Source organism: Anticarsia gemmatalis, chromosome 20, assembly GCF_050436995.1.
Source record: "Anticarsia gemmatalis isolate Benzon Research Colony breed Stoneville strain chromosome 20, ilAntGemm2 primary, whole genome shotgun sequence".
Lineage (NCBI taxonomy): Eukaryota > Metazoa > Arthropoda > Insecta > Lepidoptera > Erebidae > Anticarsia > Anticarsia gemmatalis.
In genome coordinates, this window is record NC_134764.1 from 438,291 (window position 1) to 556,750 (window position 118,460).

At 35.1% G+C, this 118,460-nt stretch overlaps 6 protein-coding genes across 8 annotated transcripts; 2 read left to right on the forward strand and 4 right to left on the reverse strand.

The window, feature by feature from the left end:
* Positions 1 to 20,602: 20,602 nt before the first annotated feature.
* Positions 20,603 to 67,509, reverse strand: sand (potassium two pore domain channel sandman). Of its 2 annotated transcripts, XM_076127950.1 has the most exons (11): positions 67,128 to 67,508; positions 44,134 to 44,324; positions 34,138 to 34,285; positions 33,170 to 33,306; positions 32,463 to 32,564; positions 30,695 to 30,798; positions 28,151 to 28,263; positions 25,239 to 25,439; positions 23,716 to 23,805; positions 23,119 to 23,248; positions 20,603 to 20,752 (listed from the first exon to the last, which is right to left on the reverse strand). In XM_076127950.1, exons 2-11 carry the CDS (start codon positions 44,249 to 44,251, stop codon positions 20,684 to 20,686), a joined length of 1,212 nt encoding a protein of 403 aa, XP_075984065.1. In that variant the 5' UTR covers positions 44,252 to 44,324; positions 67,128 to 67,508; the 3' UTR covers positions 20,603 to 20,683. The 2 variants fall into 2 exon arrangements, with proteins under 2 accessions (XP_075984065.1, XP_075984066.1); XM_076127951.1 differs by lacking the exon at positions 23,716 to 23,805 and having other exon boundaries at positions 67,128 to 67,509.
* Positions 67,510 to 72,754: 5,245 nt separating this feature from the next.
* On the forward strand, positions 72,755 to 75,645 carry RpLP2 (ribosomal protein LP2). The gene is made up of 5 exons (XM_076128045.1): positions 72,755 to 72,882; positions 73,820 to 73,992; positions 74,497 to 74,595; positions 75,097 to 75,176; positions 75,557 to 75,645. Exons 2-4 carry the CDS (start codon positions 73,821 to 73,823, stop codon positions 75,162 to 75,164), a joined length of 339 nt encoding a protein of 112 aa, XP_075984160.1. The 5' UTR covers positions 72,755 to 72,882; position 73,820; the 3' UTR covers positions 75,165 to 75,176; positions 75,557 to 75,645.
* Positions 75,646 to 76,358: 713 nt separating this feature from the next.
* On the reverse strand, positions 76,359 to 77,719 carry LOC142981806 (meso-2,3-butanediol dehydrogenase-like). Its single transcript, XM_076127919.1, has one exon. It carries the CDS (start codon positions 77,530 to 77,532, stop codon positions 76,780 to 76,782), a length of 753 nt encoding a protein of 250 aa, XP_075984034.1. The 5' UTR covers positions 77,533 to 77,719; the 3' UTR covers positions 76,359 to 76,779.
* A 2,275-nt stretch (positions 77,720 to 79,994) lies between these two features.
* LOC142981900 (uncharacterized) lies at positions 79,995 to 85,195 on the forward strand. The gene is made up of 8 exons (XM_076128040.1): positions 79,995 to 80,152; positions 80,587 to 80,703; positions 81,234 to 81,364; positions 81,734 to 81,884; positions 82,301 to 82,405; positions 82,775 to 82,922; positions 83,544 to 83,775; positions 84,451 to 85,195. The coding sequence occupies exons 2-8, from the start codon at positions 80,609 to 80,611 to the stop codon at positions 84,600 to 84,602; spliced, it is 1,014 nt and encodes a 337-aa protein (XP_075984155.1). The 5' UTR covers positions 79,995 to 80,152; positions 80,587 to 80,608; the 3' UTR covers positions 84,603 to 85,195.
* Positions 85,196 to 85,296: 101 nt separating this feature from the next.
* LOC142981902 (alpha-tocopherol transfer protein-like) lies at positions 85,297 to 101,417 on the reverse strand. Of its 2 annotated transcripts, none has more exons than XM_076128043.1 (7): positions 101,318 to 101,417; positions 96,476 to 96,606; positions 93,264 to 93,417; positions 92,877 to 92,981; positions 91,106 to 91,253; positions 90,510 to 90,726; positions 85,297 to 85,909 (listed from the first exon to the last, which is right to left on the reverse strand). In XM_076128043.1, the coding sequence occupies exons 2-7, from the start codon at positions 96,600 to 96,602 to the stop codon at positions 85,755 to 85,757; spliced, it is 906 nt and encodes a 301-aa protein (XP_075984158.1). In that variant the 5' UTR covers positions 96,603 to 96,606; positions 101,318 to 101,417; the 3' UTR covers positions 85,297 to 85,754. The 2 variants fall into 2 exon arrangements, with proteins under 2 accessions (XP_075984158.1, XP_075984157.1); XM_076128042.1 differs by lacking the exon at positions 101,318 to 101,417 and adding an exon at positions 100,930 to 101,053.
* Positions 101,418 to 104,834: 3,417 nt separating this feature from the next.
* On the reverse strand, positions 104,835 to 117,640 carry LOC142981901 (clavesin-1-like). The gene is made up of 7 exons (XM_076128041.1): positions 117,481 to 117,640; positions 111,999 to 112,132; positions 107,176 to 107,329; positions 106,686 to 106,790; positions 106,183 to 106,330; positions 105,529 to 105,745; positions 104,835 to 105,048 (listed from the first exon to the last, which is right to left on the reverse strand). The coding sequence occupies exons 2-7, from the start codon at positions 112,126 to 112,128 to the stop codon at positions 104,894 to 104,896; spliced, it is 909 nt and encodes a 302-aa protein (XP_075984156.1). The 5' UTR covers positions 112,129 to 112,132; positions 117,481 to 117,640; the 3' UTR covers positions 104,835 to 104,893.
* Positions 117,641 to 118,460: the final 820 nt, after the last annotated feature.

Here is a 118,460-nt window from a genome sequence, read left to right on the forward strand (position 1 = left end):
ATACACGACGTGACGCATAATAGCAGCACAAAACATCATCAAATATTTTTAGGAAGGCAATTACATCTATCAAATATTCACACATTCAGAAAACAATGAACGTTCAAAATGTAAACGCACCTTCAAAAAACAAGCGAAACAAATCAAATAAAACAGAAATTTTAATTATATTATTGTCCCAACTCATTAACGAACAAACGAACAAACACGAACAAATTCAAATGTTTCAACGTTTAACTTTGAAAACATATTGTAAATTAAACAGACCAGCCCTGAGTAAATCCACCGAATTATATTTTAATAAAAGATTTGAAATAAAAAGTTTTTCGCATTACGATGGCTTCGTACATGAAGGGTGTTTATAAGGCTTCTTTTTGACAGGCGAGACGACCACGACACGTTTCGTCATTGAAAAATATAGGGTAGGGGAAGAAATGGTTGTCTATTCGTATTAGTACCTATAAAATACGCTTGTATTATCGTTACCACGAAAATATGATTGGTAGTCAAACTATAAGTTGCGTGATTTTTTATAATAGATTTTAGGTTTTATTCTCTTTGTAGCAAGCGTTTCATACTTAAACTTATTCAAGTAAATAGTTCTTGCGAAATATGTTAGGAGCGTTGCTCGTTTTTTATACAAATAAAATCTCGTTATCAATTATTAGAAATAATTATCACATGCTCCAACGGTGAAGGAAAACATCGTGAGGAAACCTTGCATGCCTAAAATTTGTTTAATACATTTATTGAGGGCATGCAAAGTCCCCAACCTGCACTTGGCCAGCGTGGTGGACTCAAGGCCTAACCCCTCCCTCATTACGGGAGGAGACCTTTGCCCAGCAGTGGGACAGTAATGGGTTAATTATTTTTTTTTTTTTTTATCAATTGGCTCAAACTCCAACCAGTATAAGTAATACACTGAACAGAAACCGTTGTATTGAATCTAACAAACAAAACATTGAGGTAACTTCAAATTTTAATCTATGTTTCTTCATAATTTTGATAAAAGTTTTTTTTACTTTTCAGCATCGTCTAGTATAAAAGTCCCCAGCACTCGGAGTGTGGGAGGTGTGTGAACGCACTCATTACTCGGCGACACACGCTTAACTTTTTATACGTCTATATATTATGTATGTATGTATATAGAGCCAGGTTCGAGGGCTGCGTTTTTGTTTGTCTGTTGTATGAATACAAGTACCTTTGTCATTTGTCAAAGTTATACACACTATACAGCGTGAGGAAAAAATAAATTGAGTCATTATTTTGAATTAGTTAAAAATAGATTTTGAAATGGTCTTAACTTAATACTCTACTGTTAGCCGATAACATTATTTATTTATGCACCCTTACAACTATTTTTACAGGTTTACCCCAATATAATAGAAAGAGCATTGGCGTGCATGATTTATCCAGATTATGAAAAACTAGCTGACCTGCGCAACTTCGCTTGCGTCACATAAGAGAGAATGAGTTAATTTTCCCTGTTTTTGTAACATTTCTCGTTGCTACTCCTATTGGTCGTAGCGTGATGATATATATAGCCTTCCTCAATAAATAGGCTATCTAACACTGAAAGAATTTTTCAAATCGGATCAGTAGTTCCTGAGATTAGCGCGTTCAAACAAACAAACAAACTCTTCAGCTTTATAATATTAGTATAGAAGTATAGATAATTTTTTTGTGTATTTACAAAATAAATAGCGGTATCCAACAGGCCAACATCAGCTTCATAAGTCTGTGCCTTACAGATGTTCTAAATTCTGAATTTAATATACCTTTTCAGCAACGAACCTTCCATAATACAAGTCAGAATTTGTAGCATCAGTGACCTACAGAATGATGCATCTCGCGGTAACCTGTTATCTGTTTTGATATAGCTATTTTATTTTGTAAATACGCATAGTTATTAGATTATGAATTACAATCTACATAAATCCTGCATGTCAAGGTTCTCTACTAAATTGCTGTACTATAGTGAATAGTATAGTTATAAATCTAGTATTTCTTTTCATAGTTAGGTTTAAGAGCTGTGTTTTTGTTCGTCTGATGAAGACAAGTACCTATGTCATTTGTTTGATAATAGTATTAAGTGTAGAATACTTGTGCTCAATTGTTGAATAGAAGCACATGTCATTAATTGAAGTGTTACAAATTAAGTTTGAAAAAGGTTTGAGCATTTTCAGACAATTTGCTTGATGTATGTATGTATCGCTCCTTCAATGCAAAAGGGCCACAACTCAAAAAAAAATGAAAACCGTTTTATTGCAAAAATGACACCTGAACCGGCTATATTTTATAGTAAAAAAAAAACACCCATCATTTTAGCTTATATTATGGCTGCACTGACTTACTGCCCTTTTTGCATTAGCTCACTTTGACAGGTAATGTCAGTGCAAAACAGCCACTTTGTGAGTTGCGCCCGGAGATTCAACGCAAATGCTCGTCAGTTGCGTGAAAAAAAGCCACAATCCAAAATACGTCTGTGTTGGGTGCCAAATTTCAAGTTAATGTGATTATATTTTACAATACAAAACTGCCATATTTTGGAAAACGTCCTTTTTGCATTCTAACTATAGTATTTGTTACCATATTTTGTAATACAAAAGTGCAATTTTTCTGAAAACTACCGTTTTGCATTCAAACACTAGTATTTGTTATTATATTTTGTAATATAACAGTAGCATATTTTGAAATACGTCCCTTTTGCATTAAATTATTGTGGAATAAATAATTATATTTAGCTTGCTAGAATGGGAAGGCCATAAATATGGCCGTTTGGCATGATAATAATTTTAGTTTTCGTTAATATATTCAAAACAAAATTTAACATTTTGATGCAGGGAAAGGCAAGGAGGGACCCTGCCCTTTCAAATCGCCCTTTTAGCGGCAAGATCCGACTAGTCCTTTTCAAATGCGTCTAGGTCATCCCGCCATCTCCGTTTAGGTCTCCCGCGTCTGCGATGACCATCCTCTGGCATTCAGTTGGTAAATATGCCCACCTTTCCGGATGCATAATGTGGCCGGCCCAGTTCCATTTCAACCTGGCGGTCTTCTTCCCTAAATCGGCTATGCGAGTTTGAGAGCGCAGTATAGAATTTTGGACGTGATCTGTTCTTCTTACATCTGATATACTACGCTCCATCGCTCTCTGGCAAACCTTCGGTTTCTACTTTTGGTTTTCCGTAAGGGACCATGCTTGGGCACCGTAGGTTAGAACGGGTAGTATAAACATTTTGACGAGCTTCCGCTTTAGTGACAGTGGAAGGTACCTGTCATTAGCTCTTTCATGGACCTGGGGGGCTATCACGTATCTAAGTTGACAACTATTTGAGAGCCCCCATGTCGTAGATTGTTTTCTCCCTTAGATTATTGTGATTCACACTTTATGTCAAACCAGCAATGTACTGAATACTGACCGTCAATTTGACGTCCACTAGTTGTCAAATGAGATACGTGATAAGGCCGCAGGAGCTCTTCCAGGCACTTGTGACACGTTTGTCCAACTCTTCGTCCCGTCGGTTGTTAAAAGAGGTTATCTGGCTCAAGTAAGTGTACTCGTCGACATAGTGTATGACGTGCCCGCCTACTTCGACCCTACGTTTTGTGTTGTTGGTATACCTTACATATACATAACCTGGGTTTTTGTCCGGTTCCTACTTAGTCCAATCTGAAGGCTTGCCGGCTCAGATCTTTGAGCATTGATTCGAGTTCCAATGCAAAGGAAGAGACGAGGACAATGTCGTCTGCAAAACGAAGGTTTGTTAACTGTTTGCCACTAACAACAATGCCTTTTGATTGCCGCCAGGCTCCTGAAAATTTTTTCGAGGGTGCTGGTAAGTAATTTGGGAGATAGCGGGTCTTCCTGTTTCACGCTTCTTTGGATTTAGAGAGATTGTTGTATATTGCTTTGATGAGTTTGATGTATGTAGCTTCGATTCTACATAGTATCTTCTTAAGGTCTTGGTTATGGAGTGATGATTCTGTGGCGGAATGACTGATGCTGCCAAAAGCTTTGGAATAATCCACGAATGCTAAATATAAAGGTTTATTAAACTCATAAAACTTTTCTATTATCTTATTTCTTTAATACTCCTGCTGCACTCAGTCTATCCGTCACGTTACCCATTGATTGATGATGATGATTGATGTTTAATTTTACTGAATAATGAAAGTTACGCACAGAGTTGATCTCTATTATATTACTTATTTAATAATAAGTAAAAATTTTTTTATTTAGATTGTTTAATACAATGTTTTCCTGGTGTCTATTCACTTATGGTTTTATTTACTAATAAGATTTTACTTTTTGATACGGTTTTTTACCAAAAAATGTACAATAAACCATTTTTATTTGCAAAACTGTGTTTAATTTTTGACATATTTTTCATGATATTGGTTCAAATTTTGAATGCAAAACGGACTTATAAGCTTTTTTTTCTTAATAGGTAACAGCTATTACAAAGTGCATATCGTAGATAGATAAAGCTAAAAAATACGCATCTAATGATATATTAACATCTTATATTTAATTAATAAATATATAAAATATTATAAAAAAACAGTTTCAAAATTTTGTTTTGGCTCTCCTGTAAAATTTATAGTTTTCGATTTGTGACCCTTTTGTATTCAAGGAGCGGTATGTCTCGAACATTGTACTTTTAGTATGTAAAGTATTATAAATTGTTAGTTTTGTTAAAGGGATGTTCATTTGTATTTATTTAGCGAACAAGAAATAATATGAATTCATTGAAAAGTTACATTTACTGCTGGGTTTTTCAGAGAACACATTTTTTTTTATGTATTCATGGGTCCATACAAGTTCCTGTTCAAGTTTTTGGGGTCACCACCTTTGTCCCTCGGCTCCAACCCCTTTTTTGAGGATGCTAACCAGTATAGCTGACCGCACTACTAATTAAAAATAAAATGGTGTCCTCGGTAAAACGCCATCCAAGGCCTAAAAATATAACATTTTAATGGACTACATTCCAGAGTTTAGAAATAAATTACTGTTTTCTTTTTTACGACGAACACTATCCAAAACCTTTGTCGTTCCAAAAGGCTTTTCGGATACAGTGCACTAACAAAATGCAGCCTTTCTACCAAAAATACTGCATTAATATATCTAAAATAAAACCCAATATTTCACCCATCATCTAATAAGTATATTCAGGTAACACTCCTAATATTCTCCGATACTCTACGTTTTAATTTAATAAATGTCTTTGTAAATTCGATTAGGCGAGATAGATAGCAGCTCGTCGTGATATATTGCTTTTAAAATGGAAACCAAAGGAGAAATGAGGTTACAATAAAATTGACTTAATGGAAATCTATGGAGATAATTACTTTTGAGATCAAGGCTGCGGCTTGAATGGATAAGTAGTAGACTATGCGAAATTTAAATAAATCGATGGGAATATGCTCTGTATATTTTTTTGCGATGTTAATTGAAGAGATGCGTCTCTTCAATTACCATCGCAAATTCTTGTTTATGACTGACTGCATTATAAATGACTAGTAGTTCCTGAGATTAGCGCGTTCAAACAAACAAACAAACTCTTGAGCTTTATTATATTAGTATAGATTATAAATATCATTGGACAACTCTGACACGGTCATTTGATTCCAAACTAAGAAGAGCTTGTACTATGGTAACCAGATAACTGACAAACATACTTATATACTTCATAATATGTACTTACATAGATAATTAAACAACCATTCTCTTAGCTGTGGGGTGGCATAGATATTAGGTATCAAAAAGATCTATAAAATAGTGTATTTTTTTTATAGCGTAGCGATTAGATGAACTTTCTTGTATTGCCTACATTTTCCCATAACGCAATAAAAATATAAAGTCTAGAGCAGCTAGCAAATGGAATAATTGACACAAATTCTAGATTTTTTCAGTAGTTTTTGAGTTTATACAGACAGTCACGGAGTTCATTTTGTATATGTATTGCTATATAATCAATATAAATGAAACATTGTGATCGTAACTAATTTGATTAGATCGTGAGCGAGTGGGATATAATTGAGCGATCGTGGTGCCCTCTCTCGGGAGGTGAGATGTACAAACTAAGGACAAATAGGTCATTATCACTGGAATTCTGAAGATGTTGAAATCAAGAATTATATTCTGCTCATATTATAATCTAGCGGCCAGACTTAGGCCGGGTTAAAAACATGTTTCACACAAAATTTTAACAAATAGGTATCTGAAAAACCTAACTTTAGCCTTTCTTGTGAAGTGCTCTATGTAATGGCAAAACACGCATAAATATCCGTTCATTTGATTTGTAGTTTATCGTGAACCGACAAACAGACTTGGTTTTATTTTATACCTACCATGTAGAGATATATTGTGACGAAAAAGCATATGAGTGTGAATGTTCGTCTGTTACTTTTTCATACAAAAACTACCAACTGTTTTCTTATGAAATTTATCACACAAATACTTTATAACCTGGATTAACACAGCTTCTTGCCTCGGGATATTTGAATCCAAAGTAATTGGTAAGTACCTTAATAATAAGTAAGTACTCAAAACATTACAAATCAAATGATTGTCTAAACTAAATAAACATTTCAATCAATCGACATGTTACCACTAGCACCCTCAACGCTCATTGTGACAAGGGTTCAACTACTCCAACAACTAACACTTCATAAAACACTTGGAACTTTGTCAATATAAGGAAATAATAGACTGTGACGTATTATGGGAAGAGGTGATGAAATATTGCTATGCTTATAGTATTTTCTTTTTGGTAATATGGGGCTATGAGATTTAATGTATTGGCAGTTTTAACAAGAATATGTGAGTATTATATTTTTTCACTAGAACTCAGGGTAAAGTCGTTTGACAAGAATGTTATTATTTAACTAAGGAAGTTATGCTAATACTAGCTGACCCGCGCAACTTCGCTTGCGTCACATAGAATTCCCCGTTTTTGTAACATTTTTTTACTGGTACCCTGTTCCTATTGGTCGTAGCGTGATGATATATAGCCTATAGCCTTCCTCGATATGGCCTATCTAACACTGAAAGAATTTTTCAAATCGGACCAGTAGTTCCTGAGATTAGCGCGTTCAAACAAACAAACAAACAAACTCTTCAGCTTGTTAATATTAGTATAGATTATATAAACTTTACATTCGAAGATACTTCAAAAATTTGTTCTAGAGCAGTTTTTTTTATTGTAAAGATACATGAATTAGTACTTACACGATAAAGACTGTTTCATTTTTAAACAGGGAATATTAGAAACCGTACCAATTTTATACATGAAATAAAGCAGAGTAGTAGCAAGCATAATCAAAATCCCTATATAACACATACGGCAATCATGAAACCATACACAAACATAACGTACAAAAAATATTGCTTGTTTTAATATTATACAAACCAATATCTTTTATACGTTATTTAAGCTATAGAAAAAGCGATTACAGAAGAAACACATTAACGCTTTTCCTATAATCGCTTTCTCTATAGCTTCATACAACATAAGACGGAAGATATAAATACATCAAGGTGAAGGAAGTAGGCCTACATTTGATGTCAATGTACTAATAAATAACACTACAGGCTTACATTGTGTATTACACTAAGTACATAGCATGAGTTTTTTAAGAGAGTAACTACTATTGGTCTCGAGTCTACTACTGTAGTTATAGTAAAAAGAAAAGTACTGCTTAATAATATTGCTGTATAACAAACAAGAAAGACGAAAGAACGTTTTAATTTGAAATTAAACCTTTATATTTCGTAAGCTAATGAGGCAATTGAATTACAAAAGACTACGGGGAGTACGTTGAACTTAATAATATTTATCGGGCACGTCACTTGTCTGGTCACTATAGTAAAAGCTCTGCCTAGTTTGGAATCAGCTGACTGTATGTGAATTGTCCAAAGATATTATTTAATGTTATTATGAAGAATTAGAAATAATTATCACATGCTCCAACGGTGAAAGAAAACATCGTGATGAAACCTTGCATGCCTAAAAATTTGTTTAATACATTTATTTATTAATGTATGCAAAGTCCCCAACCCGCACTTGGCCAGCGTGGTGGACTCAAGGCCTAAACCCATTTCGGGAGGAGACCCTTGCCCAGCAGTGGGACAGTAATGGGTTAAATTTATTTATTATGAAGACTTATTTTCAGATCATTTCTAAAGTTCGTCATTGACCTAACAAGACCTAAGAAGAAAACAGAACAATCAAACACCAACACAAACATTTAACAAACAAAATGAATACTGTCACTACACCAAAAACTTAACGTCATCAAATACTATTTTACAATCACTACAGTAAACCAAACTACAGTAACCCATAGTTACCTTTATACGAAACAGGCTGACAAAGTGCTTACAATAACATTGTTTTTACTTGTGTATCGTGTTTTGTGTTAAAGTAAGAGTTTTATGTGACTTAGGACTTACACGCGCTTAGCGGCTGACGTTTATTTACATCCCTAGAGTCACATTATGGGGTACTAAGTTTTGCTAACGGTTTTGCTCCTGTCGAACAACTTCAGAAATTCCTTGTTACCCTGTTGTTAGCCTTGGTTTTGTACCTTATGATATAATTTCACTTATGATATATATATGTATATGTTATTTTGTGTTTCCGGGTTTTTCAGAACAGAAGTTTATTCGATAGAGTAAGCTGACCCGCAGAGCTCCCGTTGAAACCTCCTTTTGCTACGACTTGTTTTAATTTGTGTTTAAAGAAAATAAACCTACATATATTTGACTCTAGGTTTACAACAGTCTTTATGCAAAATTTAATAAAAAACGGTTGAATAGTTTAGACGTAAAAGCGTAACAGACCAACTTTTGCATTTATTATGTTAGCATGTGTTGGATTGTTTACAATTCTAAATAATATTCATACAAACAAACATACACTCATAACTTCTACATTAATATGGTATATGAAACATAAACTCAACAATACCTAAAGGGAGTACTTACGTCCTTGTTCAGAATGTTCAGTATCATCTAGACTGAATATTTTATAAACGGGAACAAGATGGGATGTTCCTTTGATCCCTTTACAGTACTAAAGATTCTTACAAAAATATGAATATCAGCTCAAAGTAAGTACTTGGGATCAGGCATATTTTGTTCAAAACATTAGACAGATATGTTTTTTATATATCTATATAAAACCAACCCAATGTACAAGGATAGTGACAACCGAGTGGTCACTAGTGGCATGTCTTGAGGGCATGCAAAGTCCTTAGCCCGCACTTGGCCAACGTGGTGGACTCGAGGCCTAGTCCCTCTCTCAATTTGGAAAGAGACCCTTTCTTCACCAATAGTAAGTAGCATGGACTGTTTATATGAGCTTAACATTGTAAATGGCAAAACGCAAGTGTATTTTGTACATATCTACCTATAGCGTCGGGTATAACAAGTGTGGTGCAATGTATGTATGTAATAGAATATTATTCAGTAGTAGCCTGGAGTTTGATAAAGTACCCGGTATGTAGCAATTATTGTAGCCGATTGCCATTTACCGGGCACGTTACCAATCTCCGGGCTACAATTGATAAACATTCTAATATGAATTAGAAAACCTTTCTAAACTTTCGGGTTGCATGTTCAATGTATAATAGAATACGGGAATCAACGCAAACACGCATTTTACCGTAAAATGCCTAACGTTTCGGCGCAGGTAGCACTCGCCTGCGACCACGACGAGTAAAACCTGCGCCGAAATGTTAGGCATTCTAAGGTAAAATGCGTTTCGTGTTCGCGTTAATTCTCGTATTCTATTATACACGAATTAGAAAAACCAATAGCACTTTGTCCGACAAAGGAATCGAACCGGAGACCTCATGATCAGCAGTCCGATACACTACAGACCTCGCTACAGATGCAGTTGTTATATTTGTTTGTCTGTATGTATTTATCTATTTTCTTTATCACCTACAATCAAATACGAAACATTTTATTTCCCCGTTTAATTACCAGCGTAATTCCATTTTAGTACATCGTAAGTAACGTCGCGGGGTTTTATCTCTCCACAAATGGCGTCTAGTTAAGTGGGTAAGTCTATTAATGTAGATATATAACGTTTATTTCTTACTAATTGTGTGTGGACATGATATTTGACCGTTAGGTTTGTTGCTACTATATTTTGACGGTAGATGGCGTGCAAAGCTTTAGATGATTAAGGATTTATTTGTGTGAATAGATATTTTTTGTTTCAAATATAGATTTGAATAAGTATCAATAATTGTCAACACACCGTGAAAGAGCTGATTAGTTCGATATATTATGTATATGTATATAGCGTTTTGTCTCTTTCACTCGTATATCGACTGAAAGTGACAAAACTTTGTATATATAAATAATAGCTGACCCGCGCAACTTCGCTTGCGTCACATAAGAGAGAATGGGTCAAATTTTTCCCCGTTATTGTAACATTTTTTACTGCTGCTCTGCTCCTATTAGTCGTAGCGTGATGATATATAGCCTATAGCCTTCCTCGATAAATGGGCTATCTAACACTGAAATAATTTTTCAAATCGGACCAGTAGTTCCTGAGATTAGCGCGTTCAAACAAACAAACAAACAAACTCTTCAGCTTTATAATATTAGTATAGTATAGATAGTATAGATAATTAGGGCTTACACTTAGTTAGAGATATTTATTATTAACGCACCATCAACAGAAACATGAACTTACATAAGCATCACATCACATTGCTATCAAAGAAATCCGTCTTCAAGAAATATCACCACTATAACAGTACAAAGAAACCCTCTTCAAACCCCATGCAAAACATAGATTCATTACAAAAATGCCATGGAAATGAGAAAAAAAGATGACACAATATACTTAGATGACATGATACTTTATTTCGTAAAACTCTCTAACCACGCTCCGCGAAGGTGTAACCCGACCCTAATTTTCACGTTATTTAAGGCCCCGCACACATGAATGATACATTTTATATGACCGTGTCCGTTGTGTAATACTCCATTTACCCGATTGTGGTCGTAAAGAGGGTACATTTTTAACAATAAAAAGTCCCCGTTTGGGCGCCAAAATGGTCGCTTTCCCAGATATGAATATCATTTCAAATGTAGGTGTGATTTTTGAATAATTTAAATGCCGCAGCATGTTTGGAGAATTTCTCTGTGTTTTTTCTTTGTGAATGTGTTTTTGGTGTTTGTACTGTGTTTTTGTGGGATGAAATGTATGCGACGTGTTTTCATTACTGGGAGTCAATTAGGAGATTACAGTACCTTTTTGTTTGCTAGACTATTGTAGTGAGACAGCAATGGTTTTTTACTAATTGAAACTCTAACCACAACTAATTGAAACTAGACTATGGAGAAATAAACTAACCTACATTTTTACGAATATTTGAAAGTCCTATCACTCGACGACTATCTTTAAAGACCAAAACAAATTTAAGGCTCTATGCCTGAATTCATTCAGTATTTTTCAGTCGTCCAAGTCGTTTGTTAAACCTTACTTCAAGGAACGACTTCAAAAAAACTTCAATTTCAGCAAACCGTAACAATAGTCTGTATCGTCCAATAACCAAACGCAGCTGTTTTCACAACCCCTTATTTACAAAAAACCCCTAGACTCATTTATTTTCACCAAAAGATAAAGAAACTAAATAAATGCTTACAGCAGCTGCAGAGATTTCAATTTTCTGGAGAATTTCAATTATTCTGAAATCCCAACTAGTATTTGTAGTAGGCTATTCTAAACTTGCGAGGAATTCGTTTGTCTACTCCCACGCTGAAGGTTATATTTTTTTGGAAGTATTAAACTGCCCACTCAAGTTGCTGAAACAGTTGACAATTGAATAGGCAAAATAGCAAAATGGTCGTTGAGTGACTACAGTAGCATGTAGTGTCAAGACTTCATGATCATACGATATTGTAATAACAATATCATTAGACATGATGAAGTAAAAAGTTGCTGAACAGAAGTTATTTTAAATAGGATTTTTCCACTTACACTGTATTATATCATGGGGAACCACTTTCATTATTATTAGTATATTCTACTATCAAAAGGATTTCGGTGATTCGTATAATTTTGTTATTGTTTATTAAATACTTTATCCTTAATAGATAACAAATGCGACTACCGTTTAGCACCGCTACAAAGTACGAAGATAATCAGCTTAAATACTTCTGTCGAACCATTTTTATAGTTTATTACTCAACCTAAATAAATATACCTATATAATAATTGTTATAGACGGTACTGCACGTTTGGTGCAACGATTAACACGGTCACCTCGCCGCAATAACCGTAGTACCGCTGTGGTGGGTTCTAATCCCACCCGGGAAAAATATTTGTGCGATGAGCACGAGTATCTGTTCTGAGCCTGATGGTTAATGTATCTAAGTATGTATTAAGAAGTATGTAAGCATGCTTATCAGTCATTTGGTTACCAATAGTTACCATAGTACAAGCTCTATTTAGTTTGAAATCAAATTACCCTGAGTGAGTTGACCAATTATATTTATTCATTTCCTACGATAATTGAAACTTTGAATACCCTATACCAAACAACAAACACCCACCATACATCTTCAAAACAAGCTCTACCTCGTATAACAAGTATCCTGGTACGAAGGACCATAATGTCGTATTGTACCACGGTACAAAGGGTCATAGTGTCACAATACACTTCCCACCTTTTGCCCACAATAGTGAGATTGATAGTTACAGTGCTTAGTCGTACAAGCTTTTATTGTACCACTATCAATGTGTCTTGTATTGTAAAAGTAGGGTAGTTAGTACTACCAAAAACGGTATAGCAAGATAATTTATGGTAAAGAGCAGTTAAATTGAATGAAAGTCGCATCGGTCGTGTCGACTACTGCTTTAGTAGTAGGTATATAACCCTATGTTACCGAAAATAGTTAGCCTAAGTTTGATTCTCGGACTTTTACCATCTTTATCCAGCATTTCATAAGGATCTGTTAAGCCGTGAAAGCTATACAGGTGCAGACAAACAGACAGACAGACTGACAGATTTATAAGATTAGAATAGAGTTACGGATTTTTAATGTCAATACAAGTTATCTTCTTATGCGAGTTTTACGTTTATTGAATAACCGTATACTATGTGAGTTATCCTAAACATAATTATTAATTCGTTCGTTTGTGGTCAAAAAAGAAAATGATCGCTAAACTCGTACCTTTCTTTTCACTCTAGACTATTAAACATAAGAAATGAGAAAGTTTTAACAGTGCACTTTACGTTCTGAACAAAAACTCTTTGTAATAAATACTCTCCCATTTTCCAACTAGAGGTTTTAAACTTTAATGTTCCTGATTCATTTTTAAATTTTCTTTTTTTAGAAAAGTTAATTTATCTACATAAACTAGAGATTTTTTTTTGTTGAAAAGGACAACTCCCGCACTAAGAATTGCTCTTGTGTCGCGGGGACTCTTACAAACATATAAATTCTATCACATAATAATCATGCAACGCGAAGGTTTAAAAGATATCAGATTGTAACATAGAGAAAATACTAGACAAAAATCCCTACCCCAGGCAAGACTATTTTAACCCGGCAAAAAAAGCTACTTAGCTGATATTCGACTACAAAGGTTAGCGAAACCACTTCAATATGCAAGAGTTTGTTTACAATACACTGTGATCTACTTCACTACTGATGGATCTTAAGACCACAACGGATTAATGTGTTGGCGGATGACTAGGCGAAAATTTAGGCGCAAAACCGATGGCTTTACGTGCTCTTCAAAGCACCATATACACATACCATATCTGCGCCCACAATTTCTTAGCATCAGGCAAAAAGGCTGACATTTTGACAGAAACATTGAGGAATTATATTTTGAAAGGACCCGGGATTCAAACCTGAGAGGTAACGCTGCACTTACATACACTACCAAGGTGCCACAGAGGCAACAAAAAATATGGCTACATTAACTTTATAAATTAAACCGAAACTTTTATTAGTACCATTTCCTACTTCCAAGAAACTTTACATTAAAAAATCTTGAACTGAAACTAGAAATAGCTCGCTATTCTCATAATGACGAAAGTTTTTAACCGACCAAAACGTATAGGGAGTACGGCGGAGTAATCGCCAAGTTCTCAACTAACCTCTTTAATTTGTGCGAGCAATTCGAGTGAGTAGCAAAGTTTATAGCACACCCTCTTATAGTTGGGCTATAAAACTAGCGAGAAGGACATTTTATATTTAAATGTGCACCACTTTTATGGGTCTCTCGCTATAGTTTTAAGAAGGGTATAAAGTTTGAGGCAATCGTCGCGATAAAAGGTTTACAACACACGTAAAATAGTGATAGCCGATGGATGTTTAGATAAGCTTAGATAGATGTTCTCACACCTTACTGTCAGTATAGGAAGGATAATTTGAAGCCGTATTCTTTTATACTATCGGAAAAGCCACATGGCAATGAAGTTAAAGTTTACATATATAATACCACGGTTTGTTACACTGGAAGGTTTAGGCAGAGGTGTATGAAAAACTCCTACGTTTATAAACAATGCTAGTCTATAGACGAGCCTATTGCCAATAACCGGATACGTTACCAAACTCCTGGCTACTATTAAAGAATATTCTAAAACAAATTAGTAAATATCATCAGTACAGATACACTACCGACTGCGCCACAGAGGAAGTAGGATGTAGAATAATATTAATTGATTTTAATTCACAATTTTAACAAACAAAATAAAGACAATTCACAGGTTTTGTAGCTTAAAGTAAATTTAGCTTTTCAAAAGAATATTATTTTAATAAAAGATCTTATATCTCTCATTTTTTATAGTGACTATAAAAACTGTTTTCATAGCCCCAAAGCAGACTAATGCATTCAAGTACACCTAACGCAAGCAAAAAGCGTGGCACATAAACTTTGCACTATGCACTATGCACTATGCACTGCCAGTGCACGGTTCTGTTCGTGAATTAAAGCGACGGCGACATGTTGCAGAATTTCGTCACAACTTACTTAATTCGTTAAGGAAGGCGTTTGAGGCGGTTTTCAACGCTAATGAGATGTCGTTGTTTTTGGATAGAGAATTTTGTAATATTTTGGTGTTTTGATGTAACTATGCATGTGATAAACATACTTTTATACCTACTTCTAAACACATACTTAGGTATACAGATAAACTAGCGGCCCGCTCCGGCTTCGCTCGGTTGAAACAGTTATTCTACAAAAAAAACCTATACAAATTTAATACTTACATAAACCTTCCTCTTGAATCACCTTATGGATTAAAAAAAATCATCCGCATCAAAATCTGTTCTGTAGTTTTAAAGATCAAAGCATACATATATACAGATATAGGGACAGACGCAGGAAGCGAATTTGCTTTGTACTATGTCGTAATTTACAACCTGGCTCAGGAAACATACTCGTGCTCATCATAAAAATAATTGTCCCGAGTGGAAATCGAACCTACCACACACGGCGCTGCAGCTATTGCGGAGAGATGACCACGCTAACCGGTGGCTGAACATGCGCTATAAATAAATAAATAACTTCAGAAAATATAAGGTATGGAAGCCGTTGAAAAGTAAATAATCCCTTTAATTGATATCACATGGGCATCTACAAAGTTATCTAAAATCCTATTATTTTATACTGTTCTTATTCTTTCATATTTTAAACTTTTTGAAGATTTTCTTATTTATGCCTATGTAAATGTCACAGTTGAGAAGAAAAACAATTTCTGAAGATAAAAGGATTATATGTGTAAACTAACAGACTTACTTTTATGTGTATCTAAGGTCAATGCACTCTAATGTCAATGAATTTGAGGGTATTGCACGCAAAACATGTTTTCTCTGTAGTTTCAAAATAATAAAACATAAACATCAACAGTGGTTTGTTTTCAAATACATTGTCAAGACAAATATTTTCAAAAGAACAAGATTAATTGTCAATTTTAAAAGAGAATTGTGATTTTACACAAAACATTTTCATTTTATTTAATGAAAGAGAGCAGTGATAGCCGAGTGGTATAAGTTGACACCTCCCACACCAGTGGTCGCAGGTTCGAATCCGAGGCAACACACCAATGACTTTTCGAAGTTATGTGTGTATTAGAAATAATTATCACATGCTCCAACGGTGAAGGAAAACATCGTGAGGAAACCTTGCATGCCTAAAAATTTGTTTAATACATTTATTGAGGGCATGCAAAGTCCCCAACCCGCACTTGGCCAGCGTGGTGGACTTAAGGCCTAACCCCTCCCTCATTACGGGAGGAGACCCTTGCCCAGCAGTGGGACAGTAATGGGTTAAATTTATTTATTTATTTATTTAATGAAAGAGAGATTGCTCTTTAAGACTATTTTTGGTTAAATATCAAATACATTTTTTTAAACATTTCAAATTGTTTTCGAAAACTACAACCAGTTACTATTCGTCTTTTAACAAATATTGTCCCCTTAATTTTTGTTCGAAAGTTTAATTTACCTACGTACTTACGTAGGTATCTTATTGCAATTACGTAAATAAATTTAAAATAGCCTCAAAAACGAGACGTTATCAAACTCCGGACTACCATTAAAAATACTAATAGTTCTTTGCCTGACCGAGGTGCCGAACCCAGGACTAATATTTACTCCTACACTATCGACCGCGCCACAGAGGACGTCACAAACTATTAATTTAGAAATCATACCCCCACAATCTCATAAAGCCTCTCATACTAAACGGTTGAACAAGTTCTCACTAGTTCAGACAAAGCACTAGGACAGGTCTTCATCTCACTACACTCACAATATCTACGTGAAGCACTTGCACTGTGAGTGGAGTGCATTTTTAACCACCTAATGTCTGTAAGTGGTGGCCGACCGCTAAAGGCTTACTCACATTAGAGCCTGCTGCAAATAATGTACCTACCTAATTTCTTTTCGTCATAAACATTTGAGCACACACGTTATTGTTTTAAATAGTTATTTATCTTCTCCGACATTGTACCTACTGTAGCGACTTGAACATTTATGATTTGCAGTTTTTACTATTAATATATTATGTCTTCTCAAATCGACAAATGTGTTGGTAACCGACTAATTGGGTATAACAAATTACGTTTTTTAGAAGACAACTTTAAAAATACACTTTCCTTAAACATGTAGTTCTTTATCGAAGAGCAAAGCGTAAACTAAACATTGAGATAATACCTACGTAGTTTATTTCCTGGAGATTTCAGACTACGAAAACGAAAAAAGGACGTAGATCTATATAATAATATGTTCATTTTACTTTGTCGTAATTCTAATAATTATGTTTCGTTTTTATAGATTACATACGTAAAAATGTTTCTAATAGTTATATCACAAAATATTGTAAAATGTGACATCATTCTTAGAGAAATGTTTGTCACATTTTACAAAGACGAACATTTCTTAGTTACAAGAAATTTAAACTTCCTCTAACATATACTCCCCCTAAGGCCGTTTTTTACACCCAAGTACCTGCACATTGTAAAGTGCACTCGTACAATTTCTTAGCAAATCTCGCTTTATTGTTCGTAGGAGATTAGAGACGGCATTACTGCGGTCCCGTACGTGATGTGGGTAATTGGATATTGTTGCAAGTGCTTTTGTTTTGGTACCTGAAGGTAAATGAATGGAAGCTGTAATGGATGGTGAACAATGGTGTGTTGTAGTACGGGTAGTACATTAGTTATTGTATGTGTTTGATGTATTAAAGGTACGGGAGTGGAAACTGTAAATTATGTAGGTATCTATACATTTCTCGTTTAAGAGTTTTTAGCTATGTAAGGATGTAAAACCGTCTATTTTAATTAAGTAGAGAACCTTAGCATGTAAGATTATCATATTTTTAATGATCATTATAATTATTATGCTATGCTTATGATAGTTGAAACAAAGTACCTAGTACAATCAGCTGCGTGAGCCTGCGGGTCACTGACCTCAATTTCTTAAACGTCTGCCAACCTTGCAGAAAAGGCCTTACCGGAAAAAGTACCTAGATATTTATAAAGTAATACAGGAGCTACGCAACGTTACTATAACTGCATTTAATAATATTGCAAAAAATTGAAGTTTATGTTCTAAGTAATACAAGTACCTACCTACCTAGTAGCTAACATGGCATCGTTCCTTCAAAGTATGTTCAAGTCATGTGACAAACAAAACAAATTTGGCAATTGAAGATATTAAAGTGTTACACATAGTAAACAATAAAATAATACAATCAAATCAGTATCACTCTGTAAAATCATTCATTCATACGCATCATCCCGCCATGACAACAAATTATTACTTACCTTTATGCTGGCGCAGTGGCGGCAACGAAGCGCGGCAAGCTCGCGAATCGGCGCCGGCGCGTCTCGATCCTGTGACGACACTGACACTTCACACCTACCTACTTACGAGTTATTATCACTTATTAATCATCACTAATCACTTCAAGCACTCGTCTAGGTTAAAGCAATGAAATTTAAGAAAGTCGACCTGTTTAATATCGATTACTTATATCGGAGGGCAATGCACAATTATTTAAATTTCGACCGGCCTAATACAAATAGCCATCTTGCCGAAAACGTGTTATCGATGTTGCATATTACCGCACTTCTTTGCTAATTACAAATTTCCCGAATAATTAAACAAATATATCGTGTAAACACCGCGAAAACAACACAGACACTCACTACCTTATAATGAATTGATAAACCATCAGTAACACTATGGCGTCCATAAAACTGGCTACTTCCTAATTATTAAAATGTCTTTAACACACAAAACAGTATTACAATTTAATGACACTAAAAACTAAAACAAAAGCAAAAATTGCGCTATTTTTGGGAAAGAAGATTAGTTTGAATTAAAATTTATTACGCGCGGGACATCCGATGTATGTCAAGGGCACACCGTTTGCGCGGCACTGATTCACTGATCAATTAGCGGGAAGATCAAAGCGGAGTGGCAACGTCGCGTGCGCCGCCCGCCCTTTAGCCGTTGCGTCGCTTTTGAAAGAGAGGTTTTCCTTCTTTTTTTTTGTGAATGCGTTTTTTTATTTTTGGTTTTTTATTAGTATTTAAATATCAAATAACTTGTGAGTCGTAAACGAATTTTATGCTAAAATTGATAACGTACGTTTTTAAAGTAAATTAATAATTCGGTAATTGAGCGCTTGATTTCTAGTCAAATCAGTTTCTTTTTTATAATGTTTACATATTTTACTATAGGTAGTGACGTCACAGTTACGTGTTTGTACCAAATGAGAGTCTAATAAAATGTTTTATTCTGTAATAACAAAATAAAATTTTAGATGAACCTTTTAAGAGTAAAAGTTTAATAATTTTTCGTTTATCCAGTCAACTATCAAATTAATAATAATATTACGTAGCCCAGCGCGCTTCCCACCTTTATTATTTTTTATGTTATCGTTTATTTATAATGCTGTTAATAATTATTATTTTTAAGTTGAGATCATAATATATTAGTTATCATATTTTATTATATTACACAAAGGACGTAAAACAAATTTAAACAGCCCGAGCGAGGTCATTGATCCCCGCGCCGCCAGCTGATAGCGCGACGTAGGGCGCTTGGCGCCGAGTCGCTGTGGCATTGTGAGAGTGCGAGCTTGTAATTCCAAAATGCAAAGGGATTCTCGGGATTGGTTACTATATTGATTAGGTTACCATTATACATATAGTAGGATTACTATCCTACTAATATTATACTATTAATGCGAAACTTTGTAAGTATTGATGGATGTAGGTATATTTGTTCCGTTTTAACGAAAAAAATACTGGACGAATTTGAATGAAATTTGCTACACTGATAATTTGTTGGTCTTTGCTATGAGGAAAAGTCGTGATATAATGTATGTATAATAGTTTATAGCCTAGCTTACAGGATACTTTTTACCCCGATAAATATTTTCACGCGCACGCAGTTGCGAGTAGAATCCAGTCTTATTTTACACGAGTATGAGCAGTCTCCTTCCAAAATATCACCCTATATTAAACTAAAATAACAATATGCTTCAAAAACTCTCTCCTAAAAGTTGCGCAATAATTTTATGGCGCGGATACAACAGCGAGATTCTTGTGTGGAGGAATTATCAACTATGTGTTAAACATCTTGATTGAAATAGTTCACAACTGGGTGAAACATTCATATTTGTGAACTCGAAAGTTTACAATGTTTTGGAGCTTTGCTAAGAATTATAATTGAATTACAGCCAGTTTTTTCATTAAATTATACTATTGATATAAAACGAAAGTTTGTGAGAATGGATACTGCGACAGATACATACCTATATCAAATCAAAGAATCAATATCAAAACAACTGCACGTTTGACGCAGTGGTTAACGTGGTCACCTCGCCGTAACAATCATAGCGCCGCGTGTGATGGGTTCGAATCCAACCCGGGACAAAATATTTGTGTGATGAGCACGAATATCTGTTCTGAGCCTGGTTATTAATTTATCTATATAAGTATGTATTTAGAAGTATATCATTTTGTTTATCAGTTATCCGGTTACTATAGTACTGTGTGAGTTGTCCATTGATAATAATATGATTTTAAATAAACCATGTAATTAATAAACGTAGCAAATAAGTCTTTATTAAGTTAAACATATAAAATCGTATACTATCCTATATACATTATGTACAGAGTAGTGACGTCATCTCTTGCACCGGCTTAGACGCTTGAACGCGCGTTTTAGACCCGCGATGTAGTGCAGCACTTGTTCCTGTAACGAAAAAAACACTGTATTTAGACTCATAATGTAAATACATAGAATAAGTTTGTTAGTTTGTTTTGTTGAATATTCGTATGTCGTTGATGACTAGGAAAGAAAAAGGACTACTTTCTTAGTAGTAGGAAATCCTGGTACATTCCTAGGTCGAAATACTATAATACAGAATCAAGAGTTTGACATTTAAAATCAACTTATAAAAATATCTTGATTGTCCCGGTTCTCAATAATTGATTTGAAATTGGACGACTAAAAAGTAAAAATGTTGGTATGTCGTCAACTTAACAATTGTTTTTATAATATTTTGTCTGATTGAAAACTGTGCAGTGCCAGATTCATTTTGTTTTTACAAAACACGAATAAAATACAATGTGACATATTATACCTACTCGTAAAAAACGTGCACAAAATAAAATATATTATTCTAAATAACAGGTGTGATCTTAATTTTTAATTAACGTATAAAACAATCTTGGCACTAAGTGTTGCCAGAATAAATAAAACATGTTCTTAATAAAATAAAACAAATATAAAAATTAACAGCCTAGTTGTAAAAATAAGACATTTCATGAATGAATTTAAACAGCTCAAGTAATAAAAAGTCTGTTGAATGGTCATAAACTTATACACAATAGACTGAAAACATCTACATAAAATATTATAGAACTTTACTGTAAGGAACATCGCTCATTACGACAAAAGTTTCGACAAAAATTCAACTATACAGTAGCCCGATTCTCAACGCTATCGAGTATCAACAACCGGCCAGCTATCGAATTATTTTATGTGAAAATCTACTCAGCGCCTCTAGCGGACGTCGTAGAAACTATTTTGGGCAGTACATTTTAACTGTCAAACTCTCGATACTCGATGGTTCGAATCGTCGGGAATTGAGCTCCAGTAGACATTAATTTATACAGAAAATCAAGGCCTGTAGTGTATTTTAAAAGATTTCATATGGCGAAGCTTCATTTCCACGACTAATCTTTATTTGTAGGCCAAGGTGTTTCATACACCGACGTTTCACCCTTTACTATGTTAGGTTTATAACGAAGGATGAGTCATATATCGGGCACGTTGCCAAAGTCGCAAAGATTGGAAGCAATAGATTTTTGTACAATTTAAAATCGTTATTAAATGACAAATGTGTCGGAGCGAAAGTGCCACACTGAGCAACGCGCCTTACTCTGCAGCGCAGATAAAATCTAGTGTCTTCTCGGAACTTTTATTACGAAATCTGTGAGACAATCTCTCGAAAGAACACTAAAATTAGTGGCGGAATTTGTCGCGCCAAGTTTAATGTTTATGAGAACAGGTGGCGCTGTAAAACCGAGCTTGTATGAAGGTTTTTGTGAGATAAATGTGTGGTAACTGGGGCTTTTCCTTGGTTGAAATATTAGGGCATTGTTATTATTTTATTTTGCTTTATTCACATTCATACATCTTATCGTTTTCCGACTCCTTTTGTCATGTAAATTACCTTTAAAATTTGTAAATCTGTATTGATGTAAGAGAAGTACAAACAGAAAACCACAGTTTTACATTTAAATGTATTTTAAGAAATGTGTGATATCAAAGTTTGAGAATATTTAAAATATGAGGCTCATTTGTAAAAGGATTATATGAATTGAATTATTTAGAAAACTTTTGTGATTTGTAGATATGATCTCTACTAATAGAAAACCATTTGTTTTAGAGTAAAGTACATTAATATAATTGAAAGCGCATTTTTATTATTTTATTTTGTAATTTTTTATGATTATTCGGCAAATACGTCGCTACTTATTATTCCACAAAGTATCATTGTTACATGTGTATGTTGGTCTGTGCGCGATAAACTCAACATCTTCCGAACGGATTTTCATGCGGTTTTGGCCTATAGATAGAGTGGTTCTTTACCTTTTTCTAGTAGTTTTAAATGTCAATCTTGCTGCAAAAGTTAACATGACAAAATTGACGGACGCCATTGTTGTTACGTCCCTCTCCTTCGCGTTTACGGCAAATTCAAACACACAAACTTTTTATACATACATGCATACATACATCTATACTAATATTATAAAGCTGAAGAGTCTGTTTGTTTGTTTGTTTATTTGTTTGTTCGAACGCGCTAATCTCAGGATAGAGAGGCTCAGATAGCCCATTTATTGAGAAAGGCTATAGGCTATATATCACCACGCTACGACCAAATGGAGTAGAGTAGCAATAATAAATGTTACAAAAACGGGGACAATTTTGACCCATTCTCTCTTATGTGAAGCAAGCGAAGTTGCGCGGGTCAGCTAGTACATAATATCACGCCTTTTTCCCATAGGGGTGGGCTATTTGACGTGAGCTATATTTAAGTAGACAATACAGACCTGCATAAGATTGAAGCACATGGCGACGAGCGCCATGCCCAGCATGAGGTACAGCGAGCACACGATGAACGAGGTCTCGATGCGCGGCGTGTACACGCGCTCGCCCGGCACGAAGTCACCGAACCCGATACTGAATGAAAAACATAATTTATTATAAAACCGTATAATATATAGACATATTATATAGTACATTTTTATCATATAGCCTAGGTACTAGGTACATAATTGACAGGGGTTATAATGTAGAATTAGTAAAAGTTATAACTAATCCAAGATGTTGGACTAGAGTACTGTAGTTAATTTTTATTTTTTCTATCATGCGTGATCATTCTATAGATGGGTAGCCACTTAATGGTATTTGAATTATACACCTCCGTTATTAGGAAGCACGTGTAAGCCGGCTCGGGTTTAATTTATGGTACAGTGGTAGTGAACGCTATAACTTTTTAGAAGTCTTGGATTAACGTATCGAAATTGATATTGCGACATGGAACTCAATTTATAAACTTCAAGTAAATCTGTCGGCTGTCGTCTGCTGACTCCTGCGCCGTCTATTTTAGTGAACTACAAGAGTGTATGCATTCATACTATACATACCTGCTAAGTGATATGAAGCAGAAGTAGGCTCCATCCAGCTGGTCCCACTTCTCCCACATACCGAAGATCATTGAGCCGAACATTATGTAACTGAAATATGAGAAAAAAACCTTTTAAACAGAAAATAAGGAAAGAGGCCTACTTATACTACTATTAACTAGTTAAAAATACTGTTATGAGCCTTTACTGTCCCACTGCTGGGTAAGGGACTCTTCCCAACCGAAAGAGAGGTTAGAGATAAAAAAGAATGAATTAATTGTTAAAATCTTTTAGGACTATAGCAATTTATTTGAAGGTAAAGCTTAAATTTGGTTTATTTAAACCCACTATCTTAGGAACTACTGCTCCTATTAAGAAAACTAAAAAGAAGTAAAAATAAATTAATAAAATTGTAAAAATAGCAAATTTTTATCTTATCTAAAATGCTACACGAGCGATCCCACGATGTTACTCTTATTACATAACTAGTTACAATGTACTTGACACTATGACGTAACTATGTTTAGTCAAGACAATAATCTTAAGCTGCCCTAAATAGCCCTAAGTAATACCTGTCTCTAGACCTAAAACCTTTGAAATATCAACTACATTTTCCTTCAACGAAAAGTGACTTAAAATGACTTTAAATATAAAACAGGTTTCTATTTCAAAATAAGCTCTAATTACAAGTCATTTATCTAGATATTCTAGACGTTTCGAGAATAACATTATTGTTATTTAATGGAAAATTAAGGCTATTAGGGGAAGAAAACATTTCAGTAATTTACTGAAAGCTGTTGAAGTATCTTTGTAATATCATTCCTGGAAAGATCTTGTTTTAACTGTCTATTTTTGTTTTTAATTTAAAATCTAGCTATTTAGTAATTTCAGACTTTTTTTTAATATATTACGCTAGAAGTTCTGAAGGGTTCATTCGGATCTATTAGAATTTAGGGTATTTTGTGATTATTAGTAGTCTACAGTTTGAAAGAAATTACACTATGAACTATCATTATCACATTTATCGCACTAAGTCTAACCGTTTTCAAGTTGTCAAAAAATTTCATGACGATTTTTTTATTATTCAAATACCTTTGTCCTGACTTATTTATCGAAGATCTGTTCACTGAACAAATTTTAACACTGAACTGTTATCAACGACATTAGTACAAGAAGTCACCATAATGTTTTTTGTAAATTAAGAGTCACGGACTTCAAGGCACCTTATTACCAAACTACACTCCTCAAGGATGACTTATCCCCGCAAAAATAACAAACCACTAATCTGAAGTATTTTTTTTAAAGAAAACTCCCGTACTAAGAATTGCTCTTGTGTCGCGGGGACTTTTACAAACATACAAACAACGGACACAAAGTGCATCCAGACCCGAAACAATTACTTGTGGATCGCACAAATAATTGTTCCTCGTGGGAATCAAACCCCGCGACCTCCCGACGCAATGGTAACGGCGTGGTGACCTAAAGCACTGCGCCATGGAGGTTTTAAATATAAAAATTATATAAAAATATTTAAACTAACTCACCCCACCATAATAGACACACACACACTAATAGGAACAGTAATAGTCTGTGCATCAAACGTGACGTAGCTGAAGTCGGAGGAAGCTGCGCTCTCCGCCTGATGAGGGACTGGCTCCGACCAGCCCCGGACGCGAGGGTCTGGCGCTCGGTACCGCGCGTCGTGGGGCTGTGGCATTGACACGCTGCGGAGGTAGTCTGGTCTTCTGGAAAGAGGAAAGTTGGATGAATATAGCGACAAATTGGTTGGTTTCATATTATTCCACCTTTTGTAAAGCCTTAGCTGAAGCACAGCATAGCCCTACGGTTTCGGTACCTAATTGTTTGTTAGTACCTACTTTGTACACAATCGTATCTATACTAATATTATGAAGCTGAAGAGTTTGTTTGTTTGTTTGTTTGTTTGTTTGAACGCGCTAATCTCGGGAGCTACTGGTCCGATTTGAAAAATTCTTTCAGTGTTAGATAGCCCATTTATCGAGGAAGGCTATAGGCTATATATCATCACGCTACGACCAATAGGAGCGGAGTACCAGTGAAAAATGTTACAAAAACGGGGAAAATTATGATTCTCTTATGTGACGCAAGCGAAGTTGCGCGGGTCAGCTAGTAAAATATATTTTTTAAAATGTTTTGTACGCATGTGATTTAAATAATTGTTTCAGTGAACTAAATAACCCAAATACGAATATTGCCATTTTTTAGATTTTCATAAGAAGACTCGTTGCATACTTCGATGCGATTATAAAAAAATCAGGTAAAAATAAGGTCCACTGACATATATTATGTGATAGGAAAGGAATTACTTTTCGTGTCTGTTATTTATAAACTTCAGTCTAGGAGCTGTCATTTATAAACTTGATTTAACAGTATCATAAACTAGATTGAAAATACATTGATAAGTCCTAAATCTTCAGTGTATCTATTAAATACATATTATTGTATCATTATATTAGTAAGTTTACTGAGAATTGTTTATACAATTAGTATTAGCGGTTATACCGAACAGAGCCGGGAACGTTGACCATCGGCTGAAGATGACGAAGTGTGCCAATGCCATTACAAGCTTATTGCTAAGACTTCCAGGATTCTGTCTCTATAGCAGTGGAGAGCGATTTGTAGAATTGATAGTTATTTTTGTGCAGTGAAATGTATTTAGGTTATTTAAATGAAGTCTCACTGATAATTTAAAAACACTTAACTGTGTTGCAAATTTCAACACGTATTTTCGATCTTTTGATTAAACTATCGTAGGCCAGGTGAGTAACTTGGTGCCTAAAATAATAACATAAATAGTCTAGTATGACAGCAAAAATGTTACTAAAAGCAAAATAAGCATTCAATTTATTAGACAACAAATAAGTTGATTAACTTTAAGACAAACTCCACAACATAAGGCGCGAAACATAAAAATGTTAACAGTACTTTCACTAGTCTGTTTAAAAATAATAATGAATAATATACTAAATTAATGTCCCACTTTTGGGCAAGGGTCTCCTCCCGTAATGATTTCGCGCTTAGTATAACATCCGATGACCGTGTGTGACTTGTACAAATATATTTCTGCAACTTTTTATTTTCTGCGGAATCTGTACAAACAAATCGCTATCCGCTTGTCGCTGTCCGCTAGCATCGACACCAATGCTCTACACTGTAGATTAATTCGCTTTTGGAACTAGGCCCCGAGTAGATTGGTGGGAGATTAAAGCGTCGGCTGTTATGTCCTGTTTAAGTGAAGGGTTCAGGTTCGACACTAGTAATTGACTTCACCTAGACGCTATTTGTTCATCTTAATAGGATTTTGTATTGCTTTTGTTAATTAGTTTGGTATTTAGGGGTTTATTTTTATTTGAAGATACGGATCTTAGAATAAAAAGGTGCAGTAGTAGAGTAATAATTACAGTTTTCGTATCTGTGAATTGTACGGTAAGAAAAATAATAGTAAGTAAAGTCTAGGAATAGATTTTTCTATACAAGTTAGGTCAACAAACTTTTAAATAAATTTGACATAAAATTAATTGTTATTTTAAACAAATTAAGTCCACAACCCGCACTTGGCCAGCGTGAAAGACTCAAGACCCAAATACCTCCCTCATTACGAGAGTAGACCATTGCCCAACCGTGGGACATTAATGTGCTAAATTAATTTATACTGGAGATGCGTATACATGAGTTTTTTTTTCATCATATTACATATTCTACATTACAAATCTGCAGTAAATAATAAATGACAATTAACATCACCTCGTTAATCAGAGAAAGCAAGCAAGATGGCTTATCGTAAATCCCCAAGGAACTCCATTTCACGATCCAATAGATTTTACACTCAAATACACTAGTTGTCGCATCAAGTAATACAAGTTTCTACGGAAATCCTTGAATGATACAGCCATAGCTAGTTGCATTCGAGTTCAGTAAACATTTAGAGGTAAAATTATACTAGATTTGAATTTGTATAGAGCAAATCTACTTTTCATGGTTAATTCATACTTAAACTGCCTCTGTGGCGTGGTCGGTAGTGTATGCGACTGCCGTGCGAGAGGTCTCGAGTTCTAATCCTGGGTCGAGCCAAAAAGTCTCTTTTAAGATTTTCTGATTAGATTTTTTTAGAAATTGACCGGAGTTAGGAATTTGAGGTCGAAGACCTCCATGCCTCAGAAAGCACGTAAAGCTGTCGGTCATGCGCCTAACCTCTCACTGGTCGTATACCACCGGGTTATGAGAGCAAAGGAATAGAGAGTGTACCTGTGTATTATACCGGCTGTTGTTAGTTAAGGTATCAGTCGTTAAGGTATATCAAAAATCTTCAGGTGGCTTAAATTACTTTCACACTGAGTTCACCATTAGATACCTAAGCATATGATTCAGAAATATTTACCTTGTAACTAGTACTTAGTGTATGAATCAAGGGTATTACCTGGCATATCCTCGTGGACACCGTTCATCCAGCTCCAGCGTGTCTTGTGACTCAGAGCGACGTGTTCTCCACGCCTGTGGCCGCTCTATACTCTCTGCTTCACTTAGCTCGAACTGGAAAACGGAATGTGATGAGTATTTTAGTATAGAATAAGGTTTTTTTGAATAAGTGATTGTTTTTAGGGGTATACGAATATCGTAATAAAGTGACTTTTTGACTTTCGTTACCAAATGGCTGAGTTGATTTAGCTGAAAGATTAATGGTGCCGGATCATGACAATATTTCAATGAAAGTCTTATTTTCATGACAATATTTCAAGGAAAGTCTTTAATTGTCATGACAATATTTCAAATAAAGTCTTTTAATTTTATAATTTGTAACTTTATGCCAAGAGATGTCTACAGAAAAGGAGTTTATATATCTATCTTCATTTCTCAAAGCAGTTCGAACAGGACAGGTCTATTAAACTGAACTAAATTACTCTGTCAAACATTGTGTTCCTTCTAGGACAAAACAATAGCTTTTTCCACCCAGACTCAAACCCGGTATCCTGCAATTTAAAATCTCATGATCTACCAAATTAACCACAAAGTCAGTTCATTAATATAATCTGAAATTCAGTGATACAAGCTTACGTAAAGCCCTAGCGGCAAAACTGCTACAAAAGGTCGAGTAGACAACCCTAATTATGAAAATTAAGCGCAACCCTAACCTTTTTCATATTAACGGTAGTGATAAGGATAATTATCTAGACCAAATATCTAGGGAATAGACTTAGTTATGTTTCAGCCTGGATTACATCCTAAGTCATAATTAGTAGGGTATTATGTTAAAAACTAGATTTTATGACTTACTAGGGAAAGTGGCTACTTGATTACGATCGAAACAAGGTACAATTTCGGTTAAAGTGGGAAGGATGGCTTAAAACTAAGTGGCCGAATGGCAGAAATATGAGTGTGAAGTGCATGGACATCGATTCCCGGGCAGAGCAAAGTGCTGTTGGTATTTTCTACAGTACCTATGAATATTAGGATACTTCTCTAAAACAGTGCAGAGACTGGAAAGCTGTCCGGTATATGACTAACATTTTTATTGGCGAAATATAGGTGCAAGAAGTGTATTAAATATTTTTTAGGCAAACACTTTTCATCACGATGTTCCTTTACCGTTAAAGTAAGTGATAATTATTTCTAATACACATATAACTTCAAAAAGTCATCGGTGTTGCCTCGGGTTTGAACCGTCGACCACTAGCGTGGGAGGTCGGTGACTATGTTTTATTTTTGTTTTTCTATGTATATGTTACTGTAAAAGCCCGACCTGTGGTAAATCCTAAGATTTTCCGGTAAAACCTAAGATTTACCAACTCTCAATGGTAAAAGTCCGAACAAGCCAGAGTTTAAAAACTATGTTACGATATATAAAAAAATCCTTCTTCATAACTATGTTTATAACTATTTCACGGTGTAATTATATACTGTGACATTGTTATAAAGAAGGAGTTTTGGGCATAGCGACATGGGTAGGTTAGGTTAGAAGGCTAAGGTGGGAGCGAGCGAAGCGAAGCTCCCACCTTAGCCTTCGTGGTTATTTTTTTTTAACCACCCAGAAGGAGGAGCCCCGCGAAGCGGGGCTCCGGCGACATCTCGATATCATCAAGTGAATATAGGTAAAAGTTCGAAATAAAATAATTATTCGGACTTTTACCATTGCCAGTTGGTAAATCTTAGGTTATACCGGAAAATCTTAGGATTTACCACCGTTCGGGCTTTTACAGTAACATATATACTTCACCCATTTTTTGAAACACGATACTATGCACAAAATAACACCCTTTCATCACATAATCAATAAACATGACTCCTACATCTATTCCTATCAACGTACAACGTTATTGTCCATCAAGTTCTATCAGTTCGCACTAAACAGCACAGACAGATGAACAAACAGTTCAACTGGAGATAGATTGATATTGACAAGACTTGTGGATAGCTGCACTTAATGATTGGCAAACTATCAGGAAATCAAGATTGAAGGTGCTAGGAATAATTCAAGAGGTGGATTGTCGTACTAATATTATAAATGCGAAAGTTTGTATGTATGTATAGATGTTTGTTACTCTTTCACGGAAATACTACTGAACCGATTATGATGAAATTTAGTATAAAGGTAGATAAAGAGCCAGAATAACACTACTTTTTATCCCGGAGTTCCCGAGGGATCGGGATTTACACGGGAAGAATTTCCACATTGACGAAGTTGCGGGCGGCCTCTAGTAAACAATATTTAAGAAATTAGTAAAACTCGTTTGTGTAGACAGAACAGAAGAAAGTTTATGATTGAGTTAAACAAGCGGGTAAAGAAGAAATAGAATACTTCTTTTTTGAAAGCTTCTTCCTTGAAGAACAGTTGGCAAAATGTAGCAAATTAAAAGTTCAATTTTTTAACAAGGTGTGACCATCGGGTGATTTAATGTGAGAAGTGAAAAAATGAATTAAAGTCGGGTTCATAGGTTAGTAGGTGTTATTGAATAAAACTTTTTACCTGTGGTCGTAACCTGGCCACTCGTCTCCTGGTGAACCCTGGACATCCTCTGCAGAGACAGATCAGTGCGTAGATGCACTTGAACCAACGCGCCAGCAGCTCGCCTAATAACATACAAATATTGATCATGCTTAAGAACACGTATCAACTTCGCGTAATTTTAAGTTTTATTGCACTCTTCATAATCCTTACAAAAGTCCTAATATTTGGCAGAAGATAAAGACTATATAGATGTTTTTGTTGAATCTTTTCTGACTTAGTGAAGGAATTAGTAATTTTAACGACTATCAGAAGTGTCAACATTTGGCCTAAATAAATGAATGATTTAATTCTTTCAGCCGTATAAGAGACACAAACAAACAAACATAATATTTTATTAGTTCGAATAAATAACATTTATGTTCCCCGAATAACAAGTATGAACACGTTTAAATATAAAAAATAACAGCACCGAGTATTTTTTTGTTAAAATGGTGCGATATATACAAAATTGCAACGAGTTTTCGTCGAAATGGTCTATTATACACGTATTTTATTTAATTATACTGCAAATTATTATTCGATTAAACTCCAAATGAAGTTATAAAAAAGAGTTATCAGGAATGAGCTTGTTTTATAAAACGCTACTTAATTTCTCCCACGATTGTTGGTATTACCACAAAACAGCTAAATTATCTAAACACGTATCAAATAAATTATACTGAGGAACTTTTATTATGTTTTAGAGACCGTACACATTGGCGAAGACGCTGCACGCATAACTAATATAAAGATGCATATTTATTTTGATGATATGACATTAAGTGCGTGCGGCGGTATTTTTAAATTTGACTTGGATAATGTTTTTACCTAAATTACACAAGTCTTTATTGCAAGCGTATTGGTTTAAAATACAGAAAAGTAGCGAAACCGCGTGATTCCATTGGCGTCTAAACTACCATCCTAATAAGACTTTTTCGAAAATTTACCTTAAAACATGGAAAAGTAGAGAATTTGATCTGAGTTTGATCCTTTGATCCCTATCTCTCTCGATGCAAAAATCATCAACATCGATTAAGCTTGAAACCTCAAAGCGTATAAAACAGTAAAACAGACTTTCGCTTTATTATCTCAGACTTTTCTTTTTTCATATTAACACCTAAACTAAGTTATACGCGAGCTAAAACGTTCGGCCGCGCGGTTTTACTGCTTCAACCATAATACGCCAATGTATAAAGTCCCTTCCAGCTACTCGTACGTAGACATAACGACTTCCTTCCTCCGCGGTACAGTCGTGCTCATTATTCGGTACATAGTTATAATTACGCGCTGGAACCACGCCCGGCCACAACGTACATTAACTATGTTTATTAACATTTTTATTCAAAACGGATCTTCATTTTTTGAGATTTTCAAATTAAGTTTTTGAAATATCCCAATTTTTAAATCACTGGCTTTTGTCTCCTGCTCCATTTATGATCTTTTTTCTTCAAATTTCTAGTGACTATGCCTTTGAATGAATACACAGAATGTTTGTCTATCATTCTGCCAAATACCATTGTAATCAGTTCAGCTGTTCAGTAGTAGATAACCAGCTGGGTTTGGATAGACGTCAAACTTATTTTTTTATAGTTGCCTTGATCTGTTTAACATTGCAACCACCATTGACCAATTTCACTCATTACTTTTTATAATATTCTTTGAAGTATGTGTAGATCCTTATTAATCAACCTCATTTCACAAAATATTGCAGTAGTTTTATAAATAGTAATAAAGCAGGAACTCTTACCAACATTAGTGAGGTAGAGCAGGAACAGCGGCATGCCGAGCAGCGCGTAGAATATCGTGATCACCTTGCCCCAGTTCGTACGTGGAGACAGGTGACCGTAACCTGAAGGAAATGATGATACATTACATAAATTAATATATAGTATAGAATAAAAAAATATGCGGGAGTAAATCCTGCCTCCGTGGCGCAGTGGTTTCAGTCACCACGCCGCAAACCATTGTATCGGGAGGTCGTGGGTTCGATTCCCACACGGGACAATTATTTGTGCGATCCACAAAAAATTGTTTCGGGTCTGGTTGTACTTTGTGTCCGTAGTTTATTATATGTTTGTAAAAGTCCCCGCGACACAAGAGCAATTCTTAGTGCGGGAGTTGTCTTTTTAAAAAAGAAAAGAAAAAAGAATCCTATTAGAGCAGAAGTCGTAGTCTTGGCTTTGTCAAGTTTCTAAGTGTGAGGGTTAATTTACTCCAGTTATTTTCAAAACTAGCCTTCAGAAATAAATGCATGGCCTAACTTGACATAGGACCTATTCCGGAAGCTGCTGATGAATTGGCAGAAAACAGGAATCTCCCTGACTTGTTTTAATATTGAAGCTTTATTATGATGCTAGGATAAACGTATCCTCCATATAATCAAATAATATTTTTTTCTGTATATATTTACCCCACATTCTTTTAATATATTCTTTAAAAGCGCAGTAATCTTACCTATAGTAGTAATAACAGTGAGCGAGTAAAGAAAGGCGGACGAGAAGCTCCACTGTCTGGAGGAGCGGCCGCCGTCCCAGCCCTCGTGCACCGCCTTCACCACCCGCTCCTGATACTTCTTTATTTCTATACCTATCCTGACAATAGAAACCACAGCATTAGTCATACACACCTTATTATGACCTATCACTTAACCCGTCTTCAAAAAATGTTTACTTGAAACTCACCCGAAGATGAAATTTTTGTCCCACTGCAGGGTAAGAGTATGGAATTGAGGAACTTAGACTTTGAGTCTATCTATACTTAATATAATAAAGCTGAAGAGTTTGTTTGTTTGTTTGAACGCGCTAATCTCAGGAACTACGGGTCCGATTTGAAAAATTCTTTCGGTGTTAGATAGTCCATTTATCGAGGAAGGCTAAAGGCTATATATCATCACGCTACGACCAATAGGAGCAGAGTAGCAATAAAAAATGTTACAAAAACGGGGAAAAATTTGACCCATTCTCTCTTATGTGACGCAAGCGAAGTTGCGCGGGTCAGCTAGTACTAGATATAATAGGTATGCTACTCTATCACGCGAGGCAAGTGTGGGTTGAGGACATTGGCTTTTCGTAATGGGTCTCAAATCTAAACGCTTTACAGCTTGGTAAATAGGGAAGACTGTATTCTTGTGAAAGAAACTCACAGTTTCCGACAGCAGTCCAAAAAAAAAAGATTTTCATAAGTACGACACAGGGCTTGTAAATCTGTAGTTTTTACTGGTGGTAATGTCAGTCCTCAAATACTTTTGCCACTCCGGTCAGTAAAAGTAAAGTTCTGGAAGACCTTCTTAAGAAAAGGTTGGCAATATAAGTAAGCTATACATCTGTGCAGCAGGGGTTCTCAACATTTCGAAGTTATGTTCAAGTTTTAATAATTCATGTGAAGATCATGACATGTTGCCTCTAATAATTGAAGTATATTACCTCTCTTTGAGAGCCGTCTCGTTGAATAGATTGAGCGCCAACGTGACGTTCTCCCAGAGATGCTGCGCGGTTCTGTCGCGCGTCATCGTCATGTTCTGCGAGCGCTCCATCTCACGCGCGCCCTCTATCGCTTGGAACATGAATGCACCTAGTGGAAGAAACAAAATGCCTTTTTACAGCTTTATAAAATAAATTGTGCTTATCTACCAGAGATGTAGCCATGCTGAGACGTGATAATAGTCTATTAAATCCTCGCAGCATAGCTGCATAGCAAATGTCTGGAGGAAAGACCCCCTAACAATGACACTGCAGCTAGGTCAAAAGATCAGACACCATAAAATATGCTGTCAACAAAATGAGGATTTGAACAGTAGAAAAACAAGTACCTAGGTAAGTACGTAATAGGTTTTTAATACTGTACTCATAACAGTGAGGTTACTTAGACACTTTTGGTAAAATAGGTCTAAGATTTAAAGGTTGCAATAACAACATAACTGAACAGGTGAAAGGTCAATGAATGATAAGAACTAATATCGTCAATCCGTACTATAACACTTAGTACCTTGATTCTATATCAACTAATTGAATATGTACAATTTTTTGACATAGTATTTCATTTCGCTAACACACAAAAATTCAGCCCGTCCTTGGCCTGTATCGTCGTAAAAAATCTTGTATTACGCAACATATTTACCTACAAAATATGACTAATAAACATCACAACAAACTGTTCAAAAGACCAGTGACGTGCTCGTAAAAACCTGTCATACACAATTATGTTATATCACTTAAGGTGACACACAGACTGAACGATTTTTTAGTGCGACTACTTCTTCTTAAATTTATATGTCACATTGTGAAGCTAATTATAGACTTTCTTTGCTTTTGATTTAGTAAAAATTCTTCACTCTTTTAAAATATTTATTTTTTTTGGTTGTGAGTGCTGCTCTGTGGTAATGCGTTCGGTAGCGTATGCGACTGCTGCACAATGGGTCTCGAGTTCGAATCCCGGGTCTCACTGGTCGTGTTGGTTTAGCCGTCTCACTGGACTATGAGATCAAACGTGTAGTGGACATTTGTATAGTGCACACTTGGACACTATAAACAAAGTCTTGCACAGTTGACTGGTTTCAATGAAACTGGCCGCCGTAGCAGAAAGTCGGCCAGGAGGATATAACTTGTTATGAACTTCCTAAACATTTCCTTGCGACAAAAAAATCGTCCGTCCACTCGCGCCCTTAGCCAAAACGTCTTAATACCGTCCAAGATCGCTAGCCACCTTTCATCCGCTGCCAAACATCGCCATATTATTAATTTATCACTAGAATGACTAGTCCTTTTCATTTAATGGCCGACATAATTTAAATAACTAGATCAAAATGTCACAGGGTGGAACAATTTTAATTTTCTGAATTAAGACCTTTTTCTTTGATGTATAAAGGTGGCAGGAAATTAATATTGATGATCGTTTTTGAAGGTTAAATGTTTTTTTAAATTTATTGTTGAAAAGATAGAACATTTTGTTTGATTTTTATGTGTATATTTTAAGTTTCTTAATTGAGTTATGATAGTGTCTGTGGTGTAGGGGATAAGATGGTCACCGAGGCAGAAGTAGGATCGATTCCCTAAAGAAAAAAAATGTATCATCCTAATAAGCAAATGATAGAATAATATTTTTTGAAGTGTTTTAATTGAGTTATGATAATGTATATGGTTAAGGTCACAGAAACACAGTCGTAGGTTCGAATCCCTATCGAAAAATTAAAGGGGTTCACTAGTAACTGCTTTAAGTGTTTTGACAGTATGTGCGTTTGTTTGTATGTTTGTAAAAGGCTTCAAAAAGGCATGTAATAATTTTTGTTATTATTCTTTTTTACCTTTATAATTACATTTGTAAACTCACAGATATATGAATTATTCATGCGTATCCCGGAAGTTGTCTTAATTAACTTGTAAAAATGTTTTGAGGAAATGTCAGTTTCCAAATAGAATATTATATGATATTATATTCTAAGCATCTTAAATCCCTTAAGGGCGGAACAAGATGAGCAGAATTCTGGGTAAACATTTTCATAATTTTACTAATATATACTTCCTGGAAACATTATACAGTAACAAATTAAAGGGTAATTTATAATTTTACGTGCATGTTATGTATACAACTACACCAAAATAAAAAATCCAACACTTGCACATTGCAAACTGATCAAAACGTCAAGAAATTACGCTTTTTATGACCTCCTTGCATTACTCAGTAATAAATTAAATTTCTTTCCATTTCTCTCCATTTGAAAAAATAACTTTGTTTTATCCGTAATTTCATCTACTTATAACCAATTCCATTGAAATCGACTCAGCAGTTTAACCGTGAACGCATCTAGCAAACATACTTTCGATTTTCTATTTTTCTACTTTTTTTCGAGTATTTAACATTTCGAGACATTTTTTTGTTAAAGCTGGACTTTCATACTGCTGGTAAAGGGCTTACGCCCGAACGCGGGAGTGGTTAGGCCTTGAGTCCACCACGCTGACCAAGCGCGGGTTAGGGACTTTGCAAGTCCCCAAGTCAAGAGACTAAAAAAACGATAATGATTTTAACTAAAAACCTTGTTAAAGGAATATTTTAGCCCAAAAACACCCATAATTTAATACACAAATCAATAAAACTATTTATATTTTAAAACCCATTAAGTTTAACGGCACTTTTGTACAAAGTTCCCCATCTTTTGTCCGAAACATCCGGCGCCATTAACCGTCCATTCAAACACCCCCCATTATATTGTACACGTAATACGTGCTTCCAAGCCTTTCAATAGAGCCTTAGCTAATATTATGATTAAATATCTCACAATTATGAATATAAAGCTTTTGCCGTTAGATTGAGTTTAAAAGCTCGAGTTTTTAAACTTTTTGTGATGTTCCTTTAGAAGGTTATGAAATGCACTCTTAGTAAAGCATTATTACACAATAGAATAATCATATTGTACGCGTTTTTCCTTTTTTTCAGCAAAGCATTAAGACTTGCTTATCTATACTATCTATACTAATATTATAAAGCTGAAGAGTTTGTTTGTTTGAACGCGCTAATCTCAGGAACTACTGGTCCGATTTGAAAAATTTTTTCAGTGTTAGATAGTTAATTTATCGAGGAAGGCTATAGGCTATATATCATCACGCTACGACCAAAAGGAGCCGAGTACCAGTAAAAAATGTTACAAAAACAGGGAATATTTTGACCAATTCTCTCTTATGTGACGCAAGCGAAGTTGCGCGGGTCAGCTAGTAAAGAATATTATAAGTATAAGTATTTACACATACAACTTAATTTAAAACTTACACCCCTAATTTCTACTTAACCCCGTAATGTAAGGTCGAACATCCTCAAATACATTACTAAACGGTACATACATTAGTACCTAAACACACAGGCTCACCTCAAACTTAGTTGATCAAACAGCGAACCTACATCAATCACGACCAATCACTATCTTGATCGCTTGAGGCAGAATGAGGCAGAGTGAGGCTTGAGGCCTAACACATAGGGGTAGAATCCATCTATTATGGAGAATCGTTTTGAAGATTGCTAACTGCTTTTTGTAGAGTAATAGTGTGTGTTGGTCGTAGATTATGAGTTCCCGGGTTCGTAGTACAGGTATAAATAAGTCTTGTAACAATTTATGTTGTGGGTACTTTTACAAACATACAAAGCAGACAAAGTACAAGCAAATTGTAAAGTATTGGAAATCATGCGGACTGATATTTGTGTGAGAGGAATCGAACTCACGAGCTTATTGTTATGGTGGTCTGTCTATGTCTACCATTCTTTTTATAGGCGAAATCGAAATGTTAAGTAAGATTTCAAGTTTACTATGTTTAGACTAAATGGTAACAAAAGACGTATCACTACTTAATTATACTCGAAGGTACATGAAATACACCTGCATTTCGCCATTAACAATGTTCGTCCCAAGTTATAGGGGGCGAGCCTATTGCTATATACCAAGAATTAAAGATATAAAATAGAATAACGACCTATCTGTAGCGCAATTCTCTACAGTCGGTACTGTCGACTATCGACAATTTGACGTTTAAAATGTACTGCTAAAATAGTTCCAACGACGCCCGTCAGAGGCACTGATCAGAATTTCGTACAAAATATCTCGATGACAAGCTGGTTTTCGGTATTCGATAGTAGTTAAGAATCGAGCTACTGTACTATAACTATAAATTCCTTAGTTTCTCCTTTCATCGTGTGTAATGACGCGTATCAGTATAATTCCATCACACCCTTTGATTCGTTCTCATTGTCGTCTGTAATTATGTAGTACGCGTATATTGATTCAACAGAGCCTTTTGTCATAGTAATAGCACATTCATTAGTGGGACTTTTGATGATGTTCACTGATGAAGCCACTCTTAAGTAAGTCAGCATTGTGGGTATAAAAGCATTGTGGACGCATCGGGATATTCGAATAATTGTAATTGTTTGTTTAAGATGTTCCAAGCTAAAGTTTTTTAACTATCTAAGCTTGGTTTCATAGTAATAAATTGCTTAAGGAGTCGGTTGTTTAAAACCAATAAGGTCTTGTTAAAAATAAACAAAATTCTCATCGTGGTTAAGACCCATTTAGCATTTTAGTACTGTGCTTTGAGCTACACGCTCAATTTGAATTCAGAAATTGATGGTTTTTATGTATCCTCCCTCCTTCGGGAAGAGACCAGCAGCGGGACAGTAACATGTTAAAAAAAGTCAATTTTACATGAATAAACTCAGCTATTGTACAACGAGACATAGGTAATCTTATACATTTTATTATAAAAAATCGTAACGTTTTAAGAACCTCTTTCTTTTCATAAGTCAGTTAAAAGAATAAGTTTGACAATATTTCTCTGAAAAAACGACATATTTCTGCATCACCCTAAATACTGCGCAGAGCCTGGGTATAATAACAACAAATAGAATCCCTACAAATAGACTAAAACAAAATTCGTGTATAGAAAGCAAAGTTTTAAAAATAAATATGTTATATTAATATCGAGCAGTTCAGCGATAATAATCGTTTGGTGGTACACCACTAAGCCAATAATGACCGATTTCATTTATTGATTGCCTATACCAGTGGTCGTGTAATAATTGGAGCAAACCTTGAACAAACAATGAAAGTATCAACCATTTTCGGAACTAAGGCATATCATTTCATGTTTGGGATTTTCGTTTCAAATACAAGACAAGACACCAACTATTCCCAGAATGGGAATGTATTTGGTAATGTAGCTACGGTTTCCCATAGTTCTAATACTCTCCTTAAGGCTATAAGTCTATTCCGGGAATTGTTTCTAGTCTTGCAGCTAGAATCACAACATAGCTGGACTTTGTAAGCTTCACAGTAATTTGCTCAGCATTTGTGTCATGCAAGACTTTAATTAAACCTGTCGGTAACGGAAATTCTCGAAATAGTATTATATGGGGTTTGCTCTAATTCAGTCATTTGTTTAGGGGTGATTATATCTGAAACTACAGGTCGGATTATGAAAATTATTTTTAAGCTAGATAATCACACTAATTAGGAGTAGTAGTATGCCATCTAGCATCACGCTACGATGTACAGGCACGGAGTAATCACCATGAAATTGCAGGGACTTTTTCTCATCAAAAGTACGATTTTTCATTGCGGGACGGTCCGTCTATTATAATAGCAATGGATAAAATACCACGTTCTGGCATGTTAATATTATGTTAATATTTTAATGTCATGTAACAGGGCGAACCCATACCGGGCATTTTATTCAGAGCATTTTAAAAGAAATAATAAAAACTCATAACTTTTTGCAAAATCCGGGAATGGAACCCGAGTCTTCGTGATAAGCAGTAGAATACTACCGCTCAAACTGCAGGGGAAATTGCTGTGGTAATTTGATTTGCTTGAGCAACTTTGTTCGCTCGAGTTGATCGTCCAACAACATAGGTTCGGTATTCACAAATATTTTGCGTCCCCTTTGGGAATGTGGTGAAAAATTTGCTTTGTTTTGTTCACGGATAAAGTTAGGGGAATTTATTACTACCTTCTTTTACGTACAAATAATTTTAGAATGTCTGTGATACCAAAATTTCTTAGTTCGTTGCCCTATTTTAACTTTCAATCCAACTACCATTATCAATGCCACAGTTTAGGAAGATACATGTATGTTTTTGTGTTTATTACTCTACCACGTAAAACCTACTAAACAGATTTTAATTAAACTGCATACTAAAAGACAGTTTAAAACTGTACATTAACACATAGGGAATACTTTATGCCCCGGGAGATATTTTCCCGCGGAATTAACCGAAGACCAAAATTATTTATTAATTTTATTTTTATATTTTTTGCAGGTGGGAATTTAATTATCAACACGTCTGCACACTTAGTAACGAACACATCTTAAAAAGCTGATCCACAGCCATCCCTATAATCCAATTGTATGGACAACGTTATAGGCAACAACTAGTGTTTTAATAAAAATTACCTTCCTTGATTGCTTGCCATCGCGTCTCAGAACAAGAAAGGCAATCGTAAGTTCACAAACTACACTTAGCGATTCAATTCTCAACATCCCTTGAGTAAGAAAGATTTGAATTAAAACTGAGCCTGGACTTTTTTCCTGTTTGCAAATGAGAAATAAGTCAAAAACTTGTTTCAAAAATTAAACGTTAACAATATTATCTTGAGAGTAATCGATCGTTATAATACAGCCATCTTTTATTTCTATTGATTATACTCATGTACCACTGCATACATATTACAGGGTATTTGATTAGTTTAACGAAAGTTTAACTAAAGCTTGTACTAATAAAAAAGCATATTAATAATGTTTGAACTATGTCTTAACTACCCCGGAGGTTTTTAGATAGTCTGTAATTTTTTTTAAATATTTTGCAGTCGTACTTTTCTACTGGGAGGATCGATTTCTTTGGTTATTTTTTGTCAAAAAGCTGGTGACTATACGGTCGCACTTAAAATTTTATTCAAATCTGTGGAATATATTATGTCATGTTTGCGTTGTCGGTTTTTGTAAGATTTGAACCAACTTTGTTTTAACCCAATTTTTTACGATGAATGCCTACATTAAAAAGCCACCGGTACTTCTAAACCGTAGTGAGATATTTTCAGACGGTACAAGAGGAATTGAGTCACGATTTTATTGACACTTGAGCTGTATAATTGGTTGCGTGTAACCGCAGTTTAATCACGCCGTTAAACCAAACAAGATCGGATATATTTTTGGACTCGTAACTCGGCGCTCAAATTCACTGAAATCTGAAAGTTAGTTTGAATCAGCATTAATAATAATTTCTGAATGAAAGCTTAACCTATCTCTTATTGCGGCGTACATATCTGGTTTAAGCAACTTCAGCGCGGACTATAAATGGGTGGCATTTGAAATGAGTGTCTCGGTGCATCTATTCGGCACGTAAGTCAGTCTCAGTTATTGTCATCTATACTATAATAATATAAAGCTGAAGAGTTTGTTTGTTTGATTGTTTGATTGTTTGATTGTTTGTTTGTTTGTTTGTTTGTTTGAACGCGCTAATTTCGGGAACTACTGGTCCGATTTGAAACTTTCTTTCAGTGTTAGATAGCCCATTTTTCGAGGAAGATTATCCATACTAATATTATAAATGCGAAAGTGACTCTGTCTGTCTGTCTGTCTGTCTGTCTGTCTGCTACTCAATCACGCCTAAACTACTGAACCAATTTGCATGAAATTTGGTAGGGAGATATTTTGATACCCGAGAAAGGACATAGGCTACTTTTTACCCCGGGAAAATGACGCATTTCCCGGGAAAATTCAAGTGGCGAACTAAGTCGCGAATAGTCAATATTATAATGACATTGAAATAACAAAATTCCGTTGTCATGGCAACTGTTTTAATGGCGGATATGCCTTAGCGCGACTTCGTTATATTAAGAGATATAAATAATTTTGAGAATATTTTTCGTGAAAAAAAAAACATATTTTATATCATCACGCTACGACCAATAGGAGCAGAGTAACAGTAAAAAGTGTTACAGAAACGTGGAAAATTCTGACCCATTCTCTCTTATGTGACGCAAGCGAAGTTGCGCGGGTCAGCTAGTAGGCTATATATCATCACGCTACAACCAATAGGAGCAGAGTACCAGTGAAAAATGTTACAAAAAGGGGGAAAATTATGATTCTCTTATGTGACGCAAGCGAAATTGCGCGGGTCAGCTAGTTAAAGATAATAATACCAATATCCTTCTAAATGCATGATGAGTGAACGATGATTGAACGATGAGTGAACGATGAATGAATAATGAATGCACGATGAATGAATGATGAATGGATGATAAATGAATGATGAGTGAACGATGACTGAAGATGAGCGAAAGATCAATGAATGATGAATGAAGGATGAGTTAACGATTAACGATGGGAGAACGATGAGTGAACGATGAATTAATGATAAGTGAACGATTAATGAATGATGAATGAACCATGAGTGAATGATGAATGAACGATGAGAGAACGATGAATGAACCATGAGTGAATGATGAATGAACGATGAGAGAACGATGAATGAACGACGAGTGAACGTTGAATGATTATTGAACGATGAATGAATGATGAATGAACGATGAATGAGTGATGAGTGAACGATTAATGGATGATGGATCAACGATTAGTAAACGATGAATGAATGATGAGTGAACGATGAATGAACGATCAATGAAAGATGAGTGAACGGTGAAAGAACGATGAGTGAACGGTGAAAGAACGATGAGTGAACGATGAATTAACAATGAATAAATGATGAGTTCATGATGAATGAGGAATTAATGGTAAAGGAATGATGAACGAGCACTTTTCAGATGCTATGTACTCAATTACATCCAAACTACTGAATGCATTATTATGAAGCTCCCGCGCAACTTCGCTTGCGTCAACTAAGAGAATAGGTCAATATTTTCCCCGTTTTTGTAACATTTTTCGTTGCTACTCCGCTCCTAATGACCGTAGCGTGATGTTATATAGCCTATAGCCTTCCTCGATAAATGGGCTATCTAATACTGAAAGAATTTTTCAAATCGGACCAGTAGTTCCTGAGATTAGCGCGTTCAAACAAACAAACAAACAAACTCTTCAGCTTTATAATATTAAGTATAGATATAGATTTACCGCTTTTACAGCCTAAAACAAATGATATCTTTTGCCCATGGTTTCTCATGGTTGTTTTCTCCTTTTGCCTATTGTTCACCAAATTATTCATTTAAACACCACCCTTCGTGTGCAACGAAGACAGTCAAAATCTATATCGTATCTCTACAAAGTGCCCTTTGAGCAAAACTTTTAACTATCGATTTGAGGTCCTTCCTCCTGCCACTCAAAGTTATAAACTTTACTCAGATCGATTACAATCAGACAATGATACTTATTGAACTGATTCAGCAGAAATAATTGAGTTTCAAAGCATTTCACGTAATAATGATGAGGCTTATCTTGTTGACAACATAAATACATTTACGCCTTTCTCTTATAGAAGAAGGCAGAAATCAAAGAACGCCACTTGCTAAGATACCTACAAATTTGCCTTGCTTTATTCGGGACAGCTGGTTACGAGTACTTGTACTGGGCACCTCTTAGGTATCAGCCAAGATTTAAAATTAAATTATTTTGAATCTGTTGTCATAGCGGAAACGGAAATACATGATTTGTACAAAATTGCAGTTTTCTAGCTATTACGGTTTGTGAGATACAGCCTGATGACAGACGGATAAACAGACAGCGGAGGTTTAGTTAAATGGGAAATAAAAAGGGCAAATTGTAAAAAAATTAGAAATTAGTATTATTTAGGATTTTCCAAATGCTACGATTTAAAATATATTTTGAATTTAAAGCTAGTCGGGTGTACGCGATGGGAGATTTTGTATGTATATCGTTATTATAACTATTATTATGATAAAGACGGCTAATGTATAAATGTTTACTCACCAGCAATAGTATAAGCCAGTACAAGCACCACAACGCCGACGTTACTGAACAGGAAGGCGAGCAGACCGCGCACGTAGTCTCGCACACGGGACGCCAGGCGGCGCTTGCGTCGCGCCATCTCTCACAACATCGTGCTGCGCGCGCGCACTACACACGCGCATCGCAACGTTACGCCATCTAGCGCTCGATCACTGAAACAAAGATAAAATAGTTTTTTATGATTGTTATATTTTTTATTACAAGTTATGACTCCTTAGACGAGTTTCATGGCCTTTGGGTAAATTTAGGACAGGGTATCCTTTAGATAAATAGCAGCTTATGTATGAAATAGTACCGTCAATGGATAAAATAGTAAAAATGATGTCAATATTACGCCTGGCTAACAATGCTATACTTATTCAGAAGTGTAAATATTGTAAACCAATGATTTTTAAGTAAAAATATTTATATGAAGCGTTAAACGTAGAAGTAATTAGAAGAATAATAAGATTGAATTACATAATTATGTATAACGATGACTACAAAATGACTAAAACAAAATGTTAGGTTTTTTGCTCCTAGTTTTAGTCCAAATTTGTACGAACATCTGATAAAAAATGCAATTACTCAATAAAGCAGTATTCGATGTTTCTTAGACTCTCATAGGTTTATAGACCATGTCGTCACCAAAAATAAACACCAATAAAAACTGTCAACGTGTAGTTCATAAATATTGAATGAAATATTATTTATTAACAGCTTGACCTATTGCAAGCTAATAAAATATCTAATTTAGTTTGTCTCTAATAAACCTCGTAAAACGGTTAACGTTGTTACTACGCACTTGATTTAGTTTCAACTAAATGGATCGCGCGGATCCATTCACGAACAAAGTTTCATCCCCTATTTCGAATTGTCTTTATTGATAAAAATGACATAGGCTACTTTTTACCCCGGGAAAATGACGCAGTTCCCGGGAAAATTCAACTGGCGATCGAAGTCGCGAATTATCAATATTATAATGACATTGAAATAACAAAATTCCGTTGTCACGGCAACTGTTTTAATGGCGGATATGCCTTAGCGCGACTTCGTTATATTAAGAGATATAAAATATGCTCTTTTTTCACGAAAAATATTCTCAATAATTTTGTTTTTTTTTTTAATTTTTTACGATTAAAGCCATATTAACAACTATCCCTGTGTAAAATATATTCAGCGGTTTAACAATGAAAATTTTACAGCCAGTATTTCTCATTCATATTAATAGCATCCAAGTTGTGTAAATAGTAAAAGTTTGAATACCAACGATCTATGCATCATACCATCAGGCCTAAAACAACTCGTAGAGATCACCCATGTCATAATAACATTAACCCCTCCCTCATTACGGGATCAAGATCTTTGCCCAGCAGTGGGACGTTGATGTGTTAAATTTAATTACTTTATTTAAAATTTCTACAACACTGACTGCAGTAGTGTCATCATAGCAACACCCTAACCACATGCGTCAAACCCTCAAAAAGCTTTACCATTTTTATCACGCGGTTGCCTGCATCATAAAAACCGCGGGGTCAGCAGTGTTGACCGATGATAACGTGGTCCTATGTCATGTCATGCATACATTACTGTCATATAACTGTCTCTGGAGGATGGGGAAAAATGCCTGGACAGTGAAGGGGTTATACGAACGAATGCAGTTGTTGTTGGTTTTGATCGTACTAATATTACAAATGCGAAAGTTTGTGAGAATGTATGGATATATGTTTGTTACTCTTTCGCGGAAAATATAAAAGACGGATTTTAATGAAATTTAGTACTCCGATAGCTCATAGCTAGGATTAACATATAAGATGCTTTTTTGCCAAACGTCCACGTCAAACGCGTACAGAATTATGTACTGAGTGACAAGTGACGCACGCTCCTATGACGACGTCTTACGAACATTGTACGAGTATATTTCATACATATACATATAAGATGCTTTTTTGCCCAAGAGAAGTTATCGCAGACGCCAGTAATATATAATTTTAAGTTACCTTACTTTCAGGGGAATAATACCTACATACATACATATATTATTTATTTTTAAATTCTACTAACTACATCAATAACGTAAAATAGAAAGTCAAGGAAAAATATGATAAAAGGCAATGTGCAAAAGCAATGAATAATCATCAGAAGAATACGGCATTACTATCCACCATTGCCACCGTTTAAACTATCATATAAAGCCTTTGAAAACCTGCACAATATTAATTCCTACAAACTATTCCGTATTAATAGAATCGGAACAAATCGTAAGAAAATAAAAATCTAAATGACAAATATCATCTTACACATAAATCATTACTCCATTTTCACATTAGATAATATTATCGAAGGCTCGCCATATCATAGACTTCTCGTAAACCTGTCAACTATAACAAATGAGACACTCGATTTCATGCTTGATATCTAGCAAAAACACAGACAAGAAATAATGAAATCTAGTCTATTTTGTTACTACAACTTGTAATCTCTGTAAAATGTTATTTCATACTAGCTTCTGCCTGCGACTTCGTCCACGAGAAAAGATTTCTTGAGGTAATGTATCCTATACCTTAATTCCAGTTACAAGCTATTTGTTTGTGTGATAAATTAAACTATAATCGATCCTCAAGTGTTGTGTGTAAGAGTAACGTTCATATGTAAGTACATGTATGTATAAATATTCAAATATAGTAATAATAATGTCCTAGCCGATATCCGGCCACGGCGGTCAGTTTCATTGGAACTGCCCAGCGGTGTAGAACTTTGTTTATACATAGTGTCCAAGTGTCTGCACAGTACACAGGTACTCTCTCTATTCCTTAACTCTCATAGCCCGATTGGACGGATAGCCGACACGACCAGTGAGAGGCCAGGCGCAAGACCGACGGCTTACTGTGCTCTCCGAGGTCAAATTACTACGGGCAATCTTTGATAAATTCTTAACAGAATATCTCTGAAAATTCTAATACATTTATAAAATTATTTGAGATGTATAAAAACTAATAAATACAAGAAAGTATGAAGTGGAGGAAGAGTGTAAGGAAGGCTGACCCCACAACCATATGGGTCGAATAGCCAGGAAGAGAGAGAGAGAGAGAGAGTATAAGAACTAATAAATACAATCAATGCATTAAACCAACACGTTTATAAACTGTATCGTCATTGCGTCATGCTCGCGACAGTATCGAATGACGCCAAACGTCCACGTCAAACGCGTACAGAATTATGTACTGAGTGACAAGTGACGCACGCTCCTATGACGACGTCTTACGAACATTGTACGAGTATATTTCAAAGCTGACCACCGCTATTTCTTTCGGCAGGAATAATTCCAGTGATCTTTTGTACTAGAAAAAACTTCTACAAAGGTTTTTGCGATTTTTTGTATTATCGATGCCCGTAGTCCATCGGTGTTGTTTAATTTTGTTTAAAATTATTTTATGTCCTTCCAATGTGTAAAATCTTTAATCGAAAGCTAAATTCTCTATTACTATCGACTACTGACAAACGACCTGTACCTCAATTCTCTACCACTAGCTTTAGACATTTTTGGCATTTAAAATGTACTGCCAAAATATATCCAATTTCTCGATGACAGTAGCTCGACTCTCTACTACTATCGACGACTGACAACCGACCTGTCATCGAGAAATTTTGTATGAAAATCTGATCAGCGTCGTAGAAACTTTTTTGTCATTTAGATTGTACTGCACATTCTAAATGTCAAAATGTCGATAGCTAGCCGGTTGTCGGTAGTCGATAGTGGTAGAGAATTGAGGTACGGATTCTTTCATCGAATCGAATGTTTTGACATGAATTAATGACAAACAAACTCTCATTCACAATTGATTAAGATAGACGAAATTATACGGCAAGTTTGTGATCTAGGTTAACAGCAATAAATAAATCATTAGATTCCATACTTTTTATATCAGATACTGTCGTTACAGACGAAGCCACACCTTAAAGTTAGCCTTTACTTAATAGTAGATCACAAATACTTATGTTTGTTTCTCTATCACACCAAAACTACTGAACAGATTTTCATGAAACTGGCTAGTCTTGTAGCTTATAAACCAGTATAACAAGCGGACGGAATCCGGGGAAGAGTTCATCATAGATATTTCACTATACAGCGCACAGCATCCGCATATATTGTCAGTTGTCATCTATGATTTGTGAGCGGCATCTGAACTGACACATCAAACGACTCATGAAGCTCTAAACATCAGCTGTGCCGTTTGTATGAGAATATTATTTTACTAATAGATAACTGTGTTATTATAGACTACTTATATTGGAGAGAGCAAGCGGAACGCATTAACCATAACTTGATATTTATTGAGGAATTGAACCTTAGGCTTTGGTATTCATTTCTTCTGGACAATGAAATATGTAGATACGCAAACCGTAGCCGAAATTAAACTGGCCCAAAAATTTAATATATTAAATGCAAATAAAAACAAGTGTTTTGCTAGGTGTAATAATAATAATAAACTGTGTAAATAATGTCGATCTATTAAAGATAAGTATTTTTTTTTTGGACAACTAACGCACCGAGGAATTTAACAAACATATAACAACAAAATTACAACCAAATGCTGTTAGTCAGCATGATACACTCAAGGCCAAATCTCTCTCATTCCGGGAGAAGACCAATACTTAACAGACAGACTGTTATTAATTAAACTATCTCACCATATCTTTTTAATCGGTTCTGTATGAAAATAATAAACTAATTTCCATAATCAAAAACTCTCACTTAAAAAATTGAAGTAGAACTATATTAGACCATTCTAGAACCTTCCAAATTAATCTGACATCACTCGTGTTCATAATTGAAACACTATACAATTAATATAAATCTTCATTAGTTCTTGTAATTAACTAGACAAGGACTAATAGATGTTTTGACACACATACAGGGTCGTAGTTACTAGGTTATTAGATCGTTTGTAGTCAAGTAGTGTATATGAGGACTAAGATTTATGATAATAGCGTATTGTAGGCTTTAAGTTATTGGGATGTTTTTAATTCGGAAGGAATTTTAGCGGAGTAAGATGTAGCGGCAGTGGTAGTTTGGTAGGCCTTACCGCATCATAATTTTTCGGTATACCTATACCTTTGAAAAATACACGATCTGTACTTCCACTTGAACTCTCTACTGATATACATATGTACATGGAAAGCATAACATATAACATTTAAACCCTGATAAATCTGATAAATAATCCCTCATAAATAAAATGATAAGTGCAAAGTCACTCTTGGTAAGCGAAAAGAAATAAGATCTCCTCTCATAACGAAAGGAGAAAGTAATCGGTAAAACGTAAAAAACAACATAATTTATCTGGCTTCTACATACTTGTAGAGTCCAAATAAATTAATTATTAATATTTGGGAGTACCCACCAAGCAAGGTATGATTTAAACACAAATATATTTCAAACACAAATTTTCACATCCTTATAAAATCTCACACATACACTGACATACAGGTATAATATAATAGAAGAAATTCACAAAGGAGTAAGTTCTTTAAAGCTGGAGACATCATTACGTGTTTGTGGGAACATTAACAAGACGTAAACAACTTGAACTAGAGGTAGTTCTGTCTAAATGTCTCAGGAAAATGATGAGAAAGCTTCCCTCTATATTTCTTATGTCGTTTCAAGCGATACGGAAACTAAATATCTTTGTCACCTGCGTTTTCTACAGGTCGGTTAGTATAATATATTTTTCAGAACTGTAAAATGTATACAACAATAATTATAATTATTAAACTCTTTGTTCGGTTGAAGAAATGTGGGTATTTTTATATAAATTTTAAAGCTCTTTGTTTAGCTGAACAATTGTAGAAGTACAAATATAAATTAATTTGATCTTTTCAAGTGTCAAATTCGGCATTTTCGGATGATGGTTGATTAAACACTCCGTGTATTTCACTACAGTGTTCAAATTACTCTTGTTGTGGTTTGTTTCAATAAAAAATGTATACTGATAAAATGAAAATACTTTTGTTTGTCACTCTGTTAAATTAAATAAGCAACACAGGATAAAACTTAGGATAATGTAAGTGGTTTAAAACAAGCTTACACTTCACAAATAATACCTAATAAAGACCAAGTCTTTTACAAACCGATCTATATAATATAACAAACCTAGCTAGACGTATTTAAAAGACTTCATTTTGAATCTAAAAATATAAAAGATCTATAATACATAACTAAACATATGCCACTGGTAACAAATCACTATATATTTATATAAAGGACATATAAACATGTTATATACAGCTCGTATATAACCCTGACATGTGTTTCCGATACAACACATGATATATGTGATCAGCTGTGAAAGAATTTGTTATTTATCAACTAGATCGGCTAGCTACCAATAGATTAGTAAAACGACATGTTGTATTATGACTATTTTTTATTACTGAGGGAACAGAGACAGCCCAATGGTATAAGTTAGTACCTCCCATGCAAATGGTTGCAGGTTCAAAATCAAGGCAACACACCAATGATTTTTCGAAGTTATGATTGTATTAGAATTAATTATCAATTGTTTCAACGGTGAAAGAAATCGTCGCGATGAGACCTGGCATGCCTGAGAGTTCTTTAGAACAGTTCGTGAAGGTATGGCCAGCGTGGTGGACTCAAGGCCCCTCCCTCATCACGGGAGACGATCCTTGCCCAGCAGTGGGACATTAATAGGTTAAATTTATTTGTAACTAGATCGGCTAGCTTCCAATAGATGAGTAAAACGAAATCTTATATGATGAGTATTATTTATTTACGACTTAAAAGAAAGACTATGATGTATGAATGTCAATGAAGCAAGGGAAGCTTGTAAAAATCGTACTAAGTGATTTTCTGTGAAAAATCCGTGATTATATGTATGTAAAACCCGACTTTAAAAAAATACTATTTCTGTAGCGCGGTCAGATGCTGATCATGAGGTCTCGGGTTCAAATCCCTGTGTTTTCTAATTTAACTAGCTGACCCGCGCAACTTCGCTTGCGTCACATTAGAGAGAATGCACGTTTGGCGCAGTGGTTTAAGCGGTCACCTCGCCGCAACAACCGTAGCGCCGCGTGTGGTGGGTTCGAATCCCACCCGGGACAAATCTTTGTGTGATGAGCACGAGTATTTGTTCTGAGCCTGGATGTCAATTTATCTATATAAGTATGTATTTAGAAGTATATAAGTATGTTTATCAGTTATTTAATTATCATAGTACAAGCTCTGCTTAGTTTGGAATCAAATGACCGTGTGTGAGTTGTCCAATGATATTTATTTATTATTTATTAATGGGTTAAAATTTTCCCGTTTCCGAAACATTTTTTACTGGTACTCTACTCCTAATGGTAGTAGCGTGATAATATATTATAGCCTATAACCTTCCTCGATAAATGGGCTATCTAACACTGAAAGAATTTTTCAAATCGGAACAGTAGTTCCTGAGATTAGCGAGTTCAAACAAGCAAACAAACAAACAAACTTTTCAGCTTTATAATATTAGTATAGATTACAGAATATTTCTCAAGAAGTCCGGAGTTTGTTAATATGGCGAAATGTGGGTGTATTTCTTAGTGGTGTATCAGGCGTTAATTATTTATGTATGTATGAATTAAACTAATAATCTATAAAGCAAGTTAATAAATCATAGCTTGTAACTACTCAGCAGTTAATGTTCGTAATGAACTCCTTAAATATTTAATTAATATGATTATCACTTCCATATTAGGTAATATATTCTACTGACACTAAGTCTGTCTGTCTATTAGAGGTCGGAAACTCGAAACTATGAAACGTTTCTAAATAATAATTTGAAAACGTTTTTTTTTACAACTCGCGGACTAAGAATTGCTCAAACAAAACAAACAACATACACAAAAACACAACGAGACCCGATACAATTATTGGATCCCGCAAATATTTGTCCCTTTTGGTAATCGAACACATCATCTCCCGAAGCACACGTAGTGGCGTGGCCACCACCTTAACATTTGCACCAAGGAGACCGTCTACTATGATCGGATTGAAACATTTTCGTCAATAATATCCTCCAAACTTCTAACCACAGAACCTATGTGAAAAGTAAAATTAGACAACGAAAAATAAAATATCACATTTTCAAAATCATCCATAAATCAAAATCACAAAACGTGTTTCGTAACACATTACTTGGCTAATGTCCAACCAGAGAGTCTAACCCAGGACTTCATAACACGAGACTTTATTATTACCGTTTAATTTAACTCCTAAACTGATTTGAAAAACGCTCCCTCAATGAAAGAAAGGCTTAACTTACTACCAATATGTACTATCGAACAAACTGAATCATGACCCACCATGTGCTCATTTTCTAAAACATGCCTATATACGTGTAGGTCGAAATTGGCTTGAACCTACGTTTCCTTGGTAATGAATTTGTTATCTGTCATTATTGCGACAAATCTTTGTGCGCAAATACAATAATGCTTTACTACCGTTTTCAATAGGCTCCGTGGCGTTGATGTTACGATTGCGACGCGTCAGGAGTGGGTTCGATACCCATTCAGGACATGGTTGATTCGGCCATTATAGGAAATAATGTAACTGTAACTATAAAAATTAAAATAATATAGGGTAACCAACATAGTTATTACCCGGTTAAGGAATTGATACACAATGTTGGTCAATAGTATCTTTATTTAGTAAAAACATTGACTCAAACTCTATTATAAACGCAACTTAAATATTCTTTCTAAAAGAACATCAGTCGTTTGTTTCAATAACTTTATACAAATTCAATGTAAACACTTAAAAACAAGAAATACTAGCGAATACTGTTAATTCAAATGTGTTATCCTTAACAAATATTGCAACAAACTTACTTTATCTTTTTGAACTACACACCTGTCGCACAAACGTCGGACATGAGTTCTAAAAATTAAAAACGTTACCAATATTCTAAAAGTGACATATATCGCAATTAATTTGAACTGGTTACTTTAGAAATTAAAATAAACGTATTATTCCTTAACATTGGCAATCACTGTATGATGGGCAATGACTGTAGTGGTTACCCTAATCGTTTCACAGATTTCTAAATGACGTGCTATTTGATTTTTGACACAAATAGGTTTTTTCTCAGTGAAAAGAGTTTAGACTATTTACATTCTGGATTCAAATTGAGAGTGATTTATCGAAAACGTATCTACGTACTGTAATAACAAAGGTCAAAGTTGTCTGTAGTCGTAATACATCATAACACAGTCATATGCATGTTTAAAATGTCCTAAGTGCAACTTTGACGATAGAGATTACTAGATTTACTGTTTTGACGGTGTCAAGCGAATTATCGGCAAAATGGGTCATGATTCAGTTGGTTCGATAGTACATCTGTCTGTTCGCAATGAACTCAAAAACTACTGAACGAATTATAGTGCAATTTTTACCAATAGTACCTACAGTAATTTGTTCAGAATAATTTGTACGATTCACAAATAGTTGTTGCGGCTCTAGTTGTACTTTGTGTCCGTTGTTTGTATGTTTGTAAAAGTCCCCCCGACACAAGAACAAATTCTAGTGCGAAGTTGTATTTTCTAAAAAAAAACAAAATATAAGCCCAAGTGAACTGCTAGTAGTATGATGTGGTAAATTGTGTGGAAAACCAGGCATTTAGTGATGTGAGACAATTTTCAAGCTGACTGAAGGCTTATGACTCGGCTTAACGACTATCTGTTACAGTTAACCGATGACCTACACGTGACCTGTGGAGGCTGTGGTCCACAAAATTCGCTCAATTATAAAGTGTCGCTCATAGTGAGATCTTCTTTTATTATATATATTGAAAGTAGCTGATCGCCACGGCTCTGTCCGATCACTAATTCTTTAAAATTATTTATTAATTGATATGTGCCTTGTATGTTTGTCTGAGTCTATGAAATTTATTACCCTCTAGAATAATATTAAAATTAAATGTATATGTTACTGTAAAAGCCCGATCTGTGGTAAATCCTAAGATTTTCCGGTAAAACCTAAGATTTACCAACTCTCAATGGTAAAAGTCCGAACAAGTCAGAGTTTAAAAACTATGTTACGATATATAAAAAAATCCTTCTTCATAACTATGTTTATAACTATTTCACGGTATAATTATATACCGAGACATAGTTATAAAGAAGGAGTTTTGGGCAAAGCGACATGGGTAGGTTAGGTTAGAAGGCTAAGGTGGGAGCGAGCGAAGCGAAGCTCCCACCTTAGCCTTCGTGGTTATTTTTTTTAAACCACCCAACAGGAGGAGCCCCGCGAAGCGGGGCTCCGGCGACATCTCGGCATCATCAAGTGAATATAGGTAAAAGTTCGAAATAAAATAATTTTTCGGACTTTTACCATTGAGAGTTGGTAAATCTTAGGTTATACCGGAAAATCTTAGGATTGACCACCGTTCGGGCTTTTACAGTAACATATATACTTTGACTCTAGAAATGATGCCAGATTCGAGTAATAGTTAGCACTATATTAACTGGCGTGTATTTTGTATAAAAACTGTATAAATGTATTGAATCAAATATACATAGCATACATACATAATATCACGCCAGTTATATCCAAAGAGAACGAGCACATTGCCTCTTACCACTACCAAGCATGTTAATACCGTGGCGCGTTGGATTAGGTCACCAGGCCGCTTCCATTGTGTCGGGAAGTCAAGGGTTTGATTCTCACACGGAACAATTATTTATGCGATCCACAAATAATTGTTTTCAGTCTGGTTGTACTTTGTGTCCGTTGTTTGTATGTTTGTAAAAGTCCCCGCGACACAAGAGTAATTCTAATTGCGGGAGTTGTCTTTTTATAAATGAAAAAAATGAAATGAAAAATGGAAAAAACCAATAGCACTTTGTAATATATGGCAACAAAACCAGTTGTTTAATGATAATTCTAATTATTTCACTCAATACATACCCACACAATTCTAATAGGCACATAAAATAAAATACCACCTAAACAACATTAATTCAGACTTCAACATTCACGAAAAACAAACTGAATACTGAAAAACAAAAAAGGCTAAGAGAAAAAACACAATTCGTTTTATATAATTAGTGAACAAAAAACAGGGGCTTTCGTCGCTCGTTAACAAAAATATGGTAATATTTCGTAAATATAATGTCCCAGATGATAAAAGCCATAGACTTTGTTATTCTACATTTTATGTTTGTTAGTGTTGTTAGCTTGTGTGTTTGTGTGTGTGGGGGGGGAGGGGGTTTGTGTATGTGTGCGGTAAAATAATGATTCGAATGAACAAAATATGGTAATCATAAATGTAACAGCTGAGAATGGTTGGCTAAAAAAAAACGTATGTACTAGTACTATTTACTGGTTAGCTAAAATGTTATTCAGAATCTTGTGAACAGACTTTTCTCCAAATCATAGCAAACTGTCTGGCTCGCGTATAATTTGGAAAAAGAACTATAATATTTTTTTTTTGCTATAATGCCATCTATGTTTAATTGCATGTCATATCTTTATGCTAAGTTTTATAATAATCTATTCAGCTGTTTAGCTGCAAAAGAAAGACAGATAGATAAAATTTACATGTTAATATTGGGTACAACAACCCCAGATCATCTATATCGATACAACATATTATTTGTATAAGTCTGTCTGTCTATTGTAGTCATCACTACAATAATGTTAACAGAAACACTGCACATGGCTGAAATACTTTAACACAGAATGCAAGCATTCTTAACCAACCCACGACTTTACAAAACACTCTATTCTAATATTTATTTAAACCATGTCTTCTGGCTATCGTCTTTATTTCGATAAAAACATTTATTTTGCTTTAAATCTTTGTAATGGCTGCTAATCGATCTTTGTTTCAATAAGAGGTGTAAAGGCGTTGAGTTAAAAGGACGATATTAAACAGACTTCGTGACTTGAGTACTAATGGGATTGTAGATTGGGTTTTAAACTAGAATAACTTTTTAGCTTACTGATATAAACCTATGTTTATTTATTACTAAATAGTTACTTTATAAATAACTAGCTAGGTCTACTACAAACGCAGGTCTCTTCACAAATTTTACTTGTATTTATTTTGTTTTCTTCTCTCCATAAAAACCTTTCCCGTGTCTTGAAGACAATTTTACAATAGCTTACTAATTAACTTTTCTAAAACCCGAATGAAAATCCGCTCAGTACATTTTGAGTTTATGTATAGACAGACGCGGCGAAATTCGAGCGTCTCGTTAGTTTGTCTTAATTTGCTTAAATCTCTGTTATATGTAATTTTCCGTCAAAGGGCCACTCTTTGAAAATTATTCACTAACCCCCGGTTTGTGAGGTACAATTAGCGGTAGTTTATCTATTCTATAGTATTACAACTCATACAAAAAAAACGCTATTGAATACATAAACTACCGCTAAATGTACTCAGAAATCGGGGGTTAGACAATGACAGTCCTCGGACTTACCTTTAAATTGTCGCTGAATCTCAATTTCATCAGCAACTACATAAATAAAATCTTTAAGTATCTTATAGGGATATACATACCTATGTGAATCCTAAGCAGTAGCTCGATTCTCTACTACTATCGACTACCGACAACCGACCTGTCATCGAGAAATTTTGTATGAAAATCTGATCAGCGCCTCTGCCGGGCGTCGAAGGAAACATTTTGACAGTACATTCTAAATGTCAAAATTTCGATATCTAGCCGGTTGTCGGTAGTCGATAGTAGTAGAGAATCGAGCTACTGAATTAAATAAATAAATAAATATTTTCCATTCATTCAAAAACATTCAAATTCATTGCAGTTACAATATTCGAATGATAGAATATTAGTTAAATAGCTCAAAGTTCAGTGCAGAATGTGGTTCATTTAGTATTTAATTTTGATCGTTCACATTACCAATGTGCATAGTTTAAATGCGCTAACTAGTCATTAATTTAGCAAACTAATTACTAATGGAAGCACTAAATAAATTGTACTCAATGATGTATTCATAAGGCCGTTTGATGTTGTTATTGTTTGTGACCTGTAGTACTATAATAGAAATAACTCCGCTTGTATTTAGGTGAAATAAAAATCGACTATTAAAAAGCAGGGATCGATTTTTACTCCGAGTCTTGGGTGCAAAATTTTATGAAATCGGCTTAGTGGTTGAGACTTGATTGCGTAAAAGACAGGCTTTTACATTTATATATGAGATGGATTAGAAGTTTTTAGGAAAATAATAATTAAGAAAACTACAATAAGATTTTGTTTGAGTAGCCATTTAACCATGGATTTCTGTCACATAAAACTGTCAGGAATTCTTAAGGCGACACGACAGCTGTCAAGAAATCAAAGAAGCAACACATTCCTATATCATTATTGTTATAAGAATAGAAACTACGGATGCTGAAATATTTTGTCAATAACTAAAAACTTACATGTTAACTTCTAATTTTTTTTCTAGCTTTTACAAGTGACTTCGTCCGAGTGAAGGACACAAAGATTATCCTATGTGGTAATCTGGTCTAAAATCTATCTTTATACTACTACTAATTTTGTAGAAATCAGTTCAGTAGTTTTCGCATAAAGTAGTCTTAAACATCCTTATGCGTTTATACGCAAGATATGCGTGTCAAATATCTTCGGACATAACTACAGTTAATAATACCATGTGCATTGGCACGTGCACAAAGACACAGGTGAGTTTCAGCGGTAAAACAACCCCCATACCACGTAACATAATACAAAACAAAACACCATCACGCATTTCTAACGACACACCATCCATTACCGCGTTGCAACTAAGACGGTGGTACAACTAGTGGAGTGACCAAGTAGTGTATTGTGAATAGAGTGATGTAGTCGTGTTTTGTTGTCGTTTTAGTGGGGGGGAAAGTCGTAGTATTAAAAGATTATAGTAGCGTGCAGTGACCTCGCTCTCAAAGTTGGATTGAGACGTTTTACAAATTCGCGTCTTTTCAACGGTAGTTTTGAATGGCTGTTAGAATGTATGGAACTATTAGAAGTTAGCACAATGTAGGAAATACGGTATTCAATATTTGCAGTATATTAGGAAATGTCCTATGAACTTTTCTTTATCTTTTCTTTTCTTCAACTTTTCTTAGTTTTATGAGGTTGATTAAACGGTGAGTTATCCCTTAAGTACTAATTAATAGTCTATTCGTTAATAAAAGTGACAATTTAATAATGAAAAGACCAACTTATATTTATTATCTTTTTACTCATCGATCGCATCTATTACAGTTTCAACTTTCAGTTAACACATAAAACTGAAACTAAAGAGATGTTTATTTCAAAACTAATCTTAGGAACCGCTACTTTAACTTGGAAAAGTAATCAATTGAAATTTTTTGTTTACTTTTTATAATATTAAACTACATACTATATGCAAAGAATGCCTACGGAAAAAAAAGACGACGTAGCAACCAAAATATATAGAAATTCGATTTAAAATAACACGTACACTGTAGTGCATTAAAATCACCAACAATTACACAGATATCTCTGATTTTACACCAGACAGCTCACAATCAATCGATTAGCCATTATTCAACAATAGCCAGATGTAATGCCAATCTTTCAGACACGCTCGTTTGAACATAAACAAAGATTTGTATAAGAGCTGAATTAAGTCAATCAATATCTGTTAGAAATAGACTATTAGTTGTTTAGAATATAGTGCATTTAGTGCATATATACTATACAGTACCTAATAAGACGTCTGTTGTACCCGAAGGTGTAGTCAAATACACCGCGTTTCGCCATTAACAATTTACTGGGCGCCTTACCAAACAACGGGATACTATTGAGAAAAGTTCTAAAATAATATGAAACATCCAGCACAACATGTTTTTGAGAAAGAAATATGCTATGCCGACTCCACTTCAGGTGGGATAAGAGCAAGACAATGAGAATTTTGCCCGACCTGGAATCTAACCCTCACGATCAGTAGTCGGATACACTCCGACCGCGCCACAAAGGCAGTCACGATAAAAGTTAATAGGTTCAAAATAATTTATGTGTTTTTTCCCAATTTCGTCACTTTAAATTATCAAAGTAACAATAAATTAATGAATCACTAGCTTAGAAGAATGAGGTCATATAGGCAGGCCAACACCTTCAAAAGTTAAAGTTGACTTATTTATTGAAGCAAATCTGCGCAAAATCGTAGTCCTTATATATCCCACAAGTAAATAGAAAGAAATATAAAATCCACGCGGTCTAATAACCCGGTTTCGTCTACCCTTATAAACTCATTACTCGTTGACAATGGAGGCCGTCTATCAAACGCTTTTATACTATATTTTTCAAATTAATTCAAGTTTTTTACCCTATATTTAACCTGAATAGTCTAAAGGCTAGGCTGTGCCAATGATTAATGAATTTTCGGGTTCATTTACAGAGCAAGGTAAACTGAAACTTTTAAACTATCGTGACTGTACACATACCAAATTGCTAAACGGGTCTTAAACACAATAAGTATTTTAAAAATTGCGGTATCTTACGGAAGTAAGCTTCCATGTATTGAAATTTCAGTCTTTATTCTATGTATTTTACGCGTTAGTGTAAATACTGAAAAGTGATAAATACCTTATAGTTAAATACTGAACAGTGGTAAAGCGTATTGTGATATTTTATCTTAGAGTTTACCGGTAATTCCTCCTTCGAGACTTTTATTGTAACAGTTTTTTTACATCATCACGGCTAAATAATTAAAAGTAGGAAATCAGACACAATTTTGCAAAAAGAAAACTTGAACTCCTTGCAAGCACGGAGGCAAAATTTTTCGTTCCAAAAAATCTCCACGAGAGAAACCACGGGCAAAAAGATACCTTTCTTAAACTCGCCCAAATTTCATTTTTATCTTAAACATTTAGGCAGATTTTATTAAGGCTTTAACGTAAGGTCCCCCGAGAGCCACAATCGGGACTATTTATCACCTCGCCATATCTACGGGGACTTAGTAATAAAGATATGACAAATGACTACCAATACTGATAAAAATGTTCGGGAAATATGAATGGGACTTTTTTTTTGTTAAACGGCGAATAGACCCTTTAAAAGATTATAATGATACAAGTTTTTTTATCGCGATTTTCTTTGCGTGAAAGTGTTTCCATGGGTAAAAAGTATACTATGCGACACTATGCGTCAATCTAGGTTATAAGGTTAAAAGTCGGTCCCGGTTGTTGTCTACTAAGATAACAGTCGTTAAGCCACGTCAAAGGCCTCCCGGGCGGCTTCAACAACTTTGACACTAGGTTGACCACTAACCATACGACAAACAAACAACAACAAACAATCTAGGTTATAATCTATCAGTGTACCCAATGCCACCAAAGTCTGTTCTGTAGTTTTTACGTGAGACAGTAACAAACATGCACACATACAAACAAACTTTTTAATCTAAATATACTGACATAGTGATCTATCAACGCACAGTTCAAGCCACTGGACGGATTGGTCTGAAATTTAGCATGCAGGTATATGTTATGATCTAGGCATCCGCTAAGAAAGGATTTTGATAAATTCAACCCCCAATGGGATAAAATAGGGGATGAAAGTTTGTATGAAAATTCTGTCCTAAGTCACAAACCACGCAGACGAAGTCGCGGGCGGAAGCTTAGCTTAGCTTTATAATATAAGTAATATAAATTCCATACATTAGTTACATACATACATTGTTTCTAAATTGGTCCGGTTTCGCTCAATTAAACTTAACAGTGGCAACATAGTATTAATTCTACGAGACGAACTAATTGTTCGTTATAATTTTATACACTTCGCATAATGTTATTATTATTTTAGTGTTTCAGTAAACGTTTGTAATTGTTGTGTAACTGAAATGGGTTTTGTACTGCTATTATAATATTATCTAATGTTGCCAACATTTATGTAACTTAATTAACACGAAAATATATAAAAAAAAAATATATATTTGTCTAAGTCTCAAGAAAATAAATAAATAAATAATCTATAAGTAAATAAAATTATAAGCAAAAAAGTTTTAGTTATAATAACAACTATGTATAATTTTAATAGTATTGATGGATGTGATATTGTTTTCTGTATATAGTTTATTAATTATTGTTACGTTATTATTTTTGTAAAAGTGCGCTTCTCGCCATCAAACGTAAAAGTTTGGCGAGTTTACTTGAAATAAACAATATTGTAATGTTTATAAAAATGTACAAAAAAAAAAAAAAGATAACTATGATTCTTTTTGCTGACAAAACCTTTACATGGGGGCAAAGTCTCGGTCAGAATTTTGTTGAAATTTTCACAGACGATGTATTATATGGCGACAGAAAATCTGCCCTTGAATGATGTAAGTGCCAGTCGAAAATTGCTAGCAAGGGCCTCATATAATAGCGATTTTTGTTTGTTGCCTTTATTTAAAGTACATGATGATTTCTTGTTTTAACTGAAAAGAAAAACATCGAAAGGAAAATCTTTTGCATTGTGTTATAATTATGTTTCTTCACGTATAACTGTACGTTATAAATCAATTTACTTTTCTTCAAAGAAAATTTAATGAAGTGCAAAAGAATCTTATTCAGATGCACAGAAAGTATTTTCGCTAAAAAACTACACTAACAATCAATCATAATTTTTAATGAGTCGCCTTTCGTTAATCACTGTCACTCAAGACATAGTCGCACCTCTATTGTCCACAGATAATAAATCAAAGCGCGGGAACTGTCGAAAAATGTCATTGGGAAACTTTTGACATTTGTGAGGCAAAGGTATTTGGTGCCACGGAGCCTATTATGTCAAATTCTTAGTAATAAATCATTTCATCAGTCTAACCTTTCTTCCAAACTATATTGGAGTCGGCTTCCAGTCTCACCGGCTGCAACTGAATATAGTATTTTACGTGGAGCGACTGCCTGTCAGACCTCCACAACCCAGTTACCTGGGTTTTAACACGATACCCTTCGGTAAGACTGGTTGTCAGACTTTCAAACTTACGACTACTGTTGACGACTGTCAAAGATATTTGAAAATAACAGCCGGGAACCATAATTTAACGTGCCTTCCGAAACACGGAGGAACTCGATATGTATAAGACGGTAACCCATCCACAGAACAACCTCGGCAAGCGTAGCTTAACCTCAGCCAACACCTAAGCCACGAGCTACTCTTTTTCTTAATATTAAATCGTATTAATTAAACTATTTAGATTGTTTAGATTGGACATTGATTAAGCGACTAATTGTCGTATATTTATGATCGTGTTAGTAATTGAATTTCGGATAACGCTGTTATCTTAATGATGTGTAATATATCTAGATTGATGAGCTTGACTTCGCTTATAAATTCAGAGATTATCTTGTATATCAAAATTGATGATCTATTGGTATTCATTTGCAACAATTAGTTTAACTTGTGCCTAATTCTTAGGTAGTCGATAATATACGGGTCACGAAACCTATATGGTTGCTTGAATTATATTGAAAAACATAAATGAAAAATCAATTTATGAAAATCGCTGAAAGGATATATCTGTGTGTTTAATGAACGTAGCTATTTCTAAAACGTTTTTAATTGAAATAGATGAAGACTCTAGGTTAAACATACGCATTATTTTAGTTTCTACTCTGAAATAGTAGATAAAAAAAATTATACAAACGTGACCGCTCTAATTTGCACGTTAAAAATATTATTAAAAAAAAAGTACAGATCTTTGACTTTCGATTTATCTACTGAAGAAACGTTTCAACATTTTACTATCATCAAACAAATTAAATCATATGATTATCTATTTATTTCACATCATCTAAACACTTCCTCAACACACAGCCTCTAGAAAGGCCTCTCCATCACCTCTCACCTCAAAACAGTATACATCACAAAGCTGGACAGCCGCAGTGAACCGCAGTGAGCCTCAGTGTACCGCAGTGTACCACAGTGAGCCACAGTTACGTACAACACAATTAAACGATACAGCTTTGATGTACACGTCACGTTGCGCCCACGCAACACTGTTAACGTTGTGATACGGGCTTTGAGTGTGGCCGGGAAAACAGCGGGGGGGTTTGTCATGATTTTAAGACAGATATCTGCTAATAATGCAATTAGTCTTAAGAATGATTGAATTGGAAAATTAAAGGTTACGTATACATTATTTGTTTGAACAACGTCTCTGATATCTGCTATGAAATCGTCGTCTTTGCGGTTCCTTTGTGACTTTTTTTGAGGTGTAATAAATAAGACATAGCATTGAATGTTACTGTTGATTCAGTCGTTTTCACTTCATATTTCAATGCAAAGCGTTTCCTCGCTAATGAATGCACTTTTAGATGACATTACGCTTATACTATTATTCAACAAATTCCAAAAACCCTGTGCCTAGAAAACATATTTTAAAACACTGTACGTCCAATGTCCATCCAAAAGCGAAGCTGAATATCTTTACTACAAAAGTCAGCTACAAATAATTAAATAAACACAACAGAAAAGACAAAGGACATCATAGAAAAATAAAGACACCTGTATTCTCCATATTCAACGTTAACACAACATACTAAATTCCAAGCTAACGCAGCTCAAAGCGTAAAGAACATTTTCTAACAAAACACCAATTAAATTTAATTACATAGCACTTAGAACGTTCCCAGTGAAAATTGTAAGCCTTCGTCATGAATTTACAATGGCCTTATAACGCCCTGTAACGCCCTGTTGTGCCAAGAAACTACGTTTTATTCGTTAGCTTTCACGACCTTCTGACGATTTCAAACAGAATTTAATTAGTATATTTTTTTGAGGAAGAATTTTTCTTAGGTTAGGATGGAAGGAAAAATTTTATTCGGTACAATTCGTACAAACGCCGATTTTATTATGACAATAAATTGGACTACGCTTCTTGTTTTCTGAAATTGTGTATTAGAAAGTTAATTGTCATTTGCTATAACGGTAGCGCAAGACTTTTTGATGAAATGCATAGCTTAAGAGTTAATAGCATGCCTGAAAAAATCTCTAAAATAGTTCTTGAAAAAATATAGTCCCCAACCAGTTGGTACTGTTTGTACGGTAGACTAAAGGCTTAGCCATTCTCTCATTCCGGGAGGAGACCCATCCAAAGCAGTAGGACAGTGGCAGGTTGAATTTATAATTACATATCTCGTAAAAATAGAAAAACATGGTGCCATTTTTCATAACAAAAATATCTTTCGCTATTATTATGGCCCCACACAAAAGTATCCATAGTAACAATGACGCGTGCCTACGTGGCACCGTGAAACAACATGCAGTGAGACCAAAGTTCTATTCCCGGCTTATTTATTGTACTACAGCACTTAGAGCCGAGACCGTGTGGCTTCAGCTTTTTATTGCAATGTGCCGAATAAAAATACTCCATTGTTTAGGCGATTTTATGAAATACTTTTTTCTTTTGTGAAATGATTTAGGTGTGTAAAGGAATTTGTGAATGTAAACCATTGTTCTGTTCGGAAATAGTTTGGGATTATTGTTTTTATTTGATTTTGGGCCTCTTTATTATGAATTCGTGCATATTGGTGAACTAGTTCATTGCGGCAATGTTTTTTTTGAAACTGGGATGAAAAATATGAAGTTTGATTTAAAAAAAACGCCTAGAATGTGTGTATTAATTGACCACTTAGTAAAGTTCGCTACCAAAAAGTTTATGACAAATAAAAATATGGTTTTGACAGCCTGTCGGCTACAAAAGTACTACAAAAAAGTTGTATAGCGATGTTGCTTTTTCGAATAAAGTAATCTAACAATTGAAAATGAAATTGCGGTTAAAATAATTAGTTAACGTAAATCAGTACAATAAACACCAAATTAATTTCACTTCATTAACTGTTTTAATTAACCGCAATTAAATTAGTTACACAATCCTTTTTAAACGGCTAAATTAATTTACAAAACGAATATTTGGTCGACAAAATTCAACGTTTAATTTCTGAACGTGCATTAAATGTGACGTCAGTTTTTTTTTAATCTGACAGTTGATTTGCGCGCGAAAAATGGACGTCATTATACAAACTGAAAATGTTTCCGAAAAATTAAAATGTTGCATTTTTCAATCAGGAATTACTAAAAGCTGTGATCCCCCAGTTTTAAAAATATTTTTTGTCTCCTTGAAACCATTCTAACTCGATGAAATAGAATCGAAGTAATAGTCATTACCCAAAAATTTTAACAATTGTATTAATACCTAAATTAAAAGTTATTCCGTTGCGTTTGTCTGTTCGCGACAAACTCGAGAAAACGGTCGACTAAACTGATTTTCGCTTACGGAATAAATGTCTAGCTTCTAATAAGTGTATAATTTGTTACGGTTTTGGGCAAATTGGTCGACATAATGTACTATACTAAGACGATTGTAGAAAATGAAGAAAATATATTTGTTTAGCCCCGACACACTTTTGCCACATATTTTAAACAAAATATTTTATGTACTTCGCACAATATATGATAAATACACTCAGTACGAACACTTATCATAAAAATTCACAATAATCATGAATTAACCAGTTACGCCATTTATTTCCACTGCAATGCGCACGCGCATCCTTCCATATCTCATAATTTTATGATTTATACGACACATACATGTCTCCCGAAACTTATGGCGTAGGCGATCGACATAAATTACTAGTATTTTATACAAAAAAATATATTATTTATATAAAAATGTTAATAAAGTAATATAATTTGTGTTGATTTCGTAATTTTTTGAGATGTTTTTGAAAGAATGGATTGTAAATGTTGGTCGTGACAGGATGTTTCTCAATGAAATGTGTATTAACAAGAATATTGTAAAATATAAATTATTAACTCTAGTTCGTGTTAAGGCCACCCATCTTGCTATGAAATGCTGGAGTGACCCCAAAGATATATTTTTAATAGAAATATACTTAGCGAAATCTCTGAACGAATCTACCGACAGTAAACATAGTCGTAATGCTATAGCTAAATGATTTTAAGGCAACACAACTGCTTTAGTTCAGTATCACTAACAGCCAGTTTCAATAATCTATTGACAGTAAGATGGTCTACGAGTGTTTAGTTACTAGCGATAAGTCAACATCCGTCACTTCGATTTCAAAGCAATTAATAGTAAGATCTAGGCACCCAAATTGTAATATTACTTTATAGATGCGTATATTCTATGATATTATTTTAGCATATAGTACCCTGATCAAATTATTATCTCTATTTACAGAGTTTTTGTTATTTGAGATTTAGAATATTACTCTTGAAGTAAAAGCTTTGAACAATGGAAATTAGTCTTTTCAATTAGGTAAAACTTAGAGGGAAAATAATAATAATGATACAGTCAAAAGCTTAATTATAGTACTCATTGATGTACGTAGATTTTACAAGTTATTTTTTAATAATAATTGCTCAAACATACCTGAGTTTATCCTTCTGGTTGATACACTGAGAATATTGTGACCTTATATTTATTAAAGTAAATGAATTAAAAAATAAATGGAAATAAACTTAATGAAATTAAGATTAAAAGAAAACCAGTTACAACTCGCTCTCGATCAGAATTTAACAAATGTTTGACGGTTGCCAAACTAGTATCGGTTAACAAAATATCTACCTAGCTAGAGCTACTGTGAAAATATATTGTTTTCGGAACATATAAAACAAACGGACTGGCTGTAAGTCTGTCTAGGAAAAACTTTATTATACCAATTAGCAATAACTAATCGCAGTCAAAATAGTCGATTATAACTGGCTGGCGCAACGTCATTCTGAACGAAAAAAAGAGTTTTATTCTTTTTTTCTGTCCCATTTATTTCGCTCGCAGCCAATTTAGAAACTTCAGTTATTTTTATTGCACGTTATTAAAATTTTATTGAATACCTTTCAATAGTTCGAATAAACAATTTCTTGCACCGAAATAAAATAAAATCGAATTCCCAACTATTATGAGTATCGATAATATAAACAATACACAAATATTTATACAAACTCACCTATTTTATGCCTTTATTGCTACTGTTCGTTTTTATTTTCCGATTCACGGCACTAGACTCCATCACAAAATAAATGTTTTTTTGAACAATGCTTACTTATGTTCCAATTTTGAACTATTGTTTATGTTTTAAAACAAATAAAACTTTAGTCGATTTTATGACACACTTTATCATTTCACAGCACTAATATATTCGATTACGAATTTTAAATAAATGTCACTTTGATTTATATGTTTTCGTTAGTTTATTGATACACTTGTATTATTTATTGGTATTTTAATTTGTTGAATTGTTTATTCACTATTTCGCGTACGAAATATTAGCTAGCACAGAAACAGGTAAACGCGAGGAATGTTCTATTGCTCGCACGCCGACTAACCAATAAACCAACTGTATCGGGGTTGGTTTATATTTGGACACAGATCATAAAAAAGATACGACAGGATATTTTATATTGATCTTTTATCGATTTTGTTTCATGAATATTTATTTTAGTATTATGATCGGCTCAGCTGTCACTATAACCTAAATACTTTTGTGTATTATTTTAGAAAAAGACGTGCCATTTCGAATGAAATATTATCACACTTATTGTGGAAAAATGAATTATTTACTTCTTGTACTTGATAATTTTCTTAGTATAGTAGAAAATAGACGATAGAAAATTACTCTAAGAATTGTTTCTTTTTTCTCAGCATACAACATATTTTCTGAGAATCTACTAGCAGAGCTCAGCTTATTATTGAGAGCGCTTAATTAAGAAACTACCTACAAACTTCTGCTTGTAGTTCCACCGAAAAAAAAGGTTTTAAACTAGTATAAATACTAGGCAACATATTTATTGAGAACATGGAAATTCATCAACCATTTAAATTCATGGACTCAAGGCCTAACCTATCCTTCGTTCGACAGGCAACTTTTGCAGTGAGATAACCAAAAAAATACGAACACTCACTTCTAATACATTTACTACATAGGTACCGTACAACACCTTTCATTACATAATATTATAATGTAACGGGTCTTAATCGCGATTGAAAATTAAAGGTTAGAATACCTTATATGTTCACCCGACGTTTCGATCGCATTACAACGACCGTGGTCACGAGCTGACCACGGTCGTTGTAATGCAATTTTCAATCGCGATTAAGACCCGTTACATTATAATATTATGTGTACAAGTCGCGACAGTTTAAAATCGTTAACCTTTCATTACTTTGGTACAATTCTCAACAGCTTCCTTTCTACGATATTCATAATCATTGTCCCGTCTGGTCTAATATTAGTAGCGCGTGCGACGGTAGTCGTTGCGTATCAGTTTTAGTTTTTATTGTACGCCGCGCCGCTCGCCGGCCGATGTATTTCAGGAATAAGCCGCTTTACCGTCGATGTTTGAGCTTGCTTTGTGATACACATGCTGATGTCATGCAATATAGATTTATTACTTAACGGCTATAATTGTCGGCGAGACAGAATACTCGGAATAATGACACGGTTTACATTGAATTTGCTACTGTCGAGTGTAGTGATTGTCTGTTGTAGGAACTCTATGAAATAAATACTAGCTAATTTGTAGTTATCTATACTTCTATACTAATGTTATAAAGCTGAAGAGTTTGTTTGTTTGTTTGAACGCGCTAATCTCAGGAACTCTACCGGTCCGATTTGAAAAATTACTTCAGTGTTAGATAGCTCATTTATCGAGGAAGGTTATAGGCTATATATCATCACGCTACGACCAATAGGAGCGGAGTACCAGTAAAAAATGTTACAAAAACGGGAAAAAATGTGTAGCAAGCGAAGTTGCGCGGGTCAGCTAGTAATTAAATAAAAATATAGTTATAAATTTTGTAGTGTTATATTAATCTCTCCTCAAATCCGGGTTTATGTGGGACTGGGCCTAGTAATAAAGCTTCAAAATGGCTGCCAAATTTGCAGTTTCTTATCCAACTTGAGAAAGAGCTCTTTTTATTGTACACTATTATTATAAGGACTATAAATGCGCTACGGACAAATCTTTACTCTTTCCCAAACACTTCATTATGTCCAAGCCTTAAAGCTTTCACCGAGACATTTTCATTTCCTGCTACATAACAATGTACGTGAACCTATTATGTACTCAGCTGCTGGTATAACACTACACGCAGTAAATAAAAACATTATTATACCCCATGAATAAAATAAGCCTTGTTCGCACAAACTAATACAGCAGACATTTCCACTATCAACTAGAAAAAGCGTTTTCTCCGGAGCAATTGTTATGATTAACGGAATACGTCGAAGATAAAGGTCCTGCTATCTAGTTCCTTGTTTGAGCACACACATTACTCAGTTCCATTTGATTAGGGCTGTGTAACTGAGATATAGGGTGTCAATTGTAATTTAAGACATTTGTTCACATGCGATTGACCTTCAAAACATTCGTTGAACTAGACTTAATTTTAACCAATATGACTAAGAGAGAATGACAAAATTTTCCGCGTTTTTGTAACATTTTTAATGGTACTCTGCCCCTATTGGTTGTGGCGTGATGATATTATATAGCCTTCCTCGATAAATGGGCTATCTAACACTGAAAGATTTTTTTAAATTGGTCCAGTAGATCCTGAGATTAGCGCGTTCAAACAAACAAACAAACCAACTCTTCAGCTTTATAATATTATTATAATATTAGTATAGTCATGATGTGTTTATTTTAAAAAGTTTTATATAAATCTCTTACTGCAGTTTTTTTTTTCATTTTCATTTCATTAACGTACATATTATACTATAATTACGAGTAAGTTCTGCAGACCCTTAAGCGGGGGTTTTTAAGGAAATTCCGCAGTTTTGTTAATCCGGATCAAAGTTCCGTTACAACCCTACATTTGATATATCATATGAAATAAGGGTTGCTGATCGAACGAACGAGAATGGAACAAATGGCGTAGACGGCACAAGTTCTATCCGACACGATCGACGGGAGAAAACAACGAGAGGATATCTTGCAACGTATCTGTCATTCTTATGGATTCACTTTCGTTTTGTGGTTGAATCGCATTCAGAGAGTTCGCTTGTAACCTGTAATTGAACATTAATTAATTATTACAGCAATACAACACTTTATTCTCTAAATTCATTGACTATCATAAGTGTCAGCATTTGACCTATATGAAAAAATGATTTAATATAAGCTCGTGGCTGTTTGTTTACTAAGAATTCCAATTGGTTTTCCTATTCCTACAAGATAGTAAAATTATAGTCTGAAATTGGTAAAGCTTCTTATTGGACTGCATAAACACCCGCTAAACTAAACGATATTAAATAGATACTACCGCTACCGCTAAATATGCCTCTAGAAATTTGGCTAAAATCGTTCCAATTGCAAGATATTTTCGCTATACTTAATACAGACTTGGCTAAAACTGTACTCATTAAAAATTCGTTCACCTGACACAATCACTGATGCAATGTTCGAATCTAAAGTAGGTAGGTATGTTATGTTACAGACCAATACTCTCAGTGGTTGACCATCTTTACAATGGTCGATAGCAAAAATACTCATGTTGGACAGAATTGGTGTACTGGTTTTATTTCTATGAGGTATGGTAAACTTGCGGGCTAGAGGATTACTTGTACACTTGGGTTGATGAAGAAGTTTGTCCTGTTTTCGGCCCAGTGACTAAACTATAAAGCAGAATTGAACAGCACACAATCCTATCTTTTTTAAGTTCCACTCTTAAGATAAACCGATATCTAATCGTTAAATCGCCAATAGAAATATCATAAATTAACTAGGGACAAATGATTTTTTCTGTTAAATAGCCATGATTAATTTCTTTATTCGTATTTAATTTCAAAAATCTGCATTTTTACGTCAATAACTTCAAGTAAAAAAAAGTCCAGGAAAAACATTTTATAATTTATTTATTCATTAATTAGGCATATTTTCCGAGAATCGTTCGTTTCTGGAAATCCTGATAGCTTTCATATTTTAACCAGACGCCGAAATACATTAAAATAAAATTATAAAGAGCTTAATTCATAGCCGAGCTTTTAACAAAGCACTAAGTAGGTATTACGGAAGCTTTACCCATTAAAAATTGTAAATAAATCTTTCAGACTTCCAGATTATATGGAAATGTACATTAAGTATAAATAAGAACGTGTTTTTATTATGGGCTTAAATATTACATTATGCACTTTATTTTTCATATTTACATTTCGAGTTCATTTGGAATGCGCAGGAACGGAGTATATTATAAAATGAAATGTGGTCGCACTTCATAATATTTATTATAATAATTAAAAATTTTGTCGAATTTTAAATACCTTTAGGTACCTGATATCATCAGTTGATGTTCCTACATATTTTTCTGTTAAAAAAATACACCTCCCGCACCTAGAAATTGCTCTTGTGTCAAAGGGGACTTTTACAAACATACAAACAACAGACACAAAATACAACCAGACCCGAAACAATTATTTGTGGACCGCACAAATAATTGTTCCGTGTGGGAATCGAACCCACGACCTCCGGACGCAATGGTAGCGGTGTGGTGACCTTAACCACTGCGCTACGGAGGCAGTCAAATTCAAGTTTTGGGCTGACGGTAATGTAAATAGATATGTACCTACCTAGTATGTGTGATAGACTCTGTTATATACGTTGGTATGCACGATATAGTAAACAAAAACATTATCTAGTTCACTTTAAACATTTGCGAGGGAAATGCATTGATGTTTGTTAGTCTGTTGTTGATAGCTAAACTTGAACTCTCAATCAATTAACACAATCTGTAACTACCCGGCTGCACCTGATTTGGACGCCCCTGGCATTGAAACTGGCTGATTGCTCTGTGTGCAATAATTTTGATATTTTAGTCAGCAATTGAGATTATATACTCTGAATACATTGAATCGTTTTATACTATCTTACCTCAAGGAGATGGATAAAACATTTTATTCATAAGATAGATCTAAATTATTTCAACCTTGTTAAGTAAATCAATACTTAATGACTGTTTTTTTTTTGTTTATATAAATTGGTTTTTTATAGTGGTATAAGTTGACACCTCCCACGCAAGTGGTCGCAGGTTCGAACCCGAGGCAACACACCAATGACTTTTCGAAGTTATGTGTGTATTAGAAATAATTATCACATGCTCCAACGGTGAAGGAAAACATCGTGAGGAAACCTTGCATGCCTAAAATTTGTTTAATACATTAATTGAAGGCATGCAGAGTCCCCAACCCGCACTTGGCCAGCGTGGTGGACTCAAGGCCTAACCCCTCCCTTATTACGGGAGGAGACCCTTGCCCAGCAGTGGGACATTAATGGGTTAAATTTATTTATTTTAAATTTATTAATTTATAAATTGGTTTTTTAATGTGAGTGCTCAAATAAAGCTTGAAATAAAAAAATAACATTAGCGTGTTTTGTGATTACTAGCGCCATCTGTTATTACGCGACTAAACGAATGCTGAAGTAAATATAGGAAAACTGTAGGTTTTTAACTAAACTCTGTTAAAATTATGCCTGTAATAAAAATATAAATTAAAAATATGTTTTACATTAAATTAAAATAACATTAGAGTTATATTAAAAACATACTAAATTGATTCTAGTTTAGTCGATGAATCGATTTATGAAGGCGCTTCTCTATTGCCGACTAGAACTGTCAAAACCAAAGCGCGGCCTCTTTCCTCTTGACATTTGGTTCAAGACGAACGTTTATTTTTCGGCATCACACGTTTCGTGTCAAACGACTTAAAAGTAAGTGATAATTTTAAAATATTAATGCGGTTCGGTAAATCAGTGTTTAAATACAATGTGGTGCAATATTTATAATGGTATAGTGTGTATTTGTGCGAGATCAACTTGGATTAAAGTTTTGCGCCTCCGACTCTGGCATGAGGATGGCGGTTAAACAACAGGAATTATGCATTTATTCGGTCTACAGTTCTTTAAATTCATCGTTAATAACGTTGTTTAGTGTTCCACTGCATGTATATTTAGCCGAAACCCATTGTTTACAGTGAAAATTGTTACCCATGGTTGATCAAAATATACCATGCGTTTACGCGCTCGAAGTGATGCACACAGTACACTTTTGCTAATTTTTTATCCTAGATGAGCTTTAGTCTTTGTTTAACTAGTTGTTTACGCACGTGGTACTTTTCTAATACTTGAAACATGTCTAGTTTCGGTGATTACAATGCTTTGTTATTATAACCTCCAAATTGAGCAACAATAGTATCATGACTATTTTTTACTTGTCTTAATCAATTGTATGAATAAAGACCCAGACCCAGCCTTATGTATACTTCTGAAGGCATTATATATTACACACCTTGTTTTCCCGCATTGTTGGATACAAAAGACTGTTTCTTGATCTCATGCTCCATGCACTTCAATCCAAACTGTACACAGATTTATTAAGTAAGTTCTTAACCTTGAACTCTAGGCAATAGTTACCTGTTATCTTCAGTGATTAACTTATACCATACTTACCTAAAGATAGCGAGTGCTACATGATTCTTTTCGCACATAAGTCCTAGTCCACGATGGTATAAAAATTGCGTACACAGTCGTTTAAACACGAAGTTTCTGCACAATACATTAGCATAGTTTAATTTCAGTATTGTTATACTATTCTACAATTTACACAGTTTAAGTATACTTTACTGATTATTTAATCGTTTGTTTCCAGAATGCGTTACGTGGCCGCGTATTTACTGGCTGTGCTCGGTGGCAAGGCTGCCCCGGCGGCGTCGGACGTTGAGAAGATCCTCAGCTCCGTGGGTATCGAGGCTGATGGCGAGAAGCTCAAGAAGGTCATCGCTGAGCTCAGCGGCAAGAACATTGAGGAGCTGATCGAGCAGGGTAAAGCTTTTCAAACTTATACTTTAATGCTTAGAAATAAATTTTCTTTCTTTGTAATTTAGAATATTGTTATTAGGACAACAGGGAAGTTTGTAAACTATGTTGGAATTAACTAGCCCTTTTAAATATTGAACCATAGCCAATGCAACTGCTTCTTCTGTTTTCTGAGAAAGTTGTGGGTTTAATGACATGAAGATTGACAAATGATTAGACTTAAAAGTTAAAAGCATGTCCTGCACATTGTGCACATTTTGTTATTATATTCATTTGTTAACATAACAGAGACTTGGCAAGCTTCCATAATATCATGGGAGAACATTTCTCCCTGCCAGTCCCAATTTAATAGCATTCACACGTACACTATTGTTTACATGATGATTTCAATACAACACCATCTTTCGACTGAGCTATTGTGCTGTTACTTACCCTAACTGACCAATCACACGCTCTACAGAGACACACACCAGTCAAACATTATCTATAACATATTGTCTTAACCCGCAGGTCGTGAGAAGCTGTCTTCGATGCCCGCTGGTGGCGCCGCTCCGGCTGCCGCTGGTGGTGCTGCGCCCGCCGCCGCTGCCGCTGCTGAGGACAAGAAAGGTACCTAATACCTTAATGTTATTCATATTAAAGTAAATATTGTAGGCTAGTAGGGGATATTCAATGACTTTAAAGCAGTTGAAAGGACTGTATTAGCTTAAAAAAATTAAACATCATATGTAAACAAGTTATAAGGCAAGTTTATTTTGGGAATCAAAATCTTTGAGGTGTAAGCCGTTTTCTAGTTTTGGTGCATAGTATTTTACATTGATTTACTGTGACTGACAAATTCTACAAACATCAAAACAGTTCCGTGAATAAATTGTCTTTACAATTCAGAATTAGTTATGGTAACCAAAAGTTGCAAAAATATGGCTTTTGAGGACTTGATTTGAATACTAAAAGCTTATAATTTCTAGAACTTCAATGATGATTTCAATACAACACCATCTTTCGACTGAGCTACTATGCTGTTATCTACACTCACTGACACCATCTCTACACTATCTTTTATTCTTCTGTGTTAAGTTCTCTTCTAAACCATTTGTAATCTTCTTGTAGAAGAGGAGGCCAAGAAAGAAGAGTCTGAGTCTGACGATGAGGACATGGGCTTCGGTCTGTTCGACTAAATGCATTTTTAAGTAAGTATACAACTTATTTTCTATTTGATCGGTACATTTTGTCAATAGAGCAGCTAAATATACTACATCAGGATTGTTCTCTATGAAGCATTATAACTTGAAGACTATATTATCATTCAAATGAAATATTGCAGGGCAGACATTAGATAGCACAGACAATTTTATTAATTTTATATATTGATTTTTGACTGTGTAAAGCACACACTGTTCACAATAGTTTCAACCCTCTTGTTGAAGGTATTGATCAATCTTTTATAGAAAATTAATGTCTAGTTATGTTATTTCTAAACTTTGTGTATGTTTGTATGTCTAATATGTTGAGTTGTACGTCATATATTTTATCAATTGTATACTAATGTTGTGTTTTTGTTTGTCCACAGTGCACGCGGCGCTGGTCGTTATTCCATTTTATGGTGTAAGCGTAACATAATGCATATGTTTCTATGAAATATATTTGCCTATAAACGTTTATTGATTTTTATTTACCCTTTACCATATTCTACCTAAATTAACATACGAAATCTCAGATAAGCATTATAAGTGGATGTTATCCTTCTCCACATGTGGATGTGGGTGGGACAAATATTTTCTCATGAATAAACAAGTAATATTTGACTCTAGTGTTTATGAATGTATACTAACTCTCGTGAAAATCTGTTCAACATTTTTAAGCTAGAAGTAAAATATATGAATAGAATTTACGTTACAGGATATTGTTAATGATTTGTTCAACCTTAGATTATGTATATGTAGTAACAGCTGGCAGGCTCAAGACTGACTGCTATTAAGATCCAGTTCTACAGCTTATATAAGTCAGATAAGCTATCTGCTAGGTAACAGTAAGTGTGTCAAAATTGCTTGTGATAAGGTATCAGACGTTTTTAAAGAAATTGAAAAACCGGGCGTTACCCAAGTAAACTCGTTATGAATAATAATTTATCGATTAGTTCAAATATGGCAAGTTGATTATAAATTACAGGTATGGGTACCTATCACTAAGAAATTCTTGACAGTAAAATTCCGTGGACTATAATTTGGCCCGACTGAGGTTCGAAACTAAAACCTCTGCGCGGCAGTCAGAAACATTGCCTACACAGTCACAGGTACTAAAAAACAAAGTAGAAAATAAGGGCTCTCTTGTTTATAAACGATATTAGGGATTAAAAGAAACATGGATTAGGTTTTATATCTAACGATTTTATTCGATAAAAATACTTAAATAGTTACCTACACTCGCCTATACGTCGCTATACAACTTCATATGTTAGTAACACTGGGACAAGATTAAGTAGTTCTTAAACATTTTCTGAATTTGATCGAATCGATTGAATATGTACAGCGACTTTTGGAGCTGACTGTAGGTAGGTACCTTTATAATTCAGGTAAGTGTTACTCTCACTAATGACACAATTTATGAATAGAGATAAAGTTTACACACGATTTCAGCGATTATGAAGCGAAAACGAGGAAAATGCGACACAGAATGTACTTTTTATGGATCCGGCAGGTAATTTTGTATGCAGTTAAGGCGTTTTCCTTGGCACCATAAGGTAACCAATACTAATCGATTCACATAAGAACGCCATAACATGGTAATTTTTCCTTAAATAAGACACATTCCATTATCAATAGTATAAGAAACTCCAGTAATACTCTTAGCTTTATCACTGGCTAAAAACACAATCAAATCAGCAATTTCACTGGCTTCTAGATCCTTCTTCAAAGCCGTCGCTTCATCGAGTTCGTCCCAGATACCAGGCTCGTTCGCGTATGCTAATATATTGGTGTGAACTGGACCGGGTCTGACCGCATTGACTCTGACGCCTGACGGAGCGAGTTCCAAAGCAGCTAACTTAGTGAATGAATCCACCCCGGCTTTTGATACTGCGTAAGCGGGATATGTACTCCCTTTTTGAGGCACATTAGCAGCAACACTTGACACATTCACGATACAGCCTTTAGTTGCGATCAAATGAGGAGTAGCTAAACTTGTCATGGACACAACAGCCCGCAAATTCACGTTCAAAACCTCATCGAAAGTATCCATTATATTCCCGTCAATCAGCTTCCCTTTTCGCACAATTCCTGCGTTGTTAACCAACACGTCGAGTTTCCCGAAATTCTTGATGGTTGCATCAATGGTATTTTTTGCTTGTACATCATTGGAAATGTCCGCATTTATCACAAGGACTTTGTTGTCGAATTTCCTGCATTCTTCCCCAGTTTTCTTTGCTGTATCTTCTTTAATGTCTACTATGACGACATCGGCTCCTTCTTTTGCAAAAAGTATGGCTGTAGCTTCGCCCATGCCCGAACCGGACCCGGTAATGAGTACGACTTTGTTTTTGAAACTCATTTTTGTGTTGCGCGCGGTACAGTTGTTTGTAAACTGAGTGGAACGGAGCCGTGCTTTTGATTTATAACGTAAATTCAATACCTACTTGAATAGTAGGTATAGGTAAGTAAGTTAAGACCAGGGATGTCCAACCGGCAGGCTTAAACGTCGCGTCCTGTTGATCGTGCCACATATTTATTTTCATTATATAATAGCATGAGCATTGGTCATACTATCTATCTATCTAATCAGCCCGTATCCACCCACTGTTGAGTATAGGCCATACTGACATAAAGAAATTGCAGATCTGATTAGATACGATTTTTGTGATAATTAATGACCTTTGAAAACTGGAAAGGTCGCAAAGACGATTTGCAGCCAGACGACCAGCCCTATCAACAGTAAAAGTGATTATTGACATAGATAACAATAATCGGATCTAGAAAATGGACTAGCAGGGGAACGAACGATAGCAAATATCTAAAGATTAGGGCTTCCCAATATTCGTTCTCGGTATTTGCGGGATTTTCAATCCCGCGGTTTGGTTTAAGGTTGGTAATTTTTTCTCCACTGAAATTAAAAGTCTGCGAAGAAAACATAACATTAAGACTAAGTTTTTAGAAATAATAATATATAGCCAGCAGCAGCATAGTCTGTCATCAGGCAATAGCGCTACCAATAATGCACTGTGAAATTTATTTTCCACTGATGCGAGATTGTTAAATTATGCGGGATTCCTCCATACCAAAATTAGAAGCCCTACTTCAAATTGCACAGCTTATCAATTTGACTAGCTTACTAATAAAATGATAACAGCAATGGAAATAAATATCGTACCTACTTACCTATTTTGACATTGTGCAATGTTGCGTATTCACTATTTTTGCACTCAATGGTTTTTTTAGGGTTCTGTACCCCAAGCGTAAAACCCTATTACTAAGCCTCCGCTGTCTGTCTGTGTATTACCCATAAACCGTAGGTAATAAGCTGAAATTTTCACAAATGATGTAGGTATGTCTGTTGCCGCTATAACAAAAAAAAAAAAAATGTTATTCCCCATACAATAATCGTGTTTTTTCGCATTTTTTTGCTCAATTTTAAAAACGGTAACAAGCCGGTTATTATATAATTTATAAAATATGAGACTGGTGACTATCTTTAACCCCGTTGTTACCTACATAAATACAGTTTAGTCAAAATTGGTTAAGCGATTCAGTCTTAAAATTCGAAATGTTATTAGATTTTGTCTCACACCAAGTTGGTGGCCGCTGGTTGCCCCTAGTATGATTGATAACACAAGCTAATTTTAAATATTGCCTATCGGGTACTGCCTTGTGTTCACTGAGTATTTGTATACACCAATGCCTACTTACGTCAAAGTGTTTTTGTCATTGACGCAGCGCTTAAACAATAGAAAATTATATTTAAAAGTCGTAGCCTAAAGTCCACGTCCCTGACCAAGTGCGGGTTAAAGATTTTAAGTAAGTACATTAAATGTTATTCAACATCTTCGGGCTTGTATGACAGCCTCCGTCGCGCGGTGATTAAGGTCGCCATGTCGTCGCTACCACTGCACTGAAAGGTCGTGAGTTCGATTCTCAAGTACCTACGTTATTTTTATTATCGTTGAAGAACTTTCTAGACTACGCACCTATTTTTATACTTATTTAATTAACATGCCTGAGTAAATAAAAGTCAGATTTAGTATGATAAACTAACGAAAATAGGTATCTCATAAAACTAGGTAGGTACTAGGTAAGTAGTAATAAAAAAGATCAGTTGTTACACCTGTTTACAATTATAAATATTATAATGTAAAAACTCATGATTAATGTAGGCATCTACTACAGATATAATTATTGTTAATGCCTATTCAAAGATCTTTTAAATTCCCACCGTTTAGATAAGGAATTTAAATAGGTAATTGTCATGATGTCAATCGTGACGCACAATAAAAAACTAGTTTAATTAATGGGACCACATTAAAATACCAATTATTAACATGTCTAAATGACCACATGCGCATACTAACTACAATATTTACTTAGTATTTAAAAAGTGTGTTGTGCTAAGCGTGATTTCTATACAAACTGAGATGCTTGCATACATTGGTAAAATCTGCCATCACGCACTACGCGAAGGGGCGCGGTGCAGTGGGTGGGTGGAGCGCCTTATTGTCAGTTCGTAATGAAAAAACATTAATTTGTTATGTATCACTTTATGAATGTAAATTACCTAAAAAAAAATAAGGTAAAATGCGTGTTCGTGTTATTTCCCGTATCCTATTATATATTAAACATGCAACGCGAGAATTTAAAAGTTACTTGAAATAATATGGAGTGTAGAGTTTTAAACTGAAAAAGGATAAGTAGTTTACTATGAAAATAAAAACCACAAAAATAAAATTTTTGTTAGTAACTAAACGTAAATTGGAAAAATTTTGCCTCTCTGTCAGCTGTCATCTGTCACTTTGACGTTTTATTATCACATGTGGTGCGGTTTTCGTAAAAATGTAAACAATACTCAAAGCGTCCGGTGAATCATCGAATTCGGTATCAGATATTGCTTTTTGTAGGATTCCGATAATGAGCTATCTATTTCTCAGTATATTAAGATAATAACCATTTAAATTAAACAGCAGGTAAGCGAATACACACGATATTTTGTCTAAAACTTTTATAAAAGTTTCATTCGTCACTCTTTCTGGTAAACTAATTGCAGAAAATAATGTTTGTTTTAAAAAATCGGTGTTTTAAATCGTTTTATGTGCAATTAACTATGTCGATATAAAACAAAAGTTGTTAAGTGATAATAAAAATACTTTTTGTGATAACAACTGGGTAATATTTTCCAATATTTTTTCTTGTTTATATTGCCTTGCTACTAGACAAGGGCCTTTTCGCGATTGCTTTATATCGCTTGCACATCCAATTTCAAAAGCATTTATGATTAAAATGAACATCTTTATAAATCATTAATGATTATGTTCATTTAAAAGTTTTCTTAGGTTTTCGGTCCCTACTGCAGAGCGGAGACACTGCTGTAATGTTGATTACAAATAATTGATATTTACAGATTGCTGGAATAATATTTCACTATGGATAATGAAAACGAAAAGCCACCCCCATTTTGGTATCACAAGTTGATGGGAATAGAGATAGCACCTCCTGTCAATGTTCCAGCTTATGATTGGTAAGTGACAAAAATTAACCAATAACTTTATCTTACTTTTTATTTTATTTTTTAATTCAATTTTCAATTATAATCCCACTGATGGTATGCCAACTTATACCACTCGTCTATTACTTACACTGCTTGCTTTTTATTTTACTGAAAGAATATAATTTTACAATAATTCTTAATAATTAGTTGTATCAAGGGCTAGTTGTTATTTGTTTGTAAACTATTGAGTCACAAAGTCCATTCATAGTACTTAGGTATATCTATACAAATAAAAATGAATCACTGAGATGCATATACACTTTTGAACAACTCAACCAAATTGGATAATTCTTTTTTTCTATATTTGTTACTTCTGAGACAAGGTTTGTATGGGAGCAATGGGATCAAAATTTCCATGGGAATGGAATCAACAAGATAAAATTTATTTATACCAGGACAAAGTTGGGCCAGTCCCCTCCCCCAAGCCACATAATTTTTGAACAACTAAACCTAATCCTTCTTAATGTCCCAAAACTTATCAGTTTCCTTATAAATTTCAGCTCCAAGCCCGTTGAGAGTATATCTCTAGAAGATGAGTATAAAAAGGACACAGGTGTGACACCTGAGGCAATCAAAGAGCTACGAGAATGGCTCGACACTCAACCACATCTTCCTAAAGACCATATAACAGGTAAACAGTATATAGTAAATTTACTTTAGTTTTACAATCACTTCTTAAGGCAAATGTTAAGGGCAAACACTTCTTCCGAAAAGCTCTGACATGACAAATTTTACTGCCTATGTAGCACAGTGCTGACTACGCCTCTTCCATTGCGTCGGGAGGTCGTGGGTTCACAATTATTTGTGCGATCCACAAATATGTAATTGTTTCGGGTGTGGTGTTCTCTGGTCTCTGCCTACCCCTATGGGAAAAAGGCATGATATTATGTACTAACTACTGCCCGCGACTTCCTCCGCGTGGTTTGTGACTTAGAACAGAATCTCAAGTCTCATTTGCGTTATATAAATTTTGATGTTTGTATGTTGTATAACATTTCAGACCTGGAACTAATACTGGCACATCACTTCAGTGACTGTGATTTAGAGAAGAGTAAGCAAGTGATTGACCACCACTACACTCTGCGGACATTGTTGCCTACGTTCTTTGAAGACAGGCGGTTTGAAGATGTAGAGGATATCATGAATACTGTGTGAGTTAGTTGTGTTTATGTATATTTTTATGTCGACTTGATGCTTGAAGCTTGCTACACATATTCGGTTCGGCATAAATCGGCCTAGCCAGGCAGCAAAACCTAATATGTGTAGATGAACTCGATCCGCACAAGCCGAACAAGTGAGTCGAGTCGGTTTTGTTCGATAAATATGCCGCCCGTTCCATGGCCGCCTGTCCGTTACTGTTTTGTTTGCGACTGCTTTCGTGGCGCAGTGGTTAAGGTGATCGCCACAAATAGTTGTTTCGGGTCTTTTTGTCCGTTGTTTGTATGTTTCTAAAAGGCCTCGCGACACAAGAGCAATTCTTAGTGCGGGTCTTCTAAAGAAGAAAAATAAAACTGCCGTCTAGCCAAGTGTCTAAACCGAATAATTTGTATGCTTGTAATGTTTTCAGGTTACTACAGCCCTTACCAAGTCGTGCAAAAGAGGGTGAGGCAGTGTATTACTGCAGACTATTGGATTTTGACCCTGCCAAGTTTGACTTTGCTAAAATGCTCAAGTAAGTGTTGTTTAACTTTTATTAAACAACTAGCCTTTGCCTGCTTAGGCTTAGGACAGAATTTTCATGTAAACTTTAATTCGCTTTTGGGGTAGAATTGATCAGTCCTTTCTTAGCGGATGTCTACCTCATAACATCTACCTGCATGCCAAATTTCAATTATTTATAAAAAAAATAATACTTATAATTTTAATCTTAATTTGTGTTCTTTGGTCTTAACCCTATAGGAAAGAGGCGTGATATTATGTATCTACTAGAGGCCGCCCGTGACTTCAATTGAAATTCGAATGAGTAACAAACAAACATACATACATTCTCACAAATTTCGCATTTATAATATTAGTAGGATATGTTTATTTTACTTTGCAGAGCGTTTCTCATGGTGTTAGACCTATGGCAGTACGAAGAAGGCACATGGTCGGGCATCATCATAATATTTGACATGCACGGCATGACAGAGGAATACGTTGACAAGTTCGATGTACCCACCATACAACAGTTCTTGTGCTATTTACAGGTAACATAGATATTCTTTTTGATCCCATTACTGTTCCACTGCTGGACAAGTCTCCACCACTCGGCTATCACTGCTTTTTTCAACATAAATATATGAATTAAATAATAAACTATTCAGAAAGAAGAACGAATCCCCAAAATGTAATATGTGCGCGCATAATTCAACTACTAATCAAGAATAATAGAATACGGGAATTAACGCGAACACGCATTTTACCTTAAAATGCCTAACGTTTCGGCGCAGGTTGCACTCGCCGTGGTCCCAGGCTGACTGGAGCAGCGATGACAGGACTTCGTGTATATGAGGCAGACGAATGTCCATCCACCCTCACATTTTGATTTTTCCAACCGCCACCACACACTACACTAACCGTGTCCGTCATATACACGAAGTCCTGTCATCGCTGCTCCAGTCAGCCTGGGACCACGGCGAGTGCAACCTGCGCCGAAACGTTAGGCATTTTAAGGTAAAATGCGTGTTCACGTTAATTCCCGTATTCTATTATACGTTAAACATGCAACGCGAGAGTTTAAAAGTTATGATTACTAATCAAGAAAATAAAACTGGATAATTATTTTATTAATATGCTTGTTGTTGTTAAAAAAGGTTATTTTATTTCAGGAAGCATGTCTTGTGAAAATAGTCCATATAGACTTTCTCAACGGGCCGGAGTTTTTCCCCCGTATTCATAAGAAGTTTGCACCGTACTGCACTCTGGCGGTGCCTCCAGGGAGCTTCTCTCTCTGGGCCGTGCATCAGATTGGAGCGACCAGTATAGGTGCCACTGTGAGACTTGAAATATTCCCTAAAGGAGTTTATTACGGGACCTATTTGAGCTTGGAAGAGTGTAAAGGTAAATATTAGGTATATTATTCTGCCTATTTTAAGAGGAGCTCGTTAAGTCGCAATAGCGATCGATCTCGCAGGTTAAGCTACGCTTGTCGAGGCTGGTATTCAGATGGGTGACCACGTTATTCATACCGAGATCGTTAGGTGTTTCGGAAGACACGTTAAATTGTGGATATTGAGTGTAGTTTTGAAAGATCTTCGACAGTTTGGCTTACCGAGGAGTATCATTTAATAAACCAGGTAACTGGGTTGTGGAGGTCCGATAGACAGTAGCTTCATGTAAAATACTGATATTCAGCTGCATTTTCTTAAGACCGTAGGAACAAATGATATACACACGTGCACGTAACTCTGAAAAGTCATTGGAGGTGCATACAATTCGGTTTCTAATCATCTATACCTACTAATATTATAAAGCTGATGAGTTTGTTTGTTTGTTTGAACGCGCTAATCTCAAGAACTACTGGTTCGAATTCAAAAAATATTTTTGTGTTGATTAGACCATTTATCGTTAAGGCTTACGGCTATATTACACCACGCTATTAGGAGCAGAGTACCAGTAAAAAATGTTACAAAAACGGGGAAAATTATGACCCATTCTCTCTTATGTGACGCAAGCGAAGCAGCGCGGATCAGCTCGTTTTTTTATAAATTGATTTATAACGTTATTAATTTTCAGATCAATTGCTATCAAGACTACGCACAAATCCGGATTTCTTCACACAAGAGGCTAAGAAACGTGTCGACGAATCATTACGTCCCGGGAAACCTGTTACCTTAGACGATGTTTTAGTTAAAGATAAAATTATGCCGAAACCTGAAACTGTGTAACTGAAACATCAAATCGACGAACAAAGAAACAGGGATTTGTAAAAAAAATTTTTATTTATTTAACGATATGATAAATAAGTGACCCTACATAAGTCACAATCCCGGGATAGTGCTTTGGGCCTATAGTCCACTTTTTCGGCCTGTGGTTAAGTTTGAGCTGAGCATTTTGCCCTCTCAACCCTTTAACAACATTTTTAACCCTTTGACCGCCACGATCGGCTATACTCGACAAATCAGAAAGTGCTCACGACGCTATATTTTTGTCGACATTTGCCGACGCACTTTCTGATTTGTCGAGTATAGCCGATCGTGGCGGTCAAAGGGTTAAAAATTTTGTTAGCCATCTGTTCATGTTATTGCACAAAAATAGTTTTGCTGGGAGTCGAACTCCTTAAACAGCATAATATAATGTGATTATTTGTGCAATGTATAATAATTAAGATAATTTTATTTTATATTTTTTCAGATTATTTTTAGGTTATTAAATTGAACTATTTATTCATGGTATTTGTAATGCCGTCCTTTTATGACAATATTATAATATAAAGGAAATGTACAATTATTTTAAGAATTCATTAAACGTTTTTATCTAATCTGTTCATTTTATTTCCATTACCAAGCTAGAAAAATGTCCTTAAACTAAAAATAAAATATCATATTATTTTAAACAAATTGTTTATTATCATTATAAAACAGCATAATACTAATTTTAAAATATACTGAATAGTGTCACTAATGACCAGTTTCAATAACCTATCTTCAGATAAAGATAGCTATCTAAAGGTACGTTATTGGAACCGGCAGTAAACTAAGTGGAATAACCCTGTACTTATTAATTAAATATTCACGGAAAACTGTGTAGTATTTATAATATTCACAGAAAACTGTTTATACAAACGAGTGATTTGACTTTCATTAAATTACTTCATTTATAGAACAAATCGGACCAAAAAAAAACAAAATGTCCTTTCATAGATTTTGGGGTCGGTTTTATAACCTTATTGGCAGTAGTGACAGCTAATAGATTAATAAAAAATATCCGTTTTCCACTTGAAATCAATCAGAAATTGTTAAAACCGGTCCTTATGATGACTATCTATAGGATAGTCTAGCCATCCGCTGGTGAATCATAATAACTACAATAATTATATGTTAATCAATGTCTAGCTTCTTGAAGGATCCCTCGACGGAGCCGAATATATCAGAGATGGTCTTCGGTTTGCCAGGTCTCAGGGACTCCACCACGCGCTTCTTGTTCTCTTCCACGAAGAAATCTTTGTTTGCCCGCATTCTCGCTAGCATTGCATCTGGAAAATAAATATAATAATATTAGTTGTATAATTATATTAGTTGCGCCGGCCGGGCGATCGCACGGACGTGTCGTGCGCGTCGCGGAATTATAATTTTATTAAATTAAATAATATTCATAGTAAGACTGTGTTTGAGAGAAAGTTTAAACTATGGATAAAACTTTAACACCAATAAGTGGCATTAACACGATGCGTGGGAGTCGGAGAAATACAAGTGAATTGTGTTTGGTGGACAATGACAATAAGTTATTACTGGAGGAAATACAGGAGTTTCGAGTTGAAATGCGAATTCGTCTAGATGAGCAAACGAAGGAGTATGGGCTGCTGAAAGACAGGTTGGCTAATACGGAAACGGAATTACGAGAATTACGGAAGACAATGAGTGTGCAACAAGAGAAGGCTAATAATAAGATGGAGTTATTAGAAAAGACAATTAAACAACTAATAGAGAAGAACGAGCAATTGGAAGAAGGTATTCGTGTTCGTGATGCAGAAAAGGAACATATGGAAACAGGGCAACAAATCCAGAACTCATCTTTTACATTTGCAAGCAAAGTTAAACAGAAGCCAACACTTGTAAACAAAACGACGGTTAATTCAAAAAATAGTGAGGCCACGAAATCTGTTCAAATTATAACGAGCGAGCAAAAAACTCAAGAAAGAGCTTCCCAACAAGATACCCAAAAGAATGTACAGGTTAATGAAATTGAGTTGGAAAAGAACGATAAAGAAGGAAACTGGTCAATAGTAAAGAGAAGAAAAAGTAAATATCAAAATAGTGAAGTCAAAAAAGGGGGCTGCACAGACAAGATGGAGATAAGGGGAACTGAAAGAAAGAAATATCTACATGTATGGAGACTGCAGAAAGAAACCACAGAGGAAGATTTAGAAAAATATGTCAGAAGTTTATACAAGGAGGAGTGCAATATAACCGTAGAAAGAATAAAACATAGAACAGAAAGAGATTACGCGTCATTTATAATAGGAGTTCCAGAAAGTAAATATGAGCAATTGAGTCAGTCAGAAAACTGGCCGTTAAATATCGAGTTCTGCGAGTGGGTGTGGTTTCGTAGACTGCCAAGTAAATTACCCAACCGAAATTAAGTGCACTGAAATTTATTATCAAAACGTAAGAGGACTTCGTACAAAACTAGAGGAGTTTTATGTGGCCATATCAATTGCAAGTGCTGATTTGTTCGCAATAACCGAAACAGGATGCCACAAATCAATATACGATGCAGAAATAGTTCCACCGGGATACACCATATTACGTTGCGACCGAGCGGACGGGCGGAAACAGGGAGGAGCGTTTCTCGTGGCCACACCGCGATTGCAGTTGCACCGGGTGTCACCGTGTGACGTAAACATCGACGATCAGGTGTTCGAACTAGTCAGTGCTACCGTTTATAAGAGAAATAGATATTTATTTTTGTTATGCGTCGTGTATATTCCGCCAAATAGTAGTGAGAATGATTATTTATTATTGTTTAGGATAATTGAACAGTTTTGTGATAAATATAGCAATATAGTAGTGATAGGTGATTTAAATTTGTTTTCTAGTGGTTCGAATGTAACTAATTATTTTGAATATTTTCGAGCATACTGTGGATTCACTCAGAGTAACAGTATAGGTAACTGCAATAACAGACAATTGGATGTAGTGCTAAGTAATTTTGCGGAGAGTGAGAGTGTGTGTGTGCGCGCGGCGCGGGCGCCGCTTGTACCGGTGGACGCGTATCACCCGCCGCTCGTGGTGGCGGTGCGGCAGGCGCGCGTCGCGCTCGCTCCCGCGCCCCCCGCGCACGCCGTGCCTCCCGCGACCATCGACGACGCGCTAGACGCAGGTGGGCACCGAGCGGAAGGTTGGAACTTTTTTAAAGCTAATTTTCAATTACTTTACTCAAAGATAGCAGACATAGACTGGACTCCAATTTTAGAATTAGATTTAAATAACAGTGTAGATTATTTTTATGAGTGTATTAATTCTGTAATAGATTACTGTGTTCCAAGAAAAAAGCGAAGTAGTGTAAACTCTGGGTACGTTTACCCTGAGTGGTACACTTTGGAAATAATTCGCGACATACGACTCAAAGCACTTTTACATAAGAAATACAAATCTAGTAAAATGAAAATAGATTATGACGCATTCGCACAGTGTAGGTCTAGGGTTAAAGCAATGATTGTATCGGCCCGGAAACAATATGAGGATCGAATACAGGAACAAATGCAGAGAGAACCGAAATCTTTTTGGAATTTTATTAATTCTAGAAAAACGAATAGGGGTTCGCAAAAAATTTTAAAAGACGGCGAATTACTCGCTCTTGATAGGTGTGCGAAGGAATTTGCAGATTATTTCCATTCGGTGTACAGTACACAACAAGCCGAGCTAAACGTAGAGGCAGCAATAGCAGCAGCGGGTGGGAATAATGGGGCAGCGCGTGTTCATTTAGAACAGTTAGATACTGATGACGTATTGCGAGCACTCCAACATCTTAAACCAAAAACGTCAGCTGGACCAGATGGTATACCACCGTATGTATTTAGAGATTGTCGGGAAGTGCTTGCTGCGCCATTATTGCACATTTATAACTTGTGTCTTAAAACAGCTGTGTTTCCTGAAAGGTGGAAAACCTCTAGAGTTGTTCCAGTACCCAAAGGGGGTTCAAAAGCCAGTGTAGAGGGTTATAGACCGGTCGCTGTGCTGTCAACCCCTGCCAAGGTTTTGGAATCGGCGATACATAAAGTTATATTACAACAGGTAAGTACACAATTGTCTGACGCTCAGCATGGATTTCGTCCAGCGAAAAGTACGACCAGTAATCTTCTTAGCCACATGGCTCATATAGTGCCAACAGTAGATAGTGGCGCACAAATTGACTCCGCTTATTTTGATTACAAAAAAGCTTTTGATTTAGTGGATAATGACATCTTGCTTAAAAAACTAGCTGGAGTCGGTTTCACGTCACATTTACTCCAGTTTTTTGGCAGCTATATGAGAGATAGGAGACAGTATGTGGAATACATGGGCTTTAGATCTGACCCATATTTTACGTGGTCTGGGGTGAGTCAGGGCAGCAATTTGGGTCCGTTGCAATTTATATTGATGATAAACGACTTACCAGAAGTCGTTAAAGATGCGAGATGCCTACTTTTCGCTGATGATCTAAAATTATCACTTGATATCAGGAATAGAGACGACTGCGTAAGATTACAGAGGGACATAGACAGAGTAGTGGATTGGAGTAAAGAAAACCGTTTAGAATTTAACATCTCAAAATGTGTGACTATTAGTTTTACTCGTTCACACTCTCCCATCCACTACACCTATGAGATCGACAAGATTCCTGTGTCTAGAACATCGGAGGTTAAAGATTTAGGAATCTGCCTCACATCTGATTTAAAGTTTAGGGATCACATAGCCAGTATATGTCAAAAAGCATTCAGAAATTTAGGTTTTGTTTTACGTACAGTTCAGAATTTTACAAACATTGGAGCTATCATAGCATTATATAATGCACTAGTTAGGAGTCAATTAGAATTTAACGCAGTAATCTGGGCTCCACATGAAATTAAATATAATCTCATGTTGGAGCGGGTGCAAAATAAATTTATTAGGTATATATATTTGCGGCTTTATGGAGTGTACCCATTTTATCCCCTTATGTATCCAACTTTGTTCATACTAGGTATGGTAGGGTATAACCAGTTGCGAGTTAGGAGGGATTTTGCTTTAGTCTGGTATTTATTTAAAATTATTAGAGGAAAAGAGCACAATGCAGATATGCTTGAACATGTGCACTTTAGTGTTCCGGATAGGTATATTTGGAAACGAAGGAAACCGCCTATGTTAGCAGTTCCGCGAGGGAGGACCAAACTGTTACAGGAGGCGCCACTGCCGCGCGCGCTCCGCACTCTCAATCTGATAGCAGATAAACTGGATGTGTTTTGCTGTACTCTGAGTGAATTCACAAGGGTTTCTATGTTTATAATATGCTATAACGTTTAATGTTAAGGTTAGTTTTATAATTAATAATATTATTGTAAATTACTAGACTAAGTATTATAAATAATTATGTATCTGTGGCATAACTACCGCATTGGGTGGTACACCTTTAATGGTAGTTGTAAGCTGTAAGAAATAAATAAATAAATAAATAAATAAAATAAATAAATAATACTGTAGACTTTTTTTTAGGTTTGAAGAGCCCGTGGCTTTTAACAACAGCCGCGCGGAACGATTTCTAAGGTTAAGCTACGCTTGCCGAGGTTGTTCTGTGGATGGGTGACCATCTTTTACGTGTAAAGGTCTTCATTTATCTTTCTACTCAATTTCATAAAAAAATGCAATGTTTTAGCCTCAGAAGCATAACTAATATACAGACAGACTTTCGTATTGAAAATAAATGTAAGTAAGAATGGGTTGTTAAAAACATAAAAATGTATGATTTATGTTTTTAACTACCTAAAAATAAATGCCTTTTAGTTAAAGGTAGGCATTTTAAGGTAAAATGCGTGTTTGCGTTAATTCCCGTATCCTATTATACATTAAACATGCAACGCGAGAGTTCAAAAGTTATGATAAAACATTTTAACATACCTCTACACTCTTCAATGGTCTTGAACTCCCCACCAGCTCCTTTTGGCAAGGCCTCCATCGGCAGATAAGGGTCCAGGGTCTTACTCCCGATCTGATGGATCTTCAGCACGTCCAGCAGTTCCTTCTTCATGAAGGGCTTGATCATCATCAGGAGACGGTCCATGAAGGATGGCGCGTTGAGAAAGTGAAGACCTTTTATTTTTACTAACATGGCTTCCTGGGGGCAAATGGAAAGGTGGCTTTAAGATATGCTGGTTGTATATTTCGTGTTAGTGGTTTGTTTTTGGGTTTTTATGTGTGTTAAGATAGTGTCTTAGGAATTCGGGTCTTTTGTATGCATTTCATTCTTAAATAAGGGATCATTGTATGTATCCTCAAGCTCAAGGAAAGCTGTATTTCCAAGACCTTCTTAGTTTCTTTTCCAACAGGCACTAGAGATTTTTTTACGTTTTCAACCTAGGACCTGTTGATCAGTCATGTCGTCATATTATCGCACGGAATAAAAGGCAATTTAGAACTCAACATAGTAATTTTTGTAAGTTCTCTCTTTTTTAAAGAAGATCAAATATCAAATGGACATACAATATTCTTCTTACCTGCAAGAAATATAAGAACTGCTGAATAGTCTGAACATCCAGCCTCGTGAGATGTCCCAGCTTGAGGCCGTCCAGATCGAAGATCAGCACGAACCCTGGCCACGTGCCCTCCTCGTACTGCCATAAGTCTAGGATCATCATCACTGACCTGAAGATAAAATATCAGTAAAATTATTATTATGGGCTAACATTGCCACGAAGCGGATGCCACAAGATGGTCGGCGGCGAAGAGGAAGGCCTAAACGGAGATGGCGGGATGACCTGGATGCGTTCCTGGATGGATGGCCAGACGCAACAATCTACCGAAGGGACTGGAAACTCAGGGGAGAGGCCTTTGCTCAGCAGTGGAACATAGAAACAAGCAAATTAAAAAAATAAATAAAATTATATCTATACTAATATTATAAAGCTGAAGAGTTTGTTTGTTTGTTTGATTGTTTGTTTGTTTGATTGTTTGTTTGTTTGATTGTTTGTTTGTTTGTTTGTTTGTTTGAACGCGCTAATCTCAGTAACTACTGGTCCGATTTGAAAAATTCTTTCAGTGTTAGATAGTCCATTTATCGAGGAAGGCTATAGGCTATATTTCATCACGCTACGACCAATAGGAGCGAAGTAGCAACGAAAAATGTTACAAAAACGGGGAAAATTTTGACCCATTCTCTCTTGCGTGACGCAAGCGAAGTTGCGCGGGTCGGCTAGTTATACATATAACTCTCTAGTCCGTATTTGGCCAGCATGGTGGATACTAGGCACAAGTCGACTCTCGTTTTGTAAGTAGATCCTGAACAGGTGGTATGAGGGTAAAATTTACGTTTCTTTTTTTACGTTTTTATTTTATTTGCCCCGTTTGCTTATTATTTAACTAGCTGACTCGCGCAACTTCGCTTGCGTCACATAAGAGAGAATGGGTCAAAATTTTCCCCGTTTTTGTAACATTTTTTTATTGGTATTCTGCTCCTATTGGTCATAGCGTGATGATATATAGCCTGTAGCCTTTCTCGATAAATGGGCTATCTAACACTGAAATATTTTTTCAAAAAGGACCAGTAGTTCCTGAGATTAGCGCGTTCAAACAAACAAACTCTTTAGCTTTATAATATTAGTATAGATTCAAATCCGCAGCGTTATGGACTCTCTCTCTTTCTCGTTCCGGGAGAAGACCCTAATCTGGAAGTAGGTTCGTAAAGGCTTATATTTTTTCTTCATGACTCAAATGATATAAGAATTCGCATTTTATGTACTTCTTCAAGACATGTAGTCTCTTAATTTGCAAAGGATTACACGCGTATCTATAACAGTAATAGCAAAGTAACTTTTTGTTACCTTTGCACGGTTATCAGGAAATAATCTAAATTGTTACAGGTAACCTTTTGAACCTAAACTTTGTAACGTGGTTTGTTTTCCGAGATTGTGAATAAACAACACGTAATTAACGCCATAATAAACATAAAATCTGATAAAAATGATTACTTTAATCATACCGTAGTATATAATTAAGTAGTATTTTTCTTTGTAGGTGTACCTTTATGCAATGAAGTAACAGAGCATATTTCTTTACAAATCGATGAAAACTGAAGCATTTTAGTTCACCCATAAACTCTTTTTATAACTTGATTTGCCATACTATATCCTTCGTGACTTAGCGTATTATTTCAATAGTAATATGAAAAAATCTCTCACACTTCGCCCAGCGCAGGAAATGGGAATCAAACCTATAGCTTTTTTAATTGAATTTGGCAATTGCTGTTACATGGATCCTAAAGGCACTTACCGTAGTGATCTAGCGAAGTCAAAGTTCCTAGGTTCATAGTCCAGCAGGCGGCAGTAGAAGACACCATCCCCTTCTCGCGACCGAGTTGGTAGAGGCTGCAGTAATCTGAAAATTACAAAAAATCGAACTGAAAATAGAAAAAGCACTGGTCCGGGACTCGAACTCGAAACATTGCCGACAGCTTCAGTGCTCTAAGCATCATTGGAGCAGTTTGTTTCGGACGTACAGTAGTTATTTGCAATTATCTCCATATTAATTCTAATCAGAATCGATAAAGTGGTATTAATGAAAGCGTAACACAGTCAGGCAAACACCATTTTTAATAGTCTCGTAAGTTTTACAAAGTATGGACTTTGCAAGGAAGTTCTAAATAAAATAATTACTTACACTTTATGCAAATTATCTTCAGTCTTGTTGTCAACGACACGGTCTTTAAAGAAGCTGGTGAACAACGTCTTGAGCGTGTAGTGCAGGTCTAACACTTGCTTCGAAACCTCCGCGCTTCTGTCGCAGCAGTGGTATGTGAGGATCAGGTCCAAATCTGACAAGGAAAAGAAGAATTGTTGATTGTATTGCGTATTTACGTATTCCACTGCCTTTGTAAACCCAAACAGATTGAGTTAAAAATGTTCATCAAAATGTTGGGAAGCATCAGACATAGAGATCTATGCTTCGAAAAATAATCTTCAGCCTCTCATTTCGCAGTTACAAGAATTTTAAAATAGAGAGAAGGCTTGCATTGAGCATACACCAGTAACTTTAGAAAACTCTAGCAGTATTTTTTGATAAAACTTGCTATCACAGAGAACATTATTAGAAATGTAATCAAATAACACACTCTACTCTATCGTTTACAGAATCATTCACCATTTTCTATAGACTCAAAATGCGACGGCAATCATACAACTCATTCTATTTAATTCTTTGGGGAAACCCAACAATAGTTTACGTAACATTTGTCCATATAAAACCGTCAGTTGATACTAACACAAAGCTGATTTGTTACCTTATTTAGACGGAACAAAGACAATTTAAACAGCGGCTAGCATACTGATAACTTATCCAACCTATTTACTAACTCATTGTGTAGAAAATGCACGTGGGATGCATGTTTTAGTGGCTGGCTTATATACTTATAGACTATTTTGTACATAAGTGACAGCTTATAGGATGGTTGATTTGTAAACGACAAATTAATATCCCGCACTAAGAATTGTTCTTAGCGGGGACTTTAACAAACATACAAACAACGTACAGCACAAACAGACACGAAACAATTATCTGTGGATCGCACTAATGCTTGTTCCGTGTGGGAATCGAACCCACGACCTCCCGACACAATGATATTGGCGTAGTGACTGCGCACTGCGCTAAAAAAGCAGTCAAAATATATTACGCAAAATAACTATAACGCTAAAAAACTTTAAGAAAAGAGGAAGATTACAGAAAACCAGTTATTTAAATAAATGACTAAACGGGTTTATGCGAATAGGCTCATGAATAGTTGAAGATTATGTCATCAGCTCAAACCGTAGGAATTTTTTTATAACTTCTGCCCGCGACTTCATCCGCGTGTAAAATATTCTCGGTTAAAAAGTATTATTTATACATAGGTACATTTTTGTAGAATCCTTGTGCCATTTTTTTTTACAAATTCATTGATAAGACAGTATAAGCTAACTTATGCTCGCGTTTGTGCGTTCGTGTAAAATTTATTAAAGTCAGGCTAGCAGTGTTATAATCACAGATACTTACGTACGTGAAAAGAAGGGAAGTTTGTAAGTTCAAGTGGCGTTATTTTTATCGGTTTCTGCCTATCCTTTTGAATGTAATTTTATGTTTCATGTTACAAGTAAGATAAACTCTTATAGATAGCATAGCATTGCTTATTAATTTACAAATTTGCTTATTATTTATACAGTGAATGATTTATTTAAGAGTCGTGGTAAATATAATTACATAATACGTGACATGCTCATACATGCAATGTAATTTCCATACTTATTATAATATTGAATAATATCATCATAATGACTACAATTTATTATGAATCATTGAGCTACATACACTAAATACACTTTATAGGCGCTTTTACTTTATTTTAAAGGCGATCGGTAGTATGTGTTACTGCCGCACAAGAGGTCTCGGGTTCAAATTCTGAATCGGGCCAAAAAGTATTTTCTGAGATTTTCTGTTAAGAATTTCTTAGAAATTGCCCGGAGTTAGGAAGTTGAGGTCGTAAACCTCCGTGCCGTAAAGCCGTCGGTCCTGCGCCTGACCTCTCACTGGTCGTGTCGGTTATCCGTCCCACTGGGTTAAGAGAGTAAGGAAAAAGAGAAATTAAGTAATATAAACTTTTGTTTTAAGGTTTATTATGTTCAGAATAAGGTTCTAGCAATATAATCTGGCAACTTTGTATAGAGCCTTGGTATGCGCAATTTATCTAGATTATCACTATAGTTTAAAACAATATCGCATTCCGAGGCCTGTCCTTACATAATATATTATGCTTAGATCTTTAAAACTACGCCACGGGTTTAGAGAGACTTTATTATAGTTAGAGTAATTAAAGAAGGAGGCTTTCGCGTAAAAATTGTAAAACTTTTTTTGTAAAATTACTTTTTAATAGTAAATAATTCAGACCTGAGACCACCGTCAGCTGTTTAAGCCTGCGGGTCAAAGAACTTAGAAAATTACAGCCGGAACCCACAATTAAACGTGCCTTTCAAAACACGGAGAAACTCGGTATGTACAATATGGTCACCCATCCACTGAACAACCTCAGCAAGCGTAGCTTAACCTGAGTGATTGATTTGTGCGATAAGAAAATGACTTCCGTACTCATTTAAAAGTTAAATCAGCAGGTTACATAGCAAGTAATCAGGGCTTACAATAGCTATAATTAATAACAGTGTTTTTTGCGTTTGATCAAGTTAATGCTAATGACTAGATAATGCTTTGTTTATACTTCACTTCATCTTCATACAAAGGTGCAAATGTTACGTGACTTCAACAGTTTTTATTACTGATTGTTAATTAAGTCAATTTGCGCGTGTGTTTTTGTTATAATTACTTGTGTATACATACTGTAATTTTATGTATTTATGACACGCACGACGATAAAGATATGTCTCTTGCTACCCTTTTCAAAAATCAATCCCTAAGCAACTGCTAAGAGTTAGTTTATTTTGTAACTCAATCTTCAAGAATCTCTTTGCAAAATTTTATAATTGGTTTTGAGTTCTAAATTTCTTTGTATTATGTTCAGATAGGCCAAGCCGTAAAACCGAATATGTGTAGATGAACCCGATCGATCGGCACAAATGGAACTAATAAGTCGAATCGGTTTTGTTGTTTTATAAATATTACTGAACCGAACGTGCCGAGCCAAATATGTGTGTAGCGAGCCTTACATTTGGAGAGCCGTATTTCGGAAAGCACAAAACGCTTTCAATCCAGTCTTAACTAGTTAGCTGAGTCCATCACACCACACTTGTTTATTGGGCACACACATCGCAATCACTTCGCTACCTCAATGTTACTTAGTTCTAATGGAACCTATGGCCATTACTAAGGTTTAGTATTGAAGCTTCTCTCACCTGTAATATGGTCTTTAGGCAGATGTGGTTGTGTATTGAGCCAGCCGCGTAGTTTCTTGATGTCGTCGGGAGTGATCCCTGTCTTCTTCTTGTACTCATCTTCTAAGGCTATCTGGGACACTGCCATTATGCTGAAATATTCAGAAAATCTTTTTATATATCTACAGTTTAGAAGATAGTGGGCACGCGGTTCATCTTTCATTATTTATTAGTTAAGAAGGAATAAATTAAATTGTTCGTTTGATGCTATTTTCACTACTTTTACATCCATGTTCATAATATTGTATTCTTTAAAACATCTATTTTTTGTTAATCTGAAATATATACTACCTAATTAATAAGTTAATTATTTGAAATCAGTTGACCGTTTGTGTATAAATCAAAACATAAATATACATATAAGAATTTTAATTATCGCCTGTTTCCAGAAGAAGGCTCTTTTTAACTTCAAGTTTAAACGCACTTTAAGGGTTTTTAAAGGACTATAAATACACTCGCAAATTACCAAGTATATTTTTATCTTTCATTGAACATTTTTTCATAATTATTCTCAATTCCCTTGTGGCATGAGGCCATCGAGTTGTCTTACACCAGACATTTTACCTAATTATACAAAATGTCAGAGATGCCCAATATGATCGCACGAAGGCGACATTTAATAATTATATTTCATCACAGTAATCAGTGGCAATAAGCTCGCCTCCTATTACATGGGACTAACATTGTTAATGGCGAAACGTAGTGTTTTACACCTATGCCTACACCTTTTTGTATATCAGGCATGATATAATGTAAAGTATTAAAAACATACATACATAATATCAGACCTTTCTCTCATAAGGGTAGTTAGATACCAAAAACAGCCACTTGGTACGATCCTTACAAATTACTTGCTTCATTCACTTTCATACATCTACTCTACATAGATACGTAGATAATATCACGCCTTTTTCCCATAGGGGTAGGCAGAGACCAAAAACGCCATTTGGCGATCCTCACAAACTTTTTTTGCCTCAATATCATACGGAATGTATGAAAACATTATAATTAAATATTTCTATAACTTAATATTAAATATTTCTATATCCTTTCGTACCTATTTTTAAAATGGTTTTACTTTAAAATTCGTTCTTGACTTTGACAAAATAAGACACTGAATAATTTTAATGCAATTATAATTAATTCAGTTTAACCTATATAAATAACGCGAATAAAGATAAAATGTGAGTTTTTGAGATAAAAGGACATACCCGAGCACAAACTAATGACAATGCGGGGATCGTCAACCTTTTCAAGATATATTTAATTTATTTTTAATGCATTTGCAAGGGAATATAGTAACAAACTGTGTCGTTGTTATTTTTAGTAACTTAACGATTGAATGCAGATATACTTAAAACATTTATTTTTTAATTTAGGGCATAAGAATTTACATCGGTTTTTATTAAAGTTCGTCTGAACCAAATGAGTGCCTTTTAATGGGTTAATGATTTTCTACACATTATAATATAAAAATGCGTTGTTTCTGACAAATCGTTTTAAGCCGAGGTTTATAAAATCGATAAGACTGTTTAATTTCAAGTATAAAAATATTAATGTTCCACATAACACGCAAAGCCTTACGTTATAATTAATCATAAGTACATATTCACGCCAATTAATTTGTCCTTTTATTATTTTTGCTTAATATTTCCGCAACACGATTAAACTCGCAACTCGGTGATTTTTGATATTATTCAAGAAAAGGACAACTATTTATAGAAATTAATTTCCTGGTAGGAATCGAACTCATGACCCTAGGTGCAGTGTTGACCTTAACAACTGCATCACTCACATACTGCTCACCCACTTTCTAATTAACCGTCGTAATACATGTACAACATAATGTATAATAATTTAGTTACACTTATATAAATATAGGTACTTATAGTATTTATTATTCTAGTTCAGTTCTGTTGCATAATACGTGTTTAAACTAGATGGCCTTGAAGTTCCTTACAACTTACTTTTGTTCCAGTGGTCGTCTGCAATATTAATTAATTACTGGTTTAACCACCATTATAGGACTTGGATAAGCATTAGTAGATAGCTTAACAGGAGGAGGCGATCATATAATATAGTCAGTTGCGCTCACAGGTCGGCAAACGATCTCGTGGGTTAGGCAAACCGAAGGTAAACGTTTATACCTACATATATTCGACGGCAAATACTTTTTTTTTATCTTGTTTTACTATATGTTTTAATATATTATTTCTAATATCATGCGTAATAATTATTTGGCCTTCATATATAATACGTGTATTAAAAAACGTACTAAATTATATCGCTTCATCTAACCCGTTAATTAGTTCCTTCTTTTGTTAAATAATTATCTATTATTATTAATTATTACGTACTCTCATAAAAATAAAAACATTTTTTTTATTTATTCTTTAGTTTTTAAAGGTATGCTAAAGTATTTTTTTGTTGAACAACAAAACTATTAAGTTTTATTATTGACCAAAATTTTCAAAGCTTTCAGAAAAATAATTTCAGGCTGCTCATCTTTTAAAAATCATGATTGTTATAATGTCTAATTTATTGCTGTTGTAATTAGCAGTAAACAAGTGCAGAAAAGAGCGCGCGTTTGATAAATTTATTTTATTCTCTAAGGCTCTTTCTAAGGCAATTTCCTTGTCGAGTAGTTCAGGTAGTATCAAGGTGTGACCTTATATATGAAAATAAAATGAAGAGACACCATAAACTCATATTTTTAACGTTTATAAATATCTAGGAGTCTATTCCCAAAAATAAATGTGAGAATAAGATATTTTTATAGCTAGAATTAACATTTTGATATTAAAAATGAGTTTGTGATTCTTGTGAGTGTATCCTTACTGCTGATAATGAGATCTCGGGTTTTATTCCTAGTGTGGGAAAGTATTACGGGTCTTTTTATAATTTATATTATTTAGATTATTCTCAATAATAGTAGTCCGAAGTTTGGTAACATGATAATAGGCTCCTCTATTAATTGGGACTAACATTGTTAATAGTGAAACTAGGGTGTATTTCATACATCTTTGCCTGAACTTTCGAGTGTAATAGACATCATATGTATATTATATATTTAAATGTACATAAAAAATATTGTATTTAAAGCAAGTTGGTGTATGTATTTAAAATGTATCTCTCGTAAACTAGTCGACCTTCTAACTTGGTTGTAAAACACATATACATATTATATATAATATATAATAAAGACTAATTTAGTTTTACGATATAATTAAGTACTACTACCGGTATGAATTAGTTCTTTTAACCGACTGTGTAAAAATAAGGGTTATGTGTTTATCACTGTAGTTTTTATGAAGTTTTTGAGTACCTATATGGTCTTGGCAGTAGTGTATTTAGGTACCTATAAGACTGCTGAAAGACTTGATGCTTGAACAAAATAGAGCACTTTGTCCAAGCTGGTTGTTCGTTTTGTTATGTTCTAATTCATATTAGAATATTTCTTGATAGTAGTTATTTATTATTTTAGATACTTATTTTAATCCACAATAAAATTATGTATAATATTTAAATTAACTTTTAATTTTACTAAAATAAAAAGTAAATTACTTACGTTTATTTTATCTATACTAATATAATAAAGCTGAAGAGTTTGTTTGTTTGTTTGTTTGAACGCGCTAATCTCAGGAACTACTGGTCCGATTTGAAAAATTCTTTCAGTGTTAGATAGCCCATTTATCGAGGAAGGCTATAGGCTATATAACATCACGCTACGGTCATTAGGAGCGGAGTAGCAACGAAAAATGTTACAAAAACGGGGAAAATTTTGACCCATTCTCTTAGGAGACGCAAGCGAAGTTGCGCGGGTCAGCTAGTTAAAAATAAAGTTATTTACACGTGTATTATTTGGTTATAATGAGTTTTAATTATATGTATTTCAGGAAAATATTTTAGGTAAATTATGACTTCAAATTATCCCTACTCACATATTATTACCGCCACCGTATGAGATAACATTGATTAATAAATAATTTGAGTAATTAATTAATATCAATCACAACAGTATTAATAACTTTAATTATTTACGGCTAATTCGTATTTAATAATAATCTTAAATTTAGGTTTATTTATATTATCAAGAAATTAAACAAATTTGTAAACTTTCACATGTTTGTAAACTAAAATCAATCGTTATACTGAAGTCTACATTATGTACTTAAGTTCCTATTTAATACCAAAAAACACTAAGAAAATTTTAATAATATTGAAAAATGAAGTTTAAGCTATAAAGTAATAACTAAATTTAATATACTTTTATATTTAAATGACCTACAAATAAAAAAAACACGATTTATAAATAATTTAAATTGTCTTTACAGCGATATAACAACTAAATATAACTCAACAAACAAATAATTTAATAATTAACCTAAATAACCTCACAATTAAAATATACTTACGTTAAATAATATTAATTATGTACACACATAAACTATATTTATCTCCATGAAACACAACACAGCGCGCGTCCTGCGACCAAGCCTCGCGCGATTCTCACTGACTCGTGTAGTAAGTGATGCCTAAAGTCATTTATATGTATGTCGCGGTTCGAATCACGAAATAGTATTATTAAAATGTGTTTACAGTATTCACGTAGGTAGTTTTTTAGAGATAACTTAAAAAGGCATATGGTTATTGTTTAAATAATGTTTTTCAAAGAATGCGATTCGTGCGAGTGATAAATGGGTTTTCAAATACCTAATTTAATTGATTTTACAATAAAATATAACTTTAAATAATTGATTTTAATATTTAACCTAAACAGTCTTTAAATTATAATATACTTACATTAAATAATATTAATTATGTACACACATAAACTGTATATATCTCCATGAAACACAACACAGCGCGCGTCCTGCGACCAAGCCTCGCGCGATTCTCACTGACTCGTGTAGTAAGTGATGCCTAAAGTCATTTATATGTATGTCGCGGTTCAATTCACGTATTAGTATTATTAAAATGTGTCTACGGTATTCACATAGGTTAGATAAAGATTGAGAGATTGGAATACGAATGATATTCGTTTTATTAGTGCACATTCGTCGAATGTATGCAGTAATTAAATGGATACGGTGTGGTACTGTAAATATAGTATTGAAAGTAATAATCTATACTAATATTATAAAGCTGAAGAGTTTGTTTGTTTGATTGTTTGTTTGTTTGTTTGTTTGTTTGAACGCGCTAATCTCAGGAACTACTGGTCCGATTTGAAAAATTCTTTCAGTATTAGATAGTCCATTTATCGAGGAAGGCTATAGGCTATATATCATCACGCTACGACCAATAGGAGCAGAGCACCAGTGAAAAATGTTACAAAAACGGGGAAAATTATGATTCTCTTATGTGACGCAAGCGAAGTTGCGCGGGTCAGCTAGTAGATTATATTATCAGGTACAGTTAGGGTTGCCAGTTGTCCCGGAATGATAGTGTCACCCACACATCAAACGATGATTGAATAGATTTCAGAATCGTTTATGTTTTGAATAACTATCGTAATGTTAATGAATTCACACTTTTACCGCTACATGTCAAAAATCTTTTTTACCACAGATAATCGTAATTTAATAGCTCAACTGTATTGAAAAGTCCTTGAAATATTCAATAGTTTTACAAAAACTGCACGTTAAGCGTTATTTGATATATTAATGTTGCTGTGACACGGTAAATAATGTCATTACATATTTTATTTACACTAAATACACACCTACAAATATAGTATCTTGCCTGCTATCAGTGGCGTAACTATACCGCTCGAGGCTCGTGGCAAATTCATCAGATGCCCCCCACCCCGCAGTATAGAAAAGCTTAAATGTATGATAAATAAAAAAAATTGAGCCGGGATTTTCCTCTGATCGGGGGCCCTTTCCGGCTGGGGGCCCGTTGCATTTTGCCGACTTGCCACCCTGTAGTTACGCCACTGCCTGCTATATTCTACGATCCTATAATCCTAGCCGATATCCGGCTACGGCGGGCAGTTTCCTTGAAACTGGCTACCGATGCAGGGCTTGTTATAGTTGTGTACATTATGTTTATAGTGTCCAAGTGTGTGCACAATACACAGATACACTCTCTATTCCATCATTCTCACAGCCCGATGGGACGGATAACTGACACGACCAGAGAGAGGTCAGGCGCAGGACCGGCGGTTCTACGTGCTCTACGAGGCACAAACACAAATCACAATAAACTAGAATTGAGTTGTACAATAATTACTGTTGAACTCTCAGTCAATTGTAAAATTAATATTAATGATTGTACATTATTATCATTATACCCGTGTGAGGTGCATTGTGGTGATTAACATGTCGTTTGTCTTATGGGTTAACTTGAGAGGCTAACAAGTAATAATCTCTGACTTTTGTCACTGACTAACGCACCTTACAATTACATTAATTTCAAATAAGTTAGCCCTAAGCTTAGGGACCCTAGAAACATATTTTAAACGTTTTCTTCAATTCGATTAAAACGAAACGAACGACAAACTTAAAAGTTAACTTTACATGTTCGGTTGTTTCTTACCGCGCTTTCACTCATTTCAAAGCTTCGTTCGAATAAAATTATCTTAGATTAAATCCTCTAAGCTTATAGTATCTGATTTTCAAAAAACACGATACGAATCATCGAAATTTCGTTTCCCTGTCATAACTATGATAGTTTAGAAAGCGCAAATCTTCTGTGTTACAGGCCATCAGGAATTAAAATAAACCTAGTTCAAAAGTCTATCACATTTGTGTGATGAACACAATTATTTTCTGAACGAGGATGTAACGTTACATACGTAAAGATAATTTTAAAGCCAAATTATTAGATTTGTCCAAAGAAACTGAAAAATGAAAACGCAACATCATCGATGCAGTTGCAAATTTGTTAATAGTATCCTATGTACCTATTGTGGGTAACGTAACGCAATAAGCTACCATTTAGCTAAAATTACCCGCAATTCAGAATGAATCGACAAGATTTCTCGAGAAAAACTACAGTATTTTATATGTCAAAAGAATTACTTGCAGAAAAATATGAAACCGGTTGAAACCTTACTTTAAGATGAGTGAGTAGACATTTTTGTAACTCAATGCAATAAGACACTATAACAAAAATGTTGATAAGTTGTTGCCAGTTGCGCTCACCGTTTGGTTAACGAACTGTGGGTTAAGCAACAATTGGCTCAGTCATTCTACAGATGGGTGACGGATAGTGCGGTATTTGAACTGGGCGTCTCTGTGCTTCGGAGGGCAAAAAGTCGGTTCCGATTGTTGTCAATTAAGATAACAATCGTTAAGACACGTCAAAGGCCTTCGGGCGGCTTGAACAACTTTGACACTAGGTTGACCAATAATCATATGACAAGAAGAAGAAGATACGTTGTATCGTACCGGTGGTCTTGTATGACAAGATATATGGAAGTCAATTAAACTAGGGAAATTTGAATGATAAATATTGTTAATTTCGTTTGGCATGTCGGTTATCTAATATTAGGTATCATAAGTTTTAAATGCTCCTAAGTTTTTTTTTTAATGCGAACCTTAGAATGCCTAACGTTTTGGGTTCAGGTTGCACTAGTCGTGGTTGCAGGCTGCTGAACAAACAATGTTGAACGTAATGTTTTAACTATCAATCTATGTATCAAGCATAGGATAAAATTACGGTGTATTGAGCGGCATAATATAGTATTAGTACCTAAAACTAAATCTAGGATGACTGGAAAATCTCACTTTTTGTTCTATTTCTTATTACGATCAAAATATTATTGATTATCATTGCACTGACATTTATAACCTGAACTTTAAAGTTCCAAGTCATCGTGCATCGGGAAGAAAAATTTAGACAGGCAGACAGACAAAAACGATATATAAAAACTGTGCAAAAATATAGGTAACATCGTAAAAAAATATTAGTGAATGTTACCTGTTACGTTATTAGTCAACGTTATCGTAAGGCATTAAATATCGGTAATAACTGAACGATCTTTTTAATAAAAGTCAACTCATTTACGACGAATGAAAAGCATACCCCAATGGTGTAAGCAACTTCACAACAAGCAGTTTGAAGTCTAAAACCTATGCAACACAAAAGAGGCTTATCGAAGTTAAGCATAAAATTTTTTTTAACTGTGAAGAACATCAAATTAATGACACTTGGATACCTGAGAGATCTTTAAAACAGTTCTCAAATTTACCCTAAGTCTTCTACCCGCATTGAGCCAGCGTGATGGACTCAGGGCCAAGTTGCTTCCTTATTTCTGGAGGAGACTGCCCAACATTAGGCAGTAATGGGGATAATAAAATAAAGTAAAAACCAAACAAACAATTTAAACATATAATATCACCCAATAACACAACACACAGTTTCACTCAGTTATCACTAATCAATATCTAGTTTCTTGAAGGATCCCTCGACGGAGCCGAATATATCAGAGATGGTCTTCGGTTTGCCAGGTCTCAGGGACTCCACCACGCGCTTCTTGTTCTCTTCCACGAAGAAATCTTTAGCGTTCTTTATTTTTTGCATTATTTCAGCTGGAACAGAAGGGAAAGGAATTATTTAGGTCAATTGTTTGCAACATCCATACTGTTTTAGCAGAATGTAAGTTATTTTATTATTTGGCCATATTCACTAAGATTGTAACATCAATCCCATGTTAAGAGGGCAAACTTTTACTAGTTATGTATCCAAACTCCGAACTGCTATCGATGCTATGCCAACAGGAATTAGAAAACCTCAATGGTGTTTGTGAAAGTAGATTGTGATCAACAATCGCATACTCTGCTATTGGATGACAAACAAAAATAGAAGCTGTGATAAGTCCTCCTATTTGGAATTATCCAGCACATTTAATTCTTAAATGGAACTGGATCTTTTGATGCAGCCATGACTATATTATTATCAGTTATAGGGTCCAGTTTTTACTCTTCGAGTACGAAATAGCAACTTTTTTTTGAATCAACAATATTCGCATCTTCGTCTCAAATATTCAAAAAAAAAAATTATAAACCAACCATTAATAGTTTCAAAGTCCTTATAGCTGCCATTAGCTCCTTTAGGCAGTCCGTCCATGGGGAAGTACTTGTCGATGGTCTTGGACCCTATCTGGTGGATGACCAGCATGTCCATCAGCTCCTTCTTGAGGAACGGCCTCAGGATCATCATCAGCGTGTCCATGAAGGAGGGTGCGTTTAGGAAATGCAGGCCTTTGATTTTTACTAACATGGCTTCCTGGAATACAAATAAATAATGACTAAGTAAATGATTTTGTAATAAAAAATCAGAAAGCTTTAGAAATACCTGGAATGTTTAATTGAAGCTTCGTTAAAGTCTTCATTGAATTCTTAATTATTTTGTATAAATTGTTTAAAAAGAAATTGGAAATTGGCTTGATCAGATGGATTGGATGGAAAATATTTTTGCAATAATTTCGTGTATTGACTCGGCTTCTGCAATTAGTACTTATTAAATTTACTTCAAAGATTGGCTTATTTAACAATGGTTTCCAAGTATAAATAAGTATTGCATTTGTGGTTTGTCTATCACTTATAGACTCCTACTACTATCAATTGTCGGCAATCTTTCTTTAAAAAACTGATAGCATTGTCCTGGAGGAATTTTCTATTCGCCATTCGTTAGAAGAACGTATTCACTAAAACGCTACAAACCTGTAAAAAGTACAGGAACTGTTGTACAGACTGCACGTCAAGCCTTCCGATGTGTGACAGCGTGACCTTGTCAAGGTCAATGACGATGATGAACCCTGGCCACGTGCCTTCTTCGTACTGGATCAGGTCTATTATCATCAGGACAGCTCTGGGAAAAGAAAAAAAATCCTTACCGAGGGAGTTTACTAAAGAACGGTACAGAGAAAATGGCAACGGACTTGAGCATTATGATATAAGGTAAAACAATTTCAAGATTTTTGTAGGATGTCTGCTTTGAGAGTCTTTATCTAACGATAAAGACGCCTGTATTACTTATCTATCGTTAATCGTTGTCATTGCAGATAATTCCGATTGTAAAGTTACCTAATCTACTTATCTAAATATTTTTTTATAACAGATTTTTGTCTGCTGTCCTATAGAAATGAAAGAGAGGTAAGATCTTAATTCCACCAAGCTAGTCGAGTGTGACTTTCTTTTGGTCTGAATTCGTGATACTTAATTACCTGATAGCATCTGCAAAGATGAAGTTCTTGGCATCATAATCTATGAGCCGAGCGTATATCACTGTTGATTCATCGTATGCCTTTACTTCTAGGGGTGTCAGCACGCTGAAACATACAGAAGAGAATATAAAAAAGATATTCTTCAATTCATCCCACTGCTAGATAAGGGTTTTCTCTTAGAATTAAGACGGTCTAGGCCTTTAGTCCGCTACACTGACCAAATGCGGGTCTTGTCGTTCCTTCAAAAATCCTTCGTATATCGTGAAATATGGAACGTTACACGTCTGTGTGAGGCATGCAAGGCTTCAAAGTAATGTGTGCCTGCACTGCACAGTTAGTTACATCTAAAAGTCATTGTTAGGGTTCAAACCCTCGATCACTTGCCTAGAAGGTTTAGAGCACCTGGTAATTTCACAATAATCCTCAGATACTACTAGTAAAAATATGCTTTGTGTTTATTTAGCGAAGATTTCCAGTACTATTTACTTACTAATAGCTAAGGGTCTTCAATATCTTGGCATCCACGGCCCTGTCTTTGAAGAAGTTGGTGAACAGCGTCTTGAGCGTGTAGTGCAGGTCTAACACTTGCTTGGAGACCTCCGCGCTTCGGTTGCAGCAGTGGTATGTGAGGATCAGGTCCATGTCTGAAATACATACATAACATAATGTTAGTGTTATTGAAAAATGTTAACGTTTTATTTATGATACTGATTGTGGGTTCCTTCTGGAAGTTCCGATTCCTTTTATTCCTCGATCTTTTGGCCAAGATGATCTGTATGACCTGGCTGTAACATGGGGACCTTTACATTTCTCTTGCATTCATTTTATAGTAATAAGCGTCACGTGTTTCCATACTGCCATTGCCAATTGACACGGATGGTTGATAGAATGCTTTTTATACTCTTTAGCTCTTTTCAAATTTGTTCCCTTTCTCTAAATGGGAACATTTTTTCGAATACCCCTAAAAGAAGAAAAACTTTGACTGATAATCCGGATTTGATTCCTGATAGTGGTGTTAGCTGCTTAGCTATTAATATCTGTTAAGTAACTTTCAGTTGTTCAGGATCTATGAACTCCATAATTCACACATAATAAATATGTAAATCGCCTCGTTATTTATCAGTAAAACGTACAGTTTATGTGTTGTTTTAATGTTCAATCAACAGGTTTTTACGGCGATATTCTCGTCAATTAGACTGTGCTCGTAAAATTATGCATTAATTAAGTGTTAAAATGTATCCACGTGTACGTTTTTTATAAAAATATGGCTTTTTTGCATTTCAAAGAAAGCCTATGCCTTTGTTATGGAAAATATTAGTTTTGAACTTGCATACTTCTTTATTTCAGTTGCGTTTACTGGGTTATGCCACATTAAAGAGTACGCAGTGGTAAATGACTCAATGGTGAAACGTGTGTGTTTTATGAAGAGGGTCTGTTACCATTTATTGTTATCAGACAATCATACTCCGAGGCTACTGCTATTCAGAATGTTTCACTCATAAAGGCAACTTACGGTCAGTGTAGCCTGCGCCGAAACGTCAGGTATTCAAAGGTGAAAAAATAGTTTTTATTCATTATAATATACAACCCGCACTTGCCCAGCGTAGTGGACTCAAGGCGGCCTAACTCCTCTCTCGATTGGGACCCTTGCCCAGCAGTGGGACAGTGACGAGTTAAAAAAAGCTGCATACAATAATGTTATACATTTATTCTTCTCGCCAAGTTACTTGTTTGTTAGGAGATATGCTCGTTTACATTATGTTATACATATGTTATTTATTATATTAGCTGAAATAGTAGTTTATTAAAAATCTTATATCTAATTAAGTTTTAACTAGATTATATAATCCAATTTTTTTTTGATCTCACTTTTCTGCTCACGGCGCACCTCACTTAAAGTGTCCGCATTAATCCCCGTTTTCTATTCTATTATACATACGAGTATATTCAGTATATCATGCACTTATTCCGACCAACAATTAGAAGTGGCATGCACTATCGTCCAGACAAACAATACAGGTACTAAAAAGTAAATTTCCCTATTTTTCTAAGTACCTAATTAAATTATCTCGGAAAATGTTTTCCGTTACAAGTTATCTTTGCATACAAGATCTTAAGTACATTATTATAACGTTTATTCTGTTTTCTATGATTATAACAACAATTTGCAACTAAACGAGTAATATTCAGTCCTTGGATGCAGTCGTAGTAAATACAAGATTCACTGTGATTATACTCTCGTTACACGGCAAGTTATCTAGCCGTGTGATATGAGTTGGTGCCTTCCACGTAAGTGGTTGCAGGTTCGAACCTGAGGCAACACTCCAATGATTTTTCCAAGTTATGTGTATTCGAAATTATTAGGTATCACTTGTTCCATCGGTGAAAGAAAACATCGTTCTTTAGAACAGTTCTTGAAAATATGCAAACTCCCCAACCCGCAATTAGCCTTCATGGTGAACTCAAGACCTAACTCCTCCCTCATTATCGGAGGAGACCCTTGTCCAGCAGTGCAACACTAAGGGGTTTAATCTATTTTCATTTTTTATTATTATTTAGGTAACGCACGTTATACTAGTAAATCTATCTGTTTCCTTGACTGTACCTCCTCAATTTGACGGCAATTATCCAGTCATAAATAGTATATAAACTGTACTCATATAATAATGTTTATTACATGATGATGTATTTTCTATAGTTTTTACTGTGTTGAACTCTTGCCCTATAATTATTTATGACTAATATGATATCCTTGTTTGTTGCCACTCAATCATGCAAAAACGCAAGGAATTTTGAAGTAGTTTGATAGACGGACAGGTTGCAATTGCGAATAAAATTTAATAGATTAATATCTTAGAATAAGTCGCACACTGTCAGTAGAGCTTAAGATGTAACATCATTCAATCATCGTATGGTTAGTGGCCAAGCTATTTATTTTACTTACTGTAACTACACCCAGTAGTTTCGGCTTAGCGTTGTACATTAGTCAGTCACTTTTGTCCGGTTTCTGAGGCAAAAGCGGTTGTTTATCTATTATCTATGTGTACTGCTATAAATTGTTTTTAATATCTTTGTTATTACTACATTTCTGGCAAATAAATGATTATGATTATTCAAACTGTCATGTTTATATAAGCTTAAATGCTAATGAACAGAGAAACTACTGTTAAATGTTCCTCAGAAACCGGGGGTTAGTAGGTAACGAAAGAATTTTATGTATGTTGATTGTGATATCGATAATTATAGTACCTTTGACAAGTCAAGTTCAATACAAGAAGGTCGACAAGTCGCCCAAGTAACCCTATATCAAGGTTTACTGGAAACTAGCATTTCCGGTTTTGTATTATATTATGACACAAATGATAAAATGTTTTGGAAGTTTCATTCAGTTTTTTATTTTTAAATTAATTTATTTTTTAAACTAAACTAAAGACAGAATGACACCAAAATGGTGTATAAGACTATTTTGTAATTTAAACAATTTTCTTCTTTTCAGTAATATTTACTATTGCGATAAGTATCTAATAATCGGCCTACACTGCTACTCTGCGATCAAAAGCGTTATCATAAATGGACTCCTAAAGTGCTAAAACAGGGTAAGCATGCGACCGGAGCCGCGCAAGCCGTGTACGAACGAACAACTAAACGTATTTTAGGTTTTTTAAGTAGGTATTTTTTGAATAATTTCGACATGAGGGCTCAGGCAACACGATGGAATAGAAAATTCTCTTCTCTTAATTTATGATAAAAGTGCATAACAGTACAAAGACTTTGTTCAATAACACATAATCAAGTGACATGCAGCTATTATCCGCCTGCGTCATGGATTCTACCGATCACTTGTAATTGAACAGAGACTTGATAATTGTGAATAATTGTCACTTACGCGCGGTAGCTTTGTGAGATCATTGAGTATCAAAGTTCAGTTAACATAGTTTTATAAATAAGTCTGATTTTAAAGGTATTTTTAGCATTTTACATGTATTATAAATAATCATAACTTTTAAACTCTCGCTTCGCATGTTTAATGTATAATAGTACCTATACGAGAATTAGCGCGAGCACGTATTTCACCTTAAAATGCGACCACGGCAAGTGCAGCCTGCGCCGAAATGTTAGGCGCTGTCTCCACGAGCGAGAGAATCGCGGAGATATTATCGTCGTGCCACGTATTTCTATACACTCTCTATGGAACCGTCTCCACACGGCGATAATATCGCCGCGATACGACGAGTGGCAACGAGCGTGCGAAACGTCAATACATCGTCGCTAGTCGGCCGCGACAGGCAGCGGGTCCGCCGCGCGATCGCGACGAGCGCGCAGCGAGCGCGCTGTCAAATGCAGCGTCATTTATTTTCAATGTTGCCTCTTGTTTCGAGAAGCTTTTTAAACAAGGAAAACGCGGGGATACCGTTACGAGTCGCCGCGGAATCTCTACGATTCCGTTACGACTCGCGACGATACGCGGCGGAATTATCGCTCGTTCGTGGAGATTGTCCGACGATACAAGGGCGGACTCGTCGCGATTCTCTCGCCCGTGGAGATAGCGCCTTAGGCGCTGTCTCCACGAGCGAGAGAATCGCGGCGATATTATCGTCGTGCCACGTATTTCTATACACTCTCTATGGAACCGTCTCCACACGGCGATAATATCGCCGCGATACGACGAGTGGCAACGAGCGTGCGAAACGTCCATACATCGGCGCTAGTCGGCCGCGACAAGCAGCGGGTCCGCCGCGCGATCGCGACGAGCGCGCAGCGAGCGCGCTGTCAAATGCAGCGTCATTTATTTTCAATGTTGCCTCTTGTTTCGATAAGCTTTTTAAACAAGGAAAACGCGGGGATACCGTTACGAGTCATCGCGGAATCTCTGCGATTCCGTTACGACTCGCGACGATACGCGGCGGAATTATCGCTCGCTCGTGGAGATTGTCCGACGATACAAGGGCGGACTCGTCGCAATTCTCTCGCCCGTGGAGACAGCGCCTTAGGCATTTTAAGGTAAATTTCGCCAACCTAATTCGCCAACCTACATTTAACTAGCGTGGTAGAACTGAGGCATAATGCCCTTCTTAACTCCTGCCGAGCGGAAACCCTTGCCCAGCAGTAGAGCGTGTCAAAAGAGATTTGGATAATGCTCTTATGATAATCATGTTCTTCAGTCTCTGCCTACTCCCATAGGAAAAAGGCGTGACATTATGTCTGTATGTAGAATAGTATACTGTAGAAAGACATAAACTACTGTTATCGATAAAAGTAAGTATACACTAGAAAAATTACAAGTTAAAAGTAACGTATGTCAATGAGGTATACCTGTAATATATTCTCTAGGCAGATGTGGCTGTGTCTCCATCCACAGGCGAAGTTTCCTGATGTCTTCTGGCGTGATCCTCGTCTTCTTCTTGTACTCCTCCTCCAGGGGGAACGGCACAGGCCCCGACATGCTCCTGGACAATACAATACATTGACTACTATGACTTTACAATATATATTTTTTTATTTGTCTCATATTATCATTTCAAGTTATTTAAAAGAATATTGTCTTATAAGACAGACATTTAAACTTTAATTATATATATTCGCTTAGCCTTTGTTCCAAACTATGTTGGAGTTGGCTTCCAGTCTCACCGGATGCAGCTGGATACCAGTGTTTTACATGGAGCGACTGCCTATCTGACCTCCACAACCCAGTTACTTGGGTATTAACACGATACCCTTCGGTAAGACTGGTTGTCAGACTTTCAAGCTTCTGACTACTGTTAACGACTGTCAAAGATCTTCGAAAATGACAGCCGGGACCCACAATTTAACGTGCCTTCCGAAACACGGAGGAACTCGATATGTATAAGATGGTCACCCATCCACGGAACAACCTCGGCAAGCGTAGCTTAACCTCAGAGATCGATCCGTGCGGCTGTTGTAAACTAAGCCACGAGCTCCTCATCAATCTCGACATTTAAACTTTAATTATATTACAAAATATAAATTAAAAAAGAGAACTTTATAACTTTACAACTTTAACTTTCAAGGGTGAACCATGTTTGACCTTTTGCCAATTTTACAATACAAAATGTTTTATTTCTAATTATCACTGTTAGACTGTTGTGTTATACTGCCTTTCAAGAGAATTCTAAGTTAAATTGTCTAATGATCATAAGCAAAATTACACAAAAATGTCGGGTATTAAAAAAAAAATGTCTACAGGAATATAAATAGAAATTTTATCTACGTATATAGTACATAATATAAGTATATTTACATAATCCTCTAGTGGATTCGTATGACCTAATATATAAATATGTAGTAAGAAGTAGTAAGAACATAAAAAATCTGGTCTGCCAAAAATCTTTACAAAAAAACTAATTAATTCTTAATTAGGTAAATTCTATACATATTGAAAAACAAGACAATAAAACAAACACTGAAAAAAATATTAACAATAATCCTGAATCTCTTAATTAACATAATTTACTTAAATGCAGTTTTTAACGCGTATTATATATCTGTCAACGATTAAACTAAGGTCAAGCTCATTACAAGTTTAAATTGATTTAACCTTCTCAAGGTTTTTCGACAGAATTGTGTCGATATTTTTGGAAACGTGTCACCTTTTGGACATTTCCGAGTCTTGAAACAAGTAGTAACTGTACGGGTTTGATTCCATGGTCAGAAGTAGGGTTAATATAAGGACAGCTGTTTTGTGAGCCTACTTTCTACTTGTGTTATAAATGAAAAAGTTGGATACGATATAAATAATTATATTTTTATCGATTGATAAATCAAAATCAAAATCAAATTAATTATTCATTTAGGTCAATTATTGACACTTTCGCATTTCAGTATGAGCTAGCGAGAAACTCACGGCCACTCTTTTCAAAAGTTTTACAATGTGGTTGATACAATAATTGATCATGCGAGGAGCTGCCAACAATCAGCGATATAGACTAAACGTCAATAAATTAATTAAAATAAATATGATAAAAAAATGAGATATTTTATTTTAGAAATTCGATCAAATTATATTTAAACTACGGACTTGATAGATACACCCGCTTAATTTATACTTGTCAAGAATCAGTATAAAAATAGTTGATAGATTAATTAGACTGTCATTGTATAACGGGGAAAATCCTATGTAAGTATATACTAAGAGCTGTTATTACGTTACATTCATGGTCAAACTTGTTGCTCTAGGACAGAACCTACTCTTGTTATAACTGCGTATTTAACTTACAATACATTACATAAAATACTAGCTCAATAACTTTGCTAGGTACAATAATATAGTGACAACGGTTGATGCAATTTGATCGAGTAAACAAATAAGGTATTCTAACCCTTAATTTATTTTCAATCACGTTTAAGACCCGTTACATTTTAATATTATGTGTACAAGTCGCTAGAGTTTAAAATTGTTAACAATACTACGTTGATCCATACTTTATTCTTAGTATTTTATGAACGTAAAAGTTTATTATGATAGATGTATGTTTGTAACTCTCACACAAGCACTACCTAATGGATGAAATTAGGCACGCTGCTATGCAAAGTCCCCAACCCGCACTTGATCAGCGTGGTGAACTCGAGGCCTAACCCCTTTCTCATTCCGGGACGAGACCCTTGCCCAGCGATGGGACATTAATGAGTTATATTTATTTATCTTGGATTTAGACATATAGCCCGCGTATCTTTCCACGCGGACGATGTCGCAGGTGGAACTTTGTTCTACCCACGATTTCCTGTCGAATCCCTCTTTGAAACAAATAACAAGTAGGAATTAATATGACTGGCATTTATAATGCGGAAGAACATATTCCCATTTGGAAAAACATCTATAGTCCATTGAAATGTTACATGAATTTTACATTTGTTAGAGGACGCAATTTTATTTTTGGAACATGTAGGGGGGGTCAATAGAAGCTTAACTTGAAGTTTGTGGGGTTGCCACTCTTGTCCCCCGGCCGCCATCTTGGAAAAGGGGGTGGAACCACTTTATTCGCTATATCTCAGAAACTATGCGTCTTGCAATAAAACTGTCAAAGCATAATTTGTAGCAAATTATTTTTCCTACAAATATGTTTTATAACTTTTTGCCCTAAATTAACAATTAAAGAAGTTATAAGCAAAAAAGTGCAATTTTTTTTATAACAATTTTCTTTATTAGTCTATAACTTTTTTTAGCGACCGCCGCGCGGATCGATCTCTGAGGTTAAGCCACGCTTGCCGAGGTTCTTCTGTGGATGGGTGACCATCTTACACATATCGAGTTCCTCTATGTTTCGGAAGGCACGTTAAATTGTGGGTCCTGGCTGTCATTTTCGAAGATCTTTGACAGTCGTTAACAGTAGTCAGAAGCTTGAAACCCTGACAACCAGTCTTAACGAAGGGTATCGTTTTATATCCTAGGTAACTAGGTTGTGGAGGTCAGATAGGCAGTCGCTCCATGTAAAACGCTGGTATTCAGCTGCATCTGGTGAGACTGGAAGCCGACTCCAACATAGTTTGGAAAAAAGGCTTAGCTGATATGTATAAATACAAAAAAATTACCTCAGACCAATCTTGTAGAGTATTTTTCGAGGAAAATTTATCCCTATATTTTTTTTCAACTTCATTAATTAGAAACTCAGTAACAGCGCTACGAAGTAGACCGGTCACGGAAAGAAAATTTTTGTAAAAAAAATCACACATTTTTGCTTATAACTTCTTTAATTGTTAATTTAGGGCAAAAAGTTATGAAACATATTTGTAGAAAAAATAATTTGCTACAAATTATGCTTTGACAGTTTTATTGCAAGGCGCATAGTTTCTGAGATATAGCGAATAAAGTGGTTCCACCCCCTTTTCCAAGATGGCGGCCGGGGGACAAGAGTGGCAACCCCACAAACTTCAAGTTAAGCTTCTATTGACCCCCCCTACATGTTCCAAAAATAAAATTGCGTCCTCTAATAAATGCAATATTCGGCCCTCAAATTGTAACATTTCAATGGACTACTACGCAATCGTTGTGTAAAAAATATAAACAAAAACCTATCGATTCGATATTGCTTTTTGCTAACTTATGAATAAAAAACCGTGCGTGTACCTATTACCAAAAATGTTGCAAAAAGTATTATCTAACTATTTTTATGAGATTTGTTCCAGATTATAACATAACAATAAATATTATACCATAACAAGGAATCGTACTCCATGCGTGAGTGAGCGAGGTCGATGAACTTTGAGTCAAATGATTTTATCTTAAAATTGATGAATTTATTTGTACAGTTATTTGAATTTTTATTTAAATCGTCTTGTTTATTTAATGATGTCATTTAATTTTATTAGTGTGACAGCTAAATCAATTAAAATTCTTTTCTTTTATAATAAAATTTGTTTGAAGACTGCGTCTTTAGTCTGGTTTGATTCCTGGGCCGGGTAACGTGCTACTAGAGCTTTGTGATTTTTTAATCATAGTTGGGAGTAACGTGCCCGGTTTACTAAATTTGCTGACCTCCAATAAAGTAGGACTTACATTGGATATGGCAAAACTAGTGTATATTTTAGGCACCGCGGTCTATACCTTCGGGTAAAACAGACCGCATTAAATTTACAACTAGTCGTCCATCCCGGATTCACCCGAGTTACATCAGATTAACTTTGACAAATTGTACAATTCAACTTTCCTCTATCTATTCGAGAATTGAGAATTGAAAATTGTTTAGAAGATTTTGAGTTAACTGAAAACAAATCGGCAACTCTATTTTCTAACTAACTGATCCGTGCAGCTCCACTCAACAATTTTCGTTACTCCACTCCATACAAACCTTCCCCACGTCTTGTCAGTAATCTATACTGATATTATAAAGCTGAAGAGTTTGTATGTTTGATTGTTTGTTTGAAGGCGCTAATCTCAGGGACTACTGGTCCGATTTCAAAAATTCTTTCAGTGTTAGATAGTCCATTTATTAAGAAAGGTTATAGGCTATATATCATCACGCTACGACCAATAGGAGCAGAGTACCAGTAAAAAATGTTACAAAAACGGGGAAAATTTTGACCCATTCTCTCTTATGTGACGCAAGCGAAGTTGCGCGGGTCAGCTAGTAATAAGTAAATTGGTTGAGCATTTTTTTGGTTTGAGCTTAGCAACACATTTCTTCAAGAGGAAGATATTTAAACAAGTAATTTTCTATTAATATACAGAGTTTGTTTGTGTAGGTACTTAGATGGACGTGTGGTATTTAGATAGCCGTATCAGTACAAAACAAGTTTTTTTTCCTTTTGCTAAGTGCATTAATTTATTCGACCCTGTACTCAAAAGTGAACGTGTTTTATATGAAATATTTTTCTCATGATTTTTATATTATTTGTTGTCTAAGTAAATATATATTTAATGTGTAAATATACTTAGAAAACCTAGTTATTGATTGTATACGGTGTTTTCATATTTAGAACCATATACGACAACTAGCTCTAATTTAAGATTATTTTTAAATATTTACTTATTTAATAACAACTGCCTGACAAAACTATAAAATTAATATCTTAGTAATTAAATGTGTTTCTTAGGAGTTTATGTGAACAACGAATATGGCGAAAACCCGAAATCTGTATTTTAGAAAAAATATTCAATGGCTTATATGGGTACAAGTAAACGGCAATAATATGGCTTAAATTATCAACAATTTAGAAAAATAACAAAAATTTACATGGATAATCCATAATCTAATTTGTCGCTTATCAAAATACTACTACCGAATAATTACAGCAATAATATTTTCAAAAATACTTCTAATATATACATAAATAAACTTACACTGATTCCAAATACACACAGTCACAACACAAAAATAAACAATATATTTATATTTTACTACAATATATTGTATTATATAATATATAGATCACACACGACCGCACTCCAGGTCCTTGCCCACAACACAACGGCGACGCTGCCTTGCGTGCGGCAAGATGAATAAAGAACCGTTCACACTCTACAAAAAGGCTTCGGCTATCAACCACACATTTATGTACGGACAGAATATGAACTGTAGCGCGATTATCTACTGCTGTCAACAACTGTCTAGCTAGAGTAGCTAGTGAGAAGTTTAGTATGAAAATCTGATCAGTGCCTCTAGCGGGCAATGTGGGAATTGTTTTTTCAGTACATTTGGAATGTCAAACTGTTGGTAGTCGAAAGGACCTACCGAATGTGGAGACTCGCGCTACAGTTGCGCGGTTTTCTACCACTATAGACTATTGCCTAATGGGTAGCTAGCTATCGAGAAATTTAGTATGAAAATCTGATCAGTGCCTCTAGGGGACGCTGTAGGAACTGTGTTTGCAGAACATTTGAAATGTCAAACTGATGATACTCGATAGTACAAACTGTAGAGACAAGCGCTACAGTTGCGCGATTTTCTACCACTATAGACTATAGCCTACTGGGTAGCTATCGATATTTTTGTTTGAAAATCTGATAAGCGCCTCTAGCGAGTGCAGTTGGAACTATTTTAGCAGTAGTGTTCAATGTCAAATTGTTGATACTCAATAGTACCGACTGTAGAGAATCTAACTACGGAACGGACAATAATGGAAGGATTTTACAGATTTTGTATTTTGTATATGTCATGCAATGTTTTATAGGTATAAATGGAGTCTATTGTACTTAGTTTTTTTAAAATAGAATGTTAGCCAGGCATTTTCAGGTAGCAGCCGAAATGATCTTTGTAAACGGAAATTCGTCATTAAATACTAATTATTTGCAATTGGTATGTGTAATATTGCAATTTCGGT

What these genes read in the sequence shown, in the direction of transcription:
- sand (XM_076127950.1), bottom strand. Translation starts at nt 44,251, where the DNA reads ATGGCGCGACGCAAGCGCCGCCTGGCGTCCCGTGTGCGAGACTACGTG. An exon ending in ACTGGCTTATACTATTGCTG is followed by an intron (nt 34,286 to 44,133) that starts GTGAGTAAACAT and finishes TTCTTCCACTAG; the next exon opens with GTGCATTCATGTTCCAAGCG. An exon ending in TGGCCAGGTTACGACCACAG is followed by an intron (nt 28,264 to 30,694) that starts GTAAAAAGTTTT and finishes TCCGTTTTCCAG; the next exon opens with TTCGAGCTAAGTGAAGCAGA.
- RpLP2 (XM_076128045.1), top strand. Translation starts at nt 73,821, where the DNA reads ATGCGTTACGTGGCCGCGTATTTACTGGCTGTGCTCGGTGGCAAGGCT. An exon ending in TGAGGAGCTGATCGAGCAGG is followed by an intron (nt 73,993 to 74,496) that starts GTAAAGCTTTTC and finishes CTTAACCCGCAG; the next exon opens with GTCGTGAGAAGCTGTCTTCG. An exon ending in CGCTGCTGAGGACAAGAAAG is followed by an intron (nt 74,596 to 75,096) that starts GTACCTAATACC and finishes ATCTTCTTGTAG; the next exon opens with AAGAGGAGGCCAAGAAAGAA.
- LOC142981806 (XM_076127919.1), bottom strand. Translation starts at nt 77,532, where the DNA reads ATGAGTTTCAAAAACAAAGTCGTACTCATTACCGGGTCCGGTTCGGGC.
- LOC142981900 (XM_076128040.1), top strand. Translation starts at nt 80,609, where the DNA reads ATGGATAATGAAAACGAAAAGCCACCCCCATTTTGGTATCACAAGTTG. An exon ending in TCCTAAAGACCATATAACAG is followed by an intron (nt 81,365 to 81,733) that starts GTAAACAGTATA and finishes ATAACATTTCAG; the next exon opens with ACCTGGAACTAATACTGGCA. An exon ending in AGTTCTTGTGCTATTTACAG is followed by an intron (nt 82,923 to 83,543) that starts GTAACATAGATA and finishes ATTTTATTTCAG; the next exon opens with GAAGCATGTCTTGTGAAAAT.
- LOC142981902 (XM_076128043.1), bottom strand. Translation starts at nt 96,602, where the DNA reads ATGGCAGTGTCCCAGATAGCCTTAGAAGATGAGTACAAGAAGAAGACA. An exon ending in GCCTAAAGACCATATTACAG is followed by an intron (nt 93,418 to 96,475) that starts GTGAGAGAAGCT and finishes TTTCCTTGTCAG; the next exon opens with ATTTGGACCTGATCCTCACA. An exon ending in AGTTCTTATATTTCTTGCAG is followed by an intron (nt 90,727 to 91,105) that starts GTAAGAAGAATA and finishes ATTTGCCCCCAG; the next exon opens with GAAGCCATGTTAGTAAAAAT.
- LOC142981901 (XM_076128041.1), bottom strand. Translation starts at nt 112,128, where the DNA reads ATGTCGGGGCCTGTGCCGTTCCCCCTGGAGGAGGAGTACAAGAAGAAG. An exon ending in GCCTAGAGAATATATTACAG is followed by an intron (nt 107,330 to 111,998) that starts GTATACCTCATT and finishes TATGTATTTCAG; the next exon opens with ACATGGACCTGATCCTCACA. An exon ending in GGACTTTGAAACTATTAATG is followed by an intron (nt 105,049 to 105,528) that starts GTTGGTTTATAA and finishes CTTCTGTTCCAG; the next exon opens with CTGAAATAATGCAAAAAATA.